The sequence below is a fragment of the Miniopterus schreibersii genome (assembly GCF_964146895.1).
Source record: "Miniopterus schreibersii genome assembly, chromosome: 1".
Classification (NCBI taxonomy): Eukaryota; Metazoa; Chordata; class Mammalia; order Chiroptera; family Miniopteridae; genus Miniopterus; species Miniopterus schreibersii.
The window spans coordinates 73,669,249-73,813,427 of record NC_138101.1 but is presented as its reverse complement, the minus strand read 5'-3'; the positions used below and the strand labels follow the sequence as shown (position 1 = coordinate 73,813,427).

Sequence of the window (144,179 nt, the reverse complement as noted above, 5' to 3'; positions counted from 1 at the left end):
AATGAAGGATTAATTTATGCAAAATGCTTAAAACAGCACCTTGCACATGTTAAGCACTCAGACAATGCTAGGTATTGTTGTTGTTATTTTTATTACTATTATCAATGTTGACATAATGTTGATGATAAGATGTAAGAGGGAACACTGTCCATTGAGTAAAGTTCAGCATCTTAAGCACCTGCTCAAGCTCCCACCTGCTCTGACTCACCTTGACTGTCATTTCCTAACAGAACCCAGCTATAGTTTCCCACACACCCTGGTGCCCTTTTCCTGCCTTTCCCGTTCTTTTCTAGGATTCTCCTTTCCACCCACGGAAGCTCTAGTCCTCACTTCGAATCTTTTTTCAAGGGCTTTCTCAGATGAAACCTCTGTAGAGCATGAGCTCCCCCCTTCCAACTCTCATGGCCTCTGCTTTCATGGCTGATGTGACTGTGTCACTCATACCCTTGAGAACCGTGCTAACCACAGTGAAGCACTGCAAGTTCTGAAAACACAAACTCGGTTTGATTTAATGCAACAAACACTAAGTGGTGGTGGCCATGTGCCGGGCCCTTGGGTGGGCATTGAGGGATTCAAAAGAGAAAGATGTAGCCAGATCTGAACCTCCAGTTGAGAAAACGAGTCAACAGATAATGCCAGATAAATGAGATGTGAACCAAGACCTCTGGGAATCCAGAGGAGTGAATTCTTAGTTTTCACATCTTCTGCAAGACACTGTCATGGATCAGCAGCTTGCATAAAAGAAAGCATTAACTCAATGGAGACTTTATCTGACTCTGTGCAGACTATCTCACACCATGATCCTTGGCTAAGCCCTCCTAAAGTATTTCTAGGAGAGCTGGAGCTCTGAGAAGGGTCTGCTTTCATTTTTCGTCCCAGGTCTGGGCCAAGGTTGGCCAAAGATGGTAGCAAAGGGTGTGCTGAAGGAGTTTGAACCCTAGGACATGACCCTGAATTTCCCCACTTTCCCCCCATCTTGGATCTACCTCTCCTAGTGGGAAGGAAGATGGTGGTCATCTTCATTGGGAGCTATCTCACTGACATCAGGTGAGGCCACTGAAGACATTCCAGCCCAGCCAGTGTGGCTCAGTGGTTGAACATCCACCTATGAACCAGGAGGTCATAGTTTGATTTCTGGTCAGGGCACACACCTGGGTTGTAGGCTTGATCCCCCGTAGATCCCCATATTAAAAAAAAGAAAAAGAATTTACTCTCCTTTAAAAAAAAAAGACATTCTGTAGCCTCATCCTGGGGCACCTGAGGATCCCTCTCACTGGGTGTGGTATCTGGGGTGGGAAGGCAGGCCAGCAGAGTGGAACAGACAGCCCGGTACCCCATCCTTTACAAGAAAGCAGCCCTGCCTGGCCATGACTAAGGAAGAGTGAGGGTCATGGTTACAATGCTCAGAAACCAGCTTCTCCACCTGACCTTCTAAGCCATAGTCACTGCTAAACATTTCCTCTGTGGACATCTTCCTCCCCAGTCTCTATGTCACCTTGATTCCTGCCTGTCTCTCCAAGCCTGAGCTTCCACAAACTTAATGACTGTGCCACTTATTTGCTATGCTGCACGGGGCCTTGGGGCATTATTCTATAGATGATAGTAATACCCAACCTTCGCAGAGAACTTGCATGTGCCAGGCCCCTTGCGTACCTCCTCATTGAATCTTTATAATAGAGCTCTGAGGCAAGAATTGCTATTTCACAGATGAGGAAACCAGAGCTTCAGGAGTTCAACAACTTGCCCAGCATGATGCAGTCATTGTGAGTGGCAGAGCTGGACTTCAGTCTTGGGTTGGTGAATTCCGCTCCTCACTCCAGGAACTGAATCATAAGCTCCTTGAGGACCAATGTTAGGCTTATTATTTTTTTTTTAATATATATTTTATTGATTTCAGAGAGGGGAGGGAGAGAGAGATAGAAACACCAATGATGAGAGAGTCATCATTGATCAGCTGCCTCCTGCACGCCCCAACTGGGGATTGAGCCCGCAGCCCGGGCATGTGCCCTGATCAGGAATCGAACCACCATCTCCTGGATCATAGGTCAACACTCAACCGCTGAGCCACGCCCAGCCGGGCCAATGTTAGGCTTTAGATTTCTGCTATTCCAACTAAACAGCCATTGATTAATTGCTTGACCCACAAGACTATTCTAAGTAAAATAGAGTATGTTTCTTTTAAGGGGCCCAAACCCCTTAGAAGCTGATTTCTGACCTATTTTCAAAGAATCTCTAGGCAAGAACAATCTCTTACTCCCAACCTTGCAGCCACCCCCCTCCCCCAGCATCGGGGCTGACCTTTTCCTATCACAGACGCTGTCTGGAGACAAAGCCCAGCGCCAAGGGAAAGAGGCCAAGGCACAGATATATTTCGGACAAGAACCTGAGCGACTGAGTCAGAGTTCTGCAAAGAACACTGAATCTAATTTTAGATGAAACTCAACTTAGCCCTTTAAGCTCTGCCAGCTAGTTTTGGTTATGTGTCATTGTTTAAAGTTTAAATATTCTTTGCATTTTCCCTCCAAGATTGCAGTTAAACTAGAAGCTGGCCGAAAGAACAAGTTATTTGTGAATGTGTGTGCCTCCCGATTAGGCCTCGCTGCCTGCGACTTTCTGAAGCCACCCAGGAAGGTGAACTGTATATAGAGGGAGAGAGTGTGTGTTAAAGCTGTTTGAATAATAATGGCAAGGTGCTCCAAGAAGACCTGACTTTATTTAGACATTGTTTCTTCACAGTTTCCTTCCTGGGAGGACTCTTGGCTCTCTCTCCAGACAGTGTGTGTGGGGTAAGGAAAAGGCAGCATGTCGGGGTCTGGGGAGGGTGGTGTGACTGCCAGATCAGAAAATAATAGATTTTTATTATGAGAGAGATTGCATCATCCATACTTGAAATTCCCATGTGGTACAATTTGATTAAATTTTGATATGGTCCAGGTTCCCAGAGGTATTGTGGATCCTGGAAGAGTAAAAATGTCCCCAAGCCACTTGACCAAAGATCAGAAGTTCACAGACGGCAAAAGTCGTGTATAACTGCTTGAGGGTCAACACTCTAAACTAGGTGCGAACACGTTGTTCCCTGTTTATTAGGCACCACACCGAGGTGTCCTCTCTGGAGGGGAGGGACCATAAAAAAGTTTAGTCATTTAAGAAAATGCATCTACATAAAGCTGAGTTATTGCTGGATGGGTCTGCCACATAAGGAACTCTTGGAAGAGAATTATGGCTTATATCATCTGTGATTTATCTGGGTCCAAATGCACTGGACCGCGCAACACGCAACAATCTTGAGTTGGAACAACACCTATGTCCTCCAAAGTTTCTCCTGCCTCCAAGATGGGGACTGGGGACAGGCTGCCCTCATCACTTAGAGAGGACAATAGAAACACACGGCTGGCTGATTCCATGGTGCTGAAATACCAGAGCTATCCCCAGGGGGCTCCTTGTTTTAAACTCAATTCAATAAATATTTTTGAGCGCTTTCTATGTGCCGGACATTCTGTCCAGGGCAACTGAGATTCAAAGATGAGTGGAATATAACACACACTGGGTTAAGTCCCCTGGGAAAGCCCAGTTGTTATAAGAGCTCTAAAGAGGCCATCTACTTCTGGCCAAGGTGTCAGGGACCTCTTTGCAGACAGGTGGTGCTGGAGAGGACCTGCAGGATGGCGGGGGCCCTTCCTGTGCCCGTGCAAGCCCGAGGGAATGAAGGCAGGGCCTGTCCCCTTCCGAGGTCCTATGGAGACAGTGGCCTTGCCCCTTGTTGCTGGCCAGCAGCATGCTTCCAGAGCAGAGAGCCGGAGTGCAAGTTCCCTTTCTCATGCTAGGAGGAGGCTGGGGGCACCAGCCATGCATGGGCATGTGTGAAGAGATGCTCCCAGCTGCTTAGAAGTGGGGTCCAGCTTGCCCAACCTTTGCAGCTGCCCTCCCAGCTTCTGGACTGGAGCTTTCTGCCTGGGCCCCCGGGCTCCTCTGGGATGGCGATGAAGAGAGATGCAGGGGGCTGTGTTGCCATGGGTTCCTGAGTGGTCTCCTTGCCCAGGCACCCATCACTGACCTTCCTCAGGGGGTGCATTTGTTCTTTAGGAGCCCCCCAATACATACTCGGGGTCCCAGCATCGCAGCATTCCCTGATGTGGGTGAAGTCCTCTCTAGCCATCTCATCTCCTGCCCTGGCTCTGCTCCAGCACACCCCTGCACTCCCAGGTGCTTCAGGATGAGCACCCACTTGGCACATGGGAAGACTCATGCTATCTGCCATGCCAAGAGGCAGGAGTGCCCTCAGACCATGGCAGCCATTTCCCCTGGTCCTGCCAGGAGACCCCACTCCCCTGGCAGTTACGGCAATCAGTTTTCTTCTTGGAAGCATGGGAGGGGCCCTAGGGTATAACCCCTTAGCTGACAGTTCAATTGAGGAACTCTCTGCGACCCTCACTAAGCTTGTGATCAGATTGTGGGGCTGGGAGGGAAAGGGGAGAAAAGCTCTGTCTACCTGGACTCTTTCTCAAGAGAAAAGATGTCAAGAAAGCATGGGATAAAGTGACCAATGGACAGTACAGGCAGTGAGTTGACTTAGGAACTCAGGGAGCAAGAGGTCAGCTGAATTTCCTCCTGGAATGCTACGTTGAATTTGTTCCAGAAATGTAACAAGAGAGTCTCTGCTTTCCAATGAAGTGGACTTTGATACATTGTTTGGTGGTGGGTCCACACGCTAAGATCAGATGTATCCATATTTCCCCTGGTCCACAAACAGGACACTCACGGAGATGAAACACTTGGCAGAGCTGAGCTCAAGTGTAGGTCTGGTTGTTAGAGAAGTAAACGTCTGGCCTGAAAGACGCTGAGTTGCTCATAACTCTCTGAGGTTTCTTTGATGTGAGATGGGAATTGTTTATTTGGTGAAGTGTCAAGGTACAGCACAGGGATCAGGGTGTCCCTGGGTTTCCACTGGAAGCCCCAAAGGATGTGCACAGCAGAGGAGGAAGCTCTGGACTCCCTGTGGGGGAGGACTTCCTAATTACGAGGGCCTTCTCCCAATGCAAGGTAGAGAGCTCCCTGTCACCAGAAGTGCTCAAGCAGAGTCTGCACAACTACAAGGCACTGGACCCAATGTTTCTTGCCAACCTACTAAATTGAAAGCTTCTTTAAGAAGGTCTTTAGAGCCCTCAGATCCCGGGTGGTTTGGAAGCTCTAATTATTATCCATTCCTGACTGTCTGGTCTTAATGAGCTGGATCATCATTTCTTCTTCAGGGGATGTCTGATTCTTTTGTGGCTTTGTTCCCAGCGCTGGGAGTTAACCCACTATCTCAGGAAGGTAATAGCTGCTGGAGAGGAATGACGTCAAGGGCTCAGGGCTGCACTTCTTCAGGGAGTGAGGGTTCAAATTCACACACCTCTGGGCAAGGCTCTCATGGCAGGGCCTACACAGGCCAGAGCCTGGGGGCTCCAGACAGCCAGCTCCCTAGGCTGCCACAATGCTCGCCACTCAAGCATTGCTTTATCACAAGGCCTTGGATTTGGGAGAGGGGAGCAAAGGGGGAATTTTTCAACTCTTATGTAATGTATTTCTATAGTACAACTGTTGCCTGTAAAAATCATATATTACTTATAAAATAAAAAATGCAAAAAATATATTTTAACATTTCTCACATGAAATGAAGTGATCCCTGTTATAGTGCAGGGCCTCTGACAACACCCTAACAATGTCCTCCGAGCCCTGAAACCTAGCTAGCTCATCAGATTACCCAAAATGGAATGATACAGAAAGAAGGAACTTATAACCAGTCAACAGAAGGTTGGATTTATGAATTATGGGTGGTGGGAGGGGGGTGTTCTAGATCCAGGTCCCCAAAGAATCCCAGGATTATAACATTCCTGGGCTGCAGGGAACTTAGCAGGAAATCTGTTAGTCTAGCATTTTCTTATTGTGCTTCCCAAAGACCTAGGGGTCAGTAGGTTCTCCTCTCATCCCCCCTTCCATCAGAGCACCTCTGCCTTGCTCTGCTTTACAGGCTGGCCTAGTAAGGCCTCTTGGCTAAAAAGCGCATGAAGCTGCTGGTGCAGCCCACGTATCTCATGTTATAGATGAGGAGTCTGGAGGTCAAGAGAGAAAAATGTTCACGGGTATCATGTAGTTAGTGCAGGCCTGGAGCTGTGCTCAGGGCTTGAGGGCAGCCAGGCCTGGACGGGGCTCAGGGCCTGTAGGGCAGCCAGGCCTGGAAGGTGTCCATAATGCTCCTGTGCAACAGAAAGGGCTGATGAGATGCTGAGCCTTTTCTGAGAGAAGCCAGTGGTCCCAAGTTTAAAAGGGCAGCTCAGGTTGAGGGTGAGGGAAGCTGGCAGTGGGAGGATCCAGGATGCTTCCAGTCAAGGGGTGCTGAAAGAAGACAAGTTGTGTCCTCGACGATTCTGCTTAGTGTTCAGGAACTCACTGCCCCAGCACTGGGATTGTGGACCTGCCAACCGTGGTCCACTCTCAGCCAGCTTCCGAAAGTCCCGAACTTCCTGACCTTGTACAGGAACAGTGTGTGTGGACATTTCTCTGGGACGAGGGTTGTTGAGCAAGGGAGTCTGGGGCAGTTGTGATAATCACACTCTCACAGGGGTTAAGAACCACATGCAGACCTTGCACTCTTTTCTCCAAGTAACCTCCTTAGCTGTCCCTGCACTTCCTTCAGGGTGGGAACAAAAGCCACACTCAAGCCTCCAATTTGGGATTGCTATTTTGCACTAGATTGCTTACTTGTGTGGTGGTGGTGGTGGGGGGGCGGGCAGTGAAGTTCAGGGAGAGAGTGTGCATTCCAACAGTGTGTGTGTGTGAATGTGAGTGAGAGAGTGTGTGTGTGTGTGAATGAGCAGGCATTTGTAAGCTGGCTGTGACTCAGAGCTAGAGTACCCATGTTCCTTCCCTCTTCCTTCTGTTTGGACTGTTTGGACTCAGAGCTCCTCTGCTCTGAAGACATGTCCCTTCTCTTGCCAAAAGCTCTGCTAATCTGTGCTGCTTTTCAGGGCATAGCTCCAGTGGCATGCCAGCAACTTGGGCCAACAGCAACAGTGGAAACCAAGACAGCTCTGGAAAAATATTTGTTTAATTAGCAGAAACGATCTGTGTGCACCTCTGAGGGATCAGAATCCATTTTTAACTGGCTGGCCTGGAGCAGAGCCTGATGAGTTTTCCTGCAGGACTGTGTTTGGTTGTGGACTCAGTAGTTGGTGTCCTGCTCCAACCTGATTGCTGAAGTGGGAAGGGTGCCATGTGGCCCTGTTCAGACCCTGTGTTTCTTTATAACAGGCAGTGCCAAGCACACTTGATGGAATCTAGAGGGAAGTGTGGGCACCGTGGGGCGTGTCAGATCCCCACAGCATGGCCAAAATCATTCTCAGACCCTAAAACCATTGTTATCACTCCAGAATTCCTCTCAGGACTCAGGCTGGGCCTGTGGCAATCAGGCCTTTTGGATAAGAGACCTTAGGGTGGCCGTGGAGGTAGATTGCCATTTTCCAGGAGGCATTATTTACAGAAAGGTAGAATTTCTCCAGGGGGACCTAGGGTGTCCTGGGTACCTTCCAGTTGCCCCCCAGGTCCATCCTGCTCCCTCCCCTGAGATTGACCTTCATGGGTTGTTTCCATGGACACCCTTCCTCTCTGCCTTCTGGTTGGGGTGTGCAGTGGGGAGCCCCAGCTGGAGCTCAGAGTGAGGAGAGGGAGGTGCAGGAATTTATCTGCCTCCTTCCGTGCTGGGTCAAGTCAGGCTCCTATGTCTCAGGCTCCTATGTCTCAGGCTCCTATGTCTCACCCAGAGGTCACAGCTCCTCTCAACCCTCTTTCTTGTCTTCACTTGATCATTCCTCACCTCTTCAGGTCTCTGACAATTGCCGTATGGGGCACAACATGATCCCATGGTTTCCCTACAACCTGTGTAACCTTCATAGCCAGTCCCTTTATCACACCCTCCTCACATTATTCCAATCGGGAATTGTCTTTTCTGGACTTTCCTATAAAGTGAAGTTTGATAATCTCATTTTCTGAGAACAAAAAGTTCCTCAAACATATTTGTTGGAGAGCAAACAAATGGTGGGGAAGTTTTTTAAAACCCTAGGGAAAAGAGCTACAGCATGAGGTGCTGTGGCCCACACGCAGTGGTCTGGTGCCGGTGGGGAGACTGCATAAGCAGACTGCATGATGTCACCGCTGTGTCCGAGTCTCAGGTGAGGTGGCCTCTATCCATTTCCCAGAGGTGTGGATAAGAACAACAGTGCCAGCTTATCTCCTGGGATCCCTAACTGAATGCTGGCAACTAGGTGAAAATCCTTTGTCTGTGGGACCCGGCTCTGATAATTGCATTTAAAACCTCCCATGATCCTGTGTGCACCTACCTCCTAGCCATAGGTAGGAGGATGTCAGACCAATGAACTCCTGTGGTTATGGAGGCCAAGAAGTCTCACGATCTGCCGTCCGAAAGCTGGAGGCCCAGGAGAGCCGGTGGTGTGAGTTCCAGTCCAAGTCCGAAGGCCTGAGAACCACAAGCGCTGACGTCTGAGGGCAGAGGATGGGGGCAGAGGATGGATGCAGCAGCTCCAGCAAAGAGAACACGCTCTTTCTCCTTCGTTTTGTTCTATTTGGGCCCCCGGTGTTTTAGATGCCCATCCACATCAGGAAGGGTGACCTGCTTTACTCAGTCCACTGAATCAAATGCCTGTCTCTTCTAGAAATACTCTCACACACATGGAGGAATAATGTTTTATCAGTTCTCTGGATAGCCCTTAGCCCCATCAGGTTGACACATCAAATTTACCGTCATACAAGCTGAAGCAGCAAGAGAAAAACTGTGAGAGTTGGGTTCTAGAATCATCTTAGTGGGCTCCAAGGTTTTCCAACTTTGGCAGGGTCTGCCGGGCAGGTGAAGACGCAGGATGAAGGAGCCAGTGTGAATGGAATTGTGTTTTTATGAAGAGGCCATAGAAACACTCAGAATCTAAGAGGTAGAGGGCCAGGCTGAGGAGTGGAATCTATTTTGGGGCTTTCAGAACACTTACAAAAACAACCTCATTGCACCCCACTTCAGACACACCAGCACCAGTCAAAGCTGAGGTAGAGGGTCCCAGCCCCACAGGCCCCTCTCAGAGTTTCCAAGGTTTAATCATCCCAGCCTCTCTCCTTTGCTCCCTCAGTCTGGCAGAGTATGTGTGCATGTATGTGTGTGATACGACAGAGTTCTCCTTTTACCTTTGCAGTCACCAGGTTAGCAGTGTCACACCTATGTGGTATTTGCATTAAATCTTCTCTATTCAGGTAATTGGCCCTATCTGAACCCTGACCATGAGCTTAAGAGCTTTGCAGTGTGTGGGAGTGATTCCACCCTGGCCTGGAGGCGGTCTGGAGGGGAGGAGAGAGAGATGTTGCAGGGAGCCCCGTGGAGGCAGGAGGCCTGGTCAGCCAGTGAGGAGGAGGAAAGGGGGAGCGAACTCTGAAGGCAGCTGAGTCGTTTCCGCAGTCTGAGAATCTTACCTGGGGCCAAGCGTAGGTCAGTCAGGGGCTTGCGTGGTTTGGGGAGGAAAAACCAGGCAAATGCTCCTCTCTCGGGAATTAGGAGTCCTGGGCGTGCCGTGGCGACTGCTGATAGTTATGCCTCTTCCAGCTTCATGGCTCTTCTCTTCCTGGCCACTGCCCCTGCAGAGAGGCACCCAGCCAGAGCAGGTCTATACCCCGGGTCCTCTGCACGGTGCCCAGCGGCCCACCACTCTAATGTGGGCAGAGCTATTTATTCACTCCAGGGGCACCCGAAGAACTAGGAGGCTGTGGGGGTCTTCCTGGAAGAGAGACGAAAGTACTCCAAACCCGCCTGAAAATCCTTGGTGCCTCCATTCTTCTGCTTTCACCTAAGATCTCTCGCAGGCTCCTCAGTCCCCCTGGCCTACCCTGACCAGTTGTCTGGGCAAGCTGCCACCATTTCCACTGGCAGTGGCTGCTTGGTCTCAAGCTGAGCCCTCAGGAGGTCAGGAAGCTGCCGGGAGAGCGAGGGCCTCGCAGGGATGATGCAAGCATGGAGGTTCCCTCTTATGGTCTGAATTGTATCCCCCAAAGTCACATGTTGAAGCCCTAACCTCCAGGACCCAGAATGTGACTTGCTTTGGAGATGGGGCCTTTACAGAGGTGACTGAGGCAAAATGAGGCCCATAATCCAATCTGGCTGGTGTCCCTATAAGAAAAGGAGATTAGGACACAGGGAGACACCAGGAGCAGGAGGGAGTGCACAGAGGGACGGCCGTCTGCAAGTCCAGGAGTTAGGACTCGGAGGAAACCAACCTAGCCCTGCCGGTGCCTTCAGAACTGTGAGAAAGTAAATGTTGTTTCAGCCACAGTGTGGTATTTTGTTATGGCGCCTGAGCTAAGACAGTCTCCATGATCTTCTCGTGATGTGAACCCTCCACTGTTCTGGTTTCCCTCTGTGTTGGTTTCCTATGGAGGCAATAGCAAATTACCACAAACTTTGTGGTTAAAACCACACAAATCTATCCTTGTATACTTCTGGAGGTCAAAGGTCTAAAATCAAGGTTTGGGTAGGCTGGTTCCTTCTGGAGGCTTCAGGAGAGAATCTACTTCTTTGTGTTTTTCTAGAGGCCCTTCCTCGAGGAGCTCCTTCCTCCGTGAAATCCTGCTGCTGACTCTGACCCTTCTCCCTGCCTCTTGTGGTTCCAGTTCAAACCTGAAGGCTGGCCTTAGCCAGTTTGGCTCAGTGGTTAGAGTGTTGGCCCTCGGACTGAAGGGTCCTGGGTTCGATTCCGGCCAAGGGTATGTACCTCAGTTGCAGGATTGATCCCTGGCCTGGCCTCTGTGGGAGGCAACCAATCAGTGTGCCTCTCTCACGTCGATGTTTCTCTCTCTGTTCCACTCTTTCTAAAAAGCAATGGGAAAAATATCCCTGAGTGAGGATTTAAATAAATAAATAAATAAATATCAGGTATATTTAAAATAACACCTCCCCCCCCCCCCCCCCCCCGAAGGCTGAGCACCAGGGAGCTTACTTCCAAGGGCAGGACAAGATGGGTGGCCCATGTCCCATGACCCTGTGACTCTGGGTCATCTCCCCATCTCAAGATTTTTAGTTTAATCACATCTGCAAAGTCCCTTTTGCCATGTGAGGTCATAGTCACAGTTCTAGGGACTAGGATGCTGACATTTTTAGGCAGGGAGGCGTGATTCAAACCATCACACCCCTCTCTCCACTCTGGCTTCCTGACTCACACCTCCTTGTATGTCCCCAGAAGCTGCCAGGAAAATCAGAAGTTAGCCAGGAAACAAAAGGTAATAGGGTCTCCGGCCTTCCACTCTGGCCACCACTTTCACTCCCCCTCTACTGTGTGGAGCCCATGAGAAGCTGTGACAAACAGAGCAAAGGGGAGGAGAGAAGAAAAGGGCCCTGAGGTGGCCTTGGGTCTAGTCCTGCTCTGTAAGATCATCCACTGAGGCATTAGACATGCAGAAAAACTGAAAGTAGTTATTTAACACCAGGGACTGGGCAAAGAGCATTGCCACCTGAGAATAGGGGGCCCACATAGTAGAGGCTTTTGTGGTGCCTGTGAGCTGGTTAACCAGTGGCCCTTCTGCCACGTATTAGCTGTGGGAGCTTAGGAGTTACCCAAGCTCTGAGCCCCAATGTCCTTATCTGGAGAGTGGAAATAATGGTTCCTGCCTCATTTGGTTGTTGAGAGAATTAATTGAAAATTGCTTTTTTTGCATGGAAAGAACTTAGCATAATGCTGACACATTCTGAGTGTGCAGTAAATGTTGGTCATAATGATAATATTTAGTATCTCCAGTCTTTTGTCTGCTTAGTGCTATAGCATTTGGGGAGCCAAGTAGGCTGTACCCCCTGCCCCGTGTGTGTGTGTGTGAGTGTGTGTGTGTAGGGTGGGCTATGATACTGGCAGTCCTAGGGCAGGGTGGAGCCTCTGAATCTATCAGTGCAGTACCTCTGACAAAGAGAATTTCCTGTGAGGAACCCTCACATACCTCTGCCTCAGATGTGTGCTTCCCTCCCCCCTATTTCTGGACACTCCTACCATAGGAAATGGCATTAAAATGACTTTATTCTCCACCAGAAAACTATCAGAACTAATAAATGAATTCAGTGAAGTTTCTGGATACAGAATCAATATACAAAAATCTGTCGTATTTCTAGACATTAATAATAAATGATTAGAAGGAGAAACTAAGAAAAGAATCCCATTTATAACTGCATCAAAAAGCACAAAATATCTAGGAATAAATTTAACTAAAAAGGTAAAAAAACTGTACTCTGAAAACTGCAAGGAATTGAAGAAAGAAATTGAGGAAGATAGAAGAAAATGAAAGAATATACTGTGCTCATGGATTGGAAGTTTTAATATTGTTTAAATGCCCTTACTACCTAAAGCAATATACAGATTCAGTGCAATCCCTATTAAAATACCAATGGCATTCTTCTCAGAATTAGAATGAATCCTAAAATTTATATGGGACCACAAAGACCCCAAAAAGCCAAAGAAACTTTGAGAAAGAACAAAGTAGGAGATATCACACTCCCTGATATCAAACTATACTACAAAGCTATAATAATCAAAACAGTATGGTACTGCTGTAGGAGGTGGCATATAAACATATACATAGATCAATGAAATAAAAGAGAACCTAGAAATAAATCTTTGCTTATATGGTCAATTAATCTATGACAAAGGAGACAGGATATACAATGAGGTAAAGACTGTCTCTTCAATAAGTGGTATTGAGAAAACTGGACAGATATATGCAAAAAATAAAATAAAATTGGGCCACTTTCTTATACTATATATAAGAATAAACTCAAAATGAATTAAAGACTTAACTGTAAGATTTGAAACCATAAACTCCTAGAAGAAAACATAGGCAGTAAACTCACATCAGTCTTAGCAATGTATTTTTTTAAATGTATCTCCTTGAGCAAGAGCAACAAAATTAAAATTAAACAAATGGAACTTCATCAAACTAAAAAGTTTTTGCACAGCAAAGGAAACCATTAACAAACAAAAAGGCAACCTATTGAATGGGAGAAGATATGCAAAAATGATCTGATACGGACGTAATATCCAAAATATATAAGGAACTCATACAACTTAACACCAAAAACCCCAAACAATCCAATTTAAAAATGGGCAGAGAATCTGATTAGACATTTCTCCAAAGAGGACATACAGATAGCTAATAGACATATGAAAAGATGCTCAACATCACTAATCATCAGAGAAGTGCAAATTAAAACCACAATGAGCTATCACCTCACACCTGTCAGAATGGCCATCATCAATAAATCAACAAACAAGTGTTGGTGAGGATGTGGAGAAAAGGGAACCATCATGCACTATCCTCAAGATTGCAAATGGGTGTATCCACTATGGAAAACAATATGGAGATTCCTCAAAAAATTAAAGAGCTGTCATACCATCCAGCAATCCCACTTCTGGGTATTTATCGGAAGAAAAGAAAAACTCTAATTAGAAAAGATATATGCATCCTTACGTTCATTGCTGCATTGCTTACAAAAGCCAAGCTATGGCAGCAACCTAGATGTCCATCAATAGACGACTGGATAAAGAAAATGTAGTACATATATACAATGGAATATTACTCTGCCATAAAAAGAAGAAAACCTTGCCATTTGCAACAACATGAATGGACCTTGGGGGTATTATACTAAGTAAAATAAGTCAGACAGAGAAAGACCAAAACCATATGATTTCACTTATATGTGGAATCTAGAAAAACAAAACAAAAACAGACCCATAGATATAGCTGGTGGTTACCAAAGGGTAGAGAGTGTGGGGGATGGAAATCTAAGTAAATAAATGACTTCATCCCTACCCCCTGAGTTCACGCCCATCATTAGTCACTCAGTGAATGGGTGAACTGTTTATGGGGCTGGAGGTCACCTGGAGATAAAGAGAGTGAGTTCCTGGAAGGTGCCGATGCTTTATCTCCCAGTGATATGCTGGGATGGGTGTGTGTGTGAGTGTGAGAGTGAGTGGGAGTGTGTGTATGTGCAGGTGCGAGTGTGGAGTGGGGCAGGCAGGGAGTGGCTGACACCCCCTGGAGCAGACACAGCCCCTGGAGCAGGAGGCCAGAGCAGAGGTGGCAGGGTTTACAGGTGTCCGTGTTGGAATTTGAACTTCTTTTCCTTAACACTGGGGAAATGGTGCCCTGGTTGAAGTGATTGAGAGCCGGTTTCAGGCATGCTATTAAACTGCCTGCTTGGAGGATCTGGGTTCTGGGGGACTGGGAAGGATGGATGGAGGCTGGGGGCTCTCTGAGGAGCAAACAGGCCCATGGAAGGAGCACAGGTGTTGGGGTACACCGACTCACCTGGTGGTGTGGCCTCCTGCAAAGTTACACTTCCTCTTGAGTCCCCATTTCCTAGTCCAGAAAGGGGCAGCGGCCCTCACCAGTTTGGCTGCTGGGGAAGATTAAATGAGCTAATTTAGGTAGGTTCCAATAAATGAATACAATGAAGGGCTCAGCACAGGGCTTGCTAGGTACCTGAGCTCAGAAGTGTCAGCCACAATAACTAGGGCCTGACGTGCTTGGCACAGGGCCTGCTCTCCCCTTCACGGATCATGCCCCCTCCCCCTGCGCCCTCCTCAGTCTCTACTCACAGGAGGCCTCTCCGAAAGTCTTGCCAAAAAGCTCATTTAGCAGGGCGGTCCCAGCCAGGTTCCTGTTTGCCTAAACCAAAGCTGCAAGGCCTTCAAAGAAGCCTAGCAGAGAAAGGTTTGTTTTTTCTCTCCTACAGAAGAAGAAGGAGATGGAAAAGTTTGCTAAGTCAGGCTCCATTAAACTCACAAAAAGGCTCTTTGTTCCAGCTGGGACGCGTGAAGAAATCAGAAGTGATAGAAGGCATGGGCTTGGTTTCCCTGTTCTTAGAGTATATTTAGGTAAGACTAGCCCCACCTGCCTTTCTGTCTCCCTCCCCCATCACTGGATCCTTTACCAGTCCTAATCCTATCTTTTGTATCTTGTAGAATGACCCAGCCAGCAGGCACTTTGCAGATGTTTTAGTCCAGTTGGATTTTAACTTTCAAAATAATGATACACACACTTATTAAGTTATATAGTTTCTGCATTACTTTGCATGTTTTATATAGTTGAGAGTGAGGCAACTAAGGCTCTTGCCTAAGGTCAAACAGCTAGTTCCTGGCTGAGCTGGGGCTAGAACCAGGCCACTTGGGCCTCAGCCTGGGTTTAGCCTCTTGCCCTATACTACTTGTCATTGCTGACATTGGCGTGGACACTTCTACTTGTTCTTAACACGTTTATAGCCTACAGTAAAGAGAGATCTATATTACAGTTTGTTTGTTCCCGTTAAATCATGTCTCTCCAGGCTGGTCTCTATGTGATTGGCAGCCCCTGCAGTTGTGCAGTATGCTACCTGGGAGACTGAATGTGGCGGCCTTGTTTCCGGAGTTAATCTAATGGTATCCATTCACCGCCCAGCACATGGAATGGAATATTTATGTTATAGGATAGTAAAAGCTAGGAAAATTCCAGGACAAGTGGAATAGGGAAACTAGGATAATTAAATGGCAGCTTGCAGCCACCTAGTAAATCCTATCTTTCCTAAACCCGGGACACTTGAGAGTAAATGGTTTGTGTTAGATGGCCCAGGTACAGAAACTCACCAGGGCAGGAAGCCCCAGATACCTAGCAAGGGGCAAAACTGGGATAACAAGAACTTTGTCCCCAGGGTAACCTATCCTCCCCCAGCATATCACTGGTCATGTGGTTTAGACCCCCTGAGCATTCCTCCCTAAGGATAACATCTAGGCCCCAGTTGTATTTCAGCCCCAGGCCCAGATAGCATCGAAACCAGACAAGTGGCTCCTTGGCTGACTCAGATACATCAGGACTAGACACATGGACTAATGATGACCCCCTGCCCTGGCACTACCAATCAGTGGAGACCATGACCCAGAAAGAGCACACCTGGAGAGTCTGATGAATATTCCATTGAGACACTCCCTTGAGATCTCCCCTAAGATTTCCCGCCTGCAAGAAAGGGATAAATACACTCAGGACAAATGACGAGCGTGCTCTCCCCTCCCCACCTCAGGGGAACATGCTATTGCCATTTCCTTCTCCCCTCTGAGGGGACACCACGAGACTTGCAACCAGGGGAGCAGTGTGCAACAGCAGCTCATCCCAGGCTTACCCCCTGAACCGGTCTCCAAGGCCCCTTTGCCCCCTTTTCTCTGACTTCCCAGTGAGCCAAAGCAGCCCAGCCTAGGCTTTCCTGTTACTTCCTCTATCCCCTTCCTTGTTTCATTGTCCTAAGTATATTTTTGTTGCGGCCAATAAATTCTTGCTTTCTTTTCTGTACTTTGTCTCTTGATTGAAATCTTTCCCTTAAGAAGACAAGAACCGAGGTCTCCTCCGGTAACACTGAGGTTGCTGAACCAAGGTCCGATTTGACCCCATCAGTCTAACACGTTGGTGCAGTTCCAGCTGCCTACAACACCAATGCACGTAATCCAGTAACTGAGCCCAGCTGTGTTGAAAGAAACCAGCAAGGCAACAAAGGGCCTCTGTCTCCTGGACGCCCTGCTGCAGGAGGCCATCCTGTGTTTTGGGAAGCCTGGGCTGGTGGCTGTGGGCACCTGGGCAGGGGAACTGGTCCTTAGGAGGGCAGACAGGAGGGCATTTCTGGAGGGCTCTAATGGGGTGGAACCATCAGGCCCAGGTTTTACCCTGAGGCAGCTAAAGAAGGAAGAAGGTCAGTTGTTTCTGTCCTGACTCAGAGGTGATGTCATGAAAGTTCGTGAGTTTCTCTCCTTCTGGCTCCATTTCCTTATCTATTAAAAAATGGCAGAGTAGAACAGACCTGGCCCACACTTGCCCTTAAGGACAGACAGAGCCAAAAAGGGCTGGTTTTCTGAAATGTCACTGGGCATAGCTTGATGTCACAATACCTGTGTGGCACGGTGCCCAGGTGTTTCTGTGGGGAAAGCTGGCGCTGACACAGGAGCAGGCTTTCTCACTTGGTGACCTCAGGAGCGGCACCATGCATTGCCTCCATGCTGGGCACACCATTCTTTTGTGCTACTAGGGAAATATCCTGCTCATCATAACTTTTTCTTTTGGAGTAAGATAGCCTGAGTTAGAATGCTTTTAAACCATTATTGAAGTATAACTGACAAGAAAGTATACAAGAAACTGCACGTATTTAAAGTGGACAACTTGATACACTTTGACATGAATACACAAATGAAACCATCACCCCACATAATATAATGAACATAGCCACCGCCCACAAAAGTTTTCTCGTGCTTCTAATGCTCCTATGCCCAGGCAACCACTGTCAAAGCTCATTTAAAGATACTTCCTATCCTAAAATGCACTGTGACCTTAGGGATCTTTAAACCAAAAGAAAGAAGGAGCATGTGTGGCTGATGAGAGCTCAGAAAGGACCTCATGATGGGTGAGCCATTGGAGGGAGTGGTGGTTGTGTTATAGCATAGTAAAAAGCTGGGAAAATTCCAGGACAAGCAGAATGGGGAAACTGAGATAGACAGTTACACAGCAGTTTGCAGCCACCTAGTCAATCCTATCTTCCCTAAACCAAGGACACTTAAGAGTAAATGATTTGCAGTTCTCCTCCCCAGCCAGAGGGTAAATACCTTAAATCACCCTACTCCGAGAGACAGATAACAGAAATCCAATTAGTGCCTTTTGCCAACCACACCCAAGGACAAATGAAGATAATAAATCTCATTTTGCTACATTCAGCATAAAGCTGATAAATATTCTATTGATCTGCCCCTAAGACTTCCTCTAAACGTCCAGCCTTTAAAACCCCTGAAAATAAAGGTCCTAATGCTCTCTCCCTCTAGGGAGCACACCTGGGCCATTTCCTTCCCTTTCTTCCACCACAGGCATGTGTCCCATAACCTCTAAGGGACCCCTTGAGACTTGCAACCAGGGGAGCAATGGGCAGTGGCAGCTCGTCTTAGGCTAACCCCTTGAACCTGTCTCCAAGGCCTGCTTCTCTGACTGCTCAGTGAGCCAAAGCCGCCCAGCCTAGGCTCTCCTGTTGCTTCCTCTATGCCCTTCCTTGTTTCACTGTCCTAAGTATAGTTTTGCTGCAGCCAATAAAGTCTTGCTTTCTTTTTGAACCCTCAACCTTTTGGTGTACCGGATCATGCTCCAGCCAACTGAGCCACAGGGGCCAGGGTTGCTTTCTTTTCTACACTTTGTCTCTTGATTGAAATCTTTCCCTCAAGAAAACAAGAACCAAGGCCTCCTCCTCATCTCACCAGTAACAGTTGGGATAGTGGACAAAACGTTTGTCCCTAAATTACCTTTGGCAAAGGTCAAACATAATCTGGCCCAGGTTGCAGATTTTTCTCTGCCACTCTGCTGTATGACCTTGGGCAAGATCCCTAATCTCTGTAAGCCTCAGGTTTCCTACCTGTGAAGTGGGAATAATGATAATATCCCCTAGGTTTGTTGTGATATGTTAATTTCTGTAAAATGCCTGGCACATGGTAGACAGTCAAGAAATGGTATCTATTCTACTTGGCTCAGTGGTTAGGGTGTCGGCCCATGGACTGAAGGGTCCCAGGTTTGATTTTGGCCAAGGGCACGTACTTTGGTTGCAGGCTCCATCCCCTGCCCTGGTTGGAGGCGACCAATCAATGTGTCTTTCTCACATTGATGCTTCTCTCTCTCTCTCTCCCCACTTATATTCTCTCTGAAAAGCAATGGAAAAAATATCCTTGAATGAGAATTAAAAAAAAAAAAAAAGATTTGAAACACAGATGTCTGTCAGAAACACACATTCTTTTTTTTCTTTTTTTTTTTAAGAAACACATTCTTATTCCCCTCAGGGCTTGGTATCATCCTACCATCTACTATTTGAATCGAATGTGACTGTGGGGCCAAGAAGTGAATAACCCACTATGGCTAGAGCTAGCTACGTATTCAGTTCCGACTGCTACTGCTGCTCCTCCTATTGTAGGCAGTGGGAACAGCACCGGGTGTTAGACCAGTGGGGGTCAGACTGGATCCTGGTTCAGCAACCTCGGTACTTGGGTTCTGCCTAGGAAAGAATTCAGAGCCAAGACTTAAGCTATAAGAGAACATTTATTTATAAAATCACAATGGTAGAAAAGGTAATTCCTAGAAGAAATGGGCTTAGGAAACAAGTCATAGAGGTAAAGGAAAGGCCCTAGGAGCTTGAGAGTGAGGAAGGTAAAGGTGACATGCCTGGGAGGATGGGAAGGGGGAAGGAAAAGGTGGGGGTGTGCTCCTGGGAGGTTGAGCACTCTGGGTCCTCTGGATCTACACCCTTAAGGGTTTTAAGGGTGGAGATCTTAGGAGAGGTCCCAGGAGAAGATCTTAATAGAATATTCTTCAGCTTTCCAGATGTGTCCCTTCAGGGTCCAGGTCTCCACTGATTGATTGGTTGGAGCCAGGGCAAGGGGTCATTATCCAGTGCAGTTGGTCTCGAGGTTACCCATCGGGTGGCTTGTCTGGTTTTCCGAGCTTGGAGATGAAATACAACTGAGGTCTAGATGTTATCTCTAGGGAACAAAGGTCAGGAGGTCCAAACCGAATGACCACCTGATCTGCTAGGGGACGAAAGGTCACCCTGGGGGCAAGATCCCACCCTACAATTATCCTTTTCTAGACATCCAGGGCTTTTTGCCCTGGTGACCTTCTCTACCTGGCCCATTGTCTTTGCTCTGTTCATGTCTGTCTGCCTACCACATTTCCACCTAGACTTTCATCTCCCCTCTCCTGAGCCCATCATTCAAAGACTCACTCAGGCCTCATCACCTCCAGGAAGCCTCCCCTGATTACTATAATTTAGGACTGCAGATACAGAAGTTTTCTATCTAAACTCCAACACTATTTGAGTTGTAACCACACACTTGTACAATTGAGAGTGTAGTGTTCTGCACTGTTGTGTTTTGTGCATCTCTATTTTGATTCCCATTTTGAGTAGAAGTTTCTTGAGGATGCTAATTTTGTCTGGTGCTTCTTTGTGCCTTTAGTCATATGCTTAGGTGAGTGTTAAACAAGGATCGGAGTTCATCAGATAGGTGAGCATTAACTTAGTATAGATCTTACTAGGACCAGGCCTCATGGTCACCACACATGGGGGATATTTTGAATCACAGGTGAACGTATGTATCTTACTCAGCTCGGGCTGTTATAGGAGAAGGCTACAGATTCGGTGGCTTATAAACAGGAGACATTTATTTCCATAGTTCTGAAGGCTGAAAGTCTAAGATCAAGACTCCAGGAGATTTGTTGCAGGGTCTGCTTTCTGGTTCATAGACAGCATCTTCTTACTGTGCCCTCACTTGGTGGAAGGGTAAGAGGGCTCTCTGGGATCTCTTTAATAAGGACACTAATCCCATTATCAGGGCTCCACCCTCATGATATCATCACCTCCCAAAGGCTCTACCTTCCTAATATCATCACATTGCTGGTAGGTTTCCAATTATGGATTTGGGGGGGAACACAAATATTCAGTCCATAAGTCTGTGTATGGAAACAACATTGACGGTGGTCACACTAACACTGCTCCATGTCCCCCAGGGTTGCCCACACTTGTAGGTGTCCCTCAACTCCTGTACCTTTGCAAATAAGGCCCTGAGGTTGGTCAGCCCAGCTGTCTCCTGCCCAGGGCTCTGGCCAGACAGTGGGCCTGCACTGTGTTTCAGGAGGAGCGCCCTTCAGCTCTGATGACACACTGGGCTCCAGGCGTGAACTTGTGACTTGCGATGACTTTTCTGACTTTTTGTCAGCTTTCCACTACTGACTTCTGTTCAGCCTTGGTCTGACCTGAGGCTCTGTCCCTGGGGCACTGTCCTCTCTGTCCCCCACAGAGAGAGTACCGCCTACGGCTCGTTATAGCTGTCCGGATGGGAAGCCCAGCTGACTCCAGACTCGCCTTTGCCTGCTCTGCTCTTGGATACACTGCTTTGGAGTGACTCATTGCCATGTTTCCTATCAACAAAAACAAACACCTGGCAAAGGCCCAAGGGCCCTCCTTGGCTCAGCATGTCTTGAAATTGAAGTGGAAGGGAAAACCCATTACACAGAGGGCTTTGCAGGGGAAGAGGGAAGAAGGAGCCAGAACTCACACAAGGCGAGCCAAATCCTGGGGCCTGAGTGAATGCTCAGGCCAGTCAACTGATGTCCACAGTGGGGGAAGAAGGGGAACAGAAATCCTCAGCACGATCTCTCTCACTCCCTCCCATTTGTTCACAGCCAGCCCTTGGGAGGTCCTTCCTGGCCCAGGGAAGATCTACACTGGACAGATACTTTGCACCACTGGCCAGAATAGACTTGAAGTGGGTTCCAAGCCACATCCTGGTGTCATCCTAAGAGAAGAGTGTATTGGACTTTGGAGTCAGGAAGACTTGATTTTGTTGCTTTCTGGCTTGATGACCTCAGGAAAGTCCATGGATCTCAGTTTCTTCATCTATAAAATGGGTCTAATGCTACCTTCAAGATTGCTGTGAGGATTAAAGATGATATATGTGAAGCCCTGAAACATAGGAGATACTTATTACCTAGGCCCTAATATTATTTAATTAAATAGTTTCATCTCCCAAATAAGATAAGTCTTCTGGATCTGGTAAAATGAAATTGAGTTAGAATTTGGGTCTTTCTGGTAGAGACAGAGGTGGCTCCACTGAACAGAGAGCCTGTGTTTAACCTGGTCTCTTCCGAGACCTCCATAACTTGGGGTTGCACACATATCTCATTCTGATGGAATCTCATCACATGCCCCAGGCCAGATGCTGGGCACCACCAAGAAAGCCACTTCTCTGATTTCAGACCTCTGTTGCCCTTCCCACTGTCAACCTAAGAAATGTCCAAACCCGTAGAGAACTTTTATAAAAATTTATTTGAGCCAAACAGAGGCTACATCTGGAAGCAAGATCTCAACAGATAAATGCTTCTGAGAATAGCACTTTGCAGTTTCCTTTATGCATTTGAGATTAAGGAGGGAATTTACGTGAACGTGGGAGGAAGCAATTTGGGTTTGGGATTACAGGATAGTTAAGATTACGTGCCTTCTTGGGAGTAGTTATTTCAAAGGTGTGTTAACCTAGATGCACAAAAACAATGGACAGGACTCGCTTAATGCAAATATAAATATTTTACTAAAAAGTTATATGCCTGGGGTGTGACTACCTACCATGACCTTCCCTGTTAAGAATTTATGATCAGATCACCCTGTGAGGTTACTTTCCATAGAACCCATCCCCCCTTTTTTTTTTTTCTCTCACAGCACCAACCTGAACCATAGGACAAATGCTCCGCGGTACCTGGGGAAGACCTTGAACACTGGTCCTGTCCAGGCTCTGGCACAGCTGACCAGAGGGAGCAGGCATGGGTTCTCCTCTGGCTCCTAGGGCTCTCCGGCTCCCACTATCTCCTGGGCCATGAAGGAAGGCTCTGGGTTTGTGGAAAGATTCTCAGAAAAGAAACCTGGCAGGGGCCATGGCCACAGGACTGAGGGCAGAGTAAAGACTACCAGTTAGGATTTCTGGAGGACACATTCCATTCCGATGGAGGGAAGAACTTTCTATCAGTAATAACAAAACTTCCCCATCGAGGTATGGGCTCCCTGGCACCTCCACCCACTCTGCCCCTCCCTAACCTAGCAACTGGGGCCAATGGGGATATGTGTCATTTAGCTTAATGACACATTGAACTTGTGCCATGCAACCACATTCATAACAGGAAAAGGAGGATCTGTTTGTCCTCAGGTCCCGTTAAAGTAGATCTGTCTGAACCAACACTGACCCCCAACACCAAGTCCCACCAAAAATCTTCATGCTCAGTGGATAAACCAGTTAAGCAGTGCTTCTTAAAAAATAAGACCTTGACAAGACTTGGTCCTGTCTGGGCGTGTCCACGTTAGAAAAACAGTCCTATACCACATCCCTCCTTCAGTGGCTAAGTGGGTAGGCAGGACAGATATTATCTTCCTTTGTCAAAGAAGAAAATAACTTGCTCAAGGTTGCATGTCCAGCAAGTAGCAGGCCAAGGAGAAGAACCAGGTTTTCTGGCTACTCCTTCTGTTACTTGTCCATATAAGGAGTAGGCTGCCTCATGAGTCCCCCTAGGTCCAAACAGAGTTCATGACTCTGGACCCGATCCTGTAAGGGCCTCTGCAGCCCAGACTTGTCCTGTTAAAGCATTCTGCACTTCCAGTAAGAGCAGAGGTGGCACAATTTTTAGGAGTGTAATTGGCAGTATACATCCAAAACTTTAAAGATGCTTTGACCAATTATTTTCACTAGGAATATATCTTAAAGAAATCATCAGGAATGTGCACTAGTTTAAAGAGTTAAAAAAAATAAAAAAAAAATAAAGAGTTAGACATAGAATTATGCTATGATTCAGCAATTTCACTCCCCAGTGTACACTCAAGAAAATGAAAAAAATACATGCACACAAAAGTATTGCATGGGAATGTTTATAGCAGCACTGTAATAGCCAAAAAGTGGAAACAACTCAGTGTTCTTCAAATGGTAAATGGACAAATAAATGTGATATATTCATACAATAGAATATTATTCAGCAATAAAAAAGAATCAAGCACCTACACATGCTACAACGTGAATGACCCTTAAAAACATGATGCTGAGTGAAAAAAAACACAGACACAGAAGACCACATATTGTATGATTCCATTCAAAGGATATGTCCAGAATTTGTCTCCATAGGCAAATTTATACAGAAAGAAAGTATATTAGTGGTTGCTCAGTGCTGGGGTAGGCAAGTGGGAAGGAATGAGGTTGATTGCTAAGAGGTAAAGTGTTTATTTTAGGGAGAACAAAAACATTCTAAAATTAAATCATTGTGATGGTTGTGCAATGCTGTAAATATACTGAAAACCATTGAATTGTACACTTTAAATAGGTGAATTGTATGGTATGCTATTTGTATCTTAGTAAAACTCTTAAGAAAATGGGGACCAGGACATTCTTCTCAGCATTTTAAAATAACAATAACAAAATATTTGAAGTAATCAGATCCCTAGGAAAAAGATCTTATAAAAGTTAGTTCTTGCCTGGCTGGGCGTGGCTCAGCGGTTGAGCGTCAACCTAGGATCCAGGAGATCGGGGTTCGATTCCTGGTCAGGGCACATGCCCGGGTTGTGGGCTCGATCAATGACCCTCTCATCATTGATGTTTCCCTCTCTCTCTCCCTCTCCTTTCCTCTCTCTGAAATCAATAAAGATATATTTAAAAAAAAAAAAAAAGTTAGTTCTTTATTCCCTGGCCGTTGTGGCTCAGTTGGTTGGGCGTTGTCCCATGCACAGAAAGGTTGCCGGTTTGATTCCTGGTCAGGGCACATCCCCTGGTTGTGGGCTTGATCCCTGGTAGAAGGTGTGCAGGAGGCAGCCTATTGGTTTCTCTCTCCCTCTCCTTCTCCCTTCCTCTCTCTAAAAATCAATTACAAAAAGAAAATTAGTCCTTGGTTTCATTGATTTTTTCTCTCTTTTCTGTTTTTAATGTAATTGATTTTGGCTTTTATCTTTATAACGCCCTTATTTCTGATTTTAAAAAATTTATCTCACTCTTCTTTTTCTAGGTTTTTGAGGTGGGAGCTTAGATTATTGATTTAGGTTTCTCCTCTTTTCTAACATATTTACTTAGTTCTATAAATTTTCCTCTCAGCACTCCTGTAGCTGTGTTCCAAAAATTTCAGCATGTTGTGTTTTCATTTTCATCCAGTTGAATGTGTTCCTTTAAAATTTATTTTGAGATATTCTCTTTGACCCATGGATTATTTAGAAGCATGCTCATTTGTTGCCAAATGATTCGATATTTTCCTATTATTTTTTTGTTATTTGATTCCAAGTAGCTGGGTAACAGCACATTCCTTTAAGATTTCAATTTTTTTGGACTATGTTGAGATTTGTTTTGTGGCCCAGAACATGGTCTATCTTGGCATGTGTATCTTGGACTATGAGAAAATGCTCGTGATATAGTATTATACAAAAATATAAATTATAGCATATATGTAAATGTGATCTATGTTTTATTTTTTTTTAAATATTAATGAGAAAAGTCCTGGAAGGCTACACATCAAATGTCGACTGCTCTTTATTTTCTTCCTTGTCGTCTTTTGAATGATCTAAAGTTAAAAAAATCTAGCATTTATGATCAAAAAATATTTTTAAGAGAGAGCAGTGTAATATACATGAAATTAATATAATATCGTATGTCAACTGTAATTGAAAAAATGAATTAATTAAAATAAGAAATATGAGTTCAAAAACCGGGCTGTCATTTGCTTAATCTTGTGACCCAGCATCTCAGTTAACTTCACTGAGTCTCACTGTTAGTATCTAAAAAGTAATAATATCCACCTGATAGAGTTGTTGTATTACAAAAGCCAGAATCAAAGTTTGTTAAAGCACTTTGCAATGCTAAAGCACTCTGCACACGTTATAGTGGTGTTTTTTGTGTGTGTTTTTTAAAAAATATATATTTATTGATTTCAGAGAGAGGAAAGGAGAGGGAGAGAGAGAGATAGAAACATCAATGATGAGAGAGTCATTGATTGGCTGCCTAGCCCGCAACCCGGGCATGTGCCCTGACCGGGGATCGAACCCCAATTGCCTGGATCCTAGGTCGACGCTCAACCGCTGAGCCACACCCGGCCGGGCTAGTGGTGTTTGTTTTTTAAAAAATATGTCTTTATTGATTTCAGAGAGAGGAAGGGGGAGAGAGAGAGAGATCAATGATGAGAGTCATTGATCGGCTGCCTCCTGCACACCCTCGACTGGGGATCGAGCCCCAACTCGGGCATGTGCCCTGACCAGGAATCGAACCTCGATCTCCTGGATCATAGGTTGATGCTCAACTGCTGAGCCACCCCCCCTGGGCTATAGTGGTGCTTTTATTACCATGGGGAAGCTGGACTTTTTAATCTCTCCGGTTCCTTCCAACTATTTGTTTTTAAGTTCCCATGATTCTTTCACTGAAGAGCAAATAAAAAGACAATGGAATTAAAAGGAGTTTGAAGTGTATTGTGCCTGCGGCTAGAACTTGGCATAAAATTGCTATTCTCCAGGTATTTCTGGAAGCCTTTGCATATAATTGGGATGTAACTAATTTGGATTTTTCAGGGAAATTCCAATTTCAAATGTTCTGTCTTGTTGCTCTCCTAGTATAAGATTATTTATAATTTCAATTCTGGTTAGGAAAATATGGATATTGGGTTCAAAGATTCACCTCAAAGGGGAAGAAAAATTCTCGAACATTTGCCATACATCTTACTCCCTTTTAGGCCCGTAATTGTTTCCCAAATCAGGTGGTGGTTACCAAAGAAGATGGATATCAGTTGGTTATATGACCTGAATTTCCCAAAGGCATGAACCGAGTGGGATCTGCAGGGTGTGTCAGGGAGGGGCAGAGAGGTCTGGTGGAGACTGGGTTCCCTCCAGTATTATTTAATTTAAAGTTCTTTTCTTTGTCTTTCCATGGCTCCCAGGGGAATAGCTCCAGTGTCTCTTACTCTGTCACTGGTAACCTCTGGTCCTGCCTAAGGATCTCCCAGCCTTCCTTGGCCAACAGCCAGTCCACTGGTTTTAGGGAAGGCCCTTTCTTTCCACATATATGGTGTTCTCTGAATCCACACTATCCTCTGAGGACAGTGACTTCTCGACCAGGAGAGGTGTGGTTCAAGCTTTTCTAAAAATGTTCAGAGTGTCCTGGGATCTGTCCAGTCAATGACCCCTCAGCCACTCTCAAGACTCAGTAATGCCACCTCTCCGAGCTCCCCATTCTTTCAACATGTATTGACAAATATGCCTGCTCTCCCTGTGCCAACTAGTCACCCCCTGCTCTATTATCTTAGTGGTTGATGCATATTTACACACTGTACCTATTTTATTATGTGCCCTTCACCACCCACAATTGTGAGCTCCTTGGGTATCAAGACTTCCCATTTGTTTCTGTTTATTTTTATTGTGGTAAAATATACATAACATAAAATTTACCATTTTAACCATTTTAAGTAGAATTCAGTGGCATAAAGTATTTACAATGTTGTGCAACCATCAGCACTCACTATCCATTTTCCAGACTTTTCATCAGCCCAAATGGAAACCCTCCACCTGTTAAACAATAACACCATTTATTTATATATTTTCTCTCTCCTATGGGAGGACTACTGCCTTGCACATGTCCAGAGAGAGCAATTTACATAGGACACAATGTGAAGGTGCCCTTGGAGTTGTGCAAGGCAGTGCTCCTAGGCCACATCCTGACACACTGTAGGAACTTAAATGTTCTTAAAAGTTGAACCAACTAGAGAACTGGGTGTTATGGATATAAATTTAAATTCTTGGTTCTTGGGCTAAGCTATTCTCAAAAAAGACCTTGATTTTTACCCTGGGGAGAGGATCTTTCTTCCATAAACCTCCAAATCCTGTGATTTGTGGCATTGAATCTGTTCAAGTCAGTTGCCTTTGTTTGATATTTAGAGGGCACCTGACGAGGTCCTGGACGGTGCCATGTGAATGAAACAAAAACTAAAGCAATGAGAGACCCCTCCCTGCAAATTGTCTCTCACCTGATGTTAGGGGATAGGCGTGTTCTTCCATGTATTATGTATATGCAGCTCTTGTCTTTGAAATCATGATGGTGATGAGCCCAAAGAAACTTTCTCTGCTGTGTGAGGACACAGTGAGTAGGCTGCTGTCTACAAGCCAGGAAACGAGCTCTTACCAGAAGCCAAATCTTGGATTTCCAGCCTCCAGAACTGTGAGAAACAAACTTTTGTTGTTTAGGCCACCCAATCTGTGGTATTTTGCTGTGGCAGCCCAACTTGACTGAGAGCCTCTGGGGCTTTGACAGTGGTGTGGACATCCCCCCCACAACAACCCCTGAATCTACCCCACTCTCCTTGGACCTCGACTAGCCCCCAAGGCCTTGACTTTGCTCATGCTGTTGTTCCTCTTGGAAGATGCCCTCCTCCCCCTCTGCGACTTCAAGGGCAGCGCTAGTCTTGCCCTTCCAGCAAGTCTTCCCTGATATTTCAGGCTTACGCTGAGCTCTCTCTCTTTTGAGTGGGCACACTTACAGTCAGCATTGTACTTTTTTTTTTTTTTAAAAATAGGTCTTTATTGATTTCAGAGAGAAAGGGAGAGGGAGAGAGAGAGATAGAAGCATCAGTGATGAGAGAGTCATTGATCGGCTGCAGCCTGCAACCCGAGCATATGCCCTGACTGGGAATTGAACCCCGATCTCCTGGATCCTAGGTCGACATTCAACCGCTGAGCCACTCCCGGCTGGGCTGTACATTTTATTACTTACATGTCCTCTGACTGTTTACAGGTGATAATTTTGTGTCTATAGACCCTGGAGAATAAGGTTTTTGAGGACAAGGCCATTGTTTTGCTCTTTATAGCTCATAGAGGGCATCCAAGTTGAACTTGTTAACCGATTAATAAACATACAGGTACATATTTCTGCAGAAAGTCAGACAAAAACAGATGGAATTAGAAAAAAAAACAAAGAGCTAAGAGGAATTTCCCAAACGAAGGACATGTGCTTCTCTTCTTGGCTTCCCTGTTGTGTCCGAGATCCAGGATGTACCAAGAAACCCTTCCCTCTAGGGTAGTGCCAGAAAAAACAAAGGCAAGAGGCCTTGGACAAGCTCCTACTGTTTCTGGTCTTGAAGGGAAAGGCTGCTCAAAGGCTGCCATGCCACAGGGAGGAAAAACTCTGCAATAAGGCTATGTCCTGGGATTAAATCCTTACACAAGCAATGAATAAAGAAGGAGGAAAAATATGTTAGGATGGAGAGGAGGTTGGGTTGAATTTGGAAAGTTGAAGGACCAGGGAAAGATGAGGGGAGAGAGTCAGAGTGAAAGAAATGAAGACACAGGGGCAGTAGTGATAGAGAAAAAGGTTAGAGAAACGAGTAAGGAGAGACAAAGAGACAGGGGCAGAGATGGTGAAACAGAGATGACAGTGAAAGCAAGAGAGAGAGGTGAGAGAGAGAGAAGGAAGTGAAAGAGGAGAGGAAAGACAGAGCAATACAGGTCATAAAAAATGAAGCTTGGAAAGAAAACAATGAGCAGATTCACAAAGAGAATGAAAGGCAGTGAGAATTAGGAACAGAAAGTGGACAGCATAGGAAGGACAGCAGGGGAAGGTCCAGCAGAGAGGAGTCCACACATTCGGGAAATGGGGGAGGGCCACAGAGAGGGAGAGGGTTTAGCATCACAGCATCTTTTATTGGTCTGATTTAAATGTGTGTTTGTAACTCTAACATAGACCTGAGATAACCTCCAGGGCTGAGATTCTCGGCAATCGAGACGCCGTCTCCTTGTGCACCGCAGGGAAAAACAGGAATTAAAGAGTATTCAAAAGGCTTGAAACTTCACCCAGATGTGTATTTACCATTATGAAAAGAACACTCTAGCTTCTGCTCCAGAGCCCTATCTTGTGGGACCCCTTCCAAAGCCCCAAGAGGGCCCTACAAGGTATTCACATAGTCATATGTTTTGTACAATTTGCAGAGGTCATCTGTTTAAGAGCAGCCAAGGCTGCGGTCCCTTCCTCTCTAGCCTAAGCAGTTTGCAGTCACTCTGTGTACAGTTAAGTTGCCCACAGAAGTCCTAGTAGAGAAATGGCTTCAGGAAGACTTCTGCCACCACTGGCATAGTCACATGCAGGTACACAGCCTGTGGTCTTACTGCCATGTGAACGCACCCTATGGTGCTGGGCCCCTGAAGAACAAGGGTGGGCAGTGGAAGAGAAACCAGGTTGGAAGGGTACAGAGCCAGAAGCTGGGCTGGGGAAAATTCTTGCAATTATCAGATGCAAAATAGTAAGTAGAGGATTTAGTTTCTATCAGGGCCTAATCGTAACTGAGGTTCTCATCTGTTGGAAATACACCCAGTGCAGTGCTGGCGAGGTCATGGTGCACCATGCATCTCCCTTGTTCTCATTCAGATCACACCACCAGCCCTGGAGATATTTGAGACATCTGTTGGTGCTGTTCACTAAATATTAGCTACCTGAAGGCAGGCGGTCCTCAGCTGTAATAAACAGCATAGTGCCTGGCACATAGCAGACAGTGAACAAATAATTACAAGACTTATAAATGAATGAATGAATGAAGTGCTCAGTCTCCAGATGCCATCCATAGAGCCTTGTGTTCACTATAGCAAAAGAAGCTACCACAGTGAAGATGTAGTCCTGATTGCAGGAATGGTCTTTTTTCCTTACCTCCCACCCTCCCTTCCATCAGGTTGATGAAGGTGAGAGCTGAGAATGTTGCTGGGATCAGATTCCAACATCCAATTTCCTTCGCCTTGTTGAAGTCCCTATGTTCTGGGTTAAAGAATCTGTTTTTAGCTGTTCTTGGGAATTTCCTGATGTCCCCGAAGCTCTTTTAACAGAGGGCTTGCTTGTTGCAAAACCTCTTTGCCTATTTTTGTTCCCTTTGAGTGAAAACCTCTATCTGGCAACAGAACTAAAGTTTCCCCATAGGTTTTGAGTTACAAGTAGAGTCTTGCTCCATCCTCAGAGAGTCTCCTTTGGGGACATAGCATTATTCTTTGAAGTTGTGACTGTGCAGAATCTGGGACTTACATAAGGCCACAAAGACCCTGGATTCAAGAACTGAAAATTCACTTTTAAAATTAGGTAGACGACTTTGGATCGAGGTTTTGATTTGGAGAGCCAAGCTCTTGGAAATGCAGCTGGTATCTCTAAAAGCTGGGAGATTCTAAAAGCTGTTTTGGACCTAGCCGGTTGCTCAGTGGTTAGAGCATAGGCCTACAGACAAAAGGGTCCTGGCTTTGATTCTGGCCAAGGGCAGGTACCTCTGTTGCAGCCTCGATCCCTAACCCTGTTCAGATTGCAAGCAGGAGGCAATAAATTGATGTGTCTCTCTCACATCAATGTTTCTCTCTCTCTCTATTTCTCCCTTCCACTCTCTCTGAAATGCAATGGAAAAAGTATCCTCGGGTGAGGAATAAAAAAATAATAATAAAAAAAATAAAAGCCCGTTCATGCATAGTTCCAGGCATTTCCTTGGAACACTGTGCAAAGCTCTGTGATGGGCATCATGGAACACAGAGACTTTTCCCCACAGAGGCAGTGTTCCCATGCAGATTAAACTTTTTCCAGTTCAGTGCCCTCTGCAAACATCTCAAAATCTGTGTTATTGTGAAATTCTTCTTCGTTTCCGATCAAAATCTCTGTGGATGTTTAAGACCCTTCTTGTGGTTTAGTCCTTACTGGAAAAGAAGATCTTCTGCCTTGCCTCCCTTTCTGAACTGAAAGACCTAAATCCCGTAACTGTGGAGTTTTCTTTTCCTTCTCTGCTGGTGGTGATGGCAATGGGTCAGAGGGGTGCGGAGAGAATTTGCAATCTCAGGCCAAGCTGATCACACAGTCTGGGTTGTTAGTACCTCTTTTCCTACTAGATCTGTCATCTTGGCTGGGATGGGAAAAGTTCTAGGGCTTCAAGCCTGCTGGGGACAGGTGACTGAGGATGAGGCATGAGCTGGCTGCCTGGCTGATGGGCCTGGGAGGGGGGCAGGGGAGTAAAGTGGTGTCTGGGTTCTCTCCAGTCCACAGGCTACTGTTATCACTAGAGTAGTCATTTCCCCCATTCAGGGTGTGATCTGCCGATACTAGCAGTGCTTTCTGGACAGAGAAGCTTCTGAAAGAACAGGTCAAAAAGTGTCAGCAGGCTGGGTGGAAACAAACAGCCCCTTGGCAGAGATCCTGCTTTGCACATCAATGTGGGAAGATGGAGGGATATGAGCGGGATCAGAGACAGTCTGAGAACAGCAGACCACTAAGTGGATCTAGGTAGGCCTCAACTGGCAGGACCCTGTGCCTTAGGGCCAAACACTCTACCGTCCTCACACATCATGATCTGGGGCAAAGAATATGTACACCACCAGCTTCTCTCAGAAATCCTCTCCTTCTCTGCTTTCCACCATCCCACTAGCTCCCAGCTCTCCTCTTCCTTGATTACAACAATTCTGTCTCCTTTGTGGGCACCTGTTTCCCTGCTCACCTGCTGAATGGTCCCCATGTGGCAGGACCTGCCCTAGGAGCTCAGGATATTATGGTGAGCAGGATGAACTACATGAGTTATGGAGCCCAGTCCAAAATTAAAATGCAAGGCCCCTTATTTGTAATCTTTCAAAAATTATTAAGAATATCAAGATGGCAGCAGTGAGCATTAAACCAAGCTGAGGCTCTTCTAAGAAAAGGCACTGTATGACAGCCTGTGCATAAGGATTCCATCTGTGGTTCATTTCTCTCCTCCCTCTACACTCTCCCTGCTTTACTCATCAATTCCTATGGCTTTGTATTCATAGATACACTGATATTTCCCCAGATCTTCAACCCAGCTCCACCCCAAACTTATATTTCTGGTTATTTGGAAGTCTCATTACCTGAAAATCAACAAGACTGAAAAAATAGATTTTATTATCTTTCCCCTCCTCCCACATTCTCCAAACATCAGAATAAAATAGAAATCCTACTATTTCTCAATTCTTGCTTTCAGACAAGGGTGATACTATAAACCCAGTTGTCCAAGTCCTTCTTGCCTCTTTTCCCTGAATGCCCACCAGGTTCTGTCCCTGTCTCTTTAATCTATTTCCCTCTTTCTGTTAATGTCCACTCCCTATTGCCACAGCCCAGCTTCACGCTGTCATCTCTCACTTGGGCTATGTCCAGATTCGTTGACTTGCTTCTCTGCCTTACTCAGACTCTAATCCTCACCTCTGACTGCCAGCATGGTTCCCTCCTACTCCCCAAATCAATCCCCTGTGGGAGGGGCACAATTCAACCCACAATAGGGGACATGTATCTTTTCTGATTGCCCACCCTCTAGACCCCACAATGTGAGACTGGGTGGGAGGCGGAATTCTTGCCAGACAGAAGCCGAGAGGCCCAGACATTCCCCAGCTCATCAATACCAATGACAAAGGCCTGTGTCCAACTTTGGCCAGAGAGATGCCTCCCAGGACTGTGAATTGATTGCATCTACTGTCGCAAAGATGGGGGCCAGTGCAGAATTCTCTCCTGGTGATGGTGGCTGCCTCGAGTTCCTTGGACAGCCATGTCCCCACACCTGCAATGATTTCCAGTGCCAGGGCAAGGGGGAAGTGTGAAATGAGGTGCCCTGTGCAGGGCCCAGGGTTGTGGGGCAGTTTGACAACACTGGCTCTGCAGCCACCCACACCAACGCTGGCATGGCAATTCTCCTGATCCCCCCAGCACCCTTTGATGCCTTGTCTTTCTCCAGGTCCTATCTGCCCAACAGCTGTTTTCACTTCCAGGCCTTTCTGCTCATGCCCTTAGCTGTGGTGCCTTTTACAGCGTCTATGAGACCAGCTACTTTCAATCTCAAGCTGTTTGCTCTGAAGGGCTTCTCTTTGGTGGTGGGAAGGACACCTGGTTTGGATTCAGGCTCAAACTCTAACTTAACCAGATGTATGACCTTGGGGAATTATTTAAACTCTTGAGGTCTCGCCCGGCCGGGCGTGGCTCAGCGGTTGAGCATCGACCTAGGATCTAGGCGATCGGGGTTCGATTCCTGGTCAGGGCACATGCCCAGGTTGTGGGCTGCAGCCGATCAATGACTCTCTCATCATTGATGTTTCTATCCCTCTCTCTCCCTCTCCTTTCCTCTCTCTGAAATCAATAAAGATATATTTAAAAAACAAACAAACAAAAAAACACCTCTTGAGGTCTCAATCTTCTCTAAAATGAGCTAATAACAGTGGCTGCCACACCCCCTTGCTTTGAGAATTCAATGAGCTGATGCAGTGCATGGCAAGCATTTCACACGGTCCGGTCCCTGCATGTAAACGTGCCCTCAGTGAGAGCTGTACTTCCTGGGAGCATCAAAGCCAGGGGCATCGGGGCACACAGTGGGCTATAGGTGAGACCAGCTCAGCTGGTGACAAGGGAGATGAGCTTTTCCCATGGCTGGCAGGGTTGCACAGGATCAGTTTCCAGGGGCTTCACTCCATTGCTGTCCAGTCACTCCAGGGCTGCACGGCAGCCCCAGGTGATCAACCAAGACAGCTGGGCCCACGCAATATTTAGCCTCCAGATGCTGCCCCTCCTCTGGACTCAGTGCCTGTCCCCTTTCTCCCTGGTAATTCTGAGGCACACTAGGAAGAAATGGAAGACCTGAGAGGGTGGTTAGGGGACTGTGAGATTCCTTCTTTGATTGTCCGCATTGGTACTTTCTCCTCTGAGTATGGAAACACTCCCATCCTCTCCAGGTCTACTCAAGCCCATCTCCCATGACCATTCCCCGACTTTTCCTGAACTTGGAGGAAGGTGCCCCATTCCCCCTGGTACCCAGCAACCAGCACCTGGTAGGAGAGCAGTGCAGGCCTTTCACTAACCAGTTGCTCCAGGCCCAGGTCCCATCCCTCTCTGGGTGGGTCCAGGCTCCTACCTGAGAACCTAGTTGCTATAGAAACAACCACCAAAAAAGCAGAATGGTGGGGAGAGTGGCAGGTGGGTTGCACCAAGGCCTTTCTTAGAGATGGGTGGTTTTTTGTTTTTTTTGCTTTTTGTGTTTTGCTTCCATTCACCATGGGGCAGTCTCTACCCCACATGTGAGTTTTAATTTTAAATTTCTCCAGTGGGAACAACAGAGTCATTTTTAGCTGGCTGGTTTGGGAGCCTTTGAGCGGCCCCTGGAATCTGTGAGGATCAACAGGAGCCGGCAGGGCTGGGCTGTGTTTGATTTAAAATTGGAAGCCAGGAGGCAGAGGGGTGGCTTTATATAGTCTGGGAGGTCTGGGAGCTTCAGCTCTGATTTATGAGAGGCTTGGTGTAAGCACATGGAAGCCGAGGTAATATTTATAAATCCCTTCCCAAGGGACAGATGGAATGTTCTGAGCTGCAGTCAGATAACACCTTTTTGGGGGACAAAAGGAGTTAGCTGTTTAAGTCCCATTATTCAGTGAGTGAAAGAAATGTGGGTGAGAACTTCCTTGAAGTCTGTTCCAGCAACATAGGGTGAGGGGCACAGACCTGCAGCCCGGCTCCTCCCTTCCATCCTCGGGCCTCCCCTGGTTAAGGAGGATTTGGTGCCTCCTTTCTGGTGCTCCAGCCCCCAGGCCTCCCCTGCTTTACCTAACTAAGGCAGGGAACTGCACCTGGTAATTATGGTGACCACATTTTACCAACAAGACGTCTAGCTAGGTGTCTGAGGACAACTCTATGGGGCCACCTTGACCAAGTCACCTTGGATTTCCCATGTGTACAGAGGAGAATTCCATGTATTACTCATCTGCATTTGAGGGCTCCCAAAGGGGTATGATTCCTACCTGACACTCAGAGTCACGAGAACAAATGGTGGCAATGACAGGGCAGATGGTCTAAGGCCCCTTCTATCTCTGGGGACAGGGGAGGAAACGGTCACCTCCGTCAAGCCTGTCCAGCTTCTGGAGCCTGGAACGCCTAAGAGAGGGTCAGGGCTTGTTGGGAGGCCTTTGCACAACGTCAGCCTAGTCACTGCTCTGGCCCCAGGATTCTCCATGAAAGGCTTTCAGCCTGTTAAAATGCAGTTACAGAAGAATTACTTTGCTGAATCACCAGGAGCCTAGGTGGAAGCCCCAAAAGACGCCTCATCCCCTTCCAGCTGAAGATGAGCAGGCATAGAGGTCTCCAATACTGGCCAGGGCTTAGTTAAACTGACACCAGGAAAGAAGGGGGCAAAATGCCAACTGCCCAGCCAGGTCCAGGCTAGCCACTACAGACTGGCTGACACTGGTCATGAAGGGAGACCCTGACTCCACCCTTTCCTTGCCTGTTTTTCCCCTCCCTGCAGCATTTAGGAAATGTCCTGTGAAAGACACTGAGATCAGAATCATATTTGTCCCTGGGGGTGACGTCAATGTTTCCTTTGACAGGTGGGGCCACAGTGCATGTCTGAACCTCTGAGGTGGTGACTGGCTTGGCTCTCCTGCTCCAAGGGAGCTGCCTCTGGTGACATCTGGATGCTCTGTCCCGTACTCACAGGCTCGTTCCTGTCTTTACACACTGGTGTGCAGCTGATCCAGACTGCTGAGGGCTGCGGGGGGGACTGGCTCACAGGTCCAGCCTACAAGGGCAGGCCACAGAGCACCACCCTCCTCCATCACCACCAGCTTCACAGCTGCACCACATTGGGGCCGGTTCCATCCGACACCTGCCCTTGAAGCCCCCTCAGCTCCTGCCCCTTCTGGCCTCGTCTTTTCCCTTGGACTATTCCTAGGGGTGGAACCATGTTGCCAAGCCTCACCGTGTTAGAGCAGGAAGGGATTCCTTCAGGTGATAGCAATAGCAGATGCCGTGATACCTATTAAGCACCTACTGCACGCCAAGTGTTTTAAGACTGTTTCTGATTCCCAAGAGAGGCACCATGACAATCATCAGGTCACAGGAGAGGCAAGGGGCATGGAGAGGCAGTAAGTGGTCAAGGGTACCTCCTTGCATTCAAGCCCAGCTCTGTCACTTACCAACTGTGGGACATCCAGCTGGTTTCTTAAGCTCTCCATGCCTCAGCTTCCTCACAGATGGGAAGCCACTAACAGTAGCTACACACAGGGTGGTAGAGAGTTACTGTGCATGCAGAGTGCTCACAACCGAGCCCACCCCCAGGAGGGGCTGCGTGATGTCAGCTCTCATCATGGGGAGGCTAAGAGATTTAAGCATTGGCAGCAGTAAGAATCACAAGGCCAGAAATCCCTGTTTGTCTGGCCCCAAATTCTTCATTTTACATAAGAGAAAACATGCATGGTGGGGAGGAGGTGTCAGAAGGACTTATCCAAGATCAGCCAGCTGCTTTGTGACCGTCCCAGGCCTGGTGGCCATTTCTGATGAGCCCCAGTGTAGTGTCTGTCCCTCAACACATTGCCTCCTTTGAAACTAAAATAATCTCTCAGAAGGCCCCTTCAACCTCTGGTTATTTGCTGAGACCTCTGGTAGAATGCAAATAACTGGCTCTTTCCCCCCCACATGCCGGGCATGCAGTTAGCACTTTCTACCCCTCACCTACTTCTAACCACTCAGCCAGCACAGCACCAGAGAGTGAACATAGGAGAAATGCCACAGTGATCAGGGCATCTTCCCAACTATAACCATTGCCTCAGATCTCAAGGAGGCTGCATGGATTTTTAACCATTTTCTGCTGCCAACTAACCCATTTAATTTGAAGTAAAAATTCAAGATTTACCTTATCCAGACTTGTCCATTTTTGCCGTGCCCACCGACACAAGATTTCACTGCATTTTTAAAAGACACAAATATGGAGATTCCGACATCATTTACACCCTGGACTTAACAAAGATCATTTCAGAAAAAAAGAAACATCACAGGAGCACAAGCAGTCTTCTTTATTCCCCCTGCGGCCTCCCTCTCCCTTTCATTCAAAGTTCCCTCCAAGAAGGTGAGTCCAGACATGTTACAACTGACCCTGGTTTTACTCCCACCTCCAAAAAGTGAATCATAGCTGTTTGGAGAAGACAGGGAGGACAGGCAGGCGCCCTGTGGGAGGGAAGTGCTGTTTCTCAGGAAGTTGGTCTCCGTTGTCAGAGTCTCTGTTGCCACCCTCACTCCAGGGCAAGATTCCTTTCACCTGCCGGAATCTAGCATCAGATGAAGTCTGAGGGTGACAGCCGCCCTGGTCCCAGTGCCAAGTGCCCTGTAGGAGGACTCTGTGAAGTCACATTGCACCCTTCCCAGGGATGGCCCAGTCAGTGTAACCGTCACTCATCCTTCTGCTCATTGTCTTTGTAGAGAGATGTCACTTTTCCTTCCACTCCTGAGGGACAGAAGCACTCAGGGTTTGCTTGGCTTGCGAGCAGCCTGTGTCATTCTGGGTGAGAAGAGGGTGGGAGGTGGCTGGCAGGAAATAGGAGACAAAGCGAGATGCACAAAGCGGGCCTGACTTCACCTTGCCGGAGAAGCAGCAGTGCCGGAGGACGCTGGCGAGAGGAAGCAATGCGAGGCCTGAGGCTCATGCGGCAGCTAGATCCCCAGCAGAGCAGAGCAGAGCAGAGCAGAGGAGGGCGAGCCCAGTGGGGCTGCAGCACCTGCCAGCCCCTCACTTGGAGACCAGCATGCGGACGAACTCCTCGTAGTTGACTTGCCCGTCCCCATCCACATCTGCGGCCTGGATCATCTCGTCCACCTCCTGGTCACTCAGCTTCTCCCCCAGCCGGGTCATCACGTGCCGCAGCTCGGCCGCGCTGACCAGGCCGTTGCCGTCCTTGTCGAACACGCGGAAGGCCTCCCGGATCTCCTCCTCGCTGTCCCTGTCCTTCATCCTCCGGGCCATCATGCCCAGGAACTCGGGGAAGTCCACAGTGCCGTTGCCATCGCGGTCAATCTCGCTCACCATGCCCTCGAGCTCCGCCTGCGTGGGGTTCTGGCCCAGGGCCCGCATGACGGTGCCCAGCTCCTGGGTGGTGATGGTGCCGTCCCCGTCCTTGTCGAACAGGGAGAAGGCCTCCCTAAACTCTGCCACCTGCTCCTCTGTCAGCTGGTCGGCCATGGGAGGTGTGGGGTGCCGGAGGTGTGGGTGCAGGTGCGAGCTCCCCGGCTCCTCTCTGGATTCTGAAGGACAGCAGCTGGCAGGCTGGCGTCCCACCCTGGCTTGACTCACCGGAGCTTAAGAAGGAGCAGGGCTCTCCCTCACCATTCAGACTCCCCCGCCTTGCGTTGCCTGAAGGCCGGGTCCTGTTGGAACAGGAGCCCAGGACTGGGAATGAGACTGGTTGGCTAATTGAGCTGGTGCCAGCGCCTCTGTGTGAAAGGCAGTGGCTCTCCGCCCCACCATCACTCAGCTGTCAGGAACTACCCGAGGACACCTTCAGTGAGGCGTGCTGGACAACCTCTAAAAAGATTAATTTGGGTTTTTCCTTTTTGAATTTTCCTTTTGCCCTCCCTCCTCTCCAATCTTCACACCCTTCACTCAATAAAATGTGCCCTTTCTCCCTGTCAGCTGAGGTTTTTGGCAGGATAAAAAGCAGAAGTTGTCTTTGCCTGAAAGGAACTTTCTTTCCTTGTTTTTGGTTTCCAAAGCCTAAAAGAAAGCCTTAGGGTTCCCAAGAGGGTATTCAGAAAAGGGAAAACATTTTTTCTTCAGGTAGAAAGCAGACTGTCCTTTTAACTTCAGAAAAACATGAATGGAGGACTTCCTCCAACTCATTCATTTACTCACTCATTTGTAGGTATTTATTGAGGGCCTACTATGTACATATACTGCCCTAGAATCTGGGAACAGAACTACCTGCAAACAAGATAGGCAGCTCCCAGTCCTCAGAAGTTTATATTCCATCTACGAGACAGCTAGTTAGCAAGTAAACTGATAAGCAAGGTACTTGGCTATTTTTGATAAATGCTATGAAGGAAATAAAAGGGGTCATGATGGAGAGAACACAGGGAGGTTTCTCCTATAGCTGTAACAGTGAAGGAAGGTTTCTCTGCAGAGGTGGCACTTGAGGGTGACCTAAAAGGGGAGAAGGGGATTTCCAGGCAGGAAAGCTAAGCAGGCTCAAGGCCAGGGACAAGAGAGGGCTTGGCAAGGCCAAAGGACATAACGGTGGCCAATGTGGCTGCAGCCTAATGGGTGAAGGGGAGAGGAGATGAAGAAAGACAGACAAGTGAGGTATTGTGAGACACAGTGAGGAGCTGATAAAATAAAACTCACATTTTATTTTCTGATGTGTTAAGCAAAGGCATGTTTGAAAGTCTTGGTCCTGGTTTGGGAGAAGACAGCTCTGAAGTAAGGGGTATTTTTAAAAGGAGATATTCTTAAGAAGGGACCTAAGAAGGGACCTTCACTGAACACACAAGCTCCTCCCCAGGCTCCTGGGGAAATGAACACCAGCTGAGTGAGAAGAAGATGCTTTGCCTGTGGGAAGCCATGGAAATCTGAGTGGGAGAGGCCCAGAAGAGCCAGCATGATATTGAGAGAGAAGAACAAAGTGGGAAGACTGATGCCACTGGGCTTCAACACTTACTCTAAAGCTGCAGTAGTCAACACAGTGTGGTATTGGTCAAAGAAGAGATGAATAGATCCATGGAACAGAATAGAGAGCCCAGAAATAAACCTTATAAATATAGTCAACTCATCTTTGACAAAGGAACGAAGGCAATACAGTGAAGCAAAGACAGTCTTTTCAACAAATGGTGCTAGAACAACTGGACATCCACATTCAGTAAAAATGAGTCTAGACACAGACCTTACACCCTTCACAAAAAGTAACTCAAAATAATGTAAAATACAAAACTATAAAAGGAAGCTAACAGAGGAGAAAACCTGGATGGCTTTGGGTTTGGCAATGATACCCAAACCCAAGGTCTCCAGTTTGGATTTGGGTAGGGTTTAGCTATGACATCAAAAGCAAAATCCTTGAAAGAAAGAATTGATAAACTGTATTATATGGTCTGATTGTGTCCCCCCCAAAGTTCATTTCCTGAATCCTCACCAGCAAAGGGACATTTGTGAAATAATACAAGGGCAGCAGCAGGAAGTAGAAGGAAAGCCTCTGGCCATGGGCATGTAACTGACAACGTCCTGCAGCACCAAGGGAGAATCCAGCATCATGCGTAAACTCATGCCCGAGACAGCCCCACTGATGGACGAAGATTTCAAGGCCAGACAGGAACATGTTGTTGCTTACTGCCTGCTTCACCTACAAAAGGATAAGTGGCCAACGGACGTCTGCAGATTTCTAGCTCATGGTGTCCTGGCTCAAACATCCAGCCTTCACCTAAGTATATTCTTCATAAAAGCACATTGAAAGGGAACTCAGTAAGGATTTTTTAAACAGTATTACTCATGACTCACAATGAATAGTGCTGGGATGGGCTAAAATGTCCCAACTCGCTAGTTAGGAAACTGTGACAGAGGGAATGTTATTTCATGGGCTTCTGCAATTCTCTCCCTGTAGTCTCTCAGTGCACTGATTCCCTTCCCTACGGAATATACTTGTGGTCTTAGGACCATTTAAACATTTAAAAATCACTGAGGACTCCAAGAGCTTTTGTTTATGTGGGATGTATCTGTCAGTATTTACCAGGTTTGAAATTAAAACTGAGAAGAATTTTAAATATTTAAATATATTTTATATGTTTATTTGTAACTTAAAAAATAGAAATAGCTTCCGCGGGGGGAGGGGACAAGGTTGAGGTGGTCAATGGGGCAAAGAAGGGGGCACATCTGTAATATTTTCAACAATAAAGATAAATTAAAAAATAGAAATAAAAAAGCCATTACATGGTAACATAAATAGCATAGTTTCATGAAAAATAATTATATTTCCAAAGTAAAAAAGAAGGGTAAGAGTAGCATCTAAAACAAAATTTGCAAATCTCTTTTATGTGTAGATTTATAGATGCATGTCTGCTTCTGCACTCCATCTGTGGGAAAACGTTTTGATTTGAAATATGTGATAATCCAACTTCACGCAGATATGCAGTTGGAAAAGAAGAGAACATTTAATTCTTTTTTTTCCCCCCCTGACAGGAGGACATGCTTAGAGAGAGAAACATTGAATCGGTTGCCTTCTGTAAGTGCCCCCACTGGGGATCAAACCTGTAACCCAGGTATGTGCTCTGACCAGGAATTGAACCGGCAACCTTTCAGTGCACAGGATGATACTCAACCAACTGAGCCAATCTAGCCAGGCAAGGAGAGAACATTTAAATGACTCTTTTAGATAAGTATGGCTATTCTTCTTTGATGCCATATCAAAATTTGACAAGCGGTAATTTCTTAAAAATTAGTTGTAGTGTGGAATCTGAAACTAGGTCAATGGATTTCTCATACTGTCACTGGTCACTCTTGCACTTTGTTTTTTTTTTTTTAAATATATCTTTATTGATTTCAGAGAGAGGAAAGGAGAGGGAGAGAGAGAGATAGAAACACCAATGATAAGAGAGTCATTGATCGGCTGCCTCCTGCATGCCCCCGACTGGGGATCGAGCCTGCAACCCGGGCATGTGCCCTGACCAGGAATCGAACCACAATTGCCTGGATCCTAGGTCGACACTCAACCACTGAGCCATGCCCAGCTGGGCCACTCTTGCACTTTGAATGGATCATTCACCTATGCATGATTTTGTAATGCCATGCATTGGTCATTTGGAAAATACCAGTTTACTGAGTTCTGCAGATCTTCTGAATGTTGAATCATTATATATATAAGAAAAAGTCAGTTATTAATGTCACCACCACTCCCATTAGAAAAGTCTTTAAGTATTGGAAAGTATTTGTCATGCTGACAAATGTAAAATTACGAGAATTCTAACTTTCATTTGGAAGTTCAGATTTATCATTGACAACAAATAGTCAACTGTTTTCCTTGAAGTGACAGGCTCACTTCATCCATTTACCAGAAAATGCCTACTACCCAGTCTGAATGACCAACAAATGCTTTTCTATTGAACACGTCAGTAATTAGTAGAATATTAAGGATGCGCATTCAAGGGTTGAATTTAATAAAATAATAACTTTACTACTTCTGAAAAAACATTCTTAGGTGAAACTGGCTTAAAACAAAAGAGACTATAGGGCAGTAAAGAATATAATGATTAGTAAATAGTACAGGAGATTGGATTCATGACAAGGGGTTAGTAATTTTACTCACCATTGCTTTTGACTTCAGTGCAAGGATGCCAACAACAGTGAAAAAGGCAAATATGTCTTGGCACTATTATGAGAATAGTTGTGACCTCCCAGGTCCACTGAAAGGGTTTTGGGGACACACTCCCCTCAACTGGACCCATGGAACACACTTGGAGGACCACAGCTGTGGAGTGTTGAGAACCAGGAGTTTGAACTGGGTGTAGAATTCTCTGGGCTGGAGCTGAGAGGCGCTGAGGATGCTGGGATCTTGGTAGGGATGGTGTTGGCCTTACAGAATATATTATTAATAAAGACCCCAGTAAACACATATTGGGGGAACATACCTGCTGCAGCTATTTCCTTTGAAGACCAGATGACCCAAGGTATTACCTTCTCTGAATTGGTGCTATAATAGCTTTTGTTAAAAGAATTCATTCAGCACCCTCGTGAATGTGCCTCTCCTGCTGGGTGCTGTAGAGAAAGTTATAACCTAGGATTTTCCAATCTTTTCAACCAGGTCCACTCCTGTGCCCTTTAGAATGGGTGTGGCCAAGAGTGGCCATGGATTCTCTCTTTCTCTCTTTTTTACTGTGTGCCCATGTTTTAAAATTTTTTATTTTTGTATTTTTTGGAGATCTTTTTTAAAAATTTATCTTTATTGTTGAAAGTATTACAGGTGTCCCCTTCCCCCCCCATTGACCCCTTTCACCCCACTCCTGCCTCCACCCCCCAAGCCCTTCACCTCACTATTGTCTGTGTCCAGGGGTTATAAATATATGCATATAAATTCTTTGGTTAATTCCCACCCCCCTCCCCTCTTCCCTCTGAGATTTGTCAGTCTGTTCCATGCTATTATGTCTATGGATCTATTTTGTTCATTAGATTCCACATATAAGTGAGATAACCTGATACTTTCTCTGATTGGTTTATTTTGCTTAGCATAATACTTTCTACTTCCATCCATGCTGTCTCAAAGTCTAAGAGATTCTTCTTTTTTACAGCTGCATAGTATTCCATTGTGTAAATGTCCCACAGCTTTTTTATCCACTCATCTACTGATGGGCACTTGGGCTGTTTCCAGATCTTAGCTATTGTAAATAATGCTGCTATGAACATAGGGGTGCATATATTTTTTCTGATTGGTGTTTCAGGATTCTTAAAGTATATTCCTAGAAGTGGGATGAATGGGTCAAAAGGCAGTTTCATTTTTAATTATTTGAGGAAACTCCATACTGTTTTCCATAGTGGCTACACCAGTCTGCATTCCCATCAACAGTGTACTAGGGTTCCCCTTTCTCCACATCCTCGCCAGCACTTGTTATTTGTTGATTTGTTGATGATAGCCGTTCTGACAGGTGTGAGGTGATACCTCATTGCTGTTTTAATTCACATTTCTCTCATGATTAGTGACTTTGAGCATTTTTTCATGTCTCTTGGCCATCTGTATGTCCTCTTTGGAGAAGTGTCTACTTCGGTCCTTTGTTCATCTTTTAATTGGATTATTTGTCTTCCTTTTGTTAAGTTGTAAGAGTTACTTATATATTTTGGAAATTAACCCTTTATCATATGTGTCATTGGCAAATATGTTCTCCCATACAGTGGGTTCCCTTTTCATTTTGTTGATGGTTTCTTTTGCTGTTCAGAAGCCTCTTATTTTGATGTAGTCCCATTTGTTTATTTTTTCCTTTGTTTCCCTTGCCCTACGAGATGTATTGGCAAAAATATTGCTATGAGAGATGTCTGAGATTTTGCTGCCTATGTTTTCTTCTAGAATTTTTATGGTTTCAGAACTTACATTTAAGTCTTTTATCCATTTTGAGTTCATTCTTGTGTATAATGTAAGTTGGTGGTCTACTTTCATTTTTTTTCATGTACTTATCCAATTTTCCCAACACCATTTACAGAAGAGGGTATCTTTACTCCATTGTATGTTCTTGCCTCCTTTGTCAAATATTAATTGAGTATAATGGTTTGGGTCAATTTCTGGGTTCTCTCTTCTGTTCCATTGATTTATATGCCTGTTCTTGTGCCAGTACCAGGCTGTTTTGATTACAGTGGCTTTGTAGTATAACTACAAAGTATATCCAATATTGTGATCCTTCCTACTTTGTTTTTCTTTCTCAAGATTGCTGTGGCTATTTGGGGCCTTTTTTGGTTCCATATAAATTCTTGGAGTATTTGTTCTAGATGTGTGAAATATGCCACTGGTATTTTAATAGGGATTGCATTGAATCTATAGATTGCTTTGGGTAGTATGGACATTTTAATGATGTTAATTCTTCCAATCCATGAACAGGGTATATTCTTCTATTTGTTTGTATCTTCCTGTGTTTCCTTCCTCCCTTCCTTCCTCCCTTCCTTCCTTCCTTCCTTCCTTCCTTCCTTCCTTCCTTCCTTCCTTCCTCTTTCTCTCTCTCTCTCTCTCTCTCTCTCTTTCTCTCTCTCTCTCTCTCTCCCTCCCTCCCTTCCTCCCTCTCTCCCTCCTCCCTTCCTTCATTTTTTTTTGTTAATCCTCACCTGAGGATATTTCTCCATTGATTTTAGATAGAGTAGAAGGGAGGGAGGGAGGAAGGGAGAGAGAGACCTGGGGGCAGGGGCAGGGAGAAAAACATCGATGTGAAAGAGACACATCGATTAGTTGTCTCCCGAACGCGTCCCCCGACCGGGTTGGGAATCGAACCTGCAACCCAGGTACATACTCTTGACTGGGAATTGAACCCATGACCCTTGGGTGTGTGGACTGACACTCTAACCACTGAGCACACCAGCCAGGGCCCTACCAGTGACTTTCCATCAGGTCACTTCTAAAGTCTCCCAGAAATGACCAGATGCCGGCATTTGCTGGAGTCCATGGTTGTTGTTATAGGATCTCTGCAGCTGATAGACTAAGAAGCAACAACAATGATTCAGCCAAACAGGGAACATCTCGATGAGACACTGACAATGTTGGTCACACTCATCTGGACAGCAGTGGCATGTGTGCTTTGTGCATGGTATTGACCTCTACAGCTTTCTGCTTTCCAAGGCCAGCATTGACTGCAAATGAACATACCTTGCTCTGTATTTCAACCTTACAGTAACCAAAGGGCGAAATGACACTTTCTTAGCTTCATTGTTAGGAGAGGGTTCTCTCGACTAATGGCAGAACTTTCTGTGGAAGCCAGGGGTCCTGGGTCTTCCTTTAACACTTTTTCACTAAAGTCTGCTCCAGATTCGGTACATGATCCAGCTCTTGATATGACTTTTGGTCAGTTTTGTGAATCATCAAGATTCCTCAAGGGCTGTCCTGGGGTTCAAGTTCTGGGAGATCATTGTTCTGGACCAGAGCTGTGAGTCGTTTAATTGAAATCTAATAAATAAGCAGATAAATCATCAGGAGGCCTCTGTAAGCTGCTTCTCGCTCAGTCATAAAGTGCGGGTGTGGTTCCCTTTTATGACTTGAGGCCTCACCTGCAGAATGAAATCCACCGCTTGTGGAGGGAGCTAAACCACTGGGTTGTTTTGAGTGTTTTCTGAGTCTTCTTGGTTCACTGTCCTCACCTGTTTCCACTGTTCTCATCAGGCGGCTGGTTTATGGGCCCGGGTTCCTTAGTGGCTCAACTGCTGAGGGCAGCACCTTCAGTGTCTTTGAGCACCTCCGTCAGTGCATTTAGAGGAGACCTAAGGGACATAAAAGTGGCCTGTCTGTAATTCCTGAGCGCCACTTTGATTAAATTAGGATTTAATGACAACCCAAACAAAACCAAATTAGCAATAAATCTCACAATAAAAGCAGCCAAACAAGTAAAAATCTCTTCTCAGACTTTAGGCTTTCCCAGGAAAAGGGTGATTTTTTTTCTGACACATGCTGGGGTTTGTTAGTTCCCAAGTAGCTTGCGTTGGCTCACTTGCTGCCTCCCCTGTACTGCGGGCAGGTGAAAGGGTTTGGGCTGGGGGCAGGGGGAGGACAGGGTGGAGGAGGGCAGAGCAGGCAGGAGCAAGTACTGATTCTGGAAGGGCCCAAATGTATGGCCCACCTACCTTTCAAACTTGGTATTTTATATTTTGAAAAAAATTAAGAACCAAATATTCAATGGGATGATGTTGCTGAGGGGCCAAGGCCCTGTGCTACAATTTTATTTTATTTTTTAAAACCACCAGACATTTGATAATTGGCTCCATAGATTCCTCTGTTACTTTAAGCCCCCACACCACAGGGGGGTGGTGATCATCTTCCAGAGAATGAGGTGATCTTCCCTGAGGGTGTGGAACTCACCAAGAAAAAGGAGAAGCATTTGTTCCAAGTGCCAAGCCTTTGAAGTTTATGATTGTAATGAAACCTCTGCATTTAATACAGGAAGATGTGTGTGCGTGTGTGCGTGCATGCGGGTGTGAACAGGTGTGCCTGCTGGTCAGCACAGGAAGTGTAGACAGAGCAGGAGGGTCTGCGGCGTGAGCTTGGTCGCTGGAGAAATGATTTGAAAGAGGCAGAAGGCAGTTCCAGTTTAACCAGAGCTCACTATGGAGGTCATTCCTCCTATGGTTTTAAACTTGCTCAGGCAAAGAGCACTGTGAATGAACAGATGAGAAGGATCAGAAGGAGAGTGGGAACACAGGAAGAGCTCCATAAATACTATTACTTATCATACAGATGAGTAAGAGTTCATTTGAAACATGGCTCCCACTGCTAAAGAAGTTCTGAAAGCTGTCCATCCAGTTCAACCCCTTCATTTTACAGGCCAGGACATTGTAACCCATCAAACTTAAGCATTTACCCAGCACTATACAACTACTAAGGAAGGGACAAAAATGGGCACAGCAGAGGGGTCTCCTGGCTGTCAGTCTGGACTTCCTAGTGCTGCTCAGGACAGGGTGGGCCCTTAGGAACAGGACCCGAGGGCATTCCCAGTTGCTAAGGGAATTTCTTATCAGCCTCAAGCCCTTGAGGCAGGGAGAGTGTTTTATTCATCCTCAGGATCCCGCAAAGCCTCCAGCACATAACAGGCAGTTGAGAAACTGTTGAATGGACAAATGAAAGCTTGACCAAGGTCGCATGGCTGGTTGAGGAGTCAGATTTCCTGGGATGAATGAGCTGAGTGAAATTGGGGGAAGGTGATGGGGGGTCCTGGAGGAGTGCTGTGTGGTAAGGAGGAGTGGGCAGTGTGCTTGTGATGCTGGTGCCACCAACCGCATGAATGTAGTGTTCTAGTGCAAACCAAGAATCTTGAGGTCCAGTCCTGACTCTGGAAGTGCCACCAACAGAAAATTTGTACATACGCATTTCTGCGTGTGTACCACGAAGAGATCAGATAGCTCCTGACCTGATCTCAAAGGAATGTGGGGATGATCAAAAGAACATCGTCTTTGACTAAGTGTTAGGTACTGGGAAGAGGCCACATTTGGTGATTCAGAGGAGGGATGGCCCTAGGAAATGGGGCAGTTGTTCAGGAGGTGGAAGGGGCCGAGAGTAGGGGTGTGGTGAGGCCCAAGAGAACACAGAGAAGCGCAGGGCCATGGCAGTTAGTGGGGGAGGAGGAAACGTGTGTATACTGAGTTCTGAGATTTTTTTCCCTTTTGGTCTGGTAAAGGACATGCCATGGGTGAACATTAGCTGCAAGTGGAGCTTAATGGATGAAGGAAGAATAAAACATGCCCAAGAATTAGAGTGAAAGAAGGGAGGAATGAAAAAAAGGAATAAAGGGAAAGAAGAAAGATTCTGACTGTGTGACTTCTCATCACAGCTGCTTGCCTTCCCCAGTGCCTACTGCAATACCTGGTCCTGGAAGTCCTTGAGAAACAGTCATGTGAATGAAGACATGCCACAGGGGAGAGAGGAGAGAAGAGGAAGCACATGCTGCTTCCTTCTTAGAGGGAAGCAGAGAAAGTGTGTCTTGAGTCTGAGCCATCACAGGCTCCAAGGAAGAAACCACCCCAAGGGACCCTTGCTGTGGAGAACATTGAGATGGGTCCAGGCACACATGTGGAGGCAGCCACATTTTTGGAAATGAGAAATTTGATGCATGTCTTTGATCAACAGGGAAAGTGAATTTTGTTTCGCAGAATCAATCAGGAGGAAAAAAAAAACCCTTTATTTTTTATTTTATTTTATTTTTTTAAATATATCTTTATTGATTTCAGAGAGAGGAAAGGAGAGGGAGAGAGAGAGACAGAAACATCAATGATGAGAGGGTCATTGATCGAGCCCACAACCAGGCATGTGCCCTGACTGGGAATCAAACCCTGATCACCTGGATCCTAGGTCGACGCTCAACCGCTGAGCCACACTCGGCCGGGCATAAAATAACTTTAAATACTGCCAAAGCTTTGTGTTTTACTCATTCACTCAGCCATTCATTCATTCATTCATTCATTCATTCATTCATTCATTCATTCATTATTATTTATCAGATTACTATGCAATGTGAGTCTAGTTTGTGCCAGTGCCTGCCTGTCCTGAGGACATCAGGATGGTTATGACCGTGTCCCCACTGTCAAGAAGATCATAGTATAGCTACACATGTCATGATTGCATAGCGTGGGTGCTCAGGGGATGGGGCAACTGACTCTAAGGAGGACCTGGGAAAGGCTTCTCCAGAGGGGAACTAGTATTGGAGCTCCATGAAGTAAGTAGGAGTGAAGGCAGAGCATGCACTGGGGTAGTGGGGAAGGGCTGCATTCACTGCCAGCCCTCAGAGGCACAGAGCATTTGAGCTACATGGGCAGGGTGGGGTCCCCAGAACTAGTGCATAATGCCTGAGGAGATTTCTGTGAGAGACCACAGATAGGACTTGTCCAATAACACTGGTAACATTGAGAGACAAGGGGGGTGAGCCTAGCTTAGGATCTGTCCCTTGGACTTGCCATTCCACTCTCCAACTTTTCCCTCCACCCAAAGGCTTTGCGCCTGACCTGAATTCTTGAGAGAGGGGATTAAAAGCTAGAATTGCTATTTTCGCTAATAAGATGCTAGCAGAAATCAACACTTGTGTGGTCTCTATGTAACAATTGGAATGCAAGGAGAGCGGGCCCTCCTCCCGCCTGCTGGAAGCTGGCAAGGTCTATCATCAGAGCAGCTGCTTTGCTCCCTGAGAGGTTGCATATGAGCAGCACCTGACCCCTAGACTTGGTGGGGTTGAAGGCTGTAGTAGCCTTGGCAGAGGGGAGGCTCTGGGAGAGAAGACCCTGGTGGGACCATGTTAATTTGAGAAAGAAAATGGAAGATGATGACATGTGAAGGCTGGGTGGGCTCTTCGTGCTACCCAACAAGAGAAAGGGCCCCGTGCTGCATGCCCTGACTCCAACCCTAATATTTTTAAAAAAATGAAATAGGGAGAGTAAAACTATGTCTCTCTCTCTCTCTCTCTCTCTCTCTTTCTCACTCTCTCTCCATACACACACACACACACACACACACACAAAATATATTTATGTTACTGGTCCAAAGTCTGTGTGTCTGATGCTTCGAAAGGCCAAAACTCAAAACATCAGAGTCTGGAGTAAGGAAAGGTTTATTGATCAAGAAGATACCAACTGAGAAGATGGGAGCCCTAGTGGTACCTCAATTCCATCTTAAGAAAGTTTAGAGTTCAAACTTTTATGTCAAAGGAAGGGAAATGGGAGGTGACTGACCACCACAGATATTAGGTGCCAGAGGGGTCTGAGGAAAACTATGTGCTAGTTGATGTGAGTTCAGGAGATTCCTCCAAATCTCTGATAAACAATTATTATTTTTGTACATACTTCTCTTATCTTCTCAGGGGAGGCACTTTCTGATAAGGGACTGTTTTTGTAAAACTTAAGCCTCGCCCTGGCTGGTGTGGCTCAGTTGGTCGACCATCATCCCATACACCAAGGGGTCGTCAGTGCACATGCCCAGGTTTGGGGCTTGATCCCCAGTAGGGGGCATGCAGGAGGCAGCCGACCAATGTTTCTCTCTCTCCCTCTCCCTTCCTCTCTCTAAAATCAATAAAATATATTTAAGAAAAATATATAGAACATTTAAACAACAACAGCAACAAAACTGACCTTAAGCCTTAAGCAGAATTCCTCTAATGATGAGCATGTCTGTATAAAGGACTAAGCAGAAGCTATTAGCCTGAGGGCCATGGGAACAGAGCAGGCTCGAACAAGTTGAAGTCAGAGAAGTTGAACATTTCACTCAGCTACATACATGGATAAAATGTACCGGGAGGAAAGAATTTCAAATGGATCTTAGAGAAAATGTTATAGCTTGAGAAAACAAACAAAGTAACTATAAACCCAAATATTTAGAATCGGTTTAGGAGACTTTAGTTCTAAAAGAAGGTCATTTCACTCTAAATGATACCAGCTTATAATGTCCTCAAAAAAGGGTAAAGGGCCAGCATACATGACAGGATGTATGTGTAAGACAGAAGGTAGCAGCATGTAAAAACAGGTATCTGCCCTTTCTAATCATGCATAGGATCAGGAACAAGCTGGAGAACCAAGCCCATGTACTGGGAGGAGCGAGTAGGTGGATGGGGAGAACTTCCACTAGAACAGAAAAGAAAGATATCACAACTGTTACAAAAGGGAAGATCAAGGAAGGAGAAAAAAACTCTGCTTCCTTTTCAAGATGCCAGAAAGTAGACAGAAATGCTTTGGAAAGAAAGCTCTTCTTAAAGAAGAGCTAATGGCTAGAGATCTTTCAAAGGCAAATCATTGTCTCCATGTTTAGTGGCGAGCACAGACATTAAAAACACTGGTGAAGAAGTTGGAATAAAAATAGGGGAAAAACTCTCGGGCTGCAGGATGCCCGGATGCCCCAAGCCTGAGGCCAATGCAGCCAGGACTGTGGGGGTAGGGGGCTCCATTGTTTTCATCTTAATTAATTAATTAGTTAATTTATCTATCATTCTTTGTCTTTGTCTTTCAATAAAGCTGTTGGTCTAACTAAAAAAATCTGTGTAGACAGAGATGAAGTTATGAAGGGAGAGAGAAGGTCAAGAGCTAATCAGAGGGCAGCTTGTCACAGAATGTTCCAGCCGATAGAAGGATCATGGTAAACGAAAGTGAATACAAACTGACGGAGGTGATGCTGAAAGGATAAAACTGTTTCCAAGGATTTTATGGAAATGTATTGAGAACTGTCTATGTACCAAGTACATTTAAGGAGCTATCTAATTTAAAATTTAAAACTGATTCCAATCAGTTAAGTGTGCTGCCAAAACCATGCAATTGGAGAGAGGCAGGGCAGTGATTGAAATGCAACCCCCTTCTGGCACATAGGTAGGCTTTCCCTCGTTCCACAGCCCCCTGCCCTTCTGCTAGATCAGAGACAGGTCCCTGCCCAGTGCCAGGGCATCTATTGACGCCGTGACCATGCCTTGTCACAGAGCGTGTACGGTGAGGTTGTGACCTCATGGTGGAAGCCTTACTGCCAGCTCTCAGCAGGTCTCCAAGTGTGGCTTGAACTGTGCTTTGTCTTCAATGGCATATGAAGCACAGTTGAATGTCAGACACTGAGAGGCGCTACAAAGCAGTGCAGAGGGATTGGAATCTGGAGTAAGGCGAACCAAAATGCAAATTCCTGGCTCTTCTGTGAACCAGTTTTGTGATGTTTTCTAAGCTTCAGTTGCTTCATCCGTAATATAGGAATAAATAGTGAAGACAAGATGAGGTCATGCCTCACGAAGCAGCTCAGTGTATTCATATCAGCCCTCTCCCTCAGGTAAATGGGGCAGCAGAGGCATGGGTGTGGCTCGCCCAGGTTAGGCAATGAGGTGATGTCAGCCTAGAATGGATAACCCAGAAAAAGAAGGCTGGTGGCGACTGACATTACTGCAACCCCGATGCAAAGGGTTTCAGAAATCTCATGACTGAGCATGGCAGGAATACCAGCGGCATGTTATATGGGGCACAGGCTGTGCTGTGACCAAGGGACTTCAGAAAATAACAGGAAGACACCACCATCTCTTGTTCACCATGACCCAGTCATGAGGCTCCAGAGGAGGAAAGAGCAACTTCCCAAAGGAAGGAAACAGGGTGAGAAGTCAGCTCTGCTTCTAAGAAACTCGGTTGACTGGACAAGATTGTGGACAAAAGAGAGAAGCCCGCTGTGGTGGCACAGAAAGGAGGATCCTATTGTAGACAGAAAAAAAAAAGAACTTAGAGTTAGGAGGTGAATAGTGCAGGACAGCTTGATTTGTAAGAAAGTGGTATATAGCGAGTGGTTGGGAAAATTTCACTGGTGGGTAAAATTGCAAATACGGTCTTGATGGGTTTGGCTCAGTGGTTGGAGCTTCGGCCCATGGATTGAGGTGTCCAGGGTTTGATTCCGGCCAAGGGCACGTACCCCGGTTGTAGGCTCGATCCCGTGCCCCAGTTGGGACATGTGTGGGAGGCAGCCAATCAATGTGTCTCTCTCACATCGATGTTTCTCTCTCTCTCTCTCTCTCTCTCTCTCCCTTTCACTCTCTCTGAAAAGCAATGGAAAAATATCCTTGGGTGACGATAAAAAAAATTGCAAATATGTACATATCTTTTACAATTAAACATGTATCCAACAGCAGGGCAATCTAAGAAGAGCCCTGAAGAACTACTTGTGGCTTATAGTCTTTGGCAGTAAGATGTTAGAGAGATCAGGGCAGTGGTGCTCAAACGCTGGGTAACAATAAGGGTGAGTGAGTCTCAAGAACTACCAAACATCTGGTTAGGAACAGGAGCTTCATGCATTTGGAAAGTAATTAATTGGTAGGACAGCCAGTGTATGATAAATGCAAAGTCACACAGTCACATATTTTGCTTCCAACTTCCCTTCTTAGGGGCCAGTTCCTTCTCTCTCCTCTTCAGTTTTCCAGTCTCTGTAATGGGCTAACTGTGCCTGCTGTTACTGCAGCTGGCCACAGGAATTGGAGAAAAGGATAATTAATAAATAAATATCAAGCACTGTTCACACAAGATGAGGGAATGCTTAGCAGGAAAGCACATTTCTTCTCTTCAGCTCAATCATTTTACAATTAGAAGATCCAAAGACCAAAGAAAGGGCTGGGGTCTTCACAGACCACTGGCATGGTACCTCAAGCCAAAGGAGAGAGACGGCAGCTCTGGGACACATTCACTAATTGTGTGAAGGTGCTAGAACCGGGACACCCCACTCTGGAAGCAAGGGCACCTGGCATGCAGACACACTTGTCCTGCTCCTGAGTCAGGAGAACTGTGCTCAACCAGACTGAGCTCACGTGCACTGATGCTGAGGCATCCTGGCTCCTGAGTAAGACATGGGCCTGGAATTACCCAGTAGAGGGTTGGTCTCGACTCTGCTATTGACCTGGTTGTGTTACTTGGTCAGTTTCCTTGACCCCTCGAAGCTTTATCTGTGACATGAAAGTGGCAACACCAGTCCCTACCAAGTCAAGGGATTGCAGTGAGAATGACCACATCTTTCTTCTCTCTTCTTCCCTCCCCTGAGCACAGCACCACCCAGAGCTCCTGCCTGAGCTCCTGGAGGGGCAGGCATGAGCTCCCCAAGGAGTGAGCTTCCAGCAATCCTTCTCCTGAGAGTTTCTCAGGGTCACAAAGAGTCACCCTCCCTCAGGTAATGGGGCAGCAGCTCATCACTGTGGCCCTGCCCAGGTTAGGCAATGAGCTTGCCAGGCTGGAGTGGAGCCGGTCCTGCCCTCCCAGTTCTAGGTTCTGACCTGGTTTAAGCCAGTGGCTTCTGTCTCTGCCAGGCTGTGTTCCTAAGGACAAGCACAGGAGGGATCGAGTGCCAGTCCCCATCCTCTGCTTTGTTAGGCTCCTGGTTTTGCTAGTTAACATCTCTCCCTGACTCCCCCCTCCCCGCCCCGGCCTTATGCCAGGTCCAAGGATCATTGCCTTCTTCCTTTGCATTGTCCGTGTCTTAAGAAGAGCCTAGTGTTGGGCCTAGGACTTGGAGGCAATGAGCATGTAAAGCCCCAGAGTGTCACTCACCTACTGGTGGTCAGCTGGACCAAGGCCCATTCGCTCCTGTGGGGAGGAAGGGAAACCCAAGAGGGTTAAAGTGATGGTGAAGATGGGAAAATCGACCCCTGACCTCCGTATGCTATGTCATAGGCCACAAAGCACTCCCATGAACGATTTCTCACTTAATTCTCACACAGTCCTGCAAGGCACGAGGGTTAGACATTATGTTTTACAGGTGATGAAACCAAAGTTAGCTGTAGTTCCTTCAAAGCACCAAAGCTGGTAATGGCGGGCCAGGCTTAGACCCAAGTCCTCCTTGTCATAGCTACCTTATCTTTCTACGACCTGGATCCTGCCAAGGCCACAGCAGCTCACTTCTTGGCCTCCAGTGCTCTTGGCCACTTCCCACTCTCCCTTCCCAACTGCTCACTCTGTCCCCTGGGGGCAGGGACCATTTGAACGACTAAAGATGTAAAAGATTCTTCCCTCAGGGTCCACAGTGATGACTGGAGGAGGCACAGTGGGGAGTCCTGCTGTCAGGAACTTTGAGTGTGAGGAGAGTAAACTGCCTACTCTCAGTTTCCTTGGGTTGTTCTTTGATTTGTGCTTTTTTGAAAATTGCTTTATCTTTGAGGCTGACTCCTTTTCTGGAATTTCACCTGTCCCCAACCACACGGCCTAGTCCTAGGAGGCCTCAAATACATCCTGTCAGATGCCGAACAGGCCATCATAGTGTTGCTTCACAGCCAGGAAATCTGTCCTCACCACTGTCAACAGGTGTCAGATATAGAAACACTTGTATTTTCTTAGGCCACGCGCGTGGAGCTTGGTCTTCGGGAATGTGACACACAATATTACAGTTCAACTGCACCACTGTGGGCCGAGGGAGTCGAATAACTTCTCACATGCCAGCTCAGGCCTGGAAAGTCTGTGAACGGAGCAGCAGTTTCCCCCAAAGAGAGCATATCTGCTTACTTAACGAGGATACGTCTTCCAAAGACACCAAATTTGCAACTTAAATAAAAGTTAAAGAGCTTATCTGTCCTGGCAAGTTTGAGAATCCGAGAAGACAGTCCCTCAGGTAGATCTAAAATGTGGGGAATAGAACCTGCTGAAACCCTCCTGGTCCGGAAGCCCCAGGACCCAGGGCCACTTGGTCCCCAGGCCTTCCAGAGAATGCCCAGCCCGCAGCAGGTCTCACACACCCCGAGAACTCAGTAGGAAGATTCAATTCTCCTGAAGACAGTGCTTCTCTTAGCAAGAGCTCTGGAGTGAAAACCCAGTATTTTAAATTTTATTCAGCTATGTGTGCTTTTCTGGATTCCCTTCTTTCAAAAATGGAAGCTCTCTGAGGCCTGGGATTGTGAAGAAAATAAGTGAGTCCTTATCAAAATAGGAGGTATTGAGCAAAATAAAGGTTTTTTTTAAAGATATGTCATCCACTTTCTTGCGTGCACACACACACACAGACCATATCGACATCTTTTTCGTTGTTTCTTTTTTTAAATGAGTTTCCTGCATATCAAGACCTCCCCAACCCATGTTAATGACCTAGATTTTTGTTCATGCTCATATAATCCTCTTATTAGTTTTAATACATAACATGCTGACAGATTACTTAGAAAAAAAGCTGCCATATACATTTGACCTTTTCACCAGAGAAAGAGGGGAAGGGAAGGGAAGGGAAGGGAAGGGAAGGGAAGGGAAGGGAAGGGAAGGGAAGGGAAGGGAAGGGAAGGGAAGGGAAGGGAAGGGAAGGGAAGGGAAGGGAAGGGAAGGGAAGGGAAGGGAAGGGAAGGGAAGGGAAGGGAAAGCAGATGCAGCAGATGTCAGGCTCTATGAGGTTGTCACATGGACACTTGGGAAACATGCTGCTCACCAACAAGACACCTGACCAGCCTTGTGTGGTCATTTACACAGTGAGGAGAGTATGTTTTTATAGAGGCCCCATGACCCCCCATGCCTGGCTCTCTTTAGGGTAAAAGGGAGGCTAGCTTTCTGGGGAGAAAGGCATAGGGATGGTGGAAAAGGCATCTAAAGTTCTTCAAGCGAAACTCAGGTAATAAGAAGACAGGCCCTGTGGCCAAGCTTCGTGAGCATTGTGCCATAACTCACTCTTTCTGAGCAGAGCACTGGACACTTGGGTGTGTCACAGGCCCTCCTTTAGTCCGCAGCAGTATCTGGGGTTTGCTCTCTTCCTCTACTTATTTTTTTACCAGGTGGCTGGAACTAGCAGTTGCAGAAGCAGAGATGAGAGGGAGAGAGGCTGTAGAGGAGTGTCTGCAGGAATCCCACTCTGACCCATGCTCGGGCATATGGTAATCTTGGTGCTTTAGGGTCTGGTCTTGAATTCAGAAATATATTAGCAGCACCAAGACCACCCTCACAGCAAATGATTTATTACTGTTTCTAGATTAAAGTTGCTGATTTACAACTTTGGGTTCTGCCTTAAGTTATTTCAATAATAGCTGTGCAATGAAGATTTAGACCAATAGAAGACTAACCGCTGACCATGAGACAGAGGTGGGAAGGAGCAACTAGAAAATTAGCAGCAAGCTGGGACTGTCTAGAGCATGGCAAACATATCTGCATAAAGTCCCAGTAGGCAGCACTACATAATGACAAGCTTGACAGTCATACTGAGCGTCTCTAACCGCTGGGATTATATTCCACCTAATTTGTTTAAAATGGCAGGAAACAAAATATAAAGTACACCCTTAGGGAGAGTTCCCCTGAAGATGGTTAAAGTTAAAATGCTCGGTTGTTAAAGGAATCGGTTTCAGTTATGTGGAAAAAAATTTGGCTCAAAGCACTTCTTACAGAAAGCACTGGATAACTAGTGCATTGTAACTGGGGCCGGCATGTGTGTGAACTGTGAGTAGGCCCCAGGTCTGGGACAGAGAGCAGTGTGTGTCCTGCCAAGTTCCCAGGTGTGTCATTGACCAAACAAGAGGGGGATGGACTGCTCTTGCCAACCACCCCAACAAGTCCAGGCAAACTGTGGGCACTGAACACACAGCAGCCTGCGCCAGCAACCTGTTCCGAGTGCAGGGCAATCAAACACATGATCCCCAGAATGTAGACACGTGATGTGTCTCTTTGAACACAATCTCCATGAGAGTCAGGACTCTGAGCTTTCCCAGGTGACCCCCTGGGAGCCCAAGAACCACACCTGTGATTGCACAGGGATCTCAAATGGAAAGGTTGTCTCCAACTTCTGAGTCCTCAAGATGTGATCTTCCCCGCAGAATGAGGCTCATCTGTCAAATTCACTCCACAGCCAGGCACTCCTGCCCCGAGGCGGGCACAGGAATGGCTTGTGAGCAGGACAGACTCTGTCCTTGGCATCAGTGAGATCAGGTGCTTAACTCAGCTGAAGACTTTCTGAGAACTTAGAAGCCATCCGGGTCTGCTTCAAGAGTGGTAGGCCTGTGGCCCGGCAGAAGACGCCTGGAGGAAACAAGACTTGAGCGAATGGGTAAATGAGTGATAGTAATGCTCCTATTTATTCACCTGGTACTTACTTGATGCGGGGCACTGAGTTAATGCTTTCCCTGAAGCTCATTTAAGCTCCTCAATACCTTATAAAGCAGGTACTGGTATTATCTCCTGTACAATGCTGGCAGCTGATGCTGGGGAGGTGAAGTCACCTGCCCCAGGCTACGTAGGAAGCCTTCCTATGACCCAGGAAGCCAGGACCATGCCCCACAGCCACCCAGTTTCAAAGCCAAGCACTGTATTACCTCTGTGGGGAGTGGGAGTTATGTTTAGGGGAACGGACACAGTGAGAGCCCACCATCTGCTACTCACTCCTTAGGAAAGGTATCATAGGGAGTGGCTTCACGTGGACAGGAAATGATTCCCACATAGGCTCCTTCCTTGTTTCCAGGGGGTAGGATCTCCCTGGGCAAGGCAGGGACGGTGTCAACACCAGAGACCGGCTCAGGGGTGAGGGACAAGCAGGTTCCAGCAAGTCAGGGGAGCCAAAGGAGTCTCCAAAACCTGTCTTACTGGTTTCTCACAAGTATTTCGCCCACAAAGCCAAACAGTAATGGGAGTGCTGGAGTGTGTTTTGTTCCTGGGCTCAGGCTCCTATGAAAGTGGGAGCTGATTTCAGCATTGGGTCTAAACATCTGAACAAAAGGACAATAACCCCCTACACCCCCTCCCAACACACACACACACACACACACACACACACACACACACACGGCCACTGCACCAGGCAGTCTGACAGTGACAATGTCCCTTGCTCGAGCCTGTGTGACCTCCCTTGAGAGCTCACCCAGTTGCCTTGCAGAGGGTTTCCTCCTTCCTTTAGCATCTGCAGAGGTCTTAACTCTCTTCAGTGAAGGGGATCTTCTCCTCCAGGACCATGGCCAGTCTCACCTAGGAAGAGTCGGGGTTTCCCTGGCAACAGTGTCAGGCATTAAGAGGGGGGCAGGAGAGAGAATGAGTCCTGGGCATGAGACTGGACCTGCAACAGAGAACACCAAAAAGGCTCAAAGCTTTCTTTAGCAAACTTGTCCACTTCTCCCCTCTGTCAAACCACATCCTCATTGGTTCCAGGTACCCTTTAGCAAAAATGACTCCCATCAGGCGCTATTATTCTGTGCCACTGGCACTGGTTTGTGCTTCTTACATGGTCCCAGGGGGCTCAGCTGTGGGGCCAAGCAAGTGACAGTCTCCCTACCTCCAGCTCCTTGCCGGAGCACACCCTCACTCCCATCACACACAGGGAACCTTACAAGCCTGTGGATGTGCTTTGGCTGTGAAGATGCCATGAATATTGAACATTTCTAGTTGTCTCCCACTCCCTGCAAAGAGCTGGGGTCTGCACCCAGGCTGCTGTGAATTATACCAGCAGAGGAAGAAAGGGGCTCCAACAAGCTTAATTAGGGCTGGCAGTGAGTGCCCCTTTTCCCAGCCCCAAGTTTGGCTGTCAGATGCCCTGTGCTGTTGGTCACTTGAGACAGCTATCCATGATGCAGGGCAGCTGACCACTTGCCCACTTAGGCAGGAGACTGGGTGGGTGAGAAGGCGTGAAGAAATGATTTCAGTGTTGATTCCTGTTCTGAAAAGAGAAGGCACTGTGTTAGACAAGAAGCAGGACCGGAAATGATGAGCTGAGGATGAAGACATGTTCAGTCAAAAGTCTGGCTCTCTCCCCAAATTCTAAGTGGCCGTGGGCATAGGAGCCCCCTGCAGCCCCCATCTCTCTGTGGAGAGAAGTGAGTGTCACATGAATAATGGTCATTGTCCTGTCCCATGACGACTCTTAGCTAGATGCTCTTTCTGAGTAGAAGCCTCTGCATCTGTTAGGGCTGACTTCCAAAAGTATTCAGAGCCATGGACTGTTTGATGTGACTCAAACCTCCAGGATGACAAATTTAATATATCAGTTCAATCAAGAAAGGTACAATAACAAAATTGAGAATGAGGTCCCCCTTCAAGTGGGTATTTGCTGGAGTGCTGGCTTACATCAAACACGAGCCAGCTTGCTACTAAATCTGAGACTTGTCACAGAATAATAACACCTTCTGATGATCAAAGCACTTTGACCTTTGATCCTTAGTGTCCTAATCAGATATGGTGGATGTATTATCCTATTTTATAGATAAAGATATTGAGACACAAGTTAAGTTCCCAAATCAGGGATGGAGCTTGAACCAAGAGCCCAAGTCTCTCTCCCTTGCTCACCATGTGCTATTTAATACTGAGGGAAAACAAGAAAATAATAAGCAACTTGAGTTTTTAATCACAAGTCTTGTTAATAAGATGAAAGAAAAGGAAATTTAAAATATAGATTTATATCTTCAAATATTCTTAAAAAAATAAATAAAGGAGCTGGGTTGCTCCAATTATTAGGAGCTCCACCCCTCCCTTGTCCGCCTACGAAGCAGGAGCTTCCTTGTGCTGGTGTCTTAGGTGGATCCACACGCTCCAACCGATACTGGTTGTCAGTTTCATTGAGAAGTTAGTTGCTCAATATGTATTAAGGCCTCAGTACTATTTCAGCACAAATGAAATAGCAATGCTGCTTAGATGTCTTTATTAAAGGAGCTACATAACTGGAACATTTCCTTTTGTGTCTTTTTCCTTCCAGGTCCCCTGGACTTGGTGTGGGCTGGGGGTGTGTGTGCAGTACTGAGGGGTGGGAGGTGCTTGCCTGGTTGCCCTACAGGGAAGGAGAGAATCCTCAGTGTGTTTGATGGGCTGAACCAGAGAGAGATGGAATTGATCACACTTCTCAGTTGGAGGGTGTAGGACTTTATTCCTTGCATACAGGCCGGGGGTGGGGGGTGAGTCATGGGAATTCATAGGGATCAAGAGGGGTTTTGCTTGAGAAAGTCACAGTGGGAACTCCAAGGCAAATGTCCCTTCACGGCCTTGGGTCTCACTAAGGACTTGGGGACAGTCCCTAAGGGCCAAACTCTTGGTCTAAACTCTGCTGCTCAGAGCGGTGAGATTTTCTTCCAAAGAATAGACCAGGCTGAGGGATGGGAAGGTTTCCAGACTGGGGTTCTGTGCTTAGGGCCGACTCTTAGTAAACCTACAAGCTTGGCCATATTTTCCCTTGTTCATCCATCTACCCCTGAGGGTCTTCAGGGGCTGGCCTGCTCTGGCCACCCACTGCTCTCCTGTCTCCCTGTGGCTCTTGGGCAAGACTCCACTATGAATGTAAACAAATGCTTGGTCCTTCCTTGTGTCTGCACAGAGAAGCTTGGACTTAATGATAGAATGGAATCAAGCTACAGAAAGATTCTGCAGGGACAGGAAGCTTTTTCCTCACCTCTGAAGTCACACTTGGAACATTCATTTAATAAATGATTCTCAGCACCACCTGTGTGCCATGTTCTGAATGCCACCCGGCTCCTCGCTTTCTCAAAACTACAGGCAGCTGTCCACTTCCTCTGTCTATAGATTTGTTGACAGCCCTGGACTGGGCATTTGATGACACCCATGGTTCCACCCTGATAAAATTCCACTCAATTCTAGCTCCAGCTGCCCTCCACTGGCCTTGCCCTGAGGGACAAGAGCTGGACAGCAGCCCCGAGAGAGAGGACAGGAATTCTGAACAGAGGGACCCCACTCCTCTAGGGCTGCTGTGTCCACTGAGGAGGCCCCCTTCCCCTTCCCTTTCCCAGCCTCAGGCTCTATAAACTGGGAAAGCTGTCCTGACATCTCAGCTTGGCTGGGGTCTCTGTGAGAGTCACCTGACAAAAAGCTTCTGGGTCAGGAGAGGCTGGCAGGCTCCATGGCCCCAGATGGTTCCCTCCAGCCTCTCGGGGGCGGGCCCTGCCACTCCAATTCCTGCATTTCTTGTCTGCAGCTGGTCTGTCCCTTCTGGGAGGAGGATTTTGCCTGAGGACGTGGGGTGGGTGGGGAGCCTGCCTCCTCCCTTTGCTCCGATTGCAGAAAAGGAGGGGTTCCCACCCCATGGCAAGGCTGCCACCTGAGCTCTGCCCTCACACAGACACAGCCTTGCCCCAGCCACTGGTCCCCAGCTCTGACGGGAGCCCTTTGAGCTGGTTGGCAGCAAGCGACATGGCGGATGAGCTGTCTAAAGAGCAGGTGGCTGAGTTCAAGGCGGCCTTCGCCAGGTTCGACAAGGACGGAGATGGCACCATCAACGTGCAGGAGCTGGGCGCTGTCATGAAGGCCCTGGGCCAGAACCCTTCCGAGGCCGAGCTGAAGGAGCTCATCTCCCGGGTGGACAAGGATGGCGACGGTGCCATCAGCTTCGAAGAGTTCCTGGCAGAGATGGTGAAGAGAATGAAGTCCTGGGGCGGCGAGCAGGACATGCAGGAGGTCTTCCGAGCCTTTGACCTGGACGGTGACGGCCACATCACCTTGGATGAGCTCAAGCAGGCCATGGCCCAGGTGGGGCAGAAGCTCTCCCAGGAGGAGCTGGAGGCCATGATCCGGGAGGCAGACGTGGACCAGGATGGACGGGTGAACTATGAGGAGTTCTCGCGCATTCTCGGACAGAAGTGAGGCCCCGTCTGGCCCATCTCCTCTGCCTGACTCTGGTTTTGGGGCCCTTGCTTGGGGACATAAAGGGAAAGTCTGGGTGGTGGGACACCTTGTGCTGTTGGGAGACCTCTGTGCCTGAGGGACCTGGGGCTGCTCCTGCACTTCTCTGCAGTGAGTGGGGGTGTTCCCTACCTCACAGGGCTGTTGTGAGGAACCCCAAAGCCAGGTGGTGATCCGAATAAAAGGAATGTGAGCTCTGAGGGTGGTGCGCTGGTGCTTAAATGCTTGAAGGGTCCCAAAAGGTGACATGTGGGATTCTTTTGAGCCTCTACCCCTGTCACTGGTCCACAGTGGGAGAACCAACCTGAGCAGGCCAGATGTCTGCCTGCCGCCTCTCCTTGCGCTCTGGGCATGGGGCGGGCTAGAAGAGGCATGGTTCTTTGCCTGAGTTTCTGGGTTAAGATCAGAGCCTGGACCCCAGAGCTGGGACACTGCCTACAGCACAAACAATAAAGTTGACCATACTTTGGATACAGCCAACTGTTCTTTAGGCTCAAATTATTTTTTAAAAAGTGTGTATGTGTGTGTGTCCTGTATTTGAGATGCAGGTTGTGTAGATTTAAAAACCATGAAGGTGGAGGTGGCCTCGATGGAGTGAAAAAGGCAGGACAGTCGGGAAGTGAGGAGGACAGAGGTGCTGTGATTGGCAAAAGGATTGTGCACCTTGAGGTGGGGCTGCTTTCCAGTTGGATCCTCAGGGCTATGGACTAGGGTGTTTCCAAGCTGAGGGCCAGCCATCTGTAAGAAGTTTCTTTTCTCTGACGCCTGCCCCGCAGGACCCAGCACCTTGCTGTTGCCCCTTCACAGTTTCCTGTAAGTTGGGGGCTCTGAAGTTGCCCCCAGGCAATGGGTGTGCTCCACAGAGAAGCTGGGAAGAGTCAGAAAGACAGAGATGGGAGATAAAGGTCTGTTGGTAGCCTCCCGGCCCACCCTGACATCAAGAGAGCTGCCATTTAAACTTGGGTTTGTAGTATTGCTGTGTAGTTTTTAAAATTTAGACTTATTTGAGGCTGCTTGTCACAGCTCTGGATTTTTGAAGCTCCCATGTCCTGACTTTCAGAGATAGTCTGATCTGAGCTCATCTTGCACATGAGGAAACCGAGGCCCAGGGGGGTTAAGAGACCAGTCAGCACTGTCTACAACTGGCTGTGTGGCCTTGGGTGCCATTTACTGATGAGCTTCTGCTTCCCCCTTCATGAAGTGAGTTTTTCTTTTGTTTTTGTTTAACTGAATGAAACTTTAGTCCAAACTGGCAGTGATGAATGACTTTGTCTTGTCCTAGTCAGTGCTTCTCAGCTCAGGATGGAGAGAGGCAGAGCCACCTTTCCTCAGGGGTTTTGGCAAAACCCTGGTGCCAGGCCCTGTACCGCACACCCCCTCACTTGAGTTCCTGTGGTGGGGGTGGGAGCGGGGCCAGGTCATCAAGGTAGGGCTTCCGCATATGACATGTTTCTTTTATTTTCCCCCATTGGACATTTTTGGTGAGTCACTCCAGTCTCCCTGTCCTCAGAGTTTAGCCATGTCCCTTCCAGAGCGTGGCCTGTGGTTGGACACAGTGAGGGAAGGTGATGGGCTTGAGGGTTGGATGGTGGCCAGTGGGCTGGGGGGACTGTGACCGAAGACGGGAAGGAATTCTGAGGTCCCTAAGGGCTCTGAGGGAGGGATGGGATGTGTTGGAGAGGAAGGCGTGGGATCTTTATCTGGAGATAAAGACTTGCAGACAAAGACTTAGAGATAAGAAAATGGGGTAGAGGCAGTGGTAAGCTGAGGAGGGGAGGGTGGCAAAAGTGCTCCCTGGGTCTAGGATGGGGCTGGTTGACTCCAGAAAGTCCCCATCCTCTGAGGGACATAGGTAATAGCAATGAGTTTCTGAATTAGTGATTCCTAAATGCTAAGCAGGTGTAAGATGCAGTTTTTCAGGCTATGTGTGAAATGAGAAAAATAAAGACATTTTGACTAACTTAAATGTATTCAGTTTCTAAAATTTTGAATCTACACTCCTTCTATACTCTCCATGTTAAAGGCCTTTTCTGTCATAAAGCTACTGTAATAGTAGATGATAGTTTAGTGGGGCTTTTTTTTTTTTCATGTTCTTATTCTGAGAGTCCTACAAGTGCCCAGAGTTAATTTAGACATTTCACCAACCCATGAGGTCCAAATGTCTGAGAACAAATAACTGTTCGAGTCTGTGGAGTGTAAAATGGATTTTTTTCTTTTGAAAAAAATTCTTTTTTTTCTGACTTTGAAGAAATATGTAGCTCATACATGGGAACGGTGAACCCCAAGTTCAGGACTGATGTTTCCTCGAAGAGAGAGGCACAGACGCCCTCAATTGATGCCTTCATGTTTTGTTTCTTTTTTATTTATTTTATTATTTTATTTTTATTTTTTAAAAATATATCTTTATTGATTTCAGAGAGGAAGAGAGAGAGACAGAAACATCAATGATGAGAGAGTCATTGATCAAGCCCGCAACCCGGGCATGTGCCCTGACCGGGAATTGAACCCCGATCGCCCGGATCCTAGGTCGACGCTCAACCGCTGAGCCACGCCTGGCCGGGCATGTTTTGTTTCTTAAGCTGGCTGACAGCAACATGGAAGCTAGCTGTTTTATTCTCCATATGTTGTATGTCTAAAGTATGTCACAATAAAAATAGTGCATGCAGTACATGGGAGAGGAGGATTCACAGGGGAAAGGAGAGAAATGAAGCTGCCAGCAGCCCAGGGACGTAGGAGAGTTGGTTGGTATTAAAAGACTGGATGTCTGAGGCTCGTTGATGAGCTGTTCCCGAAAAGGGCTTGATGGGGCCTCAAGGCAAGAAGAAAGCAACAGAAACTTCTCTGTATCAATTGCCCCAGGAGAACAGAAAGAAAACCTGAGGGTCTGGGAGGGGAAGTGACTCACTTGAGGTCCTGAATGAAACAAGAATCTGAAATGGCCTTGAGGGCTCTGAGGGCCGTCTGCTCCACTGACTCTCACTTCACCTGGTAGCCCAGCTCCTGGAGGAACTGGGGGGCAGGGAGGGGGGAAGGGGTTTGGTACAGGGGGTTGGTGAGGACCCACAGAGCAGAATGTCTTCCAAAAGCTGGAAATCCTGTCAGTGACTCTTGTCACACCTGACTCTGCAGGAGATACACAGAACTGGTTTCCCTGTTGATTCCAAACTTCCTTGAAGACTTTGAGGATTGAGCTGGGTTCCGCTCCCTCACACCAAGTCCATGCAGCAGCTCTGCCCCATCTAGGACACCAAGGAGAACTAGAAAGTGTGCTAGGAGCCTCTGAGGAGCCAACTGGGCTTTAGGGCACTTCAGGGAAACTCCATTCTCTGAAAGCCACTTCTCTGAAAATCAGTTTGCCAAGACTAGTTCTGCAAATGGTCCATTTGCTGGTATTTCCCAATTTACAAAAAAAATTTTTTTTTTAAAAAACACTCGATAAGAATTACAGAGATTTGTGTCAGGTGAGATGAGGTAACAGTTTTTGAAGACTTCTCTGAAGTTTTCTTGGTCCAGTTTAACATTTTAGCTCCATTTAGTCTTCCTTGTGGCTTGATTCACCATTTAGTTGCAGTCAATTCACCACAACCTGACAAAGATGAAAGTTCCCTGTTGGATTTTTTTTCTCAGTACGTGTGTCTATGATGTGGGGGTAGGAGAACCGATTCATTTCCATTGAATAGTTGTACATGTCTCTGATATCATGGATTTTATGAATTATAGATAGAGCAGGTTTCTCTCTTACAGCAGATTGTCAGTATAGACTGTTGCTTTAGTACTTCCTTTAATTCAGATTTATTAAGTGGCTCAATCAAATGGATATTTGTGTGTGTTTTAAGTATTTGTAAATACTTTGTGTCTGAAATCTGAATCGCACACAAAACTGACATTCAGGTGAGCAGAACTAAACTGATAAATCTTTGGAACTGGTTGGTGTGAAAACGCAACTGGTTAGTTTAGTTAGTAATCTAAACTAAAACAAAATGTCCCCAAATCCTTCCAGATGTTAAGCAGAACATTGACTGTAGAGAAATTAAAACAGATATTTCAAATTTTGTATATTAAGTAGTACCTTTTCTTCATTGAATTCTTCCGGTTTATTTATTTATTTATTTATTTAATTATTATTATTTTTAATCCTCACCAGAGAATATTTTTTCCATTGCTTTTCAGAGAGAGTGGAAGGGAGAAAGAGAGAGAAACATCAATGTGAGAGAGACACATCAATTAGTTGCCTCCTGAACTCGCTCCAACCAGGGCCAGGGATGATCCTGCAACAGAGGTATATGCCCTTGGCCGGAATTGAACCCGGACTCTTCAGTCCACGGGTCAAAGCTCTAACCACTGAGCAAAACTGGCTAGGGCTCTCCTGGGTCTTTTAAATCTTAAATTTATACCTGTTCCTGACAGGCCTGATGAACTCATCCTTCTTTTAAGGTCCATATCAAATGGCTTCTCTTCCAGGAAGCTTTCCAGAATAGGGGTGGGCACATTGTAGATCCTCAAATACATAATCTGGGAGAGAATGACTAGATCTCCCTCCCCCCTTTGTACAATCCTCATCAAAGCACACCTTGTTTAAAGTTCCTTGTGAACAAGGCCTAGCCTCCTTCCTCAGAACCCCAAACAATAAAATAAAATACATCAACATTACACTAGATTGGAAACTCTGAGTGCAGGGCATGTGTACTCCTGGCCTATGGTTGATTTAGCACTAATCCTCTCACCGTCTACACTAGATGCTGGACTCCTTCCCCCATAAAGTATCACCTCCACCTGCAGAGATAGCAGCTTCCAGAATGCCCATGGGATTAAAAGACATCTCCAGAAGGTCATACTCATTGGGGAGAGGGAAGACCCCAGGAGCGACTTTAGAGGGACAGTTTTCATGAAAACAGCCCATGTATGACCATAAAATTCTAACAGTTCTATAGTAGTCAGGGTTCTCCAGAGAGACAGAACCAATATAACATACAGAGATAAGAGGGGATTTATTATACAAACTGGCTCACCTGGGAAGTCCCAACTCTCCCATCTGCAAGCTGGAGTCTCAGGAGAGCCAGTGGGATGGTTCAGTTCAAGCCTGAAGGCCTGGGAATTGGGTGCTGATGGTGCAGATACTGACCTCAGTCTGAAGGCCTGAGACCCAGGAGCTCTGATGTCTGGGGCAGAGGAAGATGGATGTCTCAATTCAAGCAGAGAGCAAATCTGCCTTTCCTCTACTTTTTTGTTCTTTTTGGTGTTCAGTGGATTGGTGATGTCCACCACACTGGGGGGAAGCGTGATGTGCTTTGCTCAGTTCACCAGTTCGAACGCTAGTTTCATCCAGAAACACCTGCACAGATACTCCCACAAATAATGTTCACCAGCTACCTGGGCATCCCTTAGCCCAGTCAAGTTGACACATAAAATTAACCATTGCAAGTCCATTTTCTCTTGGGCTAGAAATGCAGAGATCTTAGGGCATGTAACCTGTAGGATAGATAAATATTTAGATGTCAGATCACTTGGACCAGTTTGTAAGATTTCAGATCAAGATCAACATCCCCCCTTTTACCCTGAAAAGTCATCAAGAGCAGATTCTCTATAGGTATAAGAACTGTATGTCCCTGAGCCTCAGGAACATCCTAGATAAATTATCCTGTCCCCTCTTCTCTGTCTACTAGTCCAGCTTCTGAGTTTTGGGGTCATTCACTGGGACTGCTCAGCTACCCTCTAGAGGGAGCAGAGGCGGTTTTTCCCTACCTTTACTTCCTGCCACCCAGCCCTCAGATGATCTCACCTGCCCCTCCCTGTGCTTCTCTCTGGTTTTACTATAATCTGGGAAAGGACCCAAACACCTCATCCTGCAAGCTCCTTCTTGCTTATCTGCACTTGTTCCCTATCTTAGGGTATTCTAATCTCTTTCTCCACTGCAGATGGTCCTCACCTCCAGGGTACTGGCACTCACTTCCCATTACACCTCTGCCTTTCCAGCCTGTGCCTGCCCTTTGTTAGAAGCCAGCAATTCTCATCCTGGCTGCACAATTAGAGTACCTGGAGTGCTACGGAAAAAAGGCTATGTGGGGCCACACCAGTTAGTCTGGGGCCTCTGATTTTCTCATCTCTAGTTGGTGGGGGACCCAGTCTTGGTTATTTTCTTTCTTTTTTTATTTATTGATTTTTAGAGAGGAAAGGAGAGGAAGAAAGAGTGAAACATTAATGTGAGGAGCAAAACATCAATTGGCTGCCTCTTGCATGTCCCCTACTGGGGATCGAGCCCACAACCAGGGCATGTGCCCTGACCAGGAATTGAACCAGCAACCTTTCGGCACATGGGAGGATGCCACTAATTGAGCCACACTGTCCAGGAGCTTAATTTTCTTTAAGCTCCCAGGTGCGTTTGGGTAATGCTGAGAAACCAAGAACAGAAGCACTGCTGTGACCTGTCCCTGGAAACCATGACTACCAGGTGCCCATACCCACTGGGCAGGTGGGCAGAACTCAGGGAGGATCTAGAGAGCAAACACTCAGCTCTGCAGATCTCCACAGTGGGAGGCGGCTGACTGCACAAGTAAAGTCTAGGAAAGGATGTGCTCTGCTTGGCGACCTGCCAGCCCCAATACTCATTCTGCCACCCAGAGACACTTGGTGCCAGTAGCTTCACCAACCTGGGATCTCCTGCCTTTCTGCCTGACTGACCTTTGACTCAGGTAGGAACTGAATTTTCCCTAATCCAGAACCTGGTGGTCACAACAGCATGGTGGAGGTGCTAATGGTGGTGATTCATTCATTCATTCATTCATTCATTCATTCATTCATCCCATAAGTGTTTTCTTGAGCCACCCACCTTATTATGGTTCTACAGGGACATGGAGCAAGATGTCACACCAGCCTCTGCCCTCTAAGAGAGATGAGATGTATGTATAAATGACCATATGCAGAGACAGTGGGTGGCAGGTGGCTCATCAATGAATTCTAGTGTCACCAATGTGCACAGCAAAGGGCAGAGATGCTGAGATGGTGGTCCTGGGCTCTGTATTGAAGGTGGGTGAGACTGTCAACAAGTGAGAGGATGCTCTTGGCAGAGGAAACCATGAGAGTAAAAGTATGGGAGTGGGGACATGCACTGCCTTTAGGGGTGCCCGCACTGCCTGGGAGACCAGGGAGATGTTGGAGCTTGTTACAGACTCTCAGGAGTTTGGAATTCTTTTCAAATTCTGGTTGAGCTGGTTTCCAGCTGTGTGACCTTGGGCAAGTCAGTTACACTTTCTGTGCCTCAGTTTCCTCACTTGTTAAGTGGGAGAAAATAATAATAATATCTCCCTCGATGCTGTTGGGAAGCCTAAGTGACTGATATGGATAAAGTGCTAAGAGTAATGCCCAGAACAGTGTGTGTTTATACAAGTAATATAACTATTTGCATTATTAGTGCATTTTGTTTTCCAGAAGATGAGATGGAGACTCGCTGAAGGGTTTTAATCAGAGGAGGTGTATGGTCAAATATATGCTGTATCCTGGTAGGTTTGGCTAAATGGTTACTGGTCAAGGGCATGTACCTGGATTGCAGGTTCAATCCCCAATCTTAGTTGGTGGTGCATGAGGGAGGCAACCAATCAATGTGTCTCTCACATTGATATTTCTTCCTCCCTCCCTCCCTCCCTCCCTCCCTCCCTCCCTCCCTCCCTCCCTCCCTCCCTCCCTCCCTCCCTCCTTCTCCCCCCCCCTTCCACCCTTCCACTCTATCTAAAAATCAATGGAAAAAATATCCTGGGGTAAGGATTAACAAAGAACAAACCAAAACAAAATCTGTTCCGTAGGAAGACTGTTTCAGCAATGCTGTGCAGGATCATCGGGGAGCAGGGAAATGGGCCTTCCTTGATCTGATGATCTGACCTGATAAAGGAAGGACAGTTGGGACAGGGCAAAGCGGAGGGAAGGTCACTGCTGGTGTGACCAGCTGAGCCACTAAGCTCAGGGCTTGGGGCTGGGGCTGACTCTGCACCTCCCTGAGCCCTAGGGAGAAAGGAAAGGAGAGGGGAGGAATAAGGTGTGTATGCTCCTGTTCCTTGAGGGTAGAGAAGGCAGGACAGGGAGCACCATCCACCATGAGGAAGCCCTGGGGATACTGTGGGGCAGGGAAGGGTGGACTACCTGGGAACGCCAAGGTGGAGGTGGACCTGCCTTTAACAGACCCAGGCTCTCTTCTTTTCCACTCCAGATGCTCAGGCCAACTTCACTAGAGGCTGTGGAGGGCTTAGCTTTATGAGTTCTAGAAGGAACCATGCGATAAATTTGATGAGGTCTTATTCATGCCAACTGTGGGTGGGAAGGGAGAGGAAGGGAGAAAAGCTCACCTTGGTATTGACCTTGAGTAAGATCTTGAATAGAGCTTTTTGGCTGTGGGTTTCTCATTAGCAACACCTCTTCCTCTGCAGACTTTATCAAGTTTCTGTAAGAGTTAAAACCACTTTGGACCTGGTAAAATAAGGTGCAGATGCACCTGTAGGAGACATGTGGTGCTTGTGTCTTCCCACAGGCTTCTATGTCCCTGCAAGTGTTGTCAGAGCTCAGGGGCTTTCGACTGGGCCTGAGATGATGGAAGCTTTTTACTTGCACAGCTCTGGGTGGAGCCTGATCAGTCCATGGGGGCTGCTCTGCTTCCTTCGAGGGTTTTTCCATGAGGCAGAGGGGATTTCCGGTCAGGAACCCCCGTGATATCTGTCCGGGGGTGGTGTGGTGGTAGAAACAGCTTGTTATCTCTCCCAAAACAATGCTGGTCCCTTGTCTTGTGGGCCCGAGCTGGAAAACACAAGGAGTCTTTTGAGCATGCACATTTAGACCAAAGGGTTGTATCATGTGTCATTATTGCAGGAGCTGGGAAGGAGAGGGACAAGGAAATGAACAATAAATAATTAACCTGGTAGCTCTGAAACGGACCCCAGAGACCTTCAAATCCATTGTCAGCTGGAGTTTGGGATCTGTACCAGGGATGGTACTGGAGGTGATTTTAGGCCTTAAATTGGCCAACGTAACAAAGAGAACAGACCTCCCTTTCCAAAGCTGAAGTATCCAAGCTGGACTGACGACTATGACTTTGTTTTCAGGACAGTGTTATTGTTTCCTTCTATTCATAGAAAGGGAAGCTTGTTTTTCACTTATAATTCTGACATAAAGTGGTCATTTCAAATACATTTACTAAATGCAGAATGTGTAGATCAAAAATATCAAGTAGAAAATAGTACAAAAAATGCAAAATTGTGATGGTGGTTTTCAGGTGACTGGACCTTTGGAAACACAAATGAAACCTAACTTTCCATTATACTTAAGACCGGACCAAAGTCACAGAGGGATGACTTGTCCAGAGTCCCAGGAGAGAAAAATAGGGTGAGATAGGGACAGGGTGCGAGGGAGCTGGAGAATGGGAGAGACAGAGACAGAAGAGTGAGTGACACAGGCAGAGAATTTTACCTGCAGAGACTCTCCCAGGGAGAAGTCTGCAGCCGGACAGGCAGGTGGAGGGAGAGGAGCCCTGTCACTCTGGCTTGGCACCTGCCTTCCCTTCTGTGGCTCTCGCACCTTGGGAATGTGCACAGCACTGGTCACCTCCTGTTCCTTTCTCAAGCCCAAGGGAGCTCAGGACCCAAATCTGTCTGCAGACGCAGAGGGAACATTTTAAAGATTCAGTTTCCAAATCTTCTGATTCATTTCTCCAAAGGTTTTCAAAACTTCTTTAAGGCCTCGAAACTTCTGTTTTTGCACATCAAGAAAATCACCATGACCTGTAGATTTCAGGTCAACCCAAAAAGAGTCAGAGAGGCAGGGGACTGTTAGAGGGACTGGTACTATCTGTCCTGAAGGAAGGAAAGAAGAGAGAGCACTTCTTGTACTTCAGACCCAGCAAAGTTAGAGAATGAAGGTCAAGGTCAAGGTCAGTAACTTTGGGAAGAAGTTGGGATAGACATCCAGGAAATACTACTGATGTGAAAGAAAACAGGTCATCTGGTAAACCTGTGTAGGCTCTAAAGCCAGGGCCTTGGGCTTCTGAAAGTTTCTAGTGTATGCAGAAGCCTCGATAGAAGGCTAGTGCGGAAGTGCAGAGGGAGAGTGCTTTCCCCTAGACTCTGCACCTTGTTCTTCCACCATCCTCCCACCACATGTTCAAGCACAGTTGTCAGAGTTGGCAGACAGCGCTGGTTCTGATGAAGCTGTCTCTCTGGAGACTGGAGCAGGAGGAAGGGGCATCCCCAAAGACTGGGTGGTGAGAATCCTGCCCAGGTCCCCTAGGGTGGGGTGGGGTGGGAAGGTATGTGCCTGAGTATAGGGGTCCCCTGGGGACCCCCAGGTAAAACCTGGGGAAGATTATAGAGCTGCCCAGGCTGTGAGGGGTGATGTTACCCAGGCTGGACAATAAGCTGGCTCCCAATGAAATGCAAGAGCAACCAGAAGGGTGGGAAGGACAGGCTGTTCCCTGCAGAAGGGAGCTGCCTGCGGCAACAGGCTCTATTACAGACCTGTGCCTGCCACTCTGAGAGGCGCATCCAGAGTGTGACTTCTGATTTTCCGCTAATATTTGAAGCCCTCATTTGTTATCTCAGTCCATGACATTTTGACATGTACAGCACATGTGTCCCAATCACAGTCCCTTTGGGGGAGGGGCGTTCAGCTGCTCAGGGGCACTGTTAGTCTCTTTGAGATGTCTGTTGCACCCTCTCTCCAAAGTAAATTTCAAGAATACTTAGCCTACGAGTTTAGGCCAGGCCATTCCAACCCCTACTCCGAGAGTCAGCGAAAATACCTCCCTGGCCACTTGTTTGTGATGCAGTAACAGAAGGAGCTTAATTACATTATGAAAATAAAGTTAATAAGCAGAAGCAATGAGGTATTCTGGGGATGCACAAAATTAAAATTGGGAGTAATGCACAATAATTGCAAAACATCTGTGGTCTTCCAGAACACTGTCTGGTGGAGCCCACTTCATAGCCACTGCATCACAGTGGCCTTTCCAGTGTGACCTGGCTCCCGCGTCCCTTGACTCTGGGAGAGGGAATGTGTTGGCCAGTGGAGGTCCCCATTTGGGACCTGTGCAGCTGTTTGCACACCTCAGCCTAGGGACCAGCTGTATGATGGGGGATAAGGGGATGGGTGGTGTGTGTGGAGGAGGTGGACAGATGTGGACATGTGGGCTGGGCACCTGGTAGGTCCCTCAGTGTAAGACAGAGCTGGGGTGGGAAGAAAAGAGGACTGACTGGGCTACAGCCTTGGTGTGTAGTTTTCCCCCCCAAATAGTAGGGGCGGGGTTGTATGCAGATGGAGGATACCTAATAAATGGTAGTGTTTATTGGTTGTGTTATTGGACCACGATGCTCACCTGTTTGACAAACCTTGCCTGGTTGGTATGCATCCAGGATTAAGATGATCAGGAATATTCTGTGTGGGAGAGGCAAGGGGAAGGAAGGAAGAAGGGAGGGTGGTAAAGAAGAGAGAGGGAGAGGAGGCAGAGGGAGTGAGAGGGTTGGTGGGAGAAGAAAATGAGAGAGTATCTTGTTCCTTCATTTGCCTGGGGCAGTGCAGCCAGAAGCAGACGGAGCTGGAGCCAGAAGAACTGAACCCAGTTCTCAGCTCCACCGCCATGCAGAAGCTGTATAGCCATTGACAAGTCAACCCCCACCGCGCAGTGAAACCAAGAGTGGTTGAGTAAGACCGAGGCATTCAAGGTCAGCTTATTTGCTTTGTACCCTGGGGTGTAGGATTCAGGGACAAAGAGCAGCAGGTCTCAGACCACAGCCATGCCTAGTCAATGTTTGTGTGACCTACTCCTATGCTTCAGGCCCCTGGAGAGCCTTGGTTTCTCTTCCTGAAATTTACTTCTTATTTGTTCCCTCTGGTTTGGTCCAAATCCCAGGGCACTGATGAGCTCCTGCTGGCCTCGCTCTCCCATGATTCTCCCCACTGTAGTTACAACCCAGCTGAGCTTTTAGGACTTGCATTAGTTATCTGTTGCTGCATAAAAATTATACTAAAACATTGTGGCTTAAAACAATAATAAACACTCATTATGTCACCATTTCTTTGGGAGCGGCTTAGCTAGTGGTCCTGGGTCTGCATCTTTTGTGAGATTGCAGGGAAGAAGCCAGTGGGTGAAACTTCATCATAAGAAGGCTCCACCTGGGGCAGGTGGATCCGCTACCCCCGGGGGCTCCCTCACAGGTGGGCAAACTTGTGCTGGTTGTGGCAGGAGGCTCAGCTCCTCCCCCAAACCTCTCCACAGGCCAGCTTGAGTGTCCTTACAACATGGTGTCTGGCTTCCCTGAGTGAGTAACTAAAGGCAGAGCAAGGCAGAAAGAAGTCACAGGTTGTCACATCCATCTTACTCTATTGGTCCGGCAGATCCACCCTGAAACATTGTGGGGAGGCACAAGAGAGTTGTGAATTCCAGGAGGGGGATCACTGGAGCCCACTGGAGGGCTGGCTACCACAGACCTGAAAGTCTGTGAGTCTTTGAACAGCCAGCTCCCTGTGCCATTATCTCTCCTACCAGAGAGCTGAAATAAAATTCAGCCTTCCTGCCTCATTTGGCAAACACCTTTAAGCACATTCTCTGTGTCAGGAGAAGTGGTAGGTACTGGGGACACAAAGACCAATAACTCAAGGACTAGTAGAGAAGGCGACACTCAAACCAGAAGTGTTGAGTCATGGGCAGAAATAGATAACTGGGTGAGACGAATGGGGACTCAGCAGAAGGAACTGGTCAAATGGAGAAGGTTCTCTAGAACAGGTGAGGCCTGGCTGGGTCTTGAAGGATGAGTAGGAGGTCATGAGGCTGAGGGAGGGAGAAAGGAGGGAGGAATAGCATTCTAGGTGGGGGACCATGTGGGCAAAATACAGACCGGAGTCAGCCTGGCTTGTCAGGGGGACTCAAGGTGCTGGGTGTTGCTGGGTCAGGATGCCACTTCTCTCAGGTGCTCTGATTTCAGAATCCCCCAGAACCAGTGGAAAGTTTTGCGTGCTTTGAACATGTGCCATTAAGCAGGCAGATGCCAACTGCTGCGCTTGTTTGCCAGTTACTGCAACAAAGCAACTCAGTGGAAAGTTCTTGGGAGGACCTGGCTGTAAGTTAGAACAGCAGAGAATGATAGAAATAGTTTCCATTTGTGGAAAAGATTGTTTCATGCTTCACCCCTATAGGCAAACACAGTTTCATGGTTCCAGGGACCCCTCCCCAGTTGCTCTCAGATGGGGTGTGCAGGAGTGTGTATTTATATGCCTGTGTGTCATTTTCCTTTGTTTTGGAAAAGTACAATCCCCACTGGGATCAGCAGGCATACATAGGTCTGAGAGAACACGTGTGACTCACAGGTCTGCCTGCGCCGCCGAGTCTAAAGGCTGTGCTGAGTTTTTAGCTACATCTGCCACACCATAAAATGCGCTATACCTTTGATGTGCTGGAAAAGTAATATGCTATTTATTATAAGTGTAGTCTGTGAAGTTTGTTCTGTGGTCAGCACTGTCTTAAATGACATGTCTTAATGGCATATTCCCTTCGGGCAGAGACTGTGCTAAGCCCTCCCTCCAGCCCTGTGCACAGACACCACACCCGAACAGCTGAAACATGATAGAAACCAGGGGAAGAAAGTGGGGCTGTAGCTCCACCCCACGTCTAGTTCCCCCATATCTACAGAGTGGACCCTGGGGTACCTCCTGCCCTTTGCCTTTCCTTCTTCTCCCTTTCCACAGTCCAACACTTGTTTCTTCCCTTCCCTCAGTCAACACAGATTCCATGTGTTTCTCTGGACAGTTGGGTGGGGAGATGAGGGTTGAGCTCATACCTGGACATCACCCAAGATGGAGAGAACCTATGCGGGCCCAGCAGGAGGGGGAGTGTTGGGGCTGAAGTGGAGTCTGCCAGGAGCAGACAGACAAGGTCTATACTCGATGGTTGGCAAAGGTAATCAATGTCAGATAACAGACTCTTTTCCAGCCTTGGAGCAGTTTCCAGGCATGGAAGGAGGCCTGATGCCAACCTTTCAAGTCATGTTCAACAGACAGTTGTAGCTGGAACTGCAGAGAGTGGGCCTGGATGGGAGAGAAATAATTCAACCAAAGGAGTGCAGCCTGATGCTTCATGATCTCATCACTCAGCCCCGCTGGGAGGAGGGCTGGAGCTGCAGCCCTGAGCCGACTTCAGGTTAGGTAGGGGAGAGGGCCCTACTTCTGACCCCCACCCGGCTTCCTCTCCTACCAGACGGCAGAGGAGAGAAGGGAGATGGGAAGGCACTGGGCCTTGGCTCCTGGTTGGTCTCCTCCAGGTCATCTGAAAACAGAGTCCAGTTCAGTCCGACTCAACTGAGGAGGAAAAAAAGAAGTTAGGAGCTCTCCTTCCCACCCAGATAGGGGTGTTGCTGCTGACACTACGACGTAGGTGACACTGACACCTTCTTTCTCCTGCACCCACTTGCTTTGTCCCAACTTGTCAAGGGCAGGTCCTACAGTCACATTTATGCCTTAGATTCTGACTCTTCAGGAGTTGGAGGTGCAGGCTGCTCTGGCCAGCCAGGCCTGGGGTTAGAGTGAGATTCTGACTTCTGTATACACAATTTCCCTTAAGCAGCTACAGTCTGAGAGTGAGGGCTTGTGGCCCAGACATCCAGACAGACAAGCTCAGATTGCCTTGCTAAGCATTTACATTCAATGTGTCTGTAAAATATGTACAGTATTACTTAACTTTCGGTCTCTGTAGATAGGACTTGAAGGATGTGTACTACTAATGGCACATTATTTTTGGTCTGGGTCATTTCTTTTTTGAAAAGCAGTGTTTATTATTTTATTCTTTTTAAAAATTTTTATCTTTATTGTTGAAAGTATTACAGCTGCCCGGCTGGGCGTGGCTCAGCGGTTAAGCGTCGACCTAGGATCCAGGCGATCAGGGCTCGATTCCCGGTCAGGGCACATGCCCCGGTTGCGGGCTGCAGCCGATCAATGACTCTCTCATCATTGATGTTTCTCTCTCTCTCCCTCTCCTTTCCTCTCTCTGAAATCAATAAAGATATATTAAAAAAAAAAAAAAAAAAGGTATTACAGCTATCTCTTCCTTTCCCGCACCATTGATCCCCTCTACATTGCATCCACCCTACCCCCAGGCCTTCCCCAGACTATTGTCTGTGTCTATGGGTTATACATTTACACACATAAGTTCTTTGATTAATTAATCTCTCCCCACCCCCACCCCCACCCCCGTCTGAGATTCCTCAGTCTGTTCCATGCTTCTATGTCTCTGGATCTATTTTGTTCATCAGTTTATTTTGTTTATATATTGCACATATATTGCACTCATATATTGCACATATGAGTGAGGTCATGTGACACTTGTCTTTCTCTGGCTTATTTTGCTTAGCTAATACTTTCCACTTCTATCCATGCTCTCTCAAAGGATAAGAGGTCCTTCTTTTTTACAGCTGCATAGTATTCCATGGTGTAAATGTCCCACAGCTTGTTTATCCACTCATTTACTGATGGACACTTGAGCTGTTTCCAGATCTTAGCTATTGTAAATTGTGCTGCTATGAACAAGGGGTGCATAAATTCTTTATGATTAGTGTTTCGGGTTTCTTAGGATATATTCCTAGAAGTGGGATCACTGGGTCAAATGGTAGGTCAATTTTTAATTATTTGAGGAAACTCCATACTGTTTTCCATAGTGGCTGCACCAGTCTGCATTCCCACCAGCAGTGTACTAGGGTTCCCTTTTCTCCACACCCTTTCCACCAGCGCTTGTTGTTTGTTGATTTGTTGATGGCAGCCATTCTGACAGGTCTGAGGTGATACCTCATTGTCATTTTAATTTGCATCTCTCAAGATTAGTGACTTCGAGCATTTTTTTATAGGTCTCTTGGCCATCTGTATGTCCTCTTTGGAGAATTGTCTATTTAGGTCCTCTGCCCATTTTTTCATTGGATTGTCTTCCTTTTGTTAGGATGTATGAGTTCCTTATATATTTTGGATATTAACTGTTTATCAGATGTGTCATTGACAAATATGTTCTCCCATACAGTGGGCTCCGTTTTCATTTTGTTGATGGTTTCTTTTGCTGTTCAGAAGCTTCTTATTTTGATGTAGTCCCATTTGTTTATTTTTTCCTTTGTTTCTCTTGCCCTACGAGATGTATCGGCAAACATGTTGCTACGGAAGATGTCTGAGATTTTGCTGCCTATGTTTTCTTCTAGAATTTTTATGGTTTCACAACTTACATTTAAGTCTTTTATCCATTTTGAGTTTATTTTTGTGTATGGTGTAAGTTGGTGGTCTAATTTCATTTTTTTTTTTTTCATGTACTTTTCCAATTTTCCCAGCACCATTTATTGAAGAGGCTGTCTTTACTCCATTGTATGTTCTTGCCTCCTTTGTCAAACATTGAGTGTAATGGCTTAGGTCGATTTCTGGGCTCTCTGTGTTGTTACACTGATCTATATGTCTGTTGTTGTGCCAGTACCAGGCTGGAAAAACAGTCTTTAGTCTTTAGAGCACCTTTAGGTTCACAGCTAAATTAGGCAGACAGTATAGAATTCTTGCATTCACCCTTTAATCCCCCTCACATGCTTAACTTCCCCCATTATCAACATCCCAAACCAGATAGCACATTTGTTACAATTGATGAACCTACACTGACATCATGATTCACCCAAAGTCCATAGTTGACATTATAGTTCACTCCTGGTGTTGTACATTCTATGGGTTTAGATCACTGTCTGACATGTATCCACCATTAGTGTCATACATAGTAGTTTCACTGCCTTAAAAGTCCTCTGTGCTCTGCCTAGTCCTCCTTCCCCTACCCTCAATTCCTGACAACCACTGTTTTTTTTACTGTTTCTATAGTTTTGCCTTTTCCATAATTTCATAGAGTTGGAATCATACAGTACATAGCCTTTTCAGATTGGCTTCTTTCACGTAGCGATATGCGTTTAAGCTTTCTTCATATCTTTTCATGGCCTGCTGGTTCATTTCTTTCAGCGCTGAATAATATTCCACTGTCTGGATGAACCACAGTTTGTCCATTCACCAAGAACATCTTGGTTGCTTCTAAGCTTTAGCAATTATGATAAAGCTGCAGGTTTTTCTGTGGACATGTTTTCAACTCCTTTGAGTAAATATCGAAGAGCATGGTAGCTGGGTCATACGGTAAGTTTTGTAGTTTGTATTTTGGTAAAAGAAACTGACAAACTGTCTTCCAAGTTGCTGCACCATTTTGCATTCTCACCAGCAATGAATTTTTGTTGCTCCACATCCTCATGAACATTTGTTGTTGTCAGTGTTTTAGATTTCAACATTCTAATAGTTGGGAGCTCATTGTTGCTTTAATTTGCAATTCCTTAATGATGTGAAGCACATCTTTCCATGTGCTTCATTTGCCATCTATATATCTTCTTTGGTGAGGTGTCCCACCCAGTCTTTTGCCCATTTTAAAATTTTGTTCATTTTACAAATATTTTTCTCCTAGTCTTTGGAGTCAGAATTTGAATATCTTCTCATTCTCTTCAGGTAATCTTTTTTATAATTTTCTGAATTTTGAATTTTCCATAATAAAAATGTATTAACTTTAGCATCAGATAATGTAATTTTTAAAGCTCTGTTTTACTTTGATATTTTATCATGGCTTGAGTTTTACATTAGACAGATCATCTGGCTGCCATATGGTGGTGAGTGGATTGGGGGGGTGGGGGCGCCAGTTAGGAGGCTGTTGCTGTTCTTCAAACCAGAGCTAATGCAGCTAATAACTTGGAACAATGAAAATAGTGGGCAGTGGTAGGATTCTAAATATATGTGGAAGTGGAGGCGACAAGGTTTACAGATGGAGTAGTCATGGAGTGTGTTATAGGAATCAGGTTGGATGGATGGTCATATTTACTGAGATGGGAAGATTAGGGGAGGAGAGGTACAGGGATGGACAAGCAATAGTTCTTTTGGGTCATGTCAAGTGTGAGATAGACTTTCAAGTGGGCATGTCAGATAGGCTGCTAGGTAGTGAGTCTGGAACTCAAGGAGAGAGAACTGAAGATATAAATTGGGAGTTGTTGGGTATTGGTGCTCAAGTCATGGAAATGGATATTTCCCAGGAACATAAAAAAAGAGGTCTGGGGACTAAGTCCTGTGGCTTTCCAACAGTTGGAGATCTGGAAGAGAAGGGCCCAAAGGAGATGCTAGGAAGGTAGGAGACCAAGGAGACATGGTCTGGGGCACAGGAGCTGAAAGAGGTGGTATTTTCAAAAGGAGGGAGGCATATGCTGCTGGAAGATTGCATCTGGTGAATTAATCTTGGAAGGCATCGGCCACTGGAGGTAGAAGGCATGGGTGTAGTCAACTTTTCTTAGAGGAAGCTGGAGACTTATGGTGCAGAATGAGCTGGGACTGCTGGGTAGTAGTGTAAGCTCAAGATGCTTGGAGCCAGGGTAAAGGACAAGGTTTTCCACCAGAGGTGGATCCCTAAATGGTGACAGCCTGGGGTGGGACTGGAAGGGATCCCGGGGTGACAAGCATGCTCGGTTCAAGAGCTAGAATACAGGACTGGTGCATAGCTGCCTTTCATCTCAGCTTTGCCACATACCAGCTGTGTGATCCTGGGAAAGTCAATGTTTCAGATTTCAGATGCCTCAGCTGGTAAGGAGGGGATCAGATTAAATGCTCAGGCCTAACTTGATTAATCTGTCTGCTTGCCCTGCTCAGTGAAGGTGGGAAATGAAAATCTTTTTTCTCTGCCCCCAGCAGCAATGGAGAAATTGAAATTCTATGGCTCTTTAAATGTAGCTAATTTTGCCTTATTTTCAGGTCTGTTCAATATAACGTTATCAGATATTATAATGCTAGTTCCTTTCTTAAGAGGCAGGAATGTAGTTAACAATCTGGCCCTTGCTGGAAATTCTCAGGGTTAGTTTCATGGAGTTGCTTCACTGGGTGAACGGGAAACATACCTCTCATTGCCTTATCTTATACAGTTGTGGTTCCATGTTTGTGTGTCTGAGAAAAAGGGGTAGGCAAAGAAAACAAGTAGTGGTAGGAGGGAGACACAGGGAAAAGAAAAGTAGAGGAGGAAAGGGACATGTGAATTAAACCAGAGTTGAGACTGGTCTAACACCATTGCGAAACTGTAACAAAGAGGATATGAGTGTGGAATTTAGGCAAAAGGTTTGTTTCTGTGAGATGGTACATAGCGAAGGCTGGGGCTTGGAGGGGGTTAAGAGGTTGAGGAGTTGGAAACTTACTAGATACCTGCAATTCCTTAAGTTCGTTCCCTTTAGTGAAAAATTTCAATCATATACAAAAAGATATACAAAGACAATAATGAATTCTCAGAATCTCTCATCCAGTTTCAGCAATTCTCAGCTATGGCCAATCTTGCTTCACTTTCACCTCCAACCATTTTCCTGCCCCGTAATTTTGAAGGAAATCCCAGACATCATATAATTTTATCAATAAATATTTCAGAATTTGTCTCTAAATGTACTGTAATCAGAGTACTACTGTTAAGTAGAAAAACATAACTATTGAACTTTAAATATCTAGTCAATAGTGGATTTTCTGTCTTATTAAAAGAGTTTGCTTGATTAAGGATCCAGTTAAGTCCATATATTACAATGGTTTGATATGTCTCTTAAGTCATAGTTAGAAACCTGAGATACCTAAATTCCAATCTGAAATTAATCCAGTTCATCAGGATGCCTTGCTATTAGCCTTACTGTCATATCCACAAAGTGGCCAGATATTCCGCTGTCTCTCGTCCAATTGCTGTTTCTGATTATACTGCATCCTAAATGGCTTAATAAGATGCATAAAATGACCTAACTGAAGCTTTCCCTTACTCATCAAAAATTGCAAGTTTAAGTATGTATAATTTTTTAAAACTTCTGTGAGATCTGCCATTACCTCCTTTGTCATACCAACATATTATGGCAAATGTCCCCCAAACATTTACAAGCCAAGAAACCTTTAAGGGTGGTTGTGTGTGTGCTTTTTTTAATTGTATAATTCATTTATACATAGAAATCATTTGGATTGACCTATTTACAGTCTTTTTCAATTTTCACTTTCACTGGCCAAATATAGTTCACATAATAGCCAACACTTACTTGAAATGATCACCATAAATCTGCCATGACATAGGGCTTTTAGTACCCCCTTAAAGACTAGGATCTCATTTGAACAAAAACACTTTACAGTAAAAGATTAATCAGTCTTTTTTTCCTTTTATGAATAAATCCACCAAAATTGATCTAATATGGTCAAAATTTCAACATATTTCATTGTCTTTTCAAACCCATTATTTGCAGGCATTGTAAAACCAGGCAAATAAAGTCCACTTCCCCCAAGCCTTCTACAACTTACTACACACCCTCAAGTTTAGCTTTTACTATCTCCTTTCATATTCTGGCACAACCAGACAGTTTTCCCTTAAGACAAAACTACTCTCTTTTCCCCCCCTTTTTTAAAAACTTATTACCAGTCAACTGCCTTCCTTCTTGCTTCTCAGACAACACTAAAACTTTCAACAAAATCCTTAAGGTGGTTTTTCATTCAATAGTCCACAAAATACTAAGTTCATGTGTGTTCATCACCCCAAAATCCTACAGTTTAAAAATGGCAATTTTCTTAATTGGCTCAAACACAGTATGGCTTGGTTTCACTTGGTAAAGTTAATATAGAAGTACATATATTTATATATATATAATACACACACACATTTTTTAGTCAAGGAAGGAAAATATTTTAAAGACATGCCAATTTGAAAAGGCATCAAAGTAAAAAAATAAAAGCAAATACTAAAAACTAAAATAAAAAAATTAAATAATGGGGGGTTAAATGAATGAAAAATGAGGAATGTGCAGTGAAAAACAAACTAATATAAAGCATTCCAGTTGATAAAATCAAAAACCTATTAAGTTTTATGGTTTGTTTTCCAAGGAACTTATATTTCAATGTAAATTCTGAAATATTACATGTATTCCATGTAGATTTTAGGTGCCAAAGTTGAAATTTCAAATTCTGCACATAGAGGTTATCAAAGAAACACTGGTATAATCCCAGTATTTGCAAAATTTTAAGTTTTGGCAAATACTGTAAATATCACAATTGGTGGTATTGAAAAGTCATGATGAATGCAGAATGAAGAGAAAACCCATTTCATATATATTTCATTTGATTAAAAAAAAAAAAAATACCAGGCTTGAATGTTCTAAATCTGAGAAAAACCTGGGCAGGGGGTTGGGGTGGGGTGGTGTGTGTAGATTGCAGTTTACAGTAATCTGTATATATATATATAACTTTAGCTGCCTTAAAAAAAAAAAAAAAAAGGGAACAACCACCAAAACCAACCAGAAACATAGAAAATGTTAAGACTGGTATTAAGTAACCCTGCAATGCTCCCATGCTCACATTACAAGAAAAAACAAACTGTACACATTTATAAATAAACAGTTCCTCCTCCAGTTAACACACTTTATACCAAAGTCTCTTTCCGTTTGCCACTGAACTGGGCTTTGTCCCTTGCTTTTCGGAAGCCAGATTGTGTTCGATGCCCTTTGACACTCTTAATGTTGTCTGCTGTGTGCACCAGGGAGCCACATTCTGAAGTGTCTCCATCAGCTTCGACCTGAGTCACACTCGACACTGTGGATGCCCTTCTTTGGGCCCTGACGTTCCCAGCAGAGGGGTTGTTCTCTTCATACTCCTCATGGAGCTCTGGCAAACCTTGCAGCTCGGGTGAACTAGCGGCCTGTTGGAAAGGGGCGATAGCAGTGCGAATACAGTTGAACCACTGCTGTTTGTGGAACACGTCATTTGCTTGTAGAGTGTGTGACTGGCCAGGAGAAGGATCTTGGAAGCGAACTCTAAAGATATTTTTAGCTAGAGAAATAAAAAAAAGCAGACTTAAATAAAAAGTTTATTCTAGATAAAGTGGTCACACTATTTTAATAAGGATGCTGGTTATTTATATAACATGCAGATCAATTAGGTAGATATATGAAATAAAGTCTATACCTGACTTATGCACCTGGCTTGTGTTAGAGCAGCAAAGCACTTAACACCTCAATGAGTGTAATGCATAGGACAATGCAACCCATTTCATTATTAATTTTTTGTATAGAAAGAGAATTCTTAAAGATTAAAATGAACTTAAAATATTTAAGTTCTGAGTTTATTTAAACTCTTTTTAAACTAGTACTTTTACCTTTATCTGAGTTGCTGAAAGCGCCTCGAAAGGACCCTCCCATTCTCACATCTCCATCCTGCAGGTCTTCCAAGACCAGCTCTTGGACTGGGATAGGCTGCCGGTAAACCTGGTAAGAGTGACGCTCATTTCGTGTAACAGGCCGGGTCAAGACCAAGATGTCTTGAAACAGGAAAATGTAAAGTTTCTGAAGAAATGGGAAACAAATGCTTCCTAAGTATGATACTTTGTGGCTGTAGGTGATTGAAATTTATTGTTAAAATAATTTGATTTGACATTAATTTCATCACATTAATTTACTAAGATACCCTTACAAATGACCGCATAAAGATAGTGATTTCAAGGCTGTACATGTTCTACATGGAGAGTGTTTCTAATCTCAGACTATATAAAACATTTTTAAATAGGTGTGTAACATTAGATTAAGCAGCAGCTAAGTAGATGCTACTCCCCACAAAGACTTGATTATCAGCAGTAACATGACTAGAAATACCAGTACTGTATACCACAGTTTTCTAACAAAGTGAAGATTAAAAAAATGCAAGCTGGTAAAAATGTTAATGGTTCTGTTTTGTTACACACAAATGTAAGCCTTTTAAACAATTAGGCCTCAAGATAGAAATCAGAGATGTCAGACTTCAACTTTTTCCAAAAAGAACCTTAACTTACAAATTGAGCTTCTGAAAAGCACTTCATGAAACAAAAATACTATCCATGCTTATACTTAGTTCTAGCTGGTACTTTTGTAATTATTTTAAAAATAAGTTTGTTTTCAATCTGCTGCAGAAATTTGTTTAGTAGAACTAAGAATGACTTCCATCACTAAAAACTCCATAAAATTTTTAAAAATATTCTTTTTTATCACATATTATGAAACTAATAACTTATTCAGAAAGACTTCCCTAGCCAAACAAGTTGACCACTTATGCTTCAAAACTAAAAAATAAAGTATTATTGATTCTCCACAAAGGCATTTAAGTCATTCTGTAACAACAGAAATCATGTCTACTTTATCAAAGCTAATAAACATAAAAACCAGTAACCTTCTTTCATTATGTGCTAAATTTATTTTACAAACCTGCTTCAAGTGTGGTGGCTGACAGAGGGAAGGGGATGGAGGATCAAGGGGATCCTAACATACGGTGACAGAAGATAAGATTGGGTGGTGGGCACTCGGGCAATACACAGATCGTGTAACACAGAAACCCACACCTGAAACCTATATGATGTATTAACCACTGTCACCACAATAAATTAAAAATTAAAAAGAAAACAAAACATAAAACAAACCAAAAAAACCTCCCAACAAACCTGCTTCGTGATTTTTGTGGAAAATTTAAATAGGGAGGGGAAAAAGTAATAGCTCACTTCACATCAGCATTCAAATATACTCACATGTCCATTTTTGTTCTTCAGTTCCCCATGACAAAGCAATACTTTGCTCGCCTCAATTCTAGGATCCTTCTGCTTTTCATCCAGATACTCCAGTTTGTCAATGTAATATTGGCATTCGGATTCGCCTTTCTTCAAGTTGATATCAGAGAGAACGCCTTGTATTATCAGCACCTAAAAATTATCAAAACACTGATGGAGCATTTTTGCCTATTAACTTAACCTGTTCCCTTATAGGGCTAAAATGTCTTATCAAAATTTTAAATCCTGAAGGGACTCTAGAAAACCAGTAAGTTCAGTCAGTTCCTTCATTCTACATATGGAAAAAAAAAAAAAAGCCTCAGCCAAATTGGGTGATTTGCCCAAAGTCACATAGCTATCTACTGAAAGAGATGAGATTAAAACCCAGTCTTGTGATTAAAATATAAAATGCATTACATCTCATTTTGTTGAGTGCTCAGTGCACTACCATATTGGGTACTTAAAACAACAGATCATTTCACTATGCTGATTCGACATGCATAAAATTTGAGAGTATCATTGTAAACCTTTCTAAGGCAAGCTAATATATAAACTTGCAAAACATAAGAGTCATGTATTTAACTACTTACAGCTTCTTCCAGAAGCTGAACATCAGGGTGATCTTTTGGAGTGTGTCTAAGAATTTCTTTTAACAGTAAAGGGTATTTGACTAGGCGACTTCGAGGAATATCTAGGAAGCTCCAAAGATCTAGTTTTCGACTGAAGGGAGACTCAAGACATCGCTGGAGAAAGTCTTGGACTCTTGGATCTTGTTTCTTTTGATCAAGAAGAGCTTTGGCTGCCAGCTGGTTACTACAATAGCCTTTGTAGGCATTCAAGCCTGGCAACTAAAGAGTAATAAGAGAAAAAGAAGTATGATAAGTTTCTGTTACGATTAAGTCCATTAGTAAGTCTGTGAACAAGAAACATAAAAACCACAGCTATTCTTGAAAGTTTTAACAAGCTGTGAAATTTTTCCTGCAGGTGACAATGGGGGTAGGATAGTGTTCTGGGTTGACACCAGAAAGCCCTATTCCAATTTCCCTAATTTGGATAAATCCAACCAAAGACTCATGACTTCCCCCAATCTCAGTTAAATACTAATCTGTAATCCCAGGACACCTGAGTGTTCCTCTGGCACATTTGTCACCAACCCCAAGACTGTCTATACACTTGACAGATATTCTTTCACTAGATTTTAAATGTAGAAACTGTCTTTCATCACTGAATTTCCTGTGATTCCTCCTAGAACAGTGCCTAACATCTGGCAGGCACACAAATGTTAAGCAAAAGAATAAAAAAGATAACGGTATATACTGTGGGGATTTTGTCCAAGGAGGAGCATATATATATATATATATATATATATATATATATATATATATATATATGCATAAAAAAATACTTCATGAATGATACATACACACACACACACACACACATATATATAACTGTATCATTCATGAAGTATTTTTTTAAACAGAAACTATAACTTCTTACAGCTACATTTGGTTCAGTTTTAATGACTTATCTGTTCTTAGAATCTAGTTACTGGATCAAATCAATCTGATATTCATAAAAAATGACAAGTATGGCAAATCTGTAAAAAACTATCTGAAGCAAACAACTCACTACATACCCAGTTCACAAGAATGTCACCAATCTGCTCTACTGTTCCATCAGGTTTAGTTGCTTCTCCTAATCTTGCCAACAAATCTAAAGTGTAAAAAAAGCAGAAATACCAATAATAAATTTATTTTAAAAATAATTCAACATTAAATTAGTATTTTAGACTTAAAATTACTTGTGTTAATACTATTCAGATACTAATGAAAATTAAGTAGCATATTTTACCTTCATGCAGAGGTATGTAAGCATCCAAATCACCAAATATTTGTGTTAGCTCCTCTTCTGACATAATAGACAACTTTAACATGGGGTCATGGTAGGCCTATCAGAGGGGAAGAAATGTGTCACACAAAGATCAAGCAAATAAAACACAATGAGAGATCTGTACTTAAATGACTAACTATATAAAAGCTAGCGTGGATTCTATTCGTTACACATAAAAGAAATTAAGGTATATATTAACCCCTAAGTATACTCTCTTAATGACAGTCATATCTGAAGGGATGTGTCTAATAAATCTCATCTAAAAAAAGTATTCACCAGTACATATTTTCTACTTTTCTTCTTCTAAAGGTTAAGAAAACTATCCTTTAGAATTTGTGAAATATAATTTTTAAAAACTAGGGCATGTAATAAAAAAGTTATTTACTGACCTTTCTTGCAAGCTTGAGATCTTCAATTAAATCCTGTTCACCTCGAGACATTTCATATATTGCCTAAAAAAAGTCCAGCAAACATCATAGGTTATTCCTTTCTTTGAGAAAGAAAAATTATATACAATTAATATTTACTGATGTTTTGAACAGTGCTTTTTAAAGTGACTCAGTCTGAAATCTGTAATTCAGAATGGAATCGCAAATAAGAGGTTTCCATGTTTTATAATTTTACCCTCTCCTTAAGAGTTGTTAAGTTTGATGACCACCACCCATCAAAAAGTGCTGCTCAGCATGCATTATGAATTGCTGCTCAAATACAAAAATGCAAGTTGATTTTGCCACAGGCATTAATTGCTATTCTTCCTGCAAAACACATTTTAAAAACAGGGACTCTTTTTAAAAATATAATAAGTACAGTCTATTGAATGCCAGTATACCTCTTGACGTTTGATTTCTTTGGTAGTTAAAGACTCCTTCATATTGACGTCTAACATCTCTGACCACAGTACACTACTTCTCCTTTTGGCAGGTGTTGGGACTGTTGATCTGCTCGATAATTTCTGGGCAGAAGCTGGAGATCTGTTGTCACCACGAAGGGTAAATGACTTAAAAGAAGAAAAAAACAAACAGGTGAATAAAACAGAAAAGATCTGGCCGATCCAGCAATTGCTCATTTTTCTTAAAAAAATAGAAAGAAAAATTAAAACCAAAGTTCTGAGAATTTCTCAATGCATAAAACAATCATTGATCCAAGTTTCAATCTATCACTTTAAAGTATTTATCAGCCAAAATTACTTTTTGGGAATAAAAACTACCTAAAACTATGCTTTGGTATAAGATACAAACTAATACAATGAGGTTATATAAATATGTTCTGGCAACAATATTTGTTACCAGCATATTCCAAAAAGAAAATTTATGTTTAAGTATAATAGTGTAAACCTGTTTGTACAACTCAAAGAAAAATACAGATCTGAGGCTTCTATAAAATGTCTCCTTCGCTACATTACTTGCTCTCTATTCCCCCCACCACTGACCTGTATTGTTTGACCAAAACGTCTGACTGCTCCATTTCTTACAGGAGAGATTAAATTTGCCAAGGATGTGACCCGAGCTAGAGGTCGAACTCTTTTATTACTTGGTTCCTGCAAAAACAAATACAGATTATGTTAAAACACTAAGATCACTAATGAGTAGCAGTAATTAAAAAATAAATGGTGTAAGAAAGGCGAGTCAAATATCTGAATTATCACTGAGAACATAACAAATACTAAACAGAAGAAAAACTAAAATTAAAACAAAGAAATTAGATTCTAAAACCCTATAGAAACTTTTAGTTTAATATAGATATTATCTTTTAAAAAACCACAGTATTATGAAAAATCTCAAACATATACAGAAGTGGAGAATAGCACAATGGATCCCATGTATTTATCACTCAACTTCAACAGTTTTTCGTGGAACAATTTGTTTCATGTCTGCTCCTACTGGAATATTTTAAAGCAAATTCAAGACTTTGTATCATTTCATTCTTAAATACTTCATTTAGAAAATAGCTTTTAAATGAACATGTCTGACACTGGAATGGGTCATACATAGGAGGTGTTCAAGCAGAGGCAGGGGACAGTGGTTAAGAGAGCATTCGGGCTCTGGAATAAGACTGACTGGGCCTAAATCCTGGTTCTAGCACTTGTTAGGCAGCATCCTGGGCCTCAGTTTTCTCATCTGTAAAATGAGCTTAGTATTAGAACTTCTCTTTAAAGTTGTTATGAAGATTAAATAAGATATGTTTAAAGGGCTCAGAATAGTGCTTGGAACATACTAAGTTTTAGCTATTACTAATATTTTTTCTTAGAAATATTTCCACTTACTATATAAATGTTGGGATTTATATAGTAAGTAGATCCTCTCTTAATTTATTAACTTAAAGAAAAAATATATACATATTCAGGAGAAAGTTATTTTTGTACATGTATTGTTTTAAAAATAACATTATATAGCAAACACATCACTTATTCAAGGATCTCAAAAGTTTACAAAATTCATTATTCTAATTTTAATGCTAGGCAAATGGAGGCATACCATCAGGTGACTCATACAGCTATTGAAATAAAGAAGGCCAGATCATAAAACAGGCCAATCCTTTATGTCTATGGAATATAATTATTTGTTTGTATTTGATGCCTTTGACAACTGTGGCATACTTGACAAAATAATTTTGATGAGTATTGAGGTTATATAATTAAAATTTTATATTAAAATTACCCCTTGAAAATAAAAACTACCATTTAAAAATGACAGATGAAACATTTTTTCTAAAAATTCTTTGATATGACTGAAGTCATAAAAAAAGGGCTGTGGAAATGGAGTAAAATAATCTCCTTAAGGTAATTTAAGAATATAGTGGCAGAAGGAGTTAAAATTCTCTGGAAAGAAACTTAAATGATTCAAATAGTCAAAGAAATAATTAAACTTATTAAAGCTCCTAAAGGCGTATATATAATACATGAACGACACCTACTAAAGTAAGGAGACTTTGTAGATAATCGATTCAGGCCTTTGAAGGACTTAAGGTGGAGCTGTAGGCCAACTCTCCTCACCAAAATAATTAACTCCAAAGTAAAACTTTGTCTATAAAGCCACTAATGTGCAAATGTTAAATAAACTGAAAAAGAAACCTTCAAGATATGTAGTAAAATGACACACTGTGTGGCTGAGGGCATGTGTGAATGCCTTTACAATATACATCTGTGCAAGACTGAAGTGACACATGCATGGGCAGAAGGTCTAGCATAAGGCATTCCTTTCTATTTAGTAAAGACAGTACAAAGAGTCTTCTGTTTGAATGGAGATATAATTATCTCACAAAGTAAGATATGCCAACATTAACTAGAAACAAAGCAGTTGTTAGAAGTTCTGTTCCACTTTTTGGAAAGAGGTTAATTCCTCATCCTTGTTTGAAACATAACAAATCTGACTTCCTCGTAAATCACAAAATATTTAATTTCAATTTAAAAGTCTATGGAAAGTCTACGATTCCCACTGAATTTGAAAGGAAAAGTTAGTTTAGCTGGGAGGAAAAGAATACTTGGTATCTTATTTTATTACATAAAATCAAATTAACGATAAAAATTCTTTATAGGATCAGTTACTGTACAACTATTGTTTTCCTGGTAACTCAAAATTATGTGATAATTAAAATTACAGAATTTAGACAATTAAATGTAAATATATCAAAAATATCTTTTTGAAACTATTGTGGATTTTGTTTATACAGTCTTTTTAGGGTGGCAGGTTATTATGCTAAGCAGTATTTGGTGGTTAAATATGTTCCACAGTCCTTTAGAAACCTATCTATAATCTCACTTCTTCACAAAGGATATGTTAGTCATAAGAGTTTATCTAATCTAAAATGTCTTGGTAAGAGTGCCTAGCTAGCTCAGTCGGTACAGCATGAGATTTAAAATGTCTTGGTGGTAAGAAAGTATGGTACTAAATCAGGAAATGTGGGGAGGGGGTAGTGGTACGACACCTTTGTACTTTTCACACATACTTTGGAGGATCCAACAGTAACTTTCCTGCCTTACGAAAAAGACATATGTTAAGAGTGTTTGGCAGACACAACACAAACATTAAGCACATATTTCAAAAGTATGAAAAATTTTAATGAATAACTTGAAAAGTGGATTGAAATGTGAAGACATAATACTGAATTATGGTTCACTACTAACGTCAGGAAATATACACTATCTGAAAAAATATAGTACAGAAAACTTTTGTGGAAAAGTGAAGCAGATTGATTAGGCATTCATGAGTAACCCACAGGATCGGGACAAAAATTTGTCTTTTAAAATACAGGTTAGGATTTCACTCATGTGAGCTACAACTAGAAGTAGTTTTCTTTAGAGGTTGGATGAACCATTTTAGTTATCTTGGTTTGGTTATTAAGAACCTAAACAACCTCACTGTCGCATAACATATTTTGAAGACAAAGTTTTTCGAGAACTGGTATCAAACCTACATCTGACCCTCTGTATACACAGGATGCAAGTACAGTGTTTGAAGGTGAGGAAGGAAGAGGGGGGCAGGAGTCTACCTATCTTACCATCACCCAAATTAAGGCTTACATAATGGTTTTGTTGCTGCTGTTTATTTTTTATTTTTTGGAGTGCTGTTAACAGCACTATGGTGAATACAAGAAGTTTAAAGAACGGGTACAGATATTAAAACTATACAGTCTCCTCGAAAGACAATCTGAAAAAATCTATAGGAACAAAGAAAGAATACCAAGAAGTTTTACATGCTCAAGCAACTTTCTATCACAGGCGACCTTTCACCAGGGCAAAAGTTCACTTAGATGGGAAAAACATTCAACACCCTGTTACATAAATTTATGTTGTTTATTTAGGTTAGCTTTTAACTAGACTACCTAGTTTAGCTAGGCAATCACATGCATTTTTATGAGGACTCTGCTTTGAGACTGAGTTCTCTGGGTATCTATATATAAACAGAAAATCGTTAAGATCAATTTAAAGTCTTACTGGGATGTACCTTGCACATGAAAGCAACAACATGGAAAACTTCTGTTGTAAACTCAGTTTTTTTTAAATAAAAAGGTTTCTTCTACTAATGGTGTCATGTAAGAGGATATACTTCAGAGGGTCTCTTCTACAGTCAATGAAATGAAGACACTAAATAAAAACAGTATGTGTTTGGGTTCATTTGTTTGGGTTACTGGATAATTTCTCCTCTATCTGGCAAGAACTTTAAGAAGAATGGAAAAAAAGTTACTTATAAAAAGATAAAAATGAGTTAAGTGCACATAGGATTTCTTCCCTTTCTACTTCTTAATTGAAATAGTCAAATTTAATTATTTATTTAAGGATGTGTTGCTAGCACTAAAAACCTGACAATGTTCCTGATATTTTTAATCTTTGGAATAAAGGTATGTCAGAAACATGGCTAGTTAGTGTCTGATACCAAACAAAAAAGACTAGTTTTTTATGGTCCAAAAGATGACCAGTTTCAGTATTTACAACGATGACCATGTATGACTTGCTCAAATCAAAGAAAATGCTTAGATATTTTGAGAGAACTGAAACATATAAGCAAAACCCAAACAAACAGAAAAACAAAAACCAAAGTTAACCACACCAAATGAAAGCATAATTCCTAAAAATGGCAGCTATTTTAACTACCAAAAGGTATATGTATGTACAATACACAGCTTTACTGAATATTCAATAAACTGCATATATTTGAAATATATAATTAATGTTTTGATATATGTATATAGCTACAAAACCATCACCACAATCAAGATAAGTATATACAGTCAATGAAATACAGGAACATTGTTATATATACTGTAGTATACAGTATAAATGGAATACCTATAATATTAAATCAACTGTCAAATTAAATAAAATGGCATAAAATCATGAGTTTTTTGATATATGTTTATAAAGATTTTTAAAAACCACAGTGACTTCAGACAGTTAAATCAAGGAAGGTGGTAGCAGCTAAATTATAAATCCTTGGTTTAAATATTTTAACATATTTTTCTTTCTTAAGAAAAAAAAGTTGTACACAATTAACTTATTAGATGTGGAAAGAAAGATAAAAACAAGCACCAGGTCAGATAGAATTTTAGCTGCAATTTGTTTACTAGCATTAACTGCAGGGGAGTCTTATTTACTCCATAAAGCAGTTCCTAAGACTAGGTAATATAAAAGCAAGTTAAAAAAGTAACTGTATTTAAGCAACAAAAATGTAACCAATGTAACCAAATTGAGCAATGTAACATTAAAAATCTTTTTCTTTTTGTGTAAAGTTTGCATACACTCATGCTATGCTATGTGTAAACCTAACCATACCATAGTTCCTAAACTTTACCAAAGTTCCTGAACACATTTCAAACTTGCATATAAATTAGTCACACATTTTAACACTCAGTAAGATCAAAAGTTAAGCTTAAGATTATACTGTTTATAAATTGTTAAAAATCTTAAAGTTCTGTGGAGTTAGAAAACATCCCTTTGGCTTAATTTTTCTCCAAAAGTCTTACCTCTGGTTCTCTGAAGGGCTGATTATTCACATCTAGGACTCGTATAGTCCTTTTAATAGGTAGGAGACCTCCAATCTCATCATGCGCCACCATGCTTCACCAAGTATCCCTCAAAATCTTTGGAATTAATCCACATCCAAGTCAGCCCTATAACTAAGCACTACACATACACACAGGCTTTTCTTCTGAGTGCTCAGCCACCCTTGGCAGCCATTTGCCCATGCCTCTTCCTTGTGGTGGAGCTAACTGCCTCTGGGAGCAGCAGTGAAAAAGCACACAGACCTCAAGGCTCTGTGGGAGGGACTAACTTCGGACCAGGCTTCAGTGGGCGGGCACCTAACAGACACGTGACTCCAGCTAACAGGCAGCTGGGCACACCTAGGCTTCTCAGTTTTCACTGTGCAGAGAAAGCTCTTTATCAAAAGGTTTGGAATGTCTACATTAAGACCAGAAGGAGAAAGGAAACTGGGTTAATGTAAGGCTTTTCCTGATTTAAAAGCATTCCCAAAGGGAAACTAACTGCTTATCTAGGTTACTTATTCTAGTACTTAGTCACAGACAGGGATACTTTTTGTATAAAACCCTATTACCTAGAAAGAAATTTAGAATAGACAACTTTAAGAAAATCATAATTCAGAATTAAGTAAGTGCATACACTAAAGAAAAGCCTAATTATCCTGGGACCTTGCCTTTATTTTACATGAGTACAAGTATATTCACAATTGTAAAATTATCTAAGTCTTTAGAAACTGGTTCTCACCATTTTTTCTTAAGACTAACAGAGTAAGTGCAGTAGGTACACTTCAGGTCACTCTGTTCTTAAAATAAATGTAAAGTATAATTGGGCTACCTCAGAGTTTAAAGTTTGGTATTTCTTAGACTTAAAGGCATTTACTTTTTCTATTTTAAAATTTTGATATCTGTGTAATAGATGTTCTATAACAAATACATGAAAGGTGATATCTGTTCTAAAAATGTATAACAGGGTCCTTCTCTATTCTGAATTAACTTTGATATAGTACTAATAGGGTCAAACACCTGCTTTAAAAGACTTGCATTTTACAGTCAAAGAAATGAAGTTCACAGAAGTGAGCTGAATGAAGTATGTAACTTACCTGAGGTCACATACTAGTGATAGTCTCTAAATTTCTAGTTTAAATCCTTTCCTCTCTGGAAAAACACTTCTGTTGGTTTGGTAGGCCCGCTATGAAGCAGATCTTCTTGTTTAACAGAAAGTACAGTATTCTATTTTGAAAGGTAGGATATTTATCCTAACTGTATATACTACTATGAAAGATATAATGCTGGTAACCTGCAAAAACATCTCCATTCTCAGGATTTATTAGGAGCAGAGAAATCTGAAAAATCTACTGTGTAGAAGGCATTGTTCTAGATACTGAGGATGATACAAAAAAACAGGTTTCATATCTGCTCCTCAAGTGCTAAGAGACCATTGTGTAAAGGGAGGCCATGTGAAGAGATAACTAATACAAGACAGCTTTTGAAAATTCCAAAATAAGTTATATAGCTAGGAAGTGCTACAGGAATTCAGGAGAAACCACTTCTGATAGTATTCTGAGCTGAGATGAGGAAAGACGCTAGGGAAGAGGCTTTAAGATGTTATTTCATGCCTTGAAGGACATGTTATGTTTTTCGTAGGTTTGATCAAGGGAAAGGTGCAAGGATTTTCCCTCAAAGTAATTCATGTTCCTCAAAGTAACATGAGGGCGTGAATTCAGTGTGAGGTCATGGGCTGTGGGTAAAAACGGGAGAGCAGAGGGTTTTATTGAGCAGATGCACGAAATAAAAGTTATGTTGTAAGGTGGTGTTTAAGATGGTTTTAAAGATGACTGGAAACATAATGCAAAAGTCACAATCAGGTATCAATAACTCTGTGCAAGGCAGGAAAAGAATATATGTAAGAGACAACATATGCAAGGAGTCAAAGATGCCCATGATTTTCAAGTTAGGAGGGGTGACTGCTAATGTAAATAAAGAAATATGGAGGAATATGCTTTGAAAGAAAATTCTGAGTTTCATTTTAGATGAGTCTGAGATGGTGGAAGAACATGCAAAAGAAAATACTGAGCTAGTACTTGGAAATGCTTCACAAGGACTTGGAAGAGGCCAGAGGGTAGATTTAGACTGGGGAGTCAGATACACAGAGATCACAGTTGAAGCTTTGGGAGTGAATGAAGTGCCTGGGAGAGAAAATATGGACAAAAAGAATAGGGGTTCAAAGATCTAACTTTGGAGAAATGTTAAGGGAAAAAGAATTTTGCAAAAGGGTCAGAAAAAAAGAAACAAAGCAAGATGCCAAGGGGGTGAAAAGTGTTAATTACAGCAAAAAGATTAAGAAGAGTAAGAAAAGATTCATGGATTTAGCTTAATGGATAAGTTTAATGAGGATCTCAAGTGTGCTAGTTCAGCAGAAGAAAGGCAGAAGATTACAAAGGTTGAAGAGTAGAGCAAATAAATAGTGGGCACAGACTATTTATAATGACAAATAATCTATACAAAACAATTTACTAAGGTTTGTAGGACAATATTACTTCTTACAGGAAAAGCCAACACTGCCCTTCTGTAAACACCAATGTGTTTTGTATTCAAGATGATGTTAATAATTCGTCTTTCTGTATTGAAACTTTTTTAAAGTAATGGTAATGGTGATTGGTTATATTTCATCATCTATCCTTTAACACCCGGTCACACCTGGGCAATATGTGATGTGGTTGGCCTTAAGGGTGGTTGACTGTAGAAGATAGTTTTATACATTTTTAAAGTGGGATAATGTTAGAGATCATGGAATCCAGTTCCCTAATTTTATAGGTAAGAACACTGATCTAAGACAGTAAGAGAGTAGACTAGAACCCAGTAGACTGGTTCAGTTAGTTTCATCAGTTCAAAAATGGTACAAATAAGGTCAATACTTTATGACTACTTAGTTTCATTAAGAAATAAAGAGCCATGAGCAGAGAGGAAAGAAACTTCTAGGGCGTTCATGGGTCTCTTACCTGATGTCTTTCTCCAAACTATGTTTTTCTATTCAGTTCTGATACAGGTGAGGCCAAAATAATGAGGGGAAGGGATATCTTTCATTTCTTTCCTTTAGTTGAGGACCCATTAGGTAGAAGTCTTTATATATAAAAATCAAAAAGCTTACAGGAACCAAATAGGGTCTAATGGTGATAGTCACAGCACAAAAATCCTGGCTCAGCAACTCTAAAATAATTTGGAATGTTCAGGTTTACAGACTAAATATAATTTAGACAATTGTAGATAGCATCAAAAAAAGCAACAATGAAGACAAGATGTTCAATAAGTACTCTGAGTGATGAGCTTGAGACAATCTCGACTCTAACAATACTCAATAAAAATCAGAGGGCAGGAAAGGTCCTTTGAGATGGTTAACTCATCCTCTTCAGTTTCCTTAGGAGGAAATTGAAGGACATCCGTGAAAAGAGAAAGGGAAATTTGAGTTCTTACTCTGTGCTAGGAGCTTTATGCATGTTACCTTACTTAACCAGCTTTATAAAATATGTATTATTGCCTCCATTGTACAGATGATGAAACCAGACTCAGAAAGTTTAAGAAAATTGTCCAAAGTTGTATGATTAATCAATGGCTGAATAGGTTCCAATCTGGTCACTCCTATAAGAACATAGCTTCCAGAAAAGTCACTATATGTAACGCCTTTAGTACATGTTGGGTGCATGCTCAGGGCTCAATAACTGCTTACTCTCATGCTGTGAGTCAGAGGCACAGCTAGGTTTATAACCTTCGTCTCCTAGTCTCAGGCCAATGTTTGCTGAATACTACTGGCATTTTATAGAGAAGGAAACCCCCCAAAAGTTGAGAGATTACTTGCCTTCTAGCCTTTTTATATCAAGGCAGGTAAGTAAAAAGATAAATTAGTTCTAGCTGCTTACGTTTTAGAAAAGATCCTATTTCAATTGGTTTATTTAATGATTATTAATAGCAACTATATAATTTTCTACAAATGACATATTGAAGTACAGATTGGTAAGTGTCTTCTGTGTAGAAAATCTAGAATTTATAAGTTTAAAACTGAGTTATCTACAAATAATGCAGCTTTGTAAAATATATCAAGTTCTCGGTAAAATTACTGGTTTCCAAAGACCAGGTTAAGTTAATAGCCTCTATTCTACTTTTATGGGGCTTTCAATGCTTTCTTTCCTAAAAAAATGATGAAGGCAAGGAGAATGATAACATTGTTACCCCTCTCCACAGAAAAAGGATTATGTGATACTTACCTTTTTTCTCCCTTTAATGTGAAATTAGAATTCTGGAATTTAGAAATAAATTAGAGCTGAAGAATAATATTTGCATTTTTTAGTCTAGATATTATTTGTTTCTATTTACTTTTGTCTGGAACAATACCAAGTAATTAGAAATTAGCTAGGAAAGCTATTACAGGTCAAGAGAAAACTAAATCTAGCTCTCTGCTGCCCTCTACATGTGACAATGTGAAATGCAATTGCCAACCTGTTTTTTTTCAACTTTGTAATTGTAAGGATCTCATATAGAGGAATAAACAATCTTCTAATCTGTAGAGAAATATGGATGACAGTAAAATTTGCATTTTCAGCCCTTGTGTAGTTCTCATGTTTTATATTACTAAATTAAACATATATTTAAAAATCATACAAGTTTATATAAAGATTCCACAGTTCACAAGAAATACTTTAAGGACTTTTTCTAAATATAAGAAAACTATGTTCCACTTTAAAACCCTAGAGTTCAAGATACAAATAACTACTATGTATCTCACTAAAAATAGGTTAGTTAAAAACAGAATTTCAAATTTTACTAAAAAAGCTGCACTGATTGAAATATTAACAAACCAGAACTTATGAGAAACCGGTGTTCCAAACTATCTAGTAATGAGTTAAAACAACAACAACAAAGATGTTAATAATTAAGTTATATGTGGATCTGAGTTTTTAGAAATCATTTGGAATTAAAAATTTGATTGTCTCCAAGCTTTACTAAGAATTTGGTTTGGGAAAAGATCAATTCAGATCAATTAAATACTATTAGAAAGACTATAAAAAGAAGCTGATAGGCTAAGAGGTTTGATGTTATTAAACCATGGTTCTCTCTGCAATGATAATACAAACAGCAAAGAAAATGGGGTATTTGTGCTGTTAGTGGTGATTTTTTATCTCAAGTACAAAGGATAACACATAATTTCCAGTGTAATGTAAGATCACTTATGTTCCTGTAACAGGATGTTGAGTAGGGCTTCCCCCTGAAACTCAGCTAAGGCCAGTACGCATCTTCATATTTATTTCTCAGCCCACTTTTTACTTCACTTGTTGCCGCTCCTGCAGTTACCAGCTCCACAACAGTACCTCTTGCTCAGCTGTACCATGTATCGCTTGCTTTCCACCCTCGGATTTCAGATGCCAGTATGGCATTTAACATGTGCAGCCTTGAAGTGTGAGGGATTAACACCCAATGGGGCAACTGTTGACTAATGGAGCACAGGAGCTGGTGGATAAAAGCTTCCTTTCAGTCCCTTGAGAAGACAATTTCTGCAGTGTATTTTACACGGCTCTACAGAAGGTCCAAGGAAGATCAAGCCTCAGTTTACAGTGGTGACACCTGCATAAGCTCAGGTTCTGATTTATGGAGGGAATTCTAGCTAAGACACTAACACTGAGGCTGGCCCTAGAGATTACACACATAGGATGGGATTCTGGAACTTGGTCACACATAGGTAAAATGTTGGTAAGAACTGCAGGTGTGGACTGGGTACAGATGAAGTGGTGAAGTAGTGGCGTATGTAGCAGCGGTGGCAAATTAACAACACAGAAGCAATAGTAATTTTAAGGACTACAGAGTTGGCTGGCTTTTGTTAATTGCTTTAGAAGCCTTGAAAAAGCAGCTGGTAACCTTTATAATGTTCTCAGAGTCATTATGACTAGAAGGGCCAAGTGGAAGCCCCTGAAATTTCACCCTCTACACCTGAGCCAAGATAATAAATAGAAGCACAACTGCACACCAAGAGAAAATGCAGAGATAGCCATCAAAGTTATAACAGGCAGGAGTGGTAGTCTCCACTGCATTTCCACTCAATTTATCTGTGTGCCTTCTACAATGAGAAGGATTGTGATGACTAACACTGGCCTACTGTAAACTTAACTCAAATTTTAATCTCAGCTATTGTGCAAGATGTAGAATCTTTACTGAAACAAATCAACACATCCTCTAGCATCTGGTATATGACTACTGATCTGGCCCCTGTGTTCTTTTCAATTTCCATTAGTAAGGAGGACCAACAGTATTTAGCCTTTATGTGGGAAGGACAGCAGTCTGTATTTCATGTCCTGAGGCTGTCAACTTTCTGTTCTCTGTCCCAGAGTGTCCACATGGACCTTGATATCCACAGAACATCATGTTAGTCTAATATACTGATGACATCATACTAACAGGACCTGGTAAACAGGAAACAGCAAATATTCTGGACATCACAGGTAGCCAAATGCATGCCAGGAAAATTCAGGGTCTGCAATATTAGAAGAGTTTTAATAGGTCCAATGGCCTGAGGCCAATGGCCTGGGATCTCCCTTCCAAGGTACAGGACAAGTTACTGCACTTTGCATCCCCTAGTACTAAGAAAGGGGCATGGCACAAGATAGAACTCTACCTGTTGGAGGGAGCATATACTGCATTTGGAAATTCTGCTCTGACCCATTAATGGGGTAATCTGAAACACTGGCAGTTCTGAGTGGGATCCAGAGCAAGAGAAGTCTCTGTACCAGGTACAGGCTGTGGTACAAGCTGCTCTGCTGCTCAGGCCATGTGACCCAGCATTCTGATTAAGGTTGAGGTATCTCTGTCAGAGAAGGGTGCTGTGTGATGTCTCCGGCAAGGCCAGGAGGACTGCAACGCAGATCCCTAGGGTTGTGAAGCTAGCCTACACTTTCCAAGGCAGGAAATCATTTGCTGTTTGAACAGCAGAGGCTGGTGTGCTAGCAGCCCCAGTAAACACTGTTTCCTATAGTCCCCGACCAGCTTTACCATTCTTTGGCTCACTTATTAATACATTAAATCTTTGACAGGTCTTCACTCTTTAAGAAAAATAAAAATAAAAAATAAGAGCAACTAGCATAGCAAAACAGAAAATCTAAACAAAACGAAGAGACAATGTTTCCTCCAAAACCTTTGTTTGTTAGATAGTGACAAACCAGACCGCTGTGACACTCACATGGTATCAGTCTTTATGCACAAAGAAGCAAAGGCAAATGGGCTTCTCTGATGGCCCGGAGAATAGGGGAACCCTGACAATGGCATACTAGTATGAGAACAGTGGTCTAACATGGGAAAAACAGTTAAGGGTCAAATTCTTAGGGTGGGGGCAAGAACACTGCCATGCTAGGGGTTCATAGGTGCTGAAGCAATCTGGGCTATATAAATTCTCAAAACTAACTCTGTTCTATGAAAAACTGCTAAGAGTAGGATTCAAATTGAGCAGAACAGGGAAATAGCAGCAATGACAAGAAAAAGTCCAGATGAAAGAGAAGGGAGCAGAAAACAAAAATCTCAGAAAGCATGAGGATGAATTTTTATTTATTTTTTTATCCCTGATGGGATATTGAACCTTCCACCTTTCTGTGCCTGGGATGCTCCAACCAAACCACACTGGCCAGGCTGGGAGGATGAATTTTTAAAAATCACTTTGTGAAAACAAGGGAAGAGGGAGCACTAGAGTTATACAGCTGAAAACAGGCTATCTTGGCCTAAAATCCAGGAAAGCTCACTGCACTTAAAAAATGAGCAACAGAAAAGAATCATGAATTTAAAACTATTGTAAGAAAACAGAAAATGTGAAGTAGAATAATATTTCTATAGCACAAAATAAAATTATAGAAGCTATGAGAGAACATAAACTTAGAAATTAGGTGAATGGAGATAGGAAAATTTGAAATAAAGGTGATAGAACTAAGAAAGAATTAAAAATAAAAAAATTATTTTAGAATTAAAAAAACAATGACTAATGCATTAAGAGAAAAATGAGACAAAAAGGAAGATGAGTAAAAAAAAAAAAAAAAAAAAAATTCAACCTAAGTATAAAGAGCAGAGCAGGGAGGGAAGACAAAACAACAGGATAGAAACAATACCCAAAATTCAAGAAATAAAATGTTCCTAAAAAAATGACTTGAACAACCTATTTATTATAACTTTTCAAGAGTGGCACTTTATGCCAGAAAACAATGGAGTAAAATACTTAATAAATTCAAGGAAAGAAAATGTGAGGCATGGATCTCATCTCCATTCAAACTAACCTTCAAGTATAAAGACTGCAAACAAACTGACATGCACACTCAAATCACTCAGGGAATATGGTTCCCAAGAACATTTCCTCTGAATCCACTCAATTCTGGAAGAGCAGTCAGCAAACCTTTTCTGTGAAAGGCCAAAGAGTAAATATTTTAGTCTCTATAGGTCATATAGTCTCTGTCAGAACTACTCAACTTTTGCCACTGTAGTGTTGTTGCTGTTTTTTAAATGTTTATTTATACATTTATTTATGTATTAATTGGTTGATTCTTATATGTGTCCTGACCAGGGATCAAACCTGCAACCTTGGTATATAGGACAACGCTCTAACCAACTGAGCTACCTGATCAGGGCTTGCCATTGTAGTGTTTTTTAAAGCAGCCATAAATAATATGTAAATAAATGAGGAAGTCAGATATGCCTTGTGGGCCACAGTATGCTGACCCCTGTACTACAGAATGAGCTTCACAAAACCAAAAACCTAGGAAGGTAGCGACATAAGGACTGTTGCTGAGCATTAAATATATATTTACTTACGGAACTAAAACTAAATGATGGATATCAGAGTACACAGCATAGTTTGTAATGGCTAAATGCTCTGATCCTTTAGACAGGACAAACCTATTTTACAAAATGGAGAATGGTGAGTGTGTACACGAAAGGTAAAATAAGCACTTATTACTTTAACTGTATTAATTTAGAATAGATACTACTTCAATAAGGGAGGAAGGAAAAGAGGTGCTAGTCAATTAAAATAATGTTGATAGGAATGAGCCAATCTACAATTACCAAGAGGGAACTGAAGATATATAAAGATATATAGATTTATTGGTTGCCTTTACATAATAAAAACATGAATCTTCCTAAATATCAAGACATACCAAAGCAAAAACACACATATAAAACTAAAAAGGAAAGAATAAAACATAATGAAAGATAGCATGCTGTTGTTTATCCAAGACAGTGGGATATACAGATATACATGCAATTGCTTATATTTTTAAAAAGTGGAGGATAAACCCCAAAATTAAAAAAAAAAAGAAAAAAAAGATTTTGAATGGAAGAAGGAGTAGGGTACAAGAGCCAGGGATAGAAACAAGAATCTTATAAAACTGACTTTAAAATTCTACACAATTTTGTTACATAATTACAAAAAAATTATATTTAAAAGTAATTCTTAAAAATTGAAATTCAAAGGATGTGAGTTATTGCATAATTACACATGGAAAAGAACTAGTTCAGTAATTTATTTATTTATTTTAAAAAATATATCTTTTTTTAAAAAAAAAAAATCTTTATTGATTCAGAGAGAGGAAAGGAGAGGGAGAGAGAGAGATAGAAACATCAATGATGAGAGAGTCATTGATCGAGCCCACAATCCGGGCATGTGCCCTGACCAGGAATCGAACCCCGATCGCTTGGATCCTAGGTCGATGCTCAACCGATGAGCCATGCCCAGCTGGGCTAGTTCAGTAACTTAAAAACCGAGTGACTGCATATCCTTACTATAGTCTGTGTCAACCCCCCCTCCAAAAAAAACCCTGAAAAATAAAACGTAAAATGTTTTCAGTATTTGTATCATTTGTAATAATTTGTAGTAATGTAGACTGTTGTCCTAGAACCATGGGTAAATCAAGTGAGTAATTATGTCAGTGTCCCTGGAACCGAGATTTTCGGTGCAGTTGAAAGAGACCTAGATAGTAAGATTGATGATATTAAGTAAACAAACCCTTTAGTCTTGAATTTGAAATATTAATATAAACTCATAATTTATTTTATCTTAAAAATTATATATTTCCTAGTTCTGTCCATTAAAAAGCCCTAGAAACAATGACTAATCCAGTAGCAAGTAGTTCATAATGTCCAGATTTTAGCCTCTACCATTTCCCAAGGAAATTAGGATTTTTAGAAATGACTGACTGCAGGTGTGGAGCAGAAAAAAAAAAAAGAAAAACTGAAAAATAAAACATGAAGTGTTTTCAGTAATTGTATAATTTGTATTAATTTGTAGTAATGTGGACTGTTGTCCTAGAGCCTGCAATAACTTGTCAATCTGGAAGAAAAGGAGGCTATTAAGCCTCTAGATATGAGGCGAGGGTCATGTCAAAAGGATGCAGGAAATCAACACATTGCACACTTTAAATTTACACAATGTTATATGTTAACTATATCTTGATAAAGCTGGGGGGGGGAGGGTAGGACATAGGAGCCATCCTGAAGCAGCATTCAGAGATCAAAGAAGGGATAATTTGATCACAGTAAGAGTAATAACCAAAATGGGTCAAAATACAACAAATATGTTCATATCCATGATTTCATAATAGTATTATAAAGAAAAAAATCATTAGTTACTTTTAGAGAATTTTAATGAATAAAACTCATTATTTTTGAAAACTGATAAAGAATCAAGCACTTGTCCCACCTTTATTATAAATCAGTACCTCAAAGTAACCAAATGGTTGATGACAGGAATTTTCTCTTTATAGAAATATTCTGGATAATAAACAGAGGACTGATAAAGGCACAATATCACAATTTTGCAACCTCCAATGAACAAACTGATCTAGACAATGGTAATTACTTTTGAAAACATCACAAAAAAAATTATATACCCCCTGAAGGAAGTACATGCCCCAAACAACCTCTAGATCTAACTACCAATTTATCAGAAGTACAGGGAATAGAGGAACATAGGAAATTATACCATGGAGATGCAGTCATGAATATTCAGGCTATGGAAAGTTCTATAGGAAAGAACATATGGTTTCTTCAACAACAAAAAATGACAAGAAACCAAAGAATTACAGAAGGAACCTATAGATTAAAAGATACTTAAGAGATATAATCAATCACAATGTATGGACTTTATATGAATTGAAATTCAAACAGACAAAATGAAAAAATAAAAAATGTATCAAACAATCAAGGAAGTGTGGGCACTTAATCTTGACAATACAGAAGAAATGAGACAATGTCTAGGATTTGCTTCAAAATGATCCACAGGAGGGTAGGTGAGTGGATGGATGAGACAAGACTGATCTGATCACATATTGATAACTGCTGAAAAGGGGGTAAAAACAAGGAGGATTGTCTCTAAGTAGACTTGAACATGCTTTTATTGTGGCATACTACAAATTACTGTCTTATTTCTGTACATGATCTGATTTGAAGCATACCTAAAAATACTCAGGGTTGCCGTTTCATACTTCTTTCTTTGAATACAAGATTTATAAAATGCAATTAAAAGTGTTTTGCAAAAAGCCTAACACTTAAAAACACGTAATTCTCCTATAATGACATTATGTACATGTACACACACACACAAGCTTGCTGGATTTGTTAATGTTGATGGGGCAGACCTACACAAATTTAATTTTTGGAAACTACCTTGTCTTTAAAAGCAGCAGCGACGGCCATCATTAAACACGTCAAACTATTTTTTAAAATCTCACTAAAAATATATACCTTTTTCATAACGATCTTTAAAAAAGGGTCTTTAAAACCAAAATGGTTCTATAAAATTTGCCAGATGATAATGGAATAAGTAATTCCAAAGATACCAGGTTTTTGGACTTAACTACAATTTTATACTAAAGGACATACTTACTTTTAAGTGTGTACTGAGTTTGTTTTTCATAGGTTACACATTGAAAACTCATGGATCACATCTGACTTGTAGATGAGTTATTTGGCATACATGGTTTTTTAGAAAAACTTCGATCCGATTTTTAAAATTCATATTTCACATAAAATCCAGATTTCGAAAGTCCTACATGCAGCAATGGGCTAGAGCAGAGGAGTAACTTCCTCTTTCAGGAGGGGCATGGCACTCTCCTTCTCACCAGTTCCTATCCTACCTCCTTTCTAATATTATAGGCCTAGCCTCCTTAGCCATTTGAATTTGTTACCATCAGTTATAACCTAACACTGTTCTGAGGGAGGTTTTCTCTTCATTCTTAACAAAGCAGAACAGAAAAAAGAGGCTATCCATAAGAGCCAATATCATTTAGTTTTACACTTAAAAAAATGTAAAAAAAAAAAAGAAGCATTCATTGTTCTTATGGCACAGAAATAAATACTGCCTGCATACTTTTAAATGCCCCCCCCCCCTTTTTTTTTTGACAGAGCAGTAAGGCTTACCTTCAGATCAAGGCTGCTAAGGCTTACAACATCATCATCTTTTGCTCTTCGTTTTCTTTTCTGTAAGACAAAAAATATTTCATTCTTATATAAAAGGAATGCATGTTACTCCATTAAACAAAGACTCCATACAACTGGAAAAATCACTTTAAAAAGTGAAGCCTTTGGTTGTATTTAGAAGAATATTTTTATGAGGGATGCTCATAAATTCTCTCTACCATATATACTGTTTAAATATCACAACCTGACTAAATCATTTTTTGTTGTAAAGTGATTCTACCCTATTAAAAAACTTACTTATGTAAAATTTTTCAGAACAGTACTCATAAGTCAAGGGCTATCTGTACTTGTTAGAGAAAAAGTAAGTATGTTTTATATATAAAGGCAACAAGTTTCTTTAAAAAGGAACACATTATTACTTCTATAGGAGAAAGGAAGTCTTCGCTAGAAAAAAATATGCTTTTCTCATGGCCCAAAGTAATTACCCACCTTGAAGAGAAACTGGTGGAAGTAGAATCAAAATTGACCAGGATAGGGACAACAGAAAAAGGAAAGGTGAAGTCCAGATAGAAGTGGGGAAAATATGTGGAGCCTGGAAGTCTCAGAAGCAAGCCACCATGAAAATAACAAAAGAGGGAGCTCTATGAAGTTAGGAAAGCTATCTGAACCAAGCCTCTTTGTTAAAAGTTCAGGAAAGCTGCATTCGCATTAAAACAAACAGAAAATTCTCTAAGTCAAATCCTACACAAAATAACTCTAAGAAAAAAGAGAATAAGGGACAGAATAACAACCCTATAGGGAATGAAGGCACTACACAAAGATATGCTCAAAGAAACAGAGTAAAACTATTAAAAACTTACTTATGTAACATACTACTTCAAATTGAGCTAAAAGACATTAAGAAAATGACAAAAGACCATGAAAGAACAATATAAATCAGAATTAGGAAAAAACTAAAAAATGAGGAGAGAACTCAAGAAATCTTAATTGATCCTAAGGTCACATCCAGAAGATGCAGAAAAGTATGAATATGATCCTAACTTTGAAAGCAAACTAAGCAAAAATCCTGCATATATGTATCTTATCTGTGAGGCTGTGTATTTGTAAATAAGTATATAAGCAAAATATACAGGGATACATACCAGTGTTGTTAACATGGGTTAGAGTGGAGATTGGGGGATGGAAGGAGGACAGATAAAGGGAGGAGAACAGGGGAAAAAAACTATCAAGCAAAAGGACTGCACTGAGGGGAAAAAAGCACATACACAACCATACTTATACAAAATTGTACATGTGTGTAGGCATATATATAAACTTAACAGATTTAAAAACATTCTACTGTATTTTCTTGTCATTATTGTAAAGTTTTGCTTTTCATATTTATATATTCAACCCGTCTAAAATTTATTTTTGTATGTGGTACAAGGTAATATAGCTACATGTCAGTCAACACCTGACACTATTTGTTGATAGCACAATTCCTTCATAATGCTTACGATATAGTAAGTTCTCAAATACATGTAGGTCAGTTTCTGGGTTCTCTGTTTTGTTCCATCAATTTATTTATCCATACCTGCACCCATATTATGCTGTGTAATTATCGCATCTTTGGAATAAATCTTAATAGCTAATATAGTAATTCATATGCTCCTTCACTTGTACCCTACTTTTGCTGTCTTGGTCGTCTGCTTTTCCATGTGAATTGTAGAATGGATCCAGCATACTCTAAAGGGATTTCTATCAGAACTACACTGAATTTATTAGTTTGGGGGAGAATTGACTTTAATGCTATTGAGTCTTTCCTTGTCTGAATGTGGTATATCTCCACGCAGTGTCCTATGTTCTTTATTAATGCTTTCCAATATTTCCCATAAAGTCTTACAGATCTATTCATAGACTTATTTCTAGAATTTAAAATGGTTTTCATTACAATAAAAGCATCTTTAAAATTACATTAAACTGTTTATTGCTAGTACATATACATTCTATTCATTTTTTAAAAATTAAATTTATTGGGGTAACATTGGTTAATAGGATGTTTCAAGTGTACATTTCTATGATACAAGATCTGTATATTGCACTGTGTACTCACCATCCAATATCAAACCATCTTCTGTCACCATTAGGCCCCCTCCAACCCCTACCATCCCACCCCCCCTTCCCTCTGGTAATCACCACACTACTGTCTGTGTCCTTGAGTTTCAGTTTTATATCCCAGATGTGAGTGAAGTCATGTGGTTCTTAGCTTTTTCTGACTGATTTATTTCACTTAGCATAATATTCTCAAGGTCTATCCATGTTGTAGCAAATGGTAATATTTCGTCTTTTCTTATGGCTGAGTAGTATTCCATTGTATATATGTACCATATCTTCTTTATCCAGTCCTCTATCGAAGGAGACAACTTTGGCTGTCTCCATGTCTTGGCCACCGTGAATAATGCTGCAGTGAACATAGGGGGGCATATATCTTTGCGAATACATGTTTTTAAGTTTTTCGGGTAGATACCCAGGAGAGGAATTGCTGGGTCATATGGTAACTATTCTTAATTTTTTGAGGAACTGCCAGATGTTCTCCATAATGGCTGTACCAGTCTATATTCCCACCAGCAGTGAATGAAGGTTCCCTTTTCTCCACAACCTCTCCAACACTTATTACCTGTCTTGGTGATAATAGCCATTCTAACAGGTGTGAGGTGGTATCAGTGTAGTTTTGATTTCCCTAATAGCTAGTGAAATTGAACATCTGTTCATATATCTGTTGGCCATTTGTAAGTTTTCTTGGGAGATAACATTTCTTTTTATAACGTTTAAAGCCAGTAACCTTGCTTGAACTCTTATTAGTTCTAATAGCTACTATTAATATTCTTTTGGATAGTCTATGTAGACAATTATGTTTTCTCTCAGTAATGAAATCATAGTGTCCTTTCTTTTCTAATTTGTGTATCACTTGTTCTCCTGCCTTACTGTGCTGGCTAGGAGCACTAGTACAATGCTGAATAGACACTAGTGACAGCAGGCTTTTTTCCCAAATTTGAAAGATTTAGAAAAAAACATTTTATCATTATGTATGTTGTTTATAGAGAATCTCAGACTAAGGAAGTTCTCTATTCTATTCCTGGTTTGCCATAAATTTTATGGGTGTTGAGTTTATTTTTTTCCACTCTTACTTTTCCTTCTGTTTTCTTTGATTTACTTCATAATTCTTTTTCTAACCTGTTAAATTAGATGCTTAATTTTTGTTCTTTTCTTAAATTATGTATTTAAAAATTATAAATCTCCCTCTTACAACTCCTTAATGACATTCCAAAAATTTTAATATATAAGCCATAAGGTATTTTGTTTGTCATGGGAGACTGCTACAACAGTGTTTTCCTTAGTGGGATGCACCATCCTGGAGGATACACAAGGTATCTTCCCTGGAGCGCAGGAGGAAAATGTTAGAACTTTCATTTTTATGTTTTTCTTAATCCTTAAAAATAAGCTTTACTAATGTTTAGTATAGAGATGACGCATTCATCATTACTCACATTATACGATTAAAGATAATAGTGATCTAATCAGATCCAATAAGAAGTTTCAAATTGAAATTATCATGGCTATCTGAAATACATATTTATGTCCACTACCACTAACTTCACTCTAGGTGAGTACTGTGCTTTGAGATATTAGCAATTAATGGTGGTATATACAAAAATTATAAATAAATATATCAGGGATATATGCTCAAATATTTTTGCTGATAGGCTTGCAAATCAAGTTTAGAAATACTTCTAAACTTTTTCTATTTAAGTTTAGGCTCATCGGATAGTAAGGGAAAAGGACCAAGATGAAAAAAGTTGTAAAGGAAATGCAAATTGCATTAAAATCAAAAGACACTTTCTGTGAATGCTTATCTGACCAATTAATGTATGCAATTAATATAAAAGGACAGAAATCTTGAACAGGAGTCCCCAACAGAAATATAAACTAAAGACAAAAGAGAATACAAATTAAATATGTACTGCCTAACCCATCAGCATATCAATACAGGCACACACGTTTAATACACTAGAAATAGAATCATTTTTGCTATTTCACCAAATAAGAAAAGCATAAGAATCATGTTCTATTTGTATATACTCTATTCATATGAGTACTATGAGGTAATGAGTTTTAATTAAAAAAATAATTTTCTGGTGTCACTTTGCACTAAGTTAGATTTCTCTGTAAAGTCTTATTCTAAAAATAATGAAGCAGTCCCTCTATACAAAAACGAATAATAAGAGAAAATAATTCATTCCTTATATTTTACATTTTTATATTTTTCAACCACGAAAAAAACCAGAGTATATGTACATAAAAATAACTTCATGTTTCATAATACATTCTCTTAACTTTAACACTGGTATGAATAAGAGAAAGGATTACATAGAGTTAAAGATAAACAGTTCTGGTACTTTTCACAACATGTTTTATATTTAATTGAAATAATTTCTTTTAGTTTGTCAGCAGAAAAGAATTAAATTAGGCTGCCAAAGATGTTGAGAGAAATACAGACAACTGAGCTACACACACCAGACTGAAAGACAACCCAGGAACTAATTCTAATGTCTTGAAATAAAAACCTAGGCAACTACTCACCAAAGTGAAGTCCCAGTGGGGTCCAGGTGTTAAAAATGTGACGGAGCTACCTCTCCTGAGAGAATATCTGTTAACAGAAATTAAAATAATAAATAAATTGAGAGTTACACTGGTAAAATAAAGCACTACACAGATAAAAAACTAATTTATTTTTCACTTTCAGAACTGTTTAGATAGCCTTTTAGTCATTCAATCACAGAAATAAAAGGGAGGGTATGCACACACAAAAAAATCAGGGTATAGGTTCTAGTCACTTTCAGAATCTTTATAAAAGTGACAGAGCCTTTATAACATTAGTGAATAGATTAAGAGTATTTAAAAAAATAATTACCAAACCAACCAGAGTTTATTTTAGGAACATATACATAGTTCAATTATACATCTCTTCATGTATTACACTATTAGGTTAAATAAAAACAGTAAGTGATGCAAAAAATTATTTGATACAATTTAATACTCATGCCTAATATTTTAAAAACAAAAATAAAAGGGTATTCTTAACATAAATAAAACCTAAATGTATTAATTTGCATTTCACATTATATCTCTTTCATGTACTGAGTTTTTAAAAATTAGGATTTAATAAACCAAATAAAAAGCTTTGAATAACTACATCTGAGACAAAGGTTCAAGTAAGATTAAAATTTGACTAGGATTTTGTTCTTTGTTAAGTGACAGACTTTTCTTCTGTATCATGTTTCCACTCAATGTAAAAAAATAAAAGAATCCCTATGACAAAAACCTGTCTTCACCTTTATAAAATATAAACCTCTATGTTTATAAAACATGGAGAAAAATCACTAAACTAGCGCAGGAAATAGAAAGTTTATAAACTATAGTTATTGTTACTCATTTCAGATGAACAATAGTTTTTAGTAGTAAAAATAGTAAATATAGTTTTTTTTTTCTCCTTTGTGGAAATAAAGATGAACCAAATGAGAAAAGCAAAGGCTATTTATTCAGAGCTTGCTATAGCAAGAGATTCAGCCATCACTTGTGTTTAGGCAGACACAAAAGCAGGCCGAGGACGGGAAAGCTTTATAGTAGAAAAAAGAGCAGGCTTTAGATGTGCCCTGACTGGAGGCTGTTGTCAGGCTAACTAGGAGCAGGGCATCCTATGTGATTGATTCGGGTGCAAATTGGCTTGTTCTGCCTGTTTTTTTCTAAGTAAGAAGGGAGGACAACAATTAGGGAAGCTGGCGGTTATTGATCAAGTCCTGGTCATTTGGGGCCAAATGTTATAGAAGTTACTGTTTAGCTTCCTGGATGACCGGTCCATTCACCATTTGTATATTCCATATCTCATCCTTGATCCTCAAGGTCTTTGTCCACTGTAAGTTACAGAAACATAACAGATAGATGGCTGTTTCTTCCTACAATAATTTATAAGTTTAAATCAAATACAGGCTCCTGTAGTTTTTGAAGCTAAATATAAAGCAGAAGTTTATGTTTTGATAAGGAACACAAGGGAAAAGGGCTACAGGAGAAAGAGGATGTCAAAACAGCTTCACAGAAGAATAATACGAAAGCTGCATCAAAGAGAAACAGCAATTAACAAAGCATACAAAAGCCGGGAACGCTCTCTGGCAAAAGGAGGAGTGAAATAAATTATATTCAGAAAACGAATGTTTGAGAATCAAAAGAAATAAGGGGTAGATCATAATAAAAGGCCTTACATACACCCCTTAAAGAGTGTAAGTTTGATCTTAAACATGTATGGCAGCTATTAGCTGCTGAATTCTAAGTAAGGAGAAGAATGGATTGGAAGAAGTCTTGGTCAGGAAGACCAGTTAGGAGGCAGGTCCAATACAGCTTACAATAGATGGTAAGGGGCTGAGGCAACAGCAGCAAGGTTTGAGAAAGGAAGCAGATTAGAAAGGGGGTTTGACGACAAAATGGACAGATTTATCCTTTTCTTTGCTATGTCTGTTCAGTTACTACCAAGGTTCTTGGCATACTGAAATATGATGCCACTAATAATTTGAAATAGATGCAGAAAGATCTTAAGGTAGTTAAAGCAAGTATTTCCTAAATAATTATTTGGGAAAGATTTGTTAAATAGCAAAAATTCAACCCAGTAAATTTTAAACATCTAATTGTCTTCATTGAACTATTCATGAATCAGGCAGCATCCCACCTAGCAAACAGAAAGGAACTCCAGAGGGCTGTTCAAAATACATGGTTTTCAAAGGCAGAAAGGGGGTGAATAAAAGACATTACAATAAAGAATACATTGTTTCAGGCAAGGCTACTCTCCTGAGGGGAATGGAAGGGACCTATTGGGCAGATTCTCACTAGCGCTCACCAGGTAATTCCATGTGGACTGGTTAAAGTTAACATTCCTGGGAAGCTGAAACTACAATTAGATTAAGTAGAAAATCTTGGTTTGCAGAGGTGGGGTTTGGCACAAGTGATTCCATTTTGGGCCTGTGGTTTCTCTTTAATAGATTAAAACACAGTAAGCCTTTTAATACTCTCTTTTTTTTAAAAAAAAAAATGCTTTTATTGATTTCAGAGAGAGGAAGGGAGAGGGAGAGACAGAAATATCTATGAGAGAGAAACATCAGTTGGCTGCCTCCTGCACTGCCCCTACTGGGGATCGAGCCTGCAACCTAGGCATGTGCCCTGACTAGGAACTGAATGTCGCTCAACCAACTGAGCCACACTGGCTGGGCAAATCTTTAACACTCTTGGAGCTCAATATTTTTTTTTTTTTGAGGGCCTTTTTAGTGGCACAAGGTAACTTAAGGAAATGATTTTGCCACTGCAGAGAAGTCAAGCAACCATGAAGAAAACAGTATGATTTTTTTGATAAAACAGTGGAACAAGGTGTTTAAGTTAAACAAAAAAGACATCTGAAATATATTATAGTTCATATGATTAAACAATATATAGGTATAATATTATAAACAAATGCTATAAGATTATAGGAAAAACAGGACCATCATACCATGACTCCATAGACCACACTGTTTAAAAACACTGAGCTAGCTAAGTGCTATCATATACTACATGTTTCAAAACAGCCTTCAGTGGGGACTGGGTTGAGAAGCAGCAATTAAGATTTCTTAGATTATTTTTAATCTAATACAAATATTTATTCCAGAGTAGTAATCATAGTGGCACTTAAAATACAGAGTGTCCCCCAAAAATGTATACACACTTTGAATGATTATAAAGTCAGGGTTTATTAACATACAGTTCATTTTCAAAATTTAAAAGAATCTACAGAAATGAGTAATTTTTTTGTCAATGCGTTTTCAAACTGATGACAGTTCTGGTCCAAGCACTGCTGGTAACTTGAAGCAATGGAATTGCAAACATCAAGAATCATTTCACTCAGTTGTGTGCCCTCAATTCGGTCTGTACCGTAAACTTTATCTTTTATGTAAAAGATAAAAATAAGTCTAGTGACACTTAAGGATAAATTTTCTTTGTTCAAAGCTTTGTCCACCCATTATTTCAAATCAGTTAAACCCGAAAAGGAATGAAAATTAAGTTATCAGCTGTCAAAGTGTGTATACATTTTTGGAGGGACACCCTATATTCAATAGACCCTGCCATTCAAGTATAAGACAAGTGTTAAGGAGAAAACAAAACCAAAGCTATTATTTCTCTATTTCCTAGAATCAAGCATACTAACCTCAGAATAAATCTGATGTCTGAAAGCTGGAAAGAAAAATAGTTCTTAGGAATTTTAAACAGGTTAACAAACTGGAAAAATATTTCCAACTGGATGGCAAGATTCTTTCCATCACTAGCTATAATCAGCTTTACAGTAATGCTATTTTTTCCCATTTCAATAACAAGTACCTATTTATTTTGAATACCCATGGAAAAAAGTAACTCAAAAACATATTTTGCCCAGAATGCATGTGAGACAGTGCTAACTTTCAAAAATCTTGGAAAGACATACTCATTTTTCACAGGGGCCAGACTCAAAACGTAAAAGCTATTTTAAATCCTTGTGGGAAAAATTTTTTTATTTCACAAAGCATTAAGATTGTAACTGCCCTTTCTAGAAGATACCCAATACAGTCCATTTAGAGGGAAGTTTAAAGGATTAAGTGACAGTCCTTCATCTTTTCAAGAATTTTTGTCCAATCCCCCTTTTATTTTATTTTTTTAATATATCTTTATTGATTTCAGAGAGAGGGTGCTGAACTATTCAGGTTCTCAATTTTTTCACAAATCAGACAAAAAAGAAAAAACAATTATCACAGAAACAGTTCATTTATTTGAGTCAAATATCTCATGTAGTAGGACATCTACTCTTTTGACTCTTCAGCATCTTTGCTGGTAAGGAACTCTCTTCTCCCACTTCATAAAGATTTTGGACTATATATCCTATTATATGGGGTTTCTTATCTGTATCTGAGAGTTCCAAATAACAGATACATCTTAGAAAGTCGCTAGTATAGAACACAGCTGAGTATCTAGACACCAGCACAAACACATTCCAAACATCACATTAGTGCTTTTGTAGTATGCAATTCTAACACACTTATCAGACTGCCTTGCCCAAAGCATCAAATTTAGGAGCAAGGATAGGGGATAAAGACAGCAGCAAGTAACAGTGAGGGAAGAGAAAAATATCTAAAAGCACACATCATTAAAAATCTAGTAGCTTTTAATCACCTCACACCTGTCGGAATGGCTACCACCAATATATCAACAAACAAGTGCTGGTGAGGATGTAGAGAGAAGGGAACTCTAGTACACTGCTGGTGGGAATGCAGGCTGGTGCAGCCACTATAGAAAACAGCACGGAGTTTCCTCAAATAATTAAAAATGGAACTGCCTTTTGATCCAGTGATCCCACTTCTGGGAATATATCCTAAGAATCCCCAAACACCAATCAGAAAGAATATATGCACCCCCTATGTTCACAGCAGCATTATTTATAATAGCTAAGATCTGGAAACAGCCCAAGTGCCCATCAGTAGATGAGTGGATTAAAAAACTGTGGTACATTTACGCAATGGAATACTACGCAGCTGTAAAAAAGGGTCTCCTATCCTTTGAGACAGCACATATGGACCTGGAGAGTATTATGCTAAGTGAAATAAGACAGAGAAAGATAAGTACCACATGATCTCACTTATACGTGGAATCTAACGAATAAACTGACAAATAGGTCCAGAGACACAGAAGCATGTAACAGATTGACAGATCTCAGAGGGTGGGGATGAGGGAAGAAGTTAACCAAAGAACTAATATGCATATATGCATAGCCCATGGACACAGACGATAGTGCAGTGTAGGCCTGGGGTGCGGCAGGAGTGGGGCAGAGGGGGACAAAGGGAGGGAAAATGGGGGACATCTGTAATATCCTCAATAAAAATAAGCTTAAAAAAAAAACTAAGTCTGGGGGTGGGAGTGGGGACTGACTGCAAACAAACTTAAGGTAATCTATGGGGTGATGAAATGTTCTAAGGATGGATTCTTTTACCAATAATCATTAAATTGTGCACTTACAATGAGTGAATGTTATGATATCCAAATTACATCTCATTAAAACTGTTAAAAAGTGCAGTCATTTGATGTGGGAGCAAATAGTTTTTAGAAGCTAATAGGCATCCTTTTATTTTTAAGCAACTATTACTATAAATAGTAATAATAATAACAGTCCTGGATTATCAAGAACTGGCTCAATTATTTGTGTGTATATGCCCTAATTTTGTTTAAAATACATTTTGAAAAACAGTCCACCCAAAAAGTTAAATTCCTTTAAAGAGAAGAATAATCGTCAGATCTGAGTAGTATGCATTTATATTCCTACCATACAGGTGATATGTAATGTTCAATGGATTTTCCTAAGGCCCCACAGGGCAAAAATAGATTAAAATGTTATTTATATCCAATATTTATAGTATTTGCAAATAAGAGCTCCTTAAATGTGGCTGTGTGCGAGAAAGTAATTGTTTCACTAAGATTACTAATAGAACACTTTGGAGACCTTCAGTGGAGGAAGCATGGCAAACAAAACATTAAATCAGGAGTTAGGAAATAAGGGACAAATTACCCCAGTATCCGGCTGTGAAACTTCACTGAGCTTCAAAAAGCCTAATATATAAAAGAAGTACTAATTTTTAAGGCCCTTTCTTTCAGCACTAAAATGGGTAAGTCAATGTGTTTGGTTTTTTTAATAACAGCAGCAAAAAAATGTGTGGAATGCTTATTCTGGAACAGACACTATTCGAAGCATTTGAAATAATCTGAGTTATACGCTTTAACTCATAATCCCCGTAGCGACTCTACAAGGCAGGTATTATGACTAGCCTCACTTTATAAATGAAGAAGCTGGGGCCGTGCATTAACTAACTTGGCCAAAGCCCCAAAGCAGTCGGTGACAGAACCAGGATTCCTGTCCAGACAGCCTGGCTCCGGCGCTGCTAAATGCTGGGTGTCTATTAGAAGTCACCGCGCTCCGGCAACAATCCCTCTCCCCTCACCCCGCAGGCTCCAGTGCAGTTTCGGTCTCCGATTTCTATTTCGAAACTGCTCCCATTCCAGCCAGTACCTGCTGGAGTGGAGAACCGACCTCCCCCGCCCGGCCCGTCCCGGCCCCAGGCCAGCCTCCGGAGGGAGGAGGCGAGTGACCAGCTCGCGCCCCCCACCCCTTCCGGACGGAAACCGAGAGGTGGAGAATTACCAGCCCGCTAGTCCTCCCCACTGCCACCCTCCCGGGCCTCGGACCAGCTGCCCTGGTCCCCAGTCGCTGCCGGCCCCCCGCGTTCACCTGCCGTCCGATTCCGGCCTGGGGGTGTCGGGCGAAGGCCCCGCGGCGACCCCCGCGCAGAGCTCGGAAGCCCGGCGGCTTCGTCTCCGCGGCTGGGGCTGCTTCTGGGCCGCCAGCTCGGGCTCCATGGCGCGGGGGGGATGGGACGGTGGCCAGACGCCCGGGAAGCCCGCCGGGACGGGCACAGTGCCCAACTACTTCAGTCCCGAGAGAAGTTTCAGTCAAGAACCCGCCGCCGTCGCCGCCATCTTCCGAGGTTTGAAAATGGCGGTCGCGCTAAGACTAGCCAATCAGGGGACAGCTGGGGTTGCTAGGAAACGTGAGTCCCGCCCCTCTCCCCTTCCCCTCCCTGCCACTCCCGGAGCCTTAAAGCAACAAAGGGAAGATCTTGGGGAGAAGGGGGAGTGGACGGGTGCGTGAGGCATAGCCCTGCAGATTAGCTGGGTGGCCTTGGGTTTTATTCTGACTCCATTCCTGAATCCCCAAGGCACGATACCTAGTTCACTGTTTATTAGGACTTTCACCGCAGGCCACGGCACAAGAGGGGTAGAAAGTAAGGACCTAAGATGAGGTTTGTGTTTTGGTCGCATATGCTAAATTATTCGTGTGAAACCCCAGCTACCAAAGGTAATGGGAGTGTATTCTTAGGGCTGTCAATGAAGCCATTAAAATCAAATTATGAGCCCTCCTGTCTCCCAAAGTGGAGGAGACAGTCTCTTCTCAGCAGGGGAGTGAAGAAAGCAGCAAAAGGCACTGCATCCAACAATGACCTCAAAAAAAAAAAAAAAAAAAAAGTTAAATAGCACATTTTTTATTTTAAATATTGCCTTTTATATATCCAAGGCTTTAAATTAACCTCTCCTTTGACACTATAATTCCATTTCTAGGAATCTACCCTAGGAAATAAAACTCTCTATATTACAGGGTGTCAGAATATGCTACCCAAAATATGCTACTTGGTCATTAGGATAATTTTGAGCCACAGGCACTTGAAGAACACCAAGTGCGAGAAGGGTACTCTGACCTTCCCTGGCCTTCCGGAAAGTAGGAGGTAAAACTCCCATACTTTCTTCCCCATACCAGGAGGAGATGGTTCTTATCACCAGAGATGGGGGGAGCCAAGGGAGAGTGAATTTTGTACAAACAGACCTTATGAAAAATAACTCTTATCTTCTTTGGTCTCTCTCTATATTTTGGTTACTTTAGCCCAGTTGCCTCTCTTCCTTTGACCTAGTATAGAAGCACTAAGATTTTGAGTCTTCATTTTCCTATGGGGGCTCCCATGTACATGTAAAAATCTGTTTGCTTTTCTCCTGTTAATCTGTCTTCTGTCATTTTAACTCTCATGCTGAACCAGAAACCCTAAGAGGGTAGAAGTTTTGTTTCCCTTTCAATATGAAGATATTAATGTCATCAGGAAAAATAAAGACAACCTAAATAAACAATGATAGGGAAATGGTTAATTATGTTTGATCCACTGGAAAGAATATTTTGGGACAATAAAAATTAACTATGAAGTGTGTAACAGAATAGTATATTGTAATTTCTAAATAAAAACCCTGAAATATAGAGGTATATTTAGTATATTCAGTTATGAATAATAAGAGATTTAACAAAGGAAAAGATGAAATCAATGTATTAAAATGTCTTTAGCTGGTCAGACTAGGTATTAAAATTTTTTTCTTGTATTTATAATTCTTTTTGTTTTAATCTCCGCCTGAGGACATGCTTAGAGAGAGGAAGGGAGAGAGCGAGAAACATCAATGTGAGAGAGAAATATTGATGGTTGCCTTCCATAGGCTCCCCGACTGGGGATCAAACCCATAACCCAGGCATGTGCCCTGCCCGGGAATTGAACTGGCAGCCTTTCGGGGCATGGGTCATGGCTCAACCAACTGAGCCCCTTTGGCCGGATTTATAATTTATGGGTTTTTAATCATGTGGCACTGGACTTGCATTACATTCATAACAAGGAAAAAACTTTTAGCTTTAAAAAGGGTAAGAAGTTAGGGAGTAAGATGCATATAATTAAGAAGTACTTCTGTTCTACCTTATCCTACCACTCCCCCCCCCCCAAATTAAAGAAGAAAGCATTGCTTTTTAGCAGTTATAGTAAAACAGCACAGACATACAGTCTAGAGAGTTGGTCTCCACCCAGACATAGCTTCATAGGGTGCACACATTTAGATCACATCCTGTAAAATCACCAAAATTTGACCTTTTAAAACAGCAGTTTTATCAAATCAACCCAATACTTTGGTGACATCTTCAGAAGCTAGAGCCTGTCAGCTCTGCAATTCTTGAAACTGGTTTTGATAGTGTAATTGGAGATGGTCAGTCCTCTGGAAACTTGTAATAATCAGCTCCCAAAGTGATAGATAATCCCAGATGTTGACGTGGGGATTCTCAGGGGGGAGGGATTTCTTTCCAGTGATCAGAATATTGTTGTTTTATGCAGACAGAGCACCTCTTTCCAATTTTCAGACACTTGGGAACTTACTGTTTTGTTCAACTGCTCACAAATATTTGTTGAAGTCCTACTATATTATGCCAGGCCCTATCCTAGATACTAGGGAAAGAATGAGTAGACAACAAATTTTATTCAGAAAATTGCTGGGTACCATAGGAGCAGAGTAGAGGAAAGCATACCATTCTGAGGGTTGGTCATTCATCACATGATAAAGTCAGGTGAGCCCTGGACAGTGTGGCTCAGTTGGTTGAGTACAGTCCCGTGCACTGAAAGGTTGCCAGTTCGATTCCTGATCAGGGCACATGGCAAAGTTTTGGGCTGGATCCCCGGTCAGGGTGTAGGCAGGAGGCAGCGGATCAATGTTTCTCACACATCAGTTTTTCTCTCGCTCTTCCTCTTCCTTCCTCTCTCTGAAATCAATAAACTTATTTTTTTTAAAAGTTGGGTGAACTGTCTTGATTCTACAAGATATAAACTTTTTGGTGTCCGAATGCCCCTGCCTCCAAAAGCCTCGCCTTACTCTGCCTAGAACAGTACTGAATGTATGAGAAATGTTTCCAGAATCCTTTTTCCCCCAGCCCCTTGTTAATTGCCCCCCTCCATTAACAAATTCTTTAGGACAGGGCTTGAGGGAATTGATTAAATTTCAGTTTCATATATATTTAGAGTCTAGATTTCCCTTCCTGAGAAGATATTCTTATTATCTTAATTAGACCTAAACATTTCCCAAATTTCTTCAATCACAGATTTACAACCATAGATTTGCAAATATTCTCTTGGGAGACTTCCTCAAAGGTTATTTCTAAAACCTTTGACCACATGCAATGACACCATTCGTCATGTAGGTTGATATTAAATATATTCAACAACTTGTGTAGTGATATCAATTAATATGCTAATTAAGAATTCTAAAATCTGTTCTCTTACATTATTTAAATAAATCAAACTCTGTTTTCATAAAATTACTTACCAAGTGATACATGTGCTGGTTTCAGCAGCCAGTAAGGTCACATGGTATGTACTAGCTGTATGTAACTTGGGTTATAGAGAGAGAAGGCTGGGGACATGCAATTCTTGCCAGCTCCATGTTCTTTTTCTTCTGCCACTTCCAACAATCTGATTTACCACTCTGCATCACAGGCATTTCAGTTCTTTCATCAAACCCTCAGATTAGTGTTTTGCAGGAAAGTCAAAATTGGAAGAATGGCTTAAAGATATGGAAGCTATGATTTCTTAAGCTGCCAATGGGAAGATTCCTCTTATGATAAATTTATTTTATGAAGAAAACTTTCTTTTTAAAAAATAATTTTATTGAATTTATTGGGGTGACATTGATTAACAAAATTATATAGGTTTCAGATGTACAGTTCTATAATACATCACCTGTATATTATATTGTGGCCCGTAATAATCAAGTCTCCCTTCACCACCGTTTATGCCATCTTTACCCTCCTCTACCTACCCCCTCACCCCTTGCCCTCTGGTAGTCACCATACTGTTGTGTCTATGAATTTTAGTTAGATTTTTTTTCCCCTTAAGCCCTCACCTTTTTCATCCAGCGACCCCCAACAGCCTTCCCCTCTGACAGCTATCAGTCTGTTCTCTGTATCTGTGAGTCTGTTTCTATTGTTTGTTAGATTCCACATATAAGTGAAATCATATGATACTTGTCTCTCTGACTGGCTTATTTCATTTAGCATAATACTCTCCAGGTCCATCGGGCTGTTGCAAAAGATAAAATTTCCTTCTTTTTTCTTCTTTTTTTAAAATCCTCACCTGAGGACATGTTTATTGATTTTAGAGAGAGAGAGGAAAGGAGAGAGAGAGGAACATCTATGTGAGAGAGATACATAGATTGGTTGCCTCCCATATGCGCCCTGACCGATGGTCAAACCTGCAACCTAGGTATGTGCCCTGACCGGGAATCCAACCTGCAACCTTTTGGTATACGGGACAACACTGCAACCAACTGAGCCAACTGATCCACCCAACCAGGGCAAGATTTGTTCTCTTTTATGGCCTCATCATATTCCATTGTGTAAATGTACCATAGCTTTTTTATCCACTCATACTGTTAAGCACTTGGACTGCTTCCAAATCTTGGCTATTATAAATAATGCTGCAATGAACATGGGGTGCATATATCCTTTCAAACGAGTGTTTAGGGTTTCTTCAGATATATTCCCAGAAGTAGAATTACTGGGCCATAAGGTAGTTTCATTTTTAATTTTTTAAGGCATCTCCATACTGCTTTCCACAGTAACTGCACCAATCTGCATTCCCACTAACAGAGCACGAAGGTTCCCTTTTCTCCACACCCTCATCAACTTGTTTGTTGATCTATTGATGGTAGCCATTCTGACAGGCATGAGGTTGTATTTTATTGTGGTTTCAATTTACATTTCTCTAATGATTAGTGTGATGAGCATCTTTTCATATGTCTATTAGCCATCTGTATGTCCTCTTTGGAGAAATGTCTGTTCAGATCCTTTGCCAAGTTTTTACTTGGGTTGTTTGTCTTCTGGGTGTTGAGTTGCATAAGTTTTTTTTATTTTTTGGATATTAAATTCTTATCAGATATTTCATTGGTGAATATGTTCTTCCATTCAGTGGGTTGTCTCTTCATTTTGTTGATGGTTATCTTTGGTGTGAAAAAGGTTTTTAGTTTGATGTAGCCCCTTTTGTTTATTTTTCCTTTGTTCCCTTGCCTGAGCCGACATATCAGGAAAAATAGTGCTATGAGAAATGTCCAAGATTTTACTGCCTATTTTTGTTCTAAGATTTTTATGGTTTTAAATCTTACATTTAAGTCTTTAATCCATTTTAAGTTTAGTCTTGTGTATGGCGAAAGAAGGTAGTCTAATTTCATTTTTTGCATGTGCCTGTCCAGTTTTCCCAACATCATTTATTGAAATGACTATTTTTACCCTGTTGTATGTTCTTGCCTCCTTTGTCAAATATTAATTGACCTTAGAGGTGTGGGGTTTTTTTGGTCTCTTTATTCTGTTCCATTCATCTATATGTGTGTTTTTATGCCAGTACCATGCTGTTTTGATTACTATGGCCTTGTAGTATATAGTTTGGTATCAGGTAGTGTGATTCCTCCAACTTTGTTCTTTCTCAAGATTGCTGTGGCTATTTGGGGTCTTTTGTGGTTCCATATAAATTTTTGGAATATTTGCTCTAGTTCTGTGAAATACTCCATTGTTATCTTGATAGGAATTGTGTTGAATCTATAGATTCCTGGGTAGTATGGATATTTTAATGATGTTAAGTCTTCCTTCCCATGAATATGGTATATACGTCCACTTATTTGTATCTTCTTTAATTTCATTTTTCAGTGTCTTATAATTTTCTGAGTAGAGGTCTTTTACATCCTTGGTTAAATTTATTCCAAGATATATATATTTTGATGCAATTGTATATGAGATTATTTTCTTAGTTTCCTTTTCTGATAGTTCATTATTGCTATATAAAAATGCAACTTATTTCTGGAAATTTATTTTATATCCTGCTACTTTATTGAATTCATTGATCAGTTCTAGTAGTTTTTTTGGTGGAATCTTTAGGATTCTTATATACAGTATCATAATATCTTCAAAGAATGACAGTTTTACTTCTTCCTTTCCAATTTGGATGCCTTTTATTTCTTCTTGTCTGATTGCTGTCGCTAGGACTTCTAGTACTATGTTGAATAAGAGTGGTAAAAGTGGATATCCCTGATCTATGTTTTGTTCCTAATCTTAAGGGAAACATTTAGTTTTTGCCCACTGAGTATGATGTTGATTGTGGGTTTGTGACATATGGCCTTTATTATGTTGAGGTATGTTCCCTCTATTCCCACTTTGCTGAGAGTTTTTATCATAAATGGGTGCTGGATTTTACCAAATGCTTTTTCTGCATCTGTTGATATGATCATGTGATTTTCATCATTTATTTTGTTTACATGGTGTATCACATTTATTGATTTCAGATATTGTACCAACCTTGCATCTCCAGAATAAATCCCACTTGATTGTGGTGTATGATCTTTTAAACAAATTGCTGGATTTGATTTGCTAATATTTTGTTGAGGATTTTAGCATGTATGTTCATCAGGGATATGGGGCTATAATTTTCTTTTCTTTTTTTTGTAGTATTTTTATCTGGTTTTAGAATTAGAATAATGCTGGCCTCATAAAATGAGCTTGGGAGTCTTCCCTCCTCTTGAATTTTTTGGCATAGTTTGAGTGTTTTCTATTACCTTGCCTTCCAAATTGCTGATTTAATCCTCTGCTTCATCCAACCTCTGTTTATCACTTCTAGTGTATTCTTTATTTCAGATATGATATTCTGACTGGTTCATTTTTATGGTTTCTATGTTCTTTTTTATACTTGCTATCTCTGTTGAAGTTTTCACTGAGTTTCTTGAGCATCCATATAACCATTTTTTTTTTTTTTAACTCTATGTCTGGTAAATTGCTTGCCTCTATTTCATTTAGCTCCTTTTCTGGAGATTTCTCTTGTTCTTTCATTTAGGAGATGTTTCTTTGTCTCCCCATTTTGGCTGCCTCTTTGTGTTTGTTTCTATGTATTAGGTAGATCTGCTATGACTTCCAGTCTTGGTAGGGTGGCCTTATATAGTAGGTGTCCTGTGGGATCCAGTGGTGCAGTTGCCTTGAACACTTGAACTGGGTGCTCTAGGAATGTCCCTTATGTAGGTTATGCGGGCCCTCTGTCCTAGTTAAGTCCTGATTTCTATTGGCCTTTTCATGCATGGAGTCGACCGACCCTCAGGCTGAAATCAGGTTTACTGTTTCTTAAAATCTGTTGTGTGTGTATGCATCTATTTTTTGCCTCTATCAGGTATTATTTATTATATAGGTTTTATTTCAGATATTGTAGTGACAAAAACAGCAAAATTAAAAACTAGAGTTTTAGTTGTTGGGTTTAAAAGGGAGAACTAAACTTTAGAAGAAAATGTGTGGCTAGAAAAAGCACTTTCAATTAGAAGTGGATTGAAACTAATTTCTTTTATGCTTAGACTATCTTACATAGAGACATTGAAGCTTTAAAATACTGAGTTATATTAATAACGGGAGAGGAGGATGGAGGAAGAAAAAGGGAGAAATGTGGGTGTTGTGGGTGTGGGAATGACAATGGAAAGTGATTTGGGTCAAGATAGCCGGGGCTTCCAACAGATAATTAGCAAAGATAACTTCAGAAATGTCAGAATATCCATCAGAATTATTTCTTTTTTAAAAAAAAAAATATTTTTATTGACTTTAGAGAGAGGAAAGGAGAAGGAAAGAGAGAGAGAAACATCAATGATGAGAGTCATTGATCGGCTGCCTAGCCCGCAACCCGGGCATGTGCCCTGACCGGGAATCGAACCCTGATCGCCTGGATCCTAGGTCGATGCTCAACCGCTGAGCCACGCCTGGCTGGGCCAGAATTATTTCTTAGAGCTGAAGATTTCTTTCTTTTTTTGTTTTAACAAGAATTTCTTGCTTAGACTTTCCTTTTCTCATTACTTAGCCAGTGAATTACCTGGTTTATATTAAAAATACTTAAGAAAGGAACTTTGAAAAGAAGGGAAATCTTAGCTAAACACCATACTTACACACTTGCAATATATTACACACATATACTTCTTTCTTTTGACTTCTTTATATGTATGTACGTGTATGTATGTGGAGATTTATATATTATAAATATATATGAGTTAAATGGAATAGTATATTTACATATGGATATTTCTTCCAAATAATTGGCTTATGTGATCTTGGGTGCTGTAAAGTCTGAAACTGGTAAGGCAGACTGGCAAGTTGCTTAGGAGCTGAAGCTGAAATTGTTCTTTTGCTCTTAAAGCCTTTCAACTGATTAGATGAGGCCCACCCACAATATCAAGGGCAATCTTTATGTAAACTGAAGTGGTTGTCACTGTTTACCACATCTACAAAATGCTTTCACAGCAATTCCTAGATTAGTGTTTGATTGAATAACTGAGCATTATAGGCTAGCTACGTTAATACATAAAACTATCACATCAGAAGACTTCTCCAGACTTGAAATTCCCATTATTATTACTTGAGGAAACTTTTTCCTGTAAGACTTCGTTTTTTAAGGAAGAAAGGAATTACTAAAGAAATTGTGCATTTAAAAAATTATATTATAAAAGAGCGTTTTCTCATTTTCTTCTAATTTCTTTGCAAATCTCAGTTAATCATAGCTTTATCTCAGGGCGTTCAGGCCACCACAGCTATTTTGAGACTCAAGAGCTGAAAAACTGAAAAGAGGCTGTACTGCTTTAAGTGAAGCCAGCAGCTCAACCCTCAGGTGGAGTCATTTCCTGCCCTGTGATAAAGCTCACCTGGGCATACTCTGTCACTCATTACCAGGGGGCACCTTCAACTCAGCATGGTAAGTGACTGCCGTGCTTATACATTGTTGACAGTGTTGCTTTGGTATTGCAGCAAATTTTACTCATCGTATTTGGCCCTCTTCTCCTCCAAGAAATTTTTGATAAATTCTTGATATGAGAGAAGAAATTTTTAAAGAACCATTGCTTCTCTTAATATCCATGTTTGAAACTGATTTGAATAAGCTCTCCTCTAATCAACTCTAGTTTTGCTGCTTTTAGCAAAAGCATAGTTGCTTTGCGGGCGTTTATTGCCATTAACTGAAGTGCTGAAGCAAGAACCTCTCCTTCCTTTAGTTTTTGCATTGGGTTTAGATCTGGTGTGCTGATTTTTCTGTGGAAATGAATTGCTGCACTTTCATTTATGGTTTTAGAATTTCTGGGGACTTCAGACCCAGGTTACCATTGTTGAACTCATAAGTGTGTGGCAGGGAAAGTGCACGGACGTCTTTGTTCTTTCTTGAGGTTAGTCCTTTGAGGATGATAATGACTATAGTTATTTACAACAATTCTGTTGCTAGACCACCTTTTAAGATCCACTTTCCCTTTAATGTCTTATGTGCCAGTCATGGTAATTTTTAGTATCTCAGAATTTTTAATTCTTAAATGGAAGCAACCTTTAAAATGCTTTTTCATCTTTGATCTTCTCACCCCATTGGACTCTGTCTAACATTTCAAGGTTATTCAAATTGTTTTGCTCTTAAAAATGATGACTTCCTACATGAGGGATCCTCATGGTAATGGAAATGTGTTTTAGTTGTATCAATTCAGTATTCTGGGTGTGATATTTATTATAATCTTGCAAGATGTTTCCACTGGGGAAAATGGGTAAGGGGTACAGGAGATCTTCTGTATTATTTCCTACAACCAGATATTAATGTGCTGTGACTTACCAATATTGATATTCAGTGGGCATTTTGCAATCTTTTATTATTTTATAGTTTGGTTAATATTTTAACAGATGGTTTGTAAACGAGGGAAAGGCTAAGAGAAGAATAAAGTGAAAATAACATTCTGTACCCTGGGACACAGTTATGTTATAGACTCAGCTGCTTCTCAAACCAGTCATGGCAGGATTGGTCCATGTTGGGCCAAGTATTCCTGCTGAGTTAGAAAAAGACCGTATCACTCCTGTGTTTAAACCACTTGGCTAACAGGCCACAGAGCATCGATTGTTTTTTTATGTTGGTGATTTTTTTGAGATGTGTGTATGTAAAAATTGTGAGCAAATGCCATGTGTGCATCCCATAGGGACTAGGTGGTCAACAGCCGAGGAAGGATGCTGTGAGAGAAATCTACATATAAGTGGTTTTCATGATATGGAAACAATGAGCACCCCCACACTTTAAAATTTTTACCTAAATCTAGGGATTTAGATGAGTCTTGATCTGATTACACTATCTATTGTACTGAGATCATTTTTAAGTCCAACAGAAGGAGAGGTATGGTTGTGAAGAGGCTGTTTATGGTAGAATGTGTTGTTTTGATTTATATATGCCCAAGAGTTTGGACTATTAGTTGGTACTAAGTGAAGTGCTTTCTAAATCCAGTTCACGACCTTTGTCAGGAGAGACTGATAGTTGCACAGAGAAGAAACAAGAGGGAAGTACTCAAGTAGTGAGCTTGAATTCCTCATAAAGCAACAAGGGCTGTGTTATGCCTTGTGAATCAAGGAGACAAAGTGCAAAGTTTGATGGGCTGAGTGAGAACAGAGTCCAAGTCAGATTGCAGGGATGTGACTGGCTCCCTCCCTCCCTTCCACTAGAGGTCTTATAGTTGAACCTCAGACCTTGGGAAAGTACAGCCCTGGACAAGGGCAGGGTTGCCTATCAGTTTATCAGGTAAATAACTTGAAGGGCCCCTATGATGCAAAACAGAGGCTTGTCACCCTGTAAGACCCCTGCTTAGACTTATACCATGACCACTGGCAATCAAAACTCAACTATATTAAAATCAGCAATTGCTATCACTTCAGATTTTTAGGATTAAGTGTTTCTTTTCCTCTCTTAGATGAGTAGATATTTGTCTGTTTAAATTACAAGTAAAAAGGTTGTTTGACTTTTTAAATAATGTGAATGGTGATTTAAAAGTAGGATAGGAGAGTGGAGGCTGATGAGGGTGAAGGAAAACTGTGAAGTTTAAACAAGAAAAAATATCACTACCCAGATATCACTACAGTTATATTTTGATACACCTTAAGAACACTTTTTCTAACTTATTTTTAAATGTATTTGACATAATATATTATGTACAATTATACAATTTATATAATTTTTACTTAATATTCTATCATAAGCATTTACCATGTCATACAATTTTGGGGGGTAAATATTTAAGGGTTGGATAACATGCCATTGTATTGATGTACCTGTTCTAATGTCGAACAATAGGTGAATGATTAAGTAGATTGGTTCTTGGTTTTCACTCTTATAAATTTTAATACTGTGAATGCCATTGTGCCTAAATCTTGGCGTTTTAGATTATTTCTTTCTTTTACAGTTATTTGTTGCTGCTATTTGCCTATTTATCTAGTAGATATCTCAAGTACTTTTTAGAAAAATTGATGTATATAAAAATTGCCTTATGTATAGTTGGGTTGTTAAATCTATTACATGTTTCCTTGGTAAATTTTTAATTACTTTTAAGTTTAGAACATCCTTCCTTATTTAGAGCTAATATGAATAGCAAGTGTAAAATCTTAATATATGAAAAGACACCCTGGCCAGTGTTGCTCAGTGATTAGAGCATTGGCCCTCGTACTGAAGGATTTCAGGTTTGATTCCTGGTCAAGGGCACATACCTGAGTTGCAGGTTTGATCCCAGCCCTGGCCCAGGTGCATGCGGGAGGCAACCAATTGATGTGTCTCTCCCTGTTACGTCTATGTTTCTCCCTCTCTCCCTCCCTCCTACTCTCTCTAAAAATCAATGGAAAAAATATCCTTGGGTGAGAATTAACAAACAAAAAAAGATATGAGAAAGTAATATCATTAATTTATCTGCTATGGGTCTCAATATGTGTCAAAGCCACAGATTGATTTTGGTTTTATTACTTTCCAATAACTAGCTAATTTTTCTTCTGGGTAAGACAGCTTGATTTTGTACATATGTATAAAACTATATATATAGTGTTAATTCATTCTTAACCAATTACACAATAGGTGCTTAATTTATGTTGTTGAAAGAAACCTCTTAATGGAATTGGTGTCCTTGGTTCAGTTGTTCCTAAAGCTTACCTGTATCCTGGTTTTTGGTTTCCATGATATACTTTCAATTTGCCTTATAATAAATTTCTCTTATTGGCATAAGCTAGCTTGGTTTCTGTCGTAAGCATAAGGGCTGAGTGAAATGGATCATGAGACCTAAGGAGGCCTGTTCAGTTCTTACTCATGCTGGTTTATTTCAGAGGGAGTGCCTTTCCATTCACGTGGGCCAAGCTGGTGTCCAGATTGGGGATGCTTGCTGGGAACTGTATTGCCTGGAACATGGAATCCATCCAGATGGCTTTCTTCTCAACAGTAAAAAGGATCAGTTGGAAATTGCTAAAATGGAGCCTATGGATGCCTCTTTCGATACCTTCTTTTGTGAGACAAGAGCTGGGAAGCATGTGCCCAGAGCACTCTTCATTGATCTAGAGCCAACTGTTATAGGTAAGGTAAGTTTTATGTTCTAGTGTACTTAACTAGGGCCACAATTGAAACAAACAAATCAAGTATCAGTGGGTGGGGACTATCAGATTATATAGTCTACCTGAACAGGATTAAGTAGTGTCAGCTAGGAAGGTTCAAGTGATCTTTCAACAATTCCATTAGGAAACATTGTTGTCGTCCTCAATTTATAGATGAGGAAACTGTGTCTTGGGAATGTTATAGAACTTGCCTTAGATCGTTGAGAACAACTGTCTTTGATTTCAGGTTTGCCTTCTTATAAAACCCATTCTTTTTTAACAGAAAACTATTCACATTTTCTTCTGCACATTAATAATCAAGTGCAGAAGAAAATGTGAATAGTTAACACAACACTAATAAAAGTATTAAGTTACATGATATAAAATTGCCAATGGATGACTTTCTTTTTTTTACCTAAAAATATCAGTGTCATATGATGAAAACTCATAATAATAGAAATTTCTGTGAGGTACAGCAGTATCACTGAAGCAGGATGAGTAACTGGGGAGCCATCAAAGGTCTTTCCTGAGGAAACAGCATTTGCAGATTCACAGAGGCATGGGGGCACGTGCAAATTTAGCAGAAGTTCAACTTGGCTGGAACTTCCATTGTGAGTAGGAGAGTGATGGGAGAAGAGACTGGAAAGATAGTTGGGGCTGGGTCATGGGCCTAGGTTGGGGGAAGTAAGGATGTATGGTCAGAGAAAAGATTTGGCAAGTTTAAGATTTAGAGGGAGACAGTTGTGAGTGATGGTGATTCAAGTGGAGTGGAGCTGAATGGCATTGGGGGTAAGGAAGCCAAGGAACCGTCAAATAATTGTGTTTGAAAACCATGGAAGTCACTGAGGATTCTGGGCCAGGTACTTAAGTCTCTGATCAATGTGGAAAAGTTCCAGGAAGTTGAGTGTACAGTTCAAATGGTGCTGTAATCACTGATTTCCAAGAAATTGGATTTCACTGAAATAATTTATGGAACTAACTACCCTCAAGATCTCAACTGGACATTGTCATGAAGAAGCAGGAGTCCATAAATTCCATAAACTCCCTCCTTAGACTGAACTCAGCCTTAGAGCTTCAGGTGAGAAGGAGAGAGTCTACCCAGAATTAGATTCTTGCTTATGTCTTATTTATAAATATAACTTTTAAAAATCCCAACTTTGGTAGGTTTTTTTTGGTGTGTGTATATTAGTTAAAAGTCATTTAAACTCAGTTTTAGTAAATTTAAACATTTGGGGGTGTACAAAATTCATGGTCATATTATCATATACAGGAGAGTGAGGTGATTTGAGAGAACCATCTTGCTCTCTGGAAAATTAGTGCATTTCCTTGTAGGCAGTGAGCTTCTGTGACTAACTATGGATATCTGGTGCCGAGGCCAGTGATGTATAGTAAGATAAATCTGCATAAATGCATGTCATGAAGCTGATTTTATCATTATTATTTATAATTTTTGTTGTTAATCCTCACCTGTGGATATTTTTTCCATTCCTTTTCAGAGATTAGAAGGGAGGGAGGGGGAGAGAGAGAAACATGGAAGTGAGAGAGACACATCCACTGGTTGCCTCCTACACACACCCTGACTGGGGGTGGGAAGCAAATCTGCAACCGAGGTATGTGCCCTTGACTGGGAATCAAACCCATGATCCTGTGGTGCATAGGTTGAAGCTCTAACCACTGAGCAACACTGGCCAGGGCTGTAATTCTTGTTTTATGGTCCATGCATCATGCCCTATGATTTCATTCAGTCCTCGTAATAACTGAGTGGGGTAGGTCTTGTTATTTTCCTTATCTGTGAGGTGAAATAACAGGCCGAGAGACATAGGTACCTGCTCTATTACTAAGTGAGGAAGGCAAGATATGAACATAGGAAACTGGTTCTTGAACACATGCTCTTCACTACTGTGCAATGCAGCATCCCGCTGCATCCAGGGCAATGTTCCGAAAGCCTCCTTAACCCTCACAGACCACTGTGTAATTCTTTAGGAGGCACGCTATTTGGGTACTTCTAATGTAGGGGTATGGGACTTGGGTCTCCAACGTGCTGTGTTTCTCATGCTGCCCAAGGTTTTTAAAGCCAGTGAAACCAGGCAAGGGTTGCACTTGGTTGTACTAAATACTGCCAACATCTTACTGCTGATTTCCCTGCCTCGTGCATCTATGTTAACTGCATTTGAGCAGTGTGGGCTTTTAAGCGTGCCGTGCCTTCTTTATTAAAGCGTCTTTAAAGTATACCAATAAAAATCTGGATTGGTATCCTCTTTTATGCTTTTCCAGCACACTGTTGGCTCTTTGTGGATAGAAATACTTGTCTTAAAATGCCAAAGTGCCACAGTTTGAATAGTGTCTCCTAAAAATCTACGTCCACTCAGAACTCCAGAATATGACTTTGTTTAGAAATAGGGTCTATGCAGATGTACTTGGTTCAGATGAGCTCATACTAGAATAGGGGAGGCCCTAACTCCAATGATCTGTGTCCTTATAAACCACCCAGAATGTTGTAATTTGTCACAGCAGCTCTAAGAAACAAAATAGAGGGTATATGATGGAAAAACATACTTTCAATTTATATGGAAACAGTTATACCTTTTCCTAGACTAAGGAAGGTGAAGTCAGCAGTTTAAATGCATTGCTTTACCCCAACAGTGGGAGAGGAGAGGGGAGCATGGTCCAGGGTTGTGTGAGAATTAACAGAGGGCTGGCAGTTGATGGAGTGGAGTGACTGACCCACTTTTCCCTCTGCAGATGTGATTCGAACAGGCAAGTATCACTCACTCTTCCACCCAGAGCAGCTTATTAGCGGGAAGGAGGATGCTGCAAACAACTATGCCCGAGGCCACTACTCTCTGGGGTCAGAGATCATCGACCTTGTGCTGGAGAGGATCCAAAAGCTGGCAAGTGGCTCTCTTCTCAGTGGGCTTGGGGGAAGTGTGCCTGACTGCCTGGGACTTTGCGAAACACCTCCTAAGCATCAACAGCAGTTCTGCCACAAACATCGTTACCACCCAGCCTCTCACCTCAGAACCTCTTGCCATGCTCAGAGCTGGGAAGCATCCCAAAGTGGGCTTTGATTACACCTTGTTCCGTAGGAAAGGCTGCAGGAGCCTTCACACTTTCTGTACAGCTTCTTCTCCTCCTTTGTTTTTAGATTTATTGAGGACATGTTTTATTTCCCTCCTGCTTTATTGAGATACAATTGACACATAACCTTGTGTAAATTTAAGGTGTACATTTGATACATATATGTATTGCAAAATGATTACCACAGTAGGTTTAGTTAACACCTTCATCCCCTCATATAACTACCTTTTCTAAAATTCTGTGGTGACAACATTTATGATCTACTGTCTTCGCAACTTTAAAGTAAATAATACAGTTGCTAAGTATTGTCACCGTGCTGGACATTAGAGTCCCAGATCTAGAATTTATCTTATAATTGGAAGTTTCTGCCCTTTAACCCAAATCTCCCCATTTCCCCCACCTCCCAGTGCTCGGCAACCACTATTCTACTCCCCGTTTCTACAAGTTTGGCTTTTTTAGATTCCATATATTAGTGAGATGATACAGTATTTGTCTTTCTCTGTCTGACTTACCTTACTTAGCATAATGCCCTCAAAGTCCATCTATGTCACAAACACCAGGATTTCCTTCTTTTTAATGACTAGTCCCCATTTACTCTTGCTTTTGCTAACTCATAGTTTATCTTGTTATCAGAGACTTCCAAAGCACTCTAAAACTTGTAACTTTTCAATAGTAACCACTATTTATAAAGTTAACAGGAGGCACATCCTACCTGAAGATTAGTTACTCTATTTACTGACAATTAATTCTTCAAGGACCTGCATCTGGAGAACCCTTTGTTAAGGAAATATTTTGGAATTTGCCATAATCATTAGGTAATACAATGCCTTTATACCAGCCCAGTAGACTGGCATAGAAATGATAAGCACTTCATCTACTATGGGGGGCAACTATAGTGCTTCAACGTTTTGCTAGTCATTTTCTTTGTTATTGATAAAGACCTTGCTTTGCATCACCTACAGATTTATTCATGGAGGGCAGTGAAAGACAGTTGAATATTTATGCTTCACTTACAGTAACTCTCTAAAGTGCTTTGCCACCCCAGGAGTAACTACTCAAGTATGTTTGAAAGTAAATATGTTTGTTGTGGAGATGGCAAATCAGTCCTTTCTGAAAGTTTTGTTTGTTTTGGGAACTTGTGTCCCATCATTACCACTGCTTCTGGCTTTATTTGGCTGAGTTCCTACATCTTGTTTTCTTTCCCAGGCAGAACAGTGCAGTGGACTGCAGGGATTTTTGATTTTCCGAAGCCTTGGAGGAGGCACTGGATCAGGATTTACATCTCTCTTAATGGAGCACCTCTCAATACAATATGGCAGGAAGACTAAATTGGAGTTCTCTGTCTATCCATCCCCAAGGATCTCCACTGCTGTAGTAGAACCTTACAACTCCATCCTCACCACCCATTTCACATTAGAGCACTCGGACTGTACCTTCATGATGGACAATGAGGCCCTCTATGACATATGCCATCATAAACTTGGTGTTGAACGCCCCTCTTACGCCGTCATTAATAGCTTGATAGGTCAGGCAGTATCTTCCATTACTGCTTCCCTCCGGTTTGAAGGGCCTTTGAATGTGGACCTAAATGAATTTCAGACCAACCTAGTACCATATCCAAGAATACATTTCCCCATGACAGCCTTTGCCCCCATCGTTTCTGCTGACAATGCCTACCACAAGAACTTCTCCGTGTCAGATATCACCAGTGCTTGTTTTGAGTTCTCCAACCAGCTGGTCAAGTGTGATCCTCGACTGGGGAAATACATGGCCTGCTGCCTACTCTACAGAGGGGACGTGGTCCCTAAGGATGTGAATGCAGCAATTGCAGCCATGAAGTCAAGGAACTCTATTCAGTTTGTGGATTGGTGTCCAACTGGTTTCAAGGTGGGCATCAATAGTCAACCACCCACGAAGATGCCAGGGAGTGAACTGGCCAAGGTCCAGAGGGCTGTCTGTATGCTGAGCAATACCACAGCAGTTGGAAAGGCCTGGGCCCACCTGAACCACAAGTTTGACCTCATGTATGCCAAGAAGGCATTTCTGCATTGGTACATCAGAGAAGGCATGGAAGAAGAGGAGTTTTCAGAGGCTAGGGAAGACCTGGCAGCTCTGGAGAAGGATTATGAGGAAGTAGGGCAAAGTTTCTGATGTATATGTGATGGTGAAAATGAATGTTAAGTGCCATGCTTACTTTTTAAATTCATTATGCAGTTAGTGGATAGAGTTCCCTTGATTAGAAGAAGAAGGAAATCAAATGAAGCAAGAACATAAGTTCCACACTAAATTAAGTCAGCCACTATTAACAATGAGCACATCTTTTCTTGTCTGTTAATATAATTCAACACTGCTCCCTGTAAACCTTCTAAGCTTTGGAGTCCTTTATTGTTCATGTCAGTTTGTTTGTTTTTGTGTATTTTTGTTTTGTCAGAATGGAAATGTGGCTATAGTCATTGCTTTTTCAGCCATGACACTATGAAACCCCAAAGTTAATGCTTTCCTTGTCCTATACCTGAGGTGGAAAACAGCACAATATTGATTGTTAATGTTATTTCCTCCATGTCTGTATTTTGTACATTGATTAAATAATGAGCATTTTCAGTATGATTCTTTTCCTTCCAAATGTGGCCTTAAGGTCTCAGTTTGCTTTTTATACAAACAAAGAAATAAACAAAAACAAACAAGAATATTCTTGGGTCTTTCACAAATTTAGATCTGTGTGTCCTGTAAGTCAGAGGTGAAAGTGATCTCTTTCAGTTATCCTTCCTTGAGGAGGTGTTCTCAAAGTGTGGCCGCAGAACCCCTGCATCAGAACCATATCAGAGGTTTAGAAAAAAATGCAGATTCTTGAGCTTCACTACAGACTTGCTAAATAAGAAGCCCTGGGGACTGGAGAGCGTGTTACCTGAGGATTTGAAGTTTAAAAAAAGCACTTAATAGAGTTAATTTTTGATATTAAACAGTATTACTGTTTCGTAGTAACCCATTTTCAAATAAGTTATAATTTAAAATGGACAAAATAGCTATAAATGCATTAAAATCACTATCCAGAATTTTAGACTCCATGATGTTCAGCGTAATGGTTGGAATTAAGATGAACTAGATACTGCAATGGTGCTTGCTTGGGCTGGTATTGCTCTTGAGCTGATGGTAGGTAGTTTTCAGGTGTCTCATTCATCTGTGGTGTTTACCTTTCAGCTTCAGTCCTCTGTACTCTCTCTGGACCTCGACATGGTCAGTGCTTTTGGTCTAGTAGGCCTTATAGCCTTGGCTGATGGTATAAAGTTGTGTGCCTTATTGTGAAATTTGCCAAACTGTAGTGCTGCCACCTTCTTACATGTGCCACCTGGACCCCAGAACTGCTGCTTCGTCTTTAACATATTCCTGATAGATGCTTTTACTCAAATCACTGCCCTGAGATGTGGTCTTCAAGAGCTCCATTCAAACAATGTACTGTCTTGCCTGTTTTCAACTCAAATCATTGTCACCATGTAGGCCAATGACCGCAGTTTGGCAGAAATGATATTTAGATACTTGTCAATGCGTGTGAAGAGATGGTTTTCCAGCCCACAAAACTATCAGTGAGTTTTTGCTCAGTCCTCAAATCTCTGAGTATTTGGCTGGATCTTCTTTGGCCTCGACTTCCAAGGCCCTCTGCCAAGGGCTCAGTCTATGCCAACACCAAAACGTCATACCAGAATTCCCTTAGGAATTGAGAATGCACCAGGACTTCCAATGTAATAACAGGGTAACAAATATGACTCTCATTCTCATCTCTGACTTGCTGTGATCAAACATTTGGAGGAAAGTTAAAAAATATATACAAGAAAGGAGTAACTTGGTGACCCTGATCCAAATCCAACATAGGCTTTCACCAAATCCAACATAGACTAATAGTAGACTGTCTGGGTCTTTAAGTGTGGAAGAAAACCTTCAACACTTGAAGGAACCTATGCCAGTGTCCAAATTACTGGGGGAGGGGACTCTATTATTCAATTAACCTATATCTCTCATGTTTGCCTTTTAAAATCATATCTATCTTATTCAGTTGTAAATAAAACTATTTGATGACCCAAGTACTATGGACACTTCACATACTTGTGAGCTTTAGGGTTAGATTTTCTAGAGGGTAGTCATCAAGACTCAAATACTTTTCTTTAGGCTGCTGCTTTTAATCAAGTATGTTACTGTAAAAGGGAAGATGTAACATGGAAGAGATATCTACCTAGATATTAGGAAAGATGGATCCAGTTCATGGCATTGTTACAATTATGTGATCTTGAAATATATACCTAGCTTCTCCATATCTTAAAATCCTCATCTTGGACAAGGTTATTTCTAAGACCCTTTCCAGTCCCAAGACTTTGTGAGTCTAAGAATTGATTAACTTGTGATGCTACTTGTACAATGCCATACATAAATATTAGACTTACCAAATATTTTTCTTTATTATTAATGTTTCCTCTCTATTAACTTATTAAATATTCATTAAAATATTTTAGTGGATACCCTAGAAATTACAACATTCAAATCGACTTATTGGCATGCATTAGTGTTTTTACTATTGCCAGGCAATGAAAAGACCACAGGACACTTCAACTTCATTTAATATCCTGCCTTTTGTGCTTTTTTTTACCTTGTATTTTAATGCCATACATATTTTAAACCCCCAAATACATTGATTACTAGTGTTGTTGTTTTAAACAGTAGATGTTTGCATAGATTTTCCCTCATTCTTACTCTTAGTTACTTTTTTTTTTTAACCCTCACCAGAGGATATGCTTATTGATTTTAAAGAGGGGAGGGAGAGAGATGTGAGAGAGAAACATTGATCTGTTGCCTCCTGTACGCATCCTGACTGGGGATCAAATCCACAACCTAAGTATGTGCCCTGACTGGGAATTGAACCTGCAAACTTTTGGTGCATGGGATGATGCTCCAATCAACAGAGCCACTAGGCAGGGTTCTTCCTTCCTTCTTGCATCACCATACTTCCACCTGGCACCATTTTCCTTCTGACAAAATAACTCCTTTTACTCATTTTAAATGTGGATCTGAGGTTGAGAGGGCATATTTGCCCTTTCTCTCTCAAAGAGTGAGATCACCTGAGTTAATGATTGAAATGACTCTGAGGAGTATAAGCACTAATTATATGTGATCTTGAGGCAGGGACTATCTTATTTATCTGTGTCTCTAGCATGGGTGGGGAACCTTTTTTCTGCCAAGGGCCATTTGGATATTTATAACATCATTCGAGGACCATACAAAATTATCAACTTAAATATTAGCCTATTATATTTGGTCAAACGTTTAATTAACTCACCCCTAATGTGACGGCTGGAACTGCTTCCCTTTGGTGAGGCCTTGGCAGGGCCGGACCAAATGATTTTGAGGGCTGGACATTCCCCACCCCTACTACAGTGTGAGGCATAGGGTTGGTCCTCAATATTAGATTGAAAAGCAATAGGAGATCACCTCATTTCCTACTTTATTTAAATCATGTCCATCTGACTTAACTTCTTACATTCCTCTTTGAACTCCCCTTAAAATTATTTTGAATCTTCACATATCCTCTACTATTCCAGAGGAAGACCTCTTCTTTCCAAGGCTACTTAGGATTTGTGAGCCTTCTCCCCTTAACTTTTCTAGAAGACTTTGTTCCTTGTATGTTCTGTCTCCCTTTCTCCATTGACTTTTTTTCTTCTCTCTACTTTTATGTCAAGGTCTCCTGATTCAAAAAATCAACACCCTTTTCTGGATTCTATTACTTTTATAACATACTGTCACATCTTTGCATTCCATCAAGCTTTTCTAGGGAATATCCATTTGATGCCTACACCTCATCTTCTCACTCCTTAGTCTTTGTGATTTGGTGGCCTCCCCATGGTTCTATTAAAACTGTTGTCTTGAAGAACATTGATCATACTGGATTTGTCAAAACCACAACCTTCTCAGTCTTCAGATTTTCGACTTGAAGCATTTGGTAATTATTTTTTCTTGAAACTACCCCTTTGCCTCCTGCGGCACTACTTGGTTCTCCTCCTCAGACTCTTTCTCTCTATCGTCTGCCGCAGTGGAGATACCCGTGGTCATCTTCTCAGGTCTTTATTTCTCTTATTCACAACCACACCAGCTCTACATGGGTGACTGCAAAACTCTATGTTTCAGTTCTCTCTTGAGTTTTATAGTGGAATTTCCATCTAATGTGCTGGACCTATCCTCCCAGATATTTTACTTACACTTAAATTTAACTTCTTCCAAGAAAAACATAATTTTCCTCCAAAGAAATCTGCCCTTCCTTTGGTGTTCTGCCCTTTGTTCATTTATGTCATCATCTCCCCACTTAAACACAGTCTAGCAGTCATTATTGACTGCTCTCTACATAAAATTAAGTCCTGTCAATTCTGCTTCTGTAATGTTTTCAGAATCCCTTCCCTTTTCTTCCTGTAGATGCCGTCCTAGCCCTGGTCATCAAATCCTCTCCAAGTCCCTAACACACTCATATCTAAATGCTTTTCTGCCTCTCACGTTGTCTTCCTGACCCATCCTAGTCACTACTCTGTGACTGCTCTGACGCACAGCTTGGATTATTCCATTCCCTATACAAAACCTTAAGGATTCTCCATTGTTTTAGGCATAAAGTGTAAACTCCTGCACATGACATCCAGAGCCTGTCACCACCAGTTTCAGCTTAAATTTCCAATCCCATCCTCTACTTTGCTGTTATGCATTCCATTCAAACTATACTTTCACTACTCCTCAGCACAGATTCTTTTCTCTCTCTCCTATGCCTTTGCTCCTTCTCTTTGCTGTCTCTTTTATTTCCTCTGTGACCACGGATGTAACTCCTACTATAAACCCAGTTCAGATGTCATCTGTTCCATGTAGCTGCTTGGGACTCTTCCTTGTGCCTCTTTGAGCTGCCAGACTGATCTGCATTATCCATTTTCTTCCACCCCAGGAATCAGGGATGGTTGGGATATACTATGAAATCTCACTATACAGGGTGGGGCAAAAGTAGTTTTACAGTTATGGGTACACAAAACAGAGAGTTTATTCTTGTATTATTATTTATTAATTATTGTATTATTTCCATACAAACAACTCTAAACCTACTAAAATATGCCCCACCCTGTATTGTAGTAAATACTCAGTGATGAAACTGTTTTCCATGCGCATATCCCACTTCAAACTTTTCTTGGGCTCTTACTAAGTACTTAAATTTTTTTTTTAAATGTACATGTATTGTTTCTCTCTTCAGACGCTGGAGGGCACTGCTGAAATGCTTAACTCCTCAGTTGTTCAGATGAGTGTTGATGTTTTGGAGAGCATTTGTGTATGTGTGTATCCATGTGTCTGCATTCCCACACACAGAAAAGACCATTAGGTTTTTTCTGTTTTTTTAAAATTAATATTATACTAAAATGAAGATAAAACAACAAATTATTTTGTAAACTTTTAAGTTCAGCTTGTGAATTTTATTATTTCTAAGTCTAGCAAACTTAAATAATCACTTTTAAAGGGAATATAAATGGCTTTTTGGTCCCCTTTGCAATCTTAGATAAACATTTTTATATATTTTATATTGCCTTTAAAAATTTGATATATTTTCTTTTCTTTTAAGGACTTTTATTGTCTGACACATTTTTCTCAAGTACCCTATTCAAATCCTTGCTTTTTATATATTTTTTCTTCTCAATTTTCAGTAGCTCTTTATATATTGGATCAATAAACCATTTGTTTTTTATATGAGTGGCAAACATTTTTCCAAATTTGTCATTCATTTGTGTTTTGACTTTGCTGCTACTGCTGCTGGTAGTGTTAGCTGCTGGTGTGTGTGTAGGTTATTTCACCATGTAGAAATTAATTTTATGTATTTATGACTTATCACTGTGCAGAAGGTAATGGAACCATGACCCTCTCTGGGAAGCTGGCTCTCAGGTTTTGCTACCAGAGGCCATCAGAGTTCTTGCTGATGTCCATTGTTAGTGGACTTTTACTCATATTAAACCCCCTCATCTCTGAATTCCTCATATATTCTTTACACTAATTGTCACTTTGCAGTTTATCACTTATATATTCTTTGGTGGCATTTGCTTTTTTAATTTTGGTTTTGTCTGTTCACTTAGATGTTGACTTGTGGAGAGCAGAGGCCTTGCCTCACACATCAGCACCTCCTGGGTGCCCAGCACCATGCTGGACAGTTACTGTGGGTTCAGTGAGCACCTGCTAAAAGGCTTTGTGGCCTTATGCCCTAGCAGGCCAGGGAGGATGTGGGGTGTCCCAAGGGGGATAACTAAAAGCTTCCTCTCCTGTCTAGCCCAGGTAGCATCCTGACAGCAGATCTCAGGCTGTGCCCCTTGAGTGGGACCAATGCAGATAGCTCTAGATTGAATGAAAACTGAGAGTCATGCCAGTTTGATCTTTCCCAAGCTCTTCTTTACCTTTCCTAGGACCTGCAAGAAGCATTCCCATCCTGGGAGAGATGGGGAATTGACTCATCTGTATCTTCCCTCATCTGCCTTCCCTTTCTGAGCTCAGAGGTTTGGAATCAAATGGCTGATAGAAGAGGAACTGACACAAGCCAGGGGTTCAAGAAGCCACTGGTTTTAATGGAAGCAAGAGGGTAGGGAAGGGATCTGGTGGCGGGATAGTAATCAGTGAGTCTCTTTGTCTTCCAGCATTGGCTGGGGTTGGTATGCAGAGAGGAGAGGATACTAGGTGCCCTCTTCTCAGGCATGGGATCATCAGGGAGAAGTGTGGGGAAGCAGAAAAGAGACACAGAACACAGGGAGAGGCCTTAATGACCTCGCATCTGTGAAGGTGGGACAGTTGTGCACGTCTGTGTATTGTACAGAGGAGAAAGCTGAGCTGGAGGCAGGATAGGGTCAGAGGGGTTGAGCAATATGGCAGCCTGTAAAGCTGGACCATCCACAAAATACAAACTGGTTGGGTGGGCAAACCCTAACCCTCCACCTGATCTCTGTTCTTGTCCTGAAAGGGGCGCCCTGCTGGCCTCCATTCTACTTCCGTCCAATCTGTGCCATCAGATGGGTGTTTGCAGCTGCCTTGGCTCGCAAGTTCTTGGTCTTGGCGATGTTGAAGAGGACATTCATGATGTTAGTGGGGACGTCGAGGGACAGAGTGAGCTTGGTGCGCCGGTCACTCTTGGTCTTGTTCTGGTGCAGCCTCCCCCTGGGCTGTGGTTGGGACAGATACTTGTAGCGAGGGCTTCCAGTTCCACCACCACCCCTGGGGCCAGAGATGGTCCTTTTCATTTTGCTCCCTCTCTCATCCTCCCTCTCCTGGTCCTCTCCTGAGGATGGGTCCTGGCTGGGCAGGAAAGCGAAGCCTTTCTTACTCAGCAGAGGTGCATCCTCCAGCTGGCTCTTCTTGGCCTCAGACAGGGCTGTGCTGATGCAGCAGAAGGTGTACTCAGCTTTGGAGAACTTATGGGACAGACCCATCCTGGGAGCCCCTAGGAGCAGCAGCAGCAGCAGGAAGTGGAACGGCACGAGCATTTCTCCCTGTGGTAGAAATGAGGGAAGTGGGAAGGGTGTCATAAGGACATGGGTTAAAATCCAGTGGGGCTTTTTTCATGTCTGCTACAATGGTTCTCCGGTTCTTTGGACCAGAAGCAGCATCTGGAAACTTGTTAGAAATGTAAATAATTCTCAGGGGAACAAGTTTCAATTTTTCTCTCTCATCTCGCCCCCAAACTAACCCCACCCCCTACCCCCACTCTCATTGACCTCTGTTCAGGGTTTGCAGGGTAAAGGAAAAGAAACTCTCCACACAGAAAAGCCATCCTTGGCTCCCCAATGAAGTCTAATTCCTAAGCAAGTTTCTCCTCTTTCACTCTTTGGGTGCTTTTGCCATCACCTCTAGTGAAACGCCACAAACGGTGAAATTTCCTGCTACTTGCTATGAAAATAAGCAAGCCCCATCTAGTTGGATTTAAAGGGCAATACTCCATCTGCATTTTTCTTCTCTGTATATCTGAAACTCAACCATTCGTTAGGATTGTTACAGCAGTACCTTCTCTGGGTGATTTTAAGATATGCACTCACTTCTGAGAGCTGTGGCAGAGTCCCGCCCTAGGAACCTAGGCCGGCCTGAGATTCAGAGCACCTCTGAGGGAGAGTGCACCCGAAGGGAAAGACTTCAGGGTGGTGAAGCTGGAAGGCAAAGCCTTACCCTGTG

The 144,179-nt window shown here is 42.4% G+C and overlaps 3 protein-coding genes and 2 pseudogenes across 7 annotated transcripts; 2 read left to right on the top strand and 3 right to left on the bottom strand.

Moving 5' to 3' along the window:
• Positions 1-37,415: 37,415 nt before the first annotated feature.
• On the bottom strand, positions 37,416-39,021 carry LOC308561097 (calmodulin pseudogene; annotated as a pseudogene). Its single transcript has one exon. The product of its transcript is annotated as a calmodulin pseudogene (transcript).
• Positions 39,022-61,998: 22,977 nt separating this feature from the next.
• LOC308562550 (calmodulin-alpha pseudogene) lies at positions 61,999-62,740 on the top strand (annotated as a pseudogene). Its single transcript has one exon. The product of its transcript is annotated as a calmodulin-alpha pseudogene (transcript).
• A 19,821-nt stretch (positions 62,741-82,561) lies between these two features.
• NET1 (neuroepithelial cell transforming 1) lies at positions 82,562-118,492 on the bottom strand (the record flags this gene model as incomplete). 2 transcript variants are annotated; one of them, XM_081147717.1, is made up of 12 exons in its annotated part: positions 82,562-84,465; positions 84,791-84,977; positions 86,186-86,356; positions 86,794-87,051; positions 87,843-87,919; positions 88,058-88,154; positions 88,486-88,548; positions 88,926-89,093; positions 89,526-89,633; positions 107,003-107,062; positions 111,623-111,689; positions 118,365-118,492. In XM_081147717.1, the coding sequence occupies 12 exons, from the start codon at positions 118,490-118,492 to the stop codon at positions 84,059-84,061; spliced, it is 1,791 nt and encodes a 596-aa protein (XP_081003843.1). In that variant the 3' UTR covers positions 82,562-84,058. The 2 variants fall into 2 exon arrangements, with proteins under 2 accessions (XP_081003843.1, XP_081003844.1); XM_081147718.1 differs by lacking the exons at positions 107,003-107,062; positions 111,623-111,689; positions 118,365-118,492 and adding an exon at positions 94,556-94,840.
• TUBAL3 (tubulin alpha like 3) lies at positions 118,491-136,632 on the top strand (the record flags this gene model as incomplete). Of its 2 annotated transcripts, XM_081147727.1 has the most annotated exons (4): positions 127,213-127,236; positions 130,638-130,881; positions 133,641-133,793; positions 135,187-136,632. In XM_081147727.1, the coding sequence occupies 4 exons, from the start codon at positions 127,234-127,236 to the stop codon at positions 136,125-136,127; spliced, it is 1,341 nt and encodes a 446-aa protein (XP_081003853.1). In that variant the 3' UTR covers positions 136,128-136,632. The 2 variants fall into 2 exon arrangements, with proteins under 2 accessions (XP_081003854.1, XP_081003853.1); XM_081147728.1 differs by lacking the exons at positions 127,213-127,236; positions 130,638-130,881 and adding an exon at positions 118,491-118,620 and having other exon boundaries at positions 135,187-136,626.
• Positions 136,633-142,999: 6,367 nt separating this feature from the next.
• Positions 143,000-143,497, bottom strand: UCN3 (urocortin 3; the record flags this gene model as incomplete). The annotated part of the gene is made up of 1 exon (XM_081137243.1): positions 143,000-143,497. The coding sequence occupies one exon, from the start codon at positions 143,495-143,497 to the stop codon at positions 143,000-143,002; it is 498 nt and encodes a 165-aa protein (XP_080993369.1).
• Between the last annotated feature and the right edge of the window lie 682 nt (positions 143,498-144,179).